The sequence below is a fragment of the Tubulanus polymorphus genome, chromosome 11, assembly GCF_964204645.1.
Source record: "Tubulanus polymorphus chromosome 11, tnTubPoly1.2, whole genome shotgun sequence".
Taxonomy (NCBI): Eukaryota; Metazoa; Nemertea; class Palaeonemertea; order Tubulaniformes; family Tubulanidae; genus Tubulanus; species Tubulanus polymorphus.
In genome coordinates, this window is record NC_134035.1 from 13,270,108 (window position 1) to 13,387,351 (window position 117,244).

At 38.9% G+C, this 117,244-nt stretch overlaps 10 protein-coding genes and 1 long non-coding RNA gene across 17 annotated transcripts; 6 read left to right on the forward strand and 5 right to left on the reverse strand.

The window, feature by feature from the left end:
• Positions 1-1,255: 1,255 nt before the first annotated feature.
• Positions 1,256-11,042, reverse strand: LOC141912556 (nucleosome assembly protein 1-like 1). 2 transcript variants are annotated; one of them, XM_074803831.1, is made up of 13 exons: positions 10,963-11,042; positions 10,721-10,752; positions 10,230-10,424; positions 8,159-8,300; positions 7,823-7,915; positions 6,704-6,791; positions 6,441-6,583; positions 5,600-5,739; positions 5,225-5,370; positions 4,385-4,539; positions 4,141-4,161; positions 3,790-3,837; positions 1,256-2,527 (listed from the first exon to the last, which is right to left on the reverse strand). In XM_074803831.1, the coding sequence occupies exons 2-13, from the start codon at positions 10,735-10,737 to the stop codon at positions 2,486-2,488; spliced, it is 1,230 nt and encodes a 409-aa protein (XP_074659932.1). In that variant the 5' UTR covers positions 10,738-10,752; positions 10,963-11,042; the 3' UTR covers positions 1,256-2,485. The 2 variants fall into 2 exon arrangements, with proteins under 2 accessions (XP_074659932.1, XP_074659931.1); XM_074803830.1 differs by having other exon boundaries at positions 6,704-6,815.
• Positions 11,043-11,554: 512 nt separating this feature from the next.
• LOC141912773 (UV-stimulated scaffold protein A-like) lies at positions 11,555-18,273 on the reverse strand. The gene is made up of 13 exons (XM_074804160.1): positions 18,101-18,273; positions 17,684-17,859; positions 17,349-17,503; positions 16,965-17,085; positions 15,533-16,203; positions 15,155-15,290; positions 14,903-15,071; positions 14,106-14,366; positions 13,708-13,765; positions 13,309-13,428; positions 12,648-12,741; positions 12,039-12,234; positions 11,555-11,702 (listed from the first exon to the last, which is right to left on the reverse strand). The coding sequence occupies exons 1-13, from the start codon at positions 18,226-18,228 to the stop codon at positions 11,603-11,605; spliced, it is 2,385 nt and encodes a 794-aa protein (XP_074660261.1). The 5' UTR covers positions 18,229-18,273; the 3' UTR covers positions 11,555-11,602.
• Positions 18,274-18,501: 228 nt separating this feature from the next.
• On the forward strand, positions 18,502-25,920 carry LOC141912660 (tRNA wybutosine-synthesizing protein 4-like). The gene is made up of 15 exons (XM_074803984.1): positions 18,502-18,626; positions 18,937-19,061; positions 19,133-19,208; positions 19,580-19,663; positions 19,751-19,862; positions 20,409-20,556; positions 20,805-20,903; positions 21,000-21,090; positions 21,441-21,633; positions 21,979-22,230; positions 22,825-23,055; positions 23,607-23,704; positions 23,953-24,158; positions 24,707-24,839; positions 25,220-25,920. The coding sequence occupies exons 1-15, from the start codon at positions 18,513-18,515 to the stop codon at positions 25,559-25,561; spliced, it is 2,304 nt and encodes a 767-aa protein (XP_074660085.1). The 5' UTR covers positions 18,502-18,512; the 3' UTR covers positions 25,562-25,920.
• A 1,909-nt stretch (positions 25,921-27,829) lies between these two features.
• On the forward strand, positions 27,830-28,432 carry LOC141913011 (histone H1-like). The gene has a single exon (XM_074804450.1). It carries the CDS (start codon positions 27,830-27,832, stop codon positions 28,430-28,432), a length of 603 nt encoding a protein of 200 aa, XP_074660551.1.
• Positions 28,433-39,753: 11,321 nt separating this feature from the next.
• LOC141913376 (hydrogenase maturation factor HoxX-like) lies at positions 39,754-44,023 on the forward strand. Its single transcript, XM_074804881.1, has 6 exons — positions 39,754-40,632; positions 40,951-41,130; positions 41,454-41,721; positions 42,196-42,389; positions 42,804-42,979; positions 43,355-44,023. The coding sequence occupies exons 1-6, from the start codon at positions 39,754-39,756 to the stop codon at positions 43,566-43,568; spliced, it is 1,911 nt and encodes a 636-aa protein (XP_074660982.1). The 3' UTR covers positions 43,569-44,023.
• Positions 44,024-48,698: 4,675 nt separating this feature from the next.
• LOC141913377 (short transient receptor potential channel 7-like) lies at positions 48,699-67,134 on the reverse strand. The gene is given in 12 exon segments (XM_074804882.1): positions 48,699-49,714; positions 50,101-50,182; positions 50,361-50,444; positions 50,961-51,110; positions 51,465-51,687; positions 51,821-52,165; positions 52,448-52,604; positions 52,990-53,164; positions 53,260-53,424; positions 53,717-53,875; positions 54,462-55,214; positions 67,095-67,134. Coding segments are annotated over 12 exon segments (3,321 nt in total). The 5' UTR covers positions 67,107-67,134.
• A 4,762-nt stretch (positions 67,135-71,896) lies between these two features.
• Positions 71,897-82,200, reverse strand: LOC141912807 (cysteine and glycine-rich protein 2-like). 2 transcript variants are annotated; one of them, XM_074804208.1, is made up of 8 exons: positions 82,131-82,200; positions 80,017-80,162; positions 78,985-79,147; positions 78,423-78,571; positions 75,598-75,760; positions 74,737-74,863; positions 74,469-74,562; positions 71,897-74,031 (listed from the first exon to the last, which is right to left on the reverse strand). In XM_074804208.1, the coding sequence occupies exons 2-8, from the start codon at positions 80,126-80,128 to the stop codon at positions 73,955-73,957; spliced, it is 885 nt and encodes a 294-aa protein (XP_074660309.1). In that variant the 5' UTR covers positions 80,129-80,162; positions 82,131-82,200; the 3' UTR covers positions 71,897-73,954. The 2 variants fall into 2 exon arrangements, with proteins under 2 accessions (XP_074660309.1, XP_074660310.1); XM_074804209.1 differs by lacking the exon at positions 82,131-82,200 and adding an exon at positions 80,913-80,965.
• Positions 82,201-82,745: 545 nt separating this feature from the next.
• LOC141912890 (biogenesis of lysosome-related organelles complex 1 subunit 6-like) lies at positions 82,746-85,235 on the forward strand. Its single transcript, XM_074804312.1, has 5 exons — positions 82,746-82,866; positions 83,446-83,569; positions 84,060-84,147; positions 84,456-84,542; positions 84,620-85,235. The coding sequence occupies exons 1-5, from the start codon at positions 82,821-82,823 to the stop codon at positions 84,758-84,760; spliced, it is 486 nt and encodes a 161-aa protein (XP_074660413.1). The 5' UTR covers positions 82,746-82,820; the 3' UTR covers positions 84,761-85,235.
• Positions 85,236-90,761: 5,526 nt separating this feature from the next.
• LOC141912610 (uncharacterized) lies at positions 90,762-95,529 on the forward strand. Its single transcript, XR_012620184.1, has 4 exons — positions 90,762-91,330; positions 91,416-91,572; positions 91,656-91,764; positions 92,026-95,529. It is a non-coding gene; the product is annotated as an uncharacterized LOC141912610 (long non-coding RNA).
• Positions 95,530-96,305: 776 nt separating this feature from the next.
• On the reverse strand, positions 96,306-102,123 carry LOC141913303 (NAD-dependent protein deacetylase sirtuin-3-like). The gene is made up of 8 exons (XM_074804801.1): positions 102,083-102,123; positions 101,066-101,215; positions 100,331-100,566; positions 100,158-100,258; positions 99,754-99,807; positions 99,491-99,607; positions 99,050-99,268; positions 96,306-98,288 (listed from the first exon to the last, which is right to left on the reverse strand). Exons 2-8 carry the CDS (start codon positions 101,110-101,112, stop codon positions 97,893-97,895), a joined length of 1,170 nt encoding a protein of 389 aa, XP_074660902.1. The 5' UTR covers positions 101,113-101,215; positions 102,083-102,123; the 3' UTR covers positions 96,306-97,892.
• Positions 102,124-103,126: 1,003 nt separating this feature from the next.
• On the forward strand, positions 103,127-114,038 carry LOC141913302 (NADH-cytochrome b5 reductase 3-like). Of its 5 annotated transcripts, none has more exons than XM_074804798.1 (8): positions 103,132-103,227; positions 107,307-107,321; positions 108,662-108,872; positions 109,529-109,635; positions 110,232-110,361; positions 110,962-111,131; positions 111,579-111,678; positions 112,131-114,037. In XM_074804798.1, exons 1-8 carry the CDS (start codon positions 103,207-103,209, stop codon positions 112,301-112,303), a joined length of 927 nt encoding a protein of 308 aa, XP_074660899.1. In that variant the 5' UTR covers positions 103,132-103,206; the 3' UTR covers positions 112,304-114,037. The 5 variants fall into 5 exon arrangements, with proteins under 5 accessions (XP_074660900.1, XP_074660899.1, XP_074660898.1 ...); XM_074804797.1 differs by having other exon boundaries at positions 103,133-103,227; positions 107,307-107,525; positions 112,131-114,038; XM_074804796.1 differs by lacking the exon at positions 103,132-103,227 and adding an exon at positions 105,636-105,823 and having other exon boundaries at positions 107,307-107,525; positions 112,131-114,038.
• The last annotated feature ends 3,206 nt before the right edge of the window (positions 114,039-117,244 follow it).

Consider the following 117,244-nt stretch of genomic DNA (forward strand, 5'->3'; position numbering starts at 1 on the left):
GGATACTCTAGATACCGACTTAGACGGCGGATCCACGGATCAGGACGCACAGAATCTGCCTCTCGCTAAAAACAAACGACCAACTCCTTCATACGAATCATTTGACAATTAAACCACGATTTATAAAATACCGACTACAAAAATAAAGTTAAGTTTAGTAAAAGACAATGTTTGTAGTCATTTGTCTTGTATCAACCAATTTATTTCGTTTGTGATAACAACCCATAGCAATTGGTAAAACCCTTCTAAAGATGATTTCAATCCCGGGAAAAATAAGTGCCCTTTGGTTTATGATAAAGATTACGTAATACGTTCTATAATTCATGTCAAATATTAGATAAACGCCTACAGAACTGAAAACAAAGACTCGTGATGGGGAGTTCCATGCTGTACGATATTTCACCGCTATCAGGTCAGATATCTGTGCGAGGTAATCAAACCCTGGCAAGCGAGGGTATTGGGGTGAACTTCCTCGGGAGGAATTCAAACTCTGGTATTTTCTCTCCAGCATTTCTGAACTCCACGTAGAGTTTGTTCAACCTTTCACGATTGGATATTTTCACAACCCACAAATACATCCGACAATAAAAGCTAACCACCAACGATTAGGTAACGAATTAGTTCAACCTCTATCGAGTCTGTGAATCACGATTAAAGTTTTGACTACAAGAAAAACTAAAACGATACTATTTCTGAGAATGATGCAATCATTATTTTATTTTTATCACTTTTCGTCGACGAAAAAAAAAAACCATTAAGAATTTCTTTCTGTTTCATATAATCATGAATGAACGTACTTTTATATCTAATAACTAAGACATCGTTAATCCTCTGATCAAGGATTAACTAATCCTGTTAATCTTCAATGATGATCCTCGGATTTGGGTGACAAAACAACAAAATGTATTCGATCGATTTTCTACACAGCGAGTTAATTAAATATATACAGAATCATTATAGAACAGTCATCACAGATGATGTCATCGAGTCCAGCTACAAAATACATGAATCAACAAGACATTTAAAGTGTTTCAGGGATCGATCCAGTTTCAAAGTACCGAGTTTTGACTCGTTGTTGAGAAGAGATATCGAAAAAGATCTTAAGCCTTTCTTTCAACTAGGACTTAAACCGTAACTCACAACTGTGAAACTGTACCATGAAGTTAAGTCACTTAACCATCTCCATTAGAACATAAGAATGGGCACCATTGCGGGTCCCACGTGTTACCCCTGCTCGTCCCATGTATTATTTATGGGTATCATACCCCGTAAAATCTCTGCAGTTAAGTGAAGAACACATAAAGATGTATTTTGAATATCATCGTTTTTAGCTACAAAAATAATTCGTATTTTTTTCGATGTACGGGATGTTTTTATAACAATAATCTGTGACGAGTTATTAATGATTTAACAATTCCTCGTTCATTTCTTCGATTTTCCGCGTTTTTAAATATTTACAATATTTATAAATTCATAAACAAGAAGCAGTTTTGTCATCATCATCGTCATCACCGAAATAATCATTAAACTTTCAACAATATCTCCACGCTGCCTCAAACCGCGGGCCTACAAGTGACTAAATAAAATTCCGCAAGCGTGCTTTAGTGTTAACTGGCGGTGAAAAACAATTCAATCATAAATCAACAATTTTCATCCTTGTTTTCATTCGATTCATTGAATTATTATTTTTACCAGTAATTTCTTCCATTTTTTTAAATAAAATGCAATAATTCCATTTTATCATTATTTTCGATCATTTGAAGATAATTCACAATTGAAGCAAAAAGAATATTTTCAACGCATGTTCTCTTAAATACATTTCAACCGCGAGTATAATAATGCAGCAATCAAACGTCATTACATTGAACCTTTATCAATGTGCGAGCATTTTTTTTTAATTTAAAATGTTTACCTTGTATCCTTGTAGATAACACAGGCGTTACTAATTTGTCATTTCATTGACTAGAATATTGTGATGAGATGTGAAGCTAAGTTAACAGTATCTGAGAGAGACATAAATAGTGATTGAGCTGAGATCGAAGCAAAGTAATCTATATGTGATGTTACCTCGTTACAACAAACTTCAAGGCATCAGAAAATCTGTTCGTTATAACTGATAGTTCTATTTATAGAGTGGAACCTCGTTACGGAGACCAGAAAATCTGTTAATTACAACTAATAGTTCGCTGTATCCAGTATGAGACAAATTCTGTATCAAACTTGATGCGAAATCTTTATTTTGTTTTAAATGATAAATCTTCATATCTGTGTTTGTAAGTTTAAGGACCCACTGTATAAAAAAGCAAGCAATCCATTTAATATATCTACGGTAGCTGTTGATTCTAAGTAGAAGCGTAGTCTTTCAGTAAACCGCCAGTCTCCTCCCTCTCTCTCTCTCTCGCTCACTCCTCTCTTAACCTCCGTAGTTGGTCTTCAGTTGAAATGCGAATTGGTGACGAATAATGTGTCGAATGGATCATATTAATTACTGATTTTTGCATTCGCCCGGGTTGCCTTCGGTTGGCGCCTGTAAAAAATTAAACATCGAAAACGACGTTGGTTAAAAAGAGATCAAAAGCTGTAAGAAGTATCTCGGACAATAATAGTGTCATCATACAAACAACATGCATAATACATGCTTCGGATAAACTTGAAATGTTTCTTTTTTTTGTAGTGAAATTTACACCATCGATATCAACTACCGCAGACTAGGTAAATAACTCATCAACCGATCAAAATAGCGGGGATATACAAGATACAACCACCAGGTGGCGCTACCAACATCTTTCTAAATAAGCGATACATGAATCGGTGAGAAGAGTTGAACAATTTTGTCGCAAAATCGTTGGAGGAAAAATGTGGCCTCGCTTTTATCGGCAATCAAGATCATCCTTAGTTTTACTCGTGTATTATTGTTTAAATAGCATGAACAATGTCATCAGGCTCCCTACAGATCTTGGATAAGGAGTTTTAACAAGGAGAAAATTAAAAAATTTGAGGAATTAGTAGCAGATCTGCGCCGCTATCTGAGTGAACAATCTGCTAGTTATGAAATTCGGAGGAACTTAAGGGCTATTTAGCAATTTAACTCAGGAACCTATGTAGTAGCCAGACCCCGTTCTGAATCCCTGACTAATCACATATACACTAATCATGCACAATACTATAACTTATAAGAGACGGACACTGAAGTGAATTCTAGAATCCGAAGAATCCCAGGATTTTAAGCACAACAACTCAATAATCAGCAGCCAGTGGTAATTAAAATTGAACTGAAATACTACCTAGAGTTTCCAACTGTTTGGCCCTATATCGAAAAACATGAATGAATTTCAATAGTAGCTACCAATAGTAGTTGACTCTAATAGAGAATCATTTACACAGCTATCGACCTGCAACCTGAATCACAGTCCCACAGTGAACATCTGAAGGGTAAGGGTACTTACAGATCAACAAACTCAAAATTGACCGATGTATTTTCTGGATGGACTGTTTTTTATCAAAAGGTTCTTTGTGTCAGTCAGCGCCAGCAATAGCAAGACACCAAAAATTCCAAATTCTCTGACCTCAAGTAGAGTCAGAATTCCCAGATTTTCACAACAGAAAAAAAAAACAAATGCAGATTTTCCCCAATTCGTAAGAACCCTGTAAGGGGGGAGGGGGCAAGGTTCCAAGCTAAGGGGGGTTCGACATCACGTTGCAGATTGATACCTGTGTATCACCGTGTATCACTAGTCAACAGTGTTCATTGTAATACCGATAACGAAGAGAAGACAAATGATCTCTTACCGGAACGTAATCTGGATCTTGGTCCTCATCTTCATCTTCATCATCTCCCTGAATTTAGAAACAGATAGTTATAGAAAATTATCTGTCCCCAGTAAAATGTGAATTGTTCTACTCATATTTGCGTCGGATTCAAAAACTCCAGTAAGCCTGATAGACTAATTCAGACAAGGCCAACTCAAGACTTTGACTAATTCATACAAAAACTAAATCATTTTCTGATTTTAACATATTTTGTCTCAACTCGACCGAGGTTCAACTTTGTACTAATGGCATCAAGTTATTTTACTGGTCGTAACAGTGGCGATATAATGAAGACAGAATTACTGAATTTATAAAATAATCTAAACTTACATCATCTTCCTCATCATCATACTGAAAAACACAGAATAAAACAAATATACAATCAAATCAATTATCAACGAGGACAGTTGGAGAGGGCTGGATAACTGAACACTGAACTAAATCGTTTCATCAGGGCCCCAACAGATCAGTCATTCCTGATATACAACATCTCCACAGATCGGTCATCATTAGATATAAGATCTCAGAGTAAGAAAGGAGAAAATATCAACGAAGGATGATAAATTAAACTGACCTCATCATCGTCATCTTCTAACGCTTCACCAGTAAAATATAACACAGCACGAGGTACAATACGTTCTCTGATAAAATGTCCGATTTCAAAATCAGCGGCTAACAATGTCTCGGTCTCTTCATCTAATTCTTCATCTTCATCACCGCCTTCAGGAGCTACAACAATTACAAACACCATCAATTCATTTAATCATCATTTACATCCAGGGGAACAGACAAGGTACAGCAGGCGGCAGATTGTCTGAAGGGGTAGGGTCCAGACTGCCGAAGCTCTGATCTAAGGGTACAGACTCTAGGGTTCAGTAGGCTGCAGATTGAGGGGGTAGGGTCCAGACTGCTGATGCTCTGATCTAAGGGTACAGACTGAGTCCGGTAAGCTGCTGCAGATTGAGGGGGTAGGGTCCAGACTGCTGATGCTCTGATCTAAGGGTACAGACTGAGTCCGGTAAGCTGCTGCAGATTGAGGGGGTAGGGTCCAGACTGCTGATGCTCTGATCTAAGGGTACAGACTGAGTCCGGTAAGCTGCTGCAGATTGAGGGGGTAGGGTCCAGACTGCTGATGCTCTGATCTAAGGGTACAGACTGAGTCCGGTAAGCTGCTGCAGATTGAGGGGGTAGGGTCCAGACTGCTGATGCTCTGGTCCGAGAGGGTACAGACTCTAGGGTTCAGTAGGCTGCAGATTGAGGGGGTAGGGTCCAGACTGCTGATGCTCTGATCTAAGGGTACAGACTGAGTCCGGTAAGCTGCTGCAGATTGAGGGGGTAGGGTCCAGACTGCTGATGCTCTGGTCCGAGAGGGTACAGACTCTAGGGTTCAGCAGGCTGCAGATTGATAGTTTACCTGTTGGTGGATTGAAGAAATTAAAGAATGAATCATTTTGCACTTGTTTCGTCACTTGTCGAATTGTTCCTTTGTTTTTATGTTTTTGAGTTTTTTTCACAGTTTTCTTCGTGACGTTTTTGCCCTTTTTCCAGTCGATTGTGCACCTGAAGAAACATTAAATAACAACAATGAATCAGTAATAAATGACTTTAAAGTGGGACTTTTCTTTTTAAAATCGGAAATCAAAGTTTAGATATAGCTGGATGGTCAGTAGAATAAAGATGTCCGAATTGATGAGTCAAATCAGAGCAGATGATCCGACTTGCAAAGAAAATTATTCGAACTGGACTAAGCTCATCTCGAGCTCATCACAGGGTGAATACGGTAACGTACCCGGTGCATTTAATAATTTCCGGTCCTTCGTAAATAAACGGATCATCGTCATCCGGTCCGACGCGTAGTGTGTACTGTTTCGTGAGGATTTTATTTGTAAAGTAATCGTTCGCACTGAAAACGAATTCTAACGTAAAACCCTGAAAACGAAAAACAGACGAACGACATTTAATCGACATTTTATAAATAATGACAGGCTCGTATTTTCATGATCTATCAGTTCACAGTCTCTACTGAAAGTGCTGGTTTGCGATACAGGGTGGCGCTTATTTCCGCCCATCTACAAATTCCCCAAGTTTTTCCAGATTTTTCCATGTGATTACAGAAAATTCCCTCAGAATCAGAGAAATTTCTAGGTTTTAAATGTTAAGCCTAGCGCACATCGACACTGCGATTGGAGACAACTAGTTGCAAGGCAGTTTTCAGCGCATGAGAGGAACTGGCTGGATACGATCAGTTGCTCGAATGTGTCGATGTGAGCGAGCTTACGATTGGTAAGCGTCGATCTATCTCCAGTTCCAGCCAGTTGCCCATGTTCTACTTTTGAGCAACTAGTTGTACTCGATCGCAGTCATATCCGTCGATGTGCGCACTCTGGATCTCGACGATCGACACGCGCCATGCAGTTGCTGCAACTGACCGGTTGTAACTAGATTTCGATGGGGTAATCGTTCGGTAGCAACTAGTTGCCTCCAATCGCAGTGTCGATGTGCGCTAGGCTTTACAATTCATTCATTTTTCATCGAAGCATGAACTGATAAAGAAACACGTGGTCAATTATCCGAATTAGTGTCCAGGACAGTAGCGCCACCCAGTGTGACCGGTTCGCGATAAGACTTACGATCGGTTCTTTATCTTGATGTTTAACTCTAATATCCTGTAGATGATTGATGATTGGTCGATCATGCTCCTGAACCATATCGGCCAACATCTCCACGTTATTGAATACGGTTAACCAGAAATATGGAATGCCATTCGGATTCTCTGAAATAGAAACAGGAGCAATTAAAAAACAGAATTCAAACTGACTGCTTCTCCCTCGAGGGACTGAGTGCCATTCTCCTTTACTCTCTTTCCGGGGGGATCATAGAAATATTGTTTGACCTTCCTCCTTCTTCTCTTCACTTTCTTCTTCTTTTTTCTTATCACCCTCGCCCTCATCCTCAATGGCGGCTTTAGTTTTCATTTCTTCCTGTAAGACATCAGGAGCTTTCGTCTAGAATGTTAAACGAACAATTTATTCATAAAGCCTTCGATAATGAATTGGGCAGTTTCTCGTGTCACTCGTCACCAGCAAGAGCAATTACTCTATGAATCCCAAAATCACTTTAATCTGTTCCTTGTCATCAGCAATGTAAAACAAGTCACCAAAAAATTCAAATTCCCTGATTGAATTAAGATATCTTCAGCAGGGGCTGTTTGTTATCAAGAGGTTCCTTGTGCCACTCATCACCAGCAAGAACAACAAGACACCAAAAATTCAAATTCCCTGATTAAATTATAAGATATCCTCAGTGAGGGCTGTTTGTTATCAAGAGGTTCCTCGTGTCACTCATCACCGGCAATCACAACAAGACACCAAAAATTCAAATTCCCTGATTAAATTATAAGATATCCTCAGTGAGGGCTGTTTGTTATCAAGAGGTTCCTCGTGTCACTCATCACCGGCAATCACAACAAGACACCAAAAATTCAAATTCCCTGATTGAATTATAAGATATCCTCAGTGAGGGCTGTTTGTTATCAAGAGGTTCCTTGTGCCACTCATCACCAGCAAGAACAACAAGACACCAAAAATTCAAATTCCCTGATTAAATTATAAGATATCCTCAGTGAGGGCTGTTTGTTATCAAGAGGTTCCTCGTGTCACTCATCACCGGCAATCACAACAAGACACCAAAAATTCAAATTCCCTGATTAAATTATAAGATATCCTCAGTGAGGGCTGTTTGTTATCAAGAGGTTCCTCGTGTCACTCATCACCGGCAATCACAACAAGACACCAAAAATTCAAATTCCCTGATTGAATTATAAGATATCCTCAGTGAGGGCCGTTTCTTATCAAGAGGTTCCTTGTGCCTCTCATCACCGGCAATCACAACAAGACACGAAAAACTAAAATTCAAGATATCCTCGGTTTCTAATCTATCAAGAGGTTTCGTGTGGCAACAAAGATACCAAATTTCGAAGATTTTTCCCCGACGATTCGGACATTTTACTTACAGCTAATTCATCCTCATCTTCTTCCTCTTCATCAGACGGCCAATCACAATCTGAATCGGTCGGCTCGACGGCACCAGTCACTACTTCCTTCCTCTGTACAAATATACAAATAACTCATTATGTTATAATTCATTCATTTTACAGTAAAATCAAACCGTATTAAGAAACCATGTGGACAACAATAGAATCCAAATTCCCCGAGTTTCCAAGGTTTTTGGTGGAATTTTTCGACGTCTCTAATTTCATCTGATTACCCAAGTTTTCCGAGTCAGTAGATACCCGGCTAAATTGTGCCACAACGTGATACAGGGAACGGTGAGGATCATCAATTCTTACCTTCAAGAAATAAGGATCGTACAACGCTGCGTATTTACATTCCAGTTGGTGAACTTCCTCATAAAACTGAGCTTCCAACTTCATCGTTTCAAACTGCATTTTCTTCAAAGCTTTAACTCTTCGTTTCACCGGCTTCGGAAGGCTGTGAAAAATACATATATATATATAAACATTGATTGAAATACACAAGACTCTACACTCCAACCAGGGCCCAGTTTCACGAAAAAGTGTAAGCTTAAAACAGTTAAGTTTGAATTGTTGTCCTCATTGAAAACATGAAGTAACCAATGGCAATTAATCAAAAAATTTTAGTTAAACTTTCTCGTGAAACTGGCCCCAGGAGATAATATAAAGCTGATTATCTCCAGGGCCTGCAGTTGCTCCAACCGGTGGATAGTTGACGTGGTGACAATTAAAGTACACTGTTACTCTCGGTATTTATTCACCGCTTATCGTTAACCATCTTTTGAGCAACCGACCGCAGGAGAGAACTGAATAACAGGATGCGTGTTAAAATATTCCATCCCCTCTGGACAAATCAGTCTCAAGTCGAACAAATCTCGTCCAAACAGATCTCTAATCCAACCAGGAGATATTAAGCTGATTATCTCCAGGATAGAACTGATAAGAGCAGGATGTGTCGAAATATTCCATTCCCTGTAGATATAATATCAATCTCAATGAATTGTATCATCAGAAACAAAGAAAGCTTCCAAACTCGAGAAATAAACTGACACTTCACAGTAAGAGACGATGATCTCTTAGAGACCAACCTCAAATATTTGGCTCGAGCCTCATTGGAGTCGGTCCAATCATCGTCCTGATCGGCGCGACGAGAAGAACGAGGATGATAAGAATGATTTGGACAGCAAGACTTCCGATGACAAGACGACATATTTCGAAAACGTTCTTATTTCTTCAAGTGCGAGATAGAAAGTGAAGACGACACTGCACCAGGAGCAGCTGCCCGTGCAGGAGCAGCTGCCTATGCACGTTTGATGGTGCAATATATTACTTGGTAACTTATTTTTGACCGACACAATTTTTTGAATTTGTACAATATCTCAATTATACTATCAACTCAATATCAAACAACATCGTAACAGATTAAAACTGAAATCACATTCGAGAGGCGCATTTGAAGGAGGCACAGTATATTTGGGGGGGGGGGGGTAATTTGTCACACACAAAAATAAATAGCTATGAATATTAGAATGTTAATTAGTAATGAGCAAAACAGATGTTACTGATAAGAGACACATGTGTGGCTAATATTCAATAATTAACAGCTGTTTATAACATAACAACTGTTTATAGAACATTCCACGGGTGACTAATCAACATTTCTTATTCATATATAACAACCACTCGAGAAGACTCTCTCTATCTCTCAACACATGTCACACACATCATCTATCAGACACAGACTTTCAATATTACAAATCCACCTGGAGCCACCCACTTGAGACGGATGCACTAAATAGATTTGAATATTACTGGAGCCATCCACTTGAGAAAGGGGAAAACGTCAATGATCTACACATTAAACATTGATCTTAGAAATAACTATTTTCGAGTCGTCCAAATGAGAAAACATCCATAGTTCAGCGCTTAAATAATTCTAGATTTTAAAGTTCCACTTTAATAATAATAATTAATATATGGCTTATACAGCGCTAAATCCAGCCAGGCTGCTCAGAGCGCTTTACATTTTTCGGTATTATTACCCCGGCCAATTTTCTACTCTAACATGTATCAGTCATCTCTCTTTGGGGAGAAGTAACACCGAGCTGCTAACAAACGCTCAGGAGTCATCTATCAGGCCAGGTACCCATTTACTCCTGGGTGGAGTGAGGCAATGAGGATAAGTGTCTTGTCCGAGGACACTACAGCAATGTACGGGGTTCGAACCCGCGACCTGGCTTCCCAGAACCGAACGCTCTAACCACTAGGCCACAACACTCCACAGAGTTCTGGGTTCAGTTCCACACACAGATGTTGAGCCAGTTCTAATATATCTAAAATCAGTTCAATCATTAATACTGTATCCAGTAACTGATAAATAACATACCTCTGTATATAACCTCCTGACAGCCCGACGAGACCTTGTAAACGACCCTGAATTGCGTTGAGTACATTCGGATCTCTCATGAACCTGCCGGCTAAATCGTTAGCAGTAATGGCGCCGTCTCCAGCTGAAACTATGATTTCACCAGATTCAACATCTTTCGTAGAATCGTCCGCTGTCTTCGCGTCGGTCTCCGCTCTGAGTAAATAAACATAAATTCCTCAATTAAATACTCCGAAATCATGGGCGAAATCATGGGCGGACCCCGGAGCAATATAAGAGTTCATAGTGGTCTTATAAACTAAAACAGACTGGGACTTTGAGGGACGCAAGGGCTCTCCCTCCCATCCGCTCAAACTTTTTTGCAAGAATCAAAATTTATCTATCGATCAGTCAGTCAGACAACAATGTCTTTCCTTACACTACACAGGACCTACCAGTACAAATGGTACGCCTAAATCTAAATAAAAATCAGCAAAATTTAAAATACTTACTTGTTTTGATCTGCCATTTTTCACCAGTGATTCTAAAAACAAAGATCAAAATGTTTTATCAATTTGCACGGGAGAGGCAGCTGCAGCAGGCTGTGGCAAGCGAATAATGCGTAGAGAAAGCTGAATTTCTCATCTATTCGGCAACCGCAAACATCGATCAGATATTCTCCGAATACGGAGATGGATATAGAACCGGATTAACATGATTTAAACCGGTTTCAATAAAATCAAACTCGACTTACCGTCAAATTACTGAACTATTAAAATCTCTATACAAAACACATGTGAGACGCAATGGCGGTAAAAGGACTGAGAATTCCGTAACGCGATCGGTGATTGGTTCACAGCCGTCATCGACAAATATCTCGACCAATAGCTAGCTAGCTTACATAGTGACGTGTGCGGCCTAAAATACGGTTTAGGTTCTGTGTAGTAGGATCGAAAAACACGGTTTTGGCAATAGATGATTATTTATTTCTATCGGGCCGGACAGATTTCTTTAGTAGGTGTTCAACGTAAGTTCCTCGGTCGTTGCATGTGTTTAAAACGACATTCTCTTGGTAAAGATGAATTGGATAGAATTCAACTGCGACAGTTTTAGGAAGAAGTAGAATCAAAACCAGCGTCCGCTGACTCATAACTCCAAAAGAGGGACCCGTTCTGACCTCAAATCTGGCTCAATCCTATTGATGACATAGCCCTTTCCTGGCCTCATTAAATGATCATTTCTCACAAAAAATGTCTAATTTCTTCTTTTCTAAACATACACAACGTGGTGTATGACAACAATTTATTATTTACAAGAAAACTAAATGAAATGAAAAACATGTAGAAAATAAAGTTCTCTAATTTAATTCAACAAACTGTTAATTAATTATAATTCTAAGGTTTAAATGCGTAGTTAAACTGATTTGAAAATCGATCATTAACCCGTTTAGAATCAATTGAATCCATAGCTGAATTGACTCTCTTTTGAACGGCCCTGAAAAACAATATACCGGTTACATTAGAAATTGCATTCGAAATCTAATTGAGAAACAATGTAGACTGATGGCGCCTCTAAGATGATCTTTACTTGGATTTCCAAATTTCAAAATTAAATCCCAATGTTTACAATACTCAGTATTCGCCAGCGTTTACGAGCAAAATCCACAGTTGATGATTTAACAGTTTATTCTGATAGTTTCGAAGTTTTGACTAAACTCCAGAAACAATTGAGTTATAAGTCAAAATTTTGAAACCGTCAGAATACATTGTTAAACTGTCTATTTGCTCATTAGAACAATCAATGTTCAGTTTTCCTTCGATTTTAACTTACTTATTAAATATTCTCGTTGCCAATCGAGTTCTAGTTGTATTTTGTCGTTTTTTGATATCCGTCAAACCCGAATGATCTTCATGTTTGCCTTTTTTCTTTTTGCCCTTTTTCTTCGTCGGAAATAGTTTTAAGCCTTTCGCCGCCTCAATGTCTCTCAGTAGTTCGGGGTCCTCCCAAGCCGGTAATTCTTCTCTATCTATAACAATAAATAGAGGATTTAATAGCAGTACATAAAATTATACAGTTAACCTCAGACATTGTCAACACGGCCTTTTGACCAACTTGAACAAGGGATCATTCATTTATTACGTACGCATAAAATTTGAACTTTTCAACCCCCCTCCCCCTCTGTACGCAAAATCGGCCAATTTTGCATATACATTAAGCATTACAGTACGCAATTGCACTGACCCCTCCCCCTCCACTAATGCAGTAAAGTACGTAATAAATGAATGATCCCTTACTCAATTCATTTTCTGATTTCCGGAAATAATTTTCAATCCTCAACTCAGACCAATTTTGCCAGTCCGAGTAAATTCATTTGATAATATTATTTCATATTCAGTGAAAGTCAGCAGTGGAACATTGTTAATCTAGGTATATTTTCACCTTTCTGTTTGCCCTTAGTTTTAGTCGGTAGTTGTTTAGGGTCAGCAGGTTTTCCTTGTTCGTCGCGAGGAATTATCTTACCATGAAACGGACACTGAAACAAATAAAACATCAGATTTACTACATAGCATAAGTTGTTGCTCCATCATTGAGATAAGATTCGACTCAGATTTATCTCAATGAAAATGAACTGATTTTTAATAACAGATTTAACTCTTACTCATATGTAACTGTGGAACTGGATCCAGGGCTGAAGACATTGAAAATATACTAATTTTGACTCTATAGTTGAGCTAGGTTCAGTTCCACAGTTCTAAGTTAAGATTTGACTTTTTGGTTTTTAAAACATTTGAAATTAACAAGATGAACTGAGAAGGAGAGAATCCCACAATGATAATAAAAAGTCCGAAAATGAAACTTCGAGATAGTAGTTTATTTCAACGTTTCAACTATATCCTAATAGTCATCTTCAGGAATAATTATAAGTAATTAATAATCATTAGTATTAGGATATAGTCGAAACGTTGAAATAAACTACTATCTCGAAGTTTCATTTTCGGACTTTTTATTATCATTGTGGGATTCTCTCCTCATCGCGTCAACACGGATATTGTGTTCTACCTATCGTGATGAACTGAGAACTGTGTAGAGGTTAAGTTACCTTTACTCTGTCCATGCGTTCACATAGTTTACCATTTGGCATCGGTGCACGACATTTCCATTTAATCGGTTCAATCGGACAAAAATGCATTTTACGACTGGTCAAAGATTCCATTGTTTGCTGCAATAGAAACAAACAAAACCAATCAATCAACAACAGACGGTGATTACGTTGCTAAGACCATAGGTGTGTGAGAGCGCAGTTGTCGCAATGTGACTCTAATCTGAAGACTGATCACAAGTTGTTAGATTGGCTATAGAACTAATTAAGAAGGTCTTAGACTGGTCAGTCACGACTGTACAACTGGCACCAAGGCTCACAGCTTTGAATCCTGATGGCCTATCCGAGGTGAACTAAGAAGGTCTAGCTTCTCTTGGAGTCAGACGATATTTCACTTACAGGAGAGACAAATTCTTCATTTTCGATCGGGGTCCAAAAACGATGAAGAGAATCATATCTGAAAATATTCAAGTTGAGAATATGAGTTGATGGATTAATTATAGAACTAGATGGTCATGAATTGCTCCTGAATCTAAGGCACTGACTGCGTGAATATAGTCAGAGTCTTTTCTTCAATTCCTCGCGCATAAATTATTGTTACACTGACTATATATTATGTAATAACTATTATGTCCTGTAATAATCTCTGTACCAACTTATTTATGCAAAATAAATAAATCAAATAAATGACTTTTACTGTACATGCATATAAATAGCGAACATGAATTGTTAGATCGAATAAAGAACTATGTTGGTCTTAAAACAACTTTGAAACTTTGTCCTTGTAAATGTCTTACTTGATCAGTGACGGAGGAGCAACGTCTTCTCCCCAATAATGTAAATCCATATCGAACGGAACGACCGGAGCTATTTTCAGTAACTCGTCTCGACGCGAACTCGTTGCCGGGTCAGTGGTGGAATTCATCGGTGGATCGCTGCACGAGGTGGATGTGGATGGTTGTGGAGCAACGCGGGAGGAAGATGTGGATGGTTGAGGACTAGTTGTTTTACCGACAGGAGCTGGTGATGTCGCGGTTTTAGTTGAGCTTGTAGAAGGACTGCAAATGAAATTCAATTTTTAAAGTGAATATTAACAAGTTGAAGATTTGATTGTGAGCGTAAAATAAATCAATGAAATCCTATAGTTAAATTCCTGTATTCATTTACAAGATTATGATGCATTCCACCAGATTCAGTCAGTGAAATCGAACTTTAGCTAATGTACTACAGAAACATTTACGGGTCTTGTATCTTAACTTTAGAGTTTAAAGTCATCGGAAGAAATTGGTTGGTTGTTTTTTGCGTTATGCCATTTGGATCTTGGTTTCCCAAGACTAATAACCCTCTTGGATTATTCATTTAACCTCACGACGGAACCACAGCCTTTGAAGTGTTACCCGCGCACGGTAAGCAGCCAGCAGGACTCGAACCCACTTATCACTCAGCACTGATAATGGACGCAACAGCATCACGCCTTATCTCACTGAACTACTGAAGCCGCTTGTGAAATGAACAAATCTCTCTGATTTTAACTCTAGAGTGCGCTAGCTGCGTAGGTGACTGTATCCGACGCTCTACTCTAACACTGTAATACCTGTTTGAAGATTTATTCCGATCTAGTATCGCCCGTATGTTCGGCACGGCGCTCGTCGGATCCTGTAATTCTTCATCGATTCGTTTCGAATTATTATTGATCGTCCATTCCGACGACGATTTACCGTTCGATGATTCAGTCACCAGGGGGCGTTTTACTCGTTCAGCTCCTAACAACGACAAGATTCGAACGTTAATCTAAAACTGATTTCTCTTAAGCTAACGATAAAGCTATGAATACTGATAATCTCACCGGAACCGGTTTGATGCGGAGTTAAAACAATTTTTCCAGTTATTTTCTCGATTTTCTTTTGATTAATCTCGAATTTATACTTCAAATCAATAATCTCCTTGACGACGGTCTGAGAAGCTCCGATTTTAGACAATCTCTGAAAAATGAACGATCGATAATTTTACAAACTAACGTTAATTCACAGAAACAAGTTACAACGACGAAACCTTAGAGATTGAAATCCGGCGCCAAACTGTGTCTAGTGATACCGTGAAACTCATACTTAAGTCATCAGAGTTTAGGCAACTTATCCTAATGATGACTTATACTTAGTAAATACGAATCGGGATTCAACAATAGAGCGAGTACGAGTTACCCCTAGATCAACCCTAAACTAACCTCCAACCATTTAGAACAAACTGTAACGTAACGCGCCGATATTTTAAAGAAATCTTTCAGATTATCGATCAGCACTTTATTATCGTTCGTTTCGGCAATCTGTCGCGATACGTGAATATCTAACGAGTATCGCCACGAGCCGAGTCCATGAGTGCGTAAATACTCCGAGTCTGACCGACTTATCTCGCTAGCGCCATCTACTGACAGATCGGGAACCGATTCTAGATCGCTATGATCCGAGTCGCTGTCTTCGTCGTCGTCGGCAATCCGAGGAACTCCAATTCGCGATTCCGGGTGATCGATATCGAACGGTTTTTTAAAACCATCATTGTCACCGTTGGTTACAGTCGTCGTCTGTTGCGCGGCGGGGAATTCCTCTCCCTCTCCGGGAAGTAAAAGATTATCCAAGCTTAATTTACACCGAGATGACGATGTTGCCGCGGCGACCCATGAATTCACGTCCTGATGTTTGTTCGATTCAGGAATATTTCGCGTTATCGATTCGGCGTTTTTCGAATTATTCTCGTCGTCGTCGGTTACTGACGTTGTTTGTTGCTGCGTCGTCGGGCGTAGGATTTTGTCCCAATCGATTTGAAAATCGGGATCCGGTGAAATGAGTTCGATGCAGCCATCCGTCTGCTTTAGACAATCCAACATATCGGTCTTCTGTTCTACAAAACACAATCAATAATCTCCAACTACAATATGAAACACATCTCAGTTATGTATTGGACAATATTGACTTAAGTCAAGAATTGGTCTCAAATTTTTAAAGACTTGTCTTAAGTTGTTAGATTGGTTATAGAACCAAAATGAGCTTAGATTGGTCTTAAGTTATTAGATTGGTTATAGAACCAAAATGAGCTTAGATTGGTCTTAAGTTATTAGATTGGTTATAGAAGCAAAATGAGCTCAAGACTGGTCTTAAGTTGTTAGATTGGTTATACAACCAAAATGAGCTTAGACTGGTCTTAAGTTGTTAGATTGGTTATAGAACCAAAATGAACTTAAGACTGGTCTTTTTAAGTTGTTAGATTGGTTATACAACCAAAATGAGCTTAGATTGATCTTAAGTTGTTAGATTGGTTATAGAACCAAAATGAACTTAAGACTGGTCTTTTTAAGTTGTTAGATTGGTTATAGAACCGAAATGAGCTTAGACTGGTCTTAAGTTATTAGATTGGTTATAGAAGCAAAATGAGCTTAGACTGGTCTTTTTAAGTGGTTAGATTGCTTATAGAAGCAAAATGAGCTTAGATTGGTGTTACTCTGTGAGGCATATAGATAGACTATGAGATACATCGATACTCTTCTGCAATATGTACGAATCTTTTTTTATATCAAACAATAGATATCAAAGAAAATCATAATCTATAGAATTTTACAAATCAGAGCACCGTAATTACTTAGTAATAGATAGAAACAAACGAACCTTGAATTTCATTTTCAATTTTTTCTAACAGTAAAGTTTGAACTCTTAGACGTTTTATCTGATCGGCCTCTTCTCGAATCCGTTCTGCGTTCGTTCGGACTCGAATCGCTTCGAACTCAACCTGAAAATCAAAACATAACATTCAAGTTGAACTCATTATTCACACCGGGTTTTAGAGGGACGGCCACAACCCTTTTATTATCATATCCATCCCTCTGAAAATCAGCCACCACTTATAAGATATCTGCAGCTCCTGTTAGAGATATTTGGGGGATTGAAAGCCTTGATAATTCAGCAGCCACAATGTCATACACTTAACAATAAATGCAGCACCTATAAATCCCAATATACGGAACACTGGAACTATGTAGAATTGTTACTCACCTTTTTACAGTTGCGTAGATAATTATATCCTAGTTTTAATCGTTTATAAGTCGAGCCAAACGTATCTTGCCATTTTTGTATTGCTTGAATGGCTTTCTGTTTGAGAGATCGTGCGACTGGTTTTGGAGGAGGCAGCGGATTGTCATTGTTTATTTCTATAGAATTCAAAAATGATGATCAAACCATTGATCAATTGAAAGTTACAGGACCCAGTTTCACGAAAAAGTTCAAGCCTTAAACGGTTAACTTTGAAGTGAAACTAGGTCCAGTTGATATGCACTTTACTGGAACAAGATTCTATTCTAGAACTAGATTCAGTCCTAATGATTGATTACCTGCCGTTAATTCTAAGAATTCATTGAAATCTGTGAGTAATAATTCTCTAAAACAATGAGATCGTTCGAACAATTCGCTGATCATCTGAAACGCTGACAGTCGAATTTCACTATGATCTTTCTGTAATTCGGTCAGACACAGATAGTAAGCATGTTTTACGTAGACATCTCCTTTCCTAAAAATAGATAATAAAACATTAGTAGTGAACAGAGGCCGCAGAGTGACCTCGATATGAGGGGGGAGGGGGGGGGGCTACGGTGGGCTACTGGAAGGGCATCTGGGATCACAAGCGCACTAAAATGATGAATGGGAAAACTGTCTCATTCATTGACTGATAAATACATTTGCAATCGAGTGTCAATAAATCTTTTTTGAATTTTTGAATTGAATTGAATATCAAATCACTTTCTTCTTACCTGCAAATTCTCTTGAAACTTTTCATCAGACCTTCGTCGAGTTTCATTTGTCCAGAATGCGTCAGCTCCTCGACATATTTAGCCATTTCCTGACACAGTCCATGATCCAGAGCTTCACTACTAGTCATATTTCTACCAATAAAATAATATTCTTAATTCTTTATTTCCGGGTTTGGTTTTCCCGTAAACCTACTTCCGGGTTTCCCAATCAATTCAATTTGAAATTTATTGCTTCAATATGAAATTGCCTTTGAAAAGTAATACTAGTAAAACAGAGCAGTAATGAACCATACTCGAGTAAAATATCCAGAAATATTTCCAGTTCTCAAACAAAAGAAATCATAGAAATTGAAGCGTTCTAACGAGGGAATCCCTGGACGGCAGGTCATGTGATCACAAAATGTCTGCGCCCATGGATGACACTAATTTCAACTCGAATATCGACAGTTCGACGAATTCTGAGGTTCTTTCATCGAGAAAATCTGCAAATAAATGTAAAACACCTAAAACTAGAAATGACACTGCGGTATGTTACATTGATTTTAGTTTCCCGTCAATCTGGTGGCCCAACAGACAAGTCTTCAATTTATTACTAACTATTGCGTCTTACACTATTTATTCAGCAGAGCGGCTTACCTCTACTTACTAACCTTTTTAGTCTAAATTCCAGTTGTTACGGGTTCCTTCTTAAACAGCCCTATTTCTGTACAGTGATACTACTTGTCTGAATATGAATACACGAAATGGGTTACCCTAGCCTAGTGACGAAGGTCCCTGCGCCTAATCGTTGGTCGTAAGCTTTTATTACGTCATTGCTCATTTTCTCATAATGATAGGTTCGCGGTACGAATGATAACAGTATTTTGAGTAAATGTTCGATGGCGAATCTCGGATATTTCGACGATGAATTCTTGCAGTATTTCGTGTGTAAAAAAGTGCGACGTGCGCCACTTATAAACAGGTTCGTATCACATCCTAGCAACTCGCTTAATTATCTTCTGACATAAGGCTAAAATAAATTTTTTGTTTCAGATGTTATTTCATCCGCTCGTCGGCCATTGATTACTCGCTGAAAACCTTCGTGAAAGAAATATCCGGAAAAAAACAGGTATCAAAATCAAAGTTATCTTTTAAATTTATTCATCATATCAGGGTTCTAACAGAGCGGGGAAAATTCTCTCAACCCACGCAGGGCATTACTAGCCGGCTCTCTGTTTCTTTTTTCCACAATTTGGGAGAGAGACCACCTTCGACCGAGAAAATCTGTCGCCGGGTTCAAACCCATACAGTAAACCCTGGATTGACGTGACCAGTGACCGGCAGCTAAAACCACTCGGCCACTGTGGCTCACATCTTATAATTTGTCAGGGTCTAGAGAAATATTGGAATTTTGGGTTCCCTGATTTGTAAGAACCCTATGATATTTGATGACAATGATTTCGTTGATGTTAATTATGATTATTGTTTATATCTATATAGATAATTTCACTCGGTGCTGGATTTGACTCTTCTTACTTCCGTCTAAAAAATCAAGGTCTTCTAAAAGATGTGATATTTTATGAGGTAAAATAATTGATCGCGAAACACAATTTCTAGCGTATTTGACCACTCTATAAATTCACTGTCTCTCCTGAAATGATTTAATTATAGATAGATTTTATTGAAAACGCTCAGAGGAAAGCGAATCTCATTCGTAACTGTGAATCATTAAACGGTTTGATTCAGGAATCAGAAATACCAGTCGCACTCCAGCCTTACACAGGTAATTCATAGAAATTCTAGTTTGATTTATGGAGTTCTAAAATTCCTCTTTATTCGGTGCCGGTCAATTCAGTAACCAGCTCGAGTCTGTCCGAATTTGTTCGAGTTTATTTGGAATAATTTGCCAGGATTCAACTCCTTCTTCATGGGTAAAATAATGAATCTGATAGACTTCAAACATTGAAAACAAACTCAGGTTTAACCTTACTTAAAACTGTGGAACTGGATCCTGATTCTATACTTGCTCGAGTCTGTTCAATTTGTTCGAATTTATTTGGAATAATTTTCCATCCTCATGGGGGTAAAATTATGAAAGTGATAGAGTTCAAACATTGACAACAATCTCAGGGTTAAACCTTACTTAAAACTGTGGAACTGAGTCCTGATTTATATACTTGCTCAAGTCGTTCAAATTAATTGGGCATAATTTTCTTGTTTCCCTGGATCCACCCTCGACCTGTTACTCCGAACTTGATCCTGATTCTCAACTGGCTCAGATATTTAAGGCAGGGTTTACTGTAGGTAAAATATCTCTTGTTTATTTCAGGTATTTACTGCGATGATTACCGATTACTAGGTATAGATCTAACGCAGTTACCTCTACTGACCAGTTGTCTAACTGAATGCGGTATCAATCTATCTATTCCTACATTACTACTATCAGAATGTGTGATGACTTATATGGGACACAAAAGGTACGATCGAAAATAATCAATTTCATTATTCTGCGTGAAAATATGCAGATGTATGAAGTATGGGTAGATGATGTACGGGTTCCCCTGAACAACGGCTAGCTACCAGGACCCAGTTCCACAGTTGTGAGTTAGAGTTAACTCAGAGTTAAAGTTAGTTCATTTTCAATGAGTTAACTCGGAGCTAAATCTTAACTCGCAACTGTGGAACTGGACCCTGACTATCATCATCTGTGTGGTTTGTGTTGTAGGGCTTCCTCATTGATACAGTGGGCCAGTGATATGTTTCCTGATGCAGTATTTGTAACATATGAACAGATCTTTCCTTACGACACTTTCAGCAACATAATGTATGTATTCAACACCTCTACTCCAAAACTCTCAAACAGACTGTGTCAAACTCACTCAATCTTATCATCTCTTATTCTTTCTATTATATACTACAGGTGTAATCATTTTAAAAAGTTCGGATCTCCGTTAAGAAGTATAACCGTCTATCCAAATCCACAAGATCAGATTCAACGCTATAAAAAACTTGTAAGTAATCAATTTCAATCGTGTCTTGATAATGTAAAATCTCACACTCAGAAAGAAACTAGAGTAACAAAAAAAGAGTTTGATACTCGTGGACCCAGTTCCACAGTTCTGAGTTAGATTTGACTCTGTGGAACTGGCTCCTGAAGCTGACTATGAGGATATAGTCGATACATTGACAATAAAACATTAAGAAAACCTTTCTGACTCTGATATTTAATTTTCATTTGTATTGCGAGATTTTATGTTATCGTTACAACATCGACTCATGGACTCTATGATTCTTTTATGAAACAGAATTCATCAAAAAACCGATGATAAGTCGGATGTTTTAAGTATGCGTTTCTATTCAGGGATGGAACGAAGCCGTTTCTATCGATATGAATCAATTTTACCATTGTTTCGTCTCCGATGACGACAAACGACGAACGAAATCGCTAGAAATATTCGACGAATTCGAGGAATGGCATTTAACCAATAATCATTATTCGATATTGTTCGCTTCGAGAGGCTCGGCGTGCGATATCAGGGGTTTATTTAAAATAGGTCGGTATCAACTAACATCTATTTCAACTTGTTTTCAAAGACGTTGGGCATCCTCCCCAGAGGTGGATCTAGAAATTCAGCTTGGGGCTCACACTAATCATTCTATGGCAGTTGGCTGCTGGATCTGCCCCTGGGATTGGCAAAAAATCATCTCTTAGGCAAAAAGATGATACCTTGTTTCTCATAATCAGCCAGGTTCGAACTTGTCATCTTTTGAGCTCAGCAGAAATGAGAGATGAGGTATCAATTTTTGAAATGAATTAAGTCTGAAATTAGTCTTCTTAGATACGTAAATCATCCATAGATTTATCACTACAACTTTACATGTCGCCGATTCTTTAACAGGTTGTCAACCGGTCGAACCAATGAAGTTTCCGGAAAGCGTTCCTCGTATTGAAATAAAACCGGGCAGTTTTAGCGCGGATGCCGTGCTACGTTTCGGTCACGCGACGGTAACCCTCGGCAACGACGCGGTCATGGTAACGGGTGGTTTCGGAGATGTACGCGGGAAACATCAGAAGATTCGAGATACGGTCGTATTCGATGTGAAAGGGTTAAACAACATTACAGTGGAATCAACTACTGCTGATATACTGGGTGAGTTTACTATCACATTTAATGATCTCATAGGAGGATTTATGGAGGCAGCCATAGTGGTTTATAGTTGTATTAAACCTCTCTTTTAATGAGCTAAAGTTTGAAATTTTTTTGGGTTAGGCTACTCCTGTAACCAGGGATTTCAAAGCTACAGACAAGACCCTATACTGAACATTATGTCTGCCTTGTTGTACTTAGAATAACTCCCTCAGAAGTTACAATTTCAGGATAACCACCTACCGATAATCAATTTCTGAGCTTGCCAGTAAAAATTGTTTGCTCCATAAAATCCCTTTATGGCATCAACTGACATGTCTGATATTATAGTTAATTTGATGATGTCATACGGATGGTTAATGGATACGGCCATATTGGAAAGTTATAAATACGTAGTTTACACTATTTCCAGTCTTGATGAGTAACATTAAGAGAAACCCGCAATATATCAATTTAAACAACTGCTATTGTATTCTCATGTTTCGAGGGAAATCCTTTCACCGATCTTCAGAGTTTATCTGAAAAATTATTTTTGAAAAACTATTCTTGAAAAAAACTTGTTGTACGTATATATATATATATATATATATTTCACAGGTGTTCGGTTGTTTCATACGATGAACTCGATCGATGAGAATCAGTTGATTATATTCGGAGGACGAACTTCACCGACTCATCCACTCGACGATCTCATTATCTGTGAACACTCAACGTCGCGCGATAGAACAACCGTTCATTTAAACTATACATCGATCAGTTCCTCGACCACTACAGGAGAAACGTGTACCGCCAGGTGGCGCCATACTTCAAATATTGTTCGAATAGAAGGTAAAACCAGGGGCTGAAATTTCTCACACTTTGTTTAGAGACGAATGGTGGATAAATGCAGTAGTGACAATTGAAATCGCATTACCATGGTATTATCAACCTGTTAACTGCGACCAACTTTTTGTAACTAGGCCCTGTAGGTAGGAGCAGACAGATAACGAGGGGTGCTTACAGGGTCACTCATCCTGTTCAAAATTGCATCTTTTTGGATGAATTCCTCAAAAATATCTTTAATCTAAGTCCAATGATGGATTGCTGCTCGTAGCCTTCTGCGTCGCTGCTTTATCAGTGAGGAACTTCCTTCCCCTTCTTTTGAACCCCGACCTCCCAATTTTCCTAGATGCGTCCCTGCTGGCTCCAGGTGTGCTCACAGACCTCATTATTTCTTGCACAATATCTGCATAGAACCTTCTATGATTTGTAGACAAACCCCAGCTACAAGTCAATGGTTGAAGCGCGATCATCGTAATAATTAAATAGATTATCATATTAGTTATTATTACCCCCATGATTTACAGCAGATAATGAAATATAGAATGAACTATTTATAGGTGAAATTTGTCTATTGATTTACGGAGGGTGTGGCGAAAAACAAAGTGTACTGAACACGTGTTATTTATTCAACATTTCAACTTCTCATTGGAAAAAGGTAATGAAGATTATCATTCGCAAACTGAACATTTTATCAATGGTTATTGGGCTAAACCCACAGTCGATGATATTATAGTTTATTGTGACAGTTCCCCAAATGATGAGGTTTAGTTAAAAATTCAAAACAGTCAGAATAAACTGTTAAATCATTAACTGTGGGTTTTGTTCAACTCTGAAATACTGCGATCAGTCTCGACAGGTCATCAATTATACACAGTACCAGTATATTTTGTTAACTATTTCTAGATTGAGTTGAAATGTGCTGATGCTGCTGATGAAGATGTCCATCTCCCCGGTCTCCACTCTCACACCAGTTCTCTGTATAACGATGATAAACTGATTATAGTCGGAGGTCTCAATTCCGATTTACGACCTACAAATGCTATATATACGTTACAAACAACATCGTGGATCTGGTCGAAACTATCAACTAACGGTCATCTTATACCTAGGTAATATCTCGTACGGACCCGTAGAGACCCGTAGGTACAGATTTAGGGGGTGGTCTCGGAGCCTTCCCATCGTGGTTGCCCAGTTCATCTCAAGACAGATCGTTAAGATGTGGAAATCCGACACATATCCTCCCAAAAATTGCAACCTTTTCAATGTATTTCTTGAAAAATATCTTATACCTAGGTAATATCCCGTAGAGACCCATAGAGACCCGTATGGACAGATTTAGGTGGTGGTCTCGGGGCCTTCCCATCGGTGTGGTTGCCCTGTTCGTCAACACAGATCGTTTAGACCTGGAAATCCGACACACATCCTCCCAAAAATTGCAACCTTTCAAAAAAATATCTAAAAACCAACATCGAAGCCATTTGGAACCCTAAAAAGAGGCATTTGACTTGCTGCTGACAAATATCTTTTCTTTTCTCAACCCCAGCCTTCCAATTTTCCTCGATCAACCCCTGAATATAGCAGTGACTGCTGGGCAGTTGAATTCGAATTTATTCATAAATTTCTTGTAACGAAAAGTAAATGTTGATATATTTTCCAGGTACTCGCATTCAACTCATGTTTACGAAGATAAACTATTGATTGTGGGAGGTGTGACCGTTGAACATTATCCACCACCAGGTGTCGCTATTGTAGATCTGAAATCAGGGTTCGTCCATGAATTCCCACTTCCGGTAAGTGTAGAAGGAGCTGAACTATTTTAATTTTAGACTTTCATGATCTCTGGTTCTACTGTCGAAAATTTCGATTTGAAAAGTTTAAGGAGGTTGAAAAATGAACTGATTTCGACCTGTGGAAACTTTGTTATGATATATTCTAGAACATGAAGTGTAGCTCCATTCAAAGTAAATAAGGGCTTATTATCAATAATCATCGACAAAGTTTCTTTTTCAAATATCTTGTATTAAGGCATTGGAATCTTATTTTTCAAGACCGTTTTCTGTTTTCCCATACCTTTTTGATTTGCATTGAAAAGGACTTTCTAAAACTTGTAAGAACCATGTAAATTGTAATTAAATAAGCGTGTTCATATTTTCTTGGTTTGTATTTGTAGTCATATTCTCCTGAACATCCGTTGCTGTTACACAACCATCGCAGTCTGATTCTCACCGGCGCTGATGGAAACAATTCGACCACCACCGCAGCAGCAGCAACAAGAGCACCAGTACCACCAGCAGGAGCAGCAGCACCAGTACCACCAGCAGGAGCAGCAGCACCAGTACCACCAGCAGGACCACCAGCAGGAGCACCACCAACAGCAGCAGCAGATCAATTAAAACTTCTAGTCATCGGCGGTGGTGGAAACTGTTTTACTTTCGGAACGCACTTTAATCAAACTCCTGTTTATTTGGACGTTACTCGGTGTTGGCAGTTTTATGGAAATCACGGCTCATAGCAGAGCATCAGCTTACAAAGTGTTTGATTTAATGTTGAACTATATGATCACTGGATTCAGTTGCACAGTCGCTAGAAAGTTGTCTAAAAAATCTTAATTCTGGTCTTAAGTTGTTAGAAAGGCTATAAACAAAATGAGTTTTACTGGTCTTTAAGTTGTTAGATTGGTTATAGAAACAAAATGAGCTAAGTCTGGTCTTAAGTTGTTAAAATTGGCTATAGAACCGAAATCAGAATTGTCTTTGTTGAAGACTGGTCTTAAATCTAAGACGTGATTACGCGTAGCAAGCCTCTAAATAAGAAACACTGTATTGAAGTTAACAATTGTGCATTAGTTCTCAATCTCAATAAATGGAGTGTCCCGGATTCGAATTTTATAGTTACTCATGCTGATTCTGAGTGGATTCTCATTCATACCCAGTCCATGTTTCCCCGCGATCCAGCCCATCGTCGATATTCGACCGTCGACTTTATTCGGATCATTTGGAACCAACAAAATTCACCCGGTTTGCTGGAAATCCGGATTATTGGTCATTTCTTGTATATTAATGAGCAATAAATGGACTGCAAATATTGTCTGGATTAGACCAAAATATGGATTCAGGCGATCTGAATTTATAGCGGGTTTTACTGTATTTGAAAGTTTATCGATGATACAGTAGACTCCGCTTAATTCGGTCATTTGGAAGCAACAAATTTAATCCGGTTTACGAGAAATCTGGATTATTGGTCATTTCCTTGTATATTGATGATCATGGACTACAATTATTGTCTGGATTAGACCAAAATATGGATTAAGCCGATCCTGGTTGGCCGATTTGGATTAAGCCGATTTGGTGTTTTGACAAGTAGAAAAACGTCTCGGATCTATAGACGACGAAACGCGTCGACCAAAACAGAATCGATTTACATATAATCACGTTGCGAATATTCGAGATCCATTGATTTCAAAAGTAGCCCAAATTACCGTTATTATTATCACGAAATTATTACTGAATTGTCAATTTATGTTCGATACAGATTGTTAGGTCATAAGCTATTTTATGGTCAGCACGTTTCTTTATTGCACCATCAATGCAGTCGTACCGGAGGGTCGGGTAGCGACGAACCCCTAAAAATCATCAAAGTGGCGTTTCGGTTGGGCCAGTCAATACATTTGGGGCAAGACTTTTCGAAATTTGGATACTATTTTCAAGTTTTACAGTAGATTGCCTGAAATTATAGGATCTGGTCGCACCCTATTAAGGTCTGGTTTTTGGGTCGACTTTTTGGAATATCTTTCCTGCCATATGATTTTTATAGTCCTCTATAGTCGAACCCGTACGTCGCTTTGTCCTTGCGACGTGGCAGTGTATTTCCCAGTACAGATGCGAAAATATTAATGAAACCTGTTTGAATAAATGTCATCCAAGAACATAAGGATTCCACCAAAACCTTTTGTTACTTTAAGATATTCTTGATTCGCTGAAAAAACAATGGAGAAATTGAGATGAGAACTGGGCGATCACCGGGACGCGTCTCCAGTCGCCACCGTCACTTCAACTCAGATATATGTGAAATTAAACAACTTCCCATGAAAATATTTACAAAATTGATATAAAGATTATCGGAAATATAAATAGTAATCATGTAATAAAGTTTGTTAGGTGTAAATTATTGTTTGATTTCGCCAGGGGTCGATTTAGAAAAAGGACCCGAGTTCGGCGTCATACCGCGTCTGACGAAACTGCTCTGGTAGGGTCAAAATAAATCGTCAAATTCCACCAGTTTTACCGCTCCAAATTTCACAAAACTTCGTCAGTTGATAGAAAACAACATTATCTTTCATCTGAAATAATAGTTAGATGGATTTCGAGATGCGAAACGTATTAATTTTTAGCTTTAGAACAAAGTTTTATTTTATTGTCCGCGATTGTCTTCAAACAACTGAGATTTCGATACCGTTAATGAATATGAAATATCGATTTGATCACATAGATTGATAGAGTCAGATCTTGGCTTTCAGAATATGTTAGTTATGTTTGGGTTTGAGCGGTGATAATTCGAGAAATTAACCGTTTATGAAAATCATCCAGCACAAAATCCGCGTCGGTGAATTCAGCTGAATAGAATCGAGCGCTCTGCGCGTAGCAGCGGTACGTGCGCGTCGGCAATAGTTGAACATATACAAGCGCGTATCGGCTGAACGGACATCACTCGAACTGTAGAAACCGTTCATTCAACACGTCGCGTTCTGATCTACGAGATTATCAACTCAACTACTACAACCATGTCTGACGCCGTAGCCGCCGCTCCAGCCTCGCCCGCTAAAAAGGCCGTTGCAAAGAAGACCGCGAAACCGAAAGCTCCGGCCGCTCATCCCCCGTTCAACGTCATGGTGAAAGCCGCTATCACCGCCTTGGGAGACAAAACCGGATCGTCTCTGGTCGCCATAAAGAAGTACATCGCCGGACACTACAAGGTCGACATCGAACGTCAAGGCACCTTCATCCGTAAAGAACTGAAATCCGGACTCGAGAAGGGAACTTACGTTCGTTACATGAACAAAGGTCAAGGCGCTTCTGGACGTTTCAGATTGAGTCAGGGAGCGAAGAAAGAAGAGAAAGATGCCGCCAAACCGAAGAAAGTCGTAAAGAAACCAGCCGCCAAGAAGGTCACCAAACCTAAAGCAGCTAAACCGACGAAAGCGAAGAAGCCTGCCGCTAAGAAAACAACCGCCAAGAAAGCGACGAAAGCTTCGCCGAAAAAGAAAGCTGCGGCCAAGCCTGCCAAGAAAACCAAAACTCCAACCAAGAAGGCAGCAGCCAAACCGGCCAAGAAAAAGACTCCAGCGAAGAAAACCGCCGCTAAGAAAACTGCAGCAAAGAAATAAATGAATTCGACGGTCTTTTGAACTCTTGAATCGGTCCTTGTCAGGACCACCTAAAACTCCCAGAAAGGGCCGGTGTTATGACTCCTGCCTCGCTGTTAATGCTTCCTCCTAGTTATAACTTGTTGTTTATTGAAAGTAAATCTTTTATTATCATGAAAATTCCCGCAACAGTAATTTTTTTGCCCATACCCTTAAGTTTATACAACACGTTCTGTATTCTAAGGCTGGGTTCAACCTTGGGAGTAAACATTTTTGACTAATGGGAACATCCGAAGTTCTTTCAATAATCTATTGTTCCCTGCCCTTTAGTTACAAGGTGGTAGTTGTGGGTACCAATTCGGGTTGTCTTTGTCAGATGGGCAGCTCAGTCTATATGGGCCAATAGCGGATTAACAAGCTTCGAGTGTTTGTTGAGTTTAATTCACTCAAACACTAGGGTAAGCAGGTTTCGACCTAGCGCGCTGCTAGGTTCAGTATGTCTCCTAGTGTTGCGCTCTGATGGTGGACAGTTCGTTTTCTTTCTAGTTTAGCGATCATCATAGCGACGTAATTGTCGAAACATCGAATATCGTCCTCGATATCTCCGGCTGGTGGGCAGATTCTCAGGTCGGTGAGCTGCGGTGCAGATTCGAATCGTTTCTGCGCCGCCGGCAATAGACCCAGTTTAGCCAATAGTCGATCTGTCAAAAATAAAAACACAATGTCATGATAATTCATATTCTAATAGCGCACTCCTATAGAGCGCTTTATATCGGTCGGTATAGAATAATTATCACCCGATAAAATGCTCAGAGAACTAGAAGACAATGACAGTAAACCGTTTACTGGTCACTGCTTGTTTGTACATGGAATTACGATAGATGGCGCATTAGTCAAACGGTGCACTTCAAGTACGTTGGATTCCCTAACTCCATGATTTCCTGGTGCCATTTGCTCAAAAGTTGGTTAGAGTTTAACTAGTCGATAGTTGACCTAGTGACACATATACAATCAAATGTTTACTCCGGTATTTATCCACCGGTTATCTTTAACCAACTTTTGAGCAACTGCAGCCCCTGATTTGTAATTTGTATAATCATTTCTAGCAATAAATTACAATAGATTCACGATCGATCACTGTAGATGTCTCTTACGTTTATCAAAAGAAGCTGTTGAGAATTGAACGCAGATCAGTAAAACTGCGACCACCATTAAACACTTCTGACGACGACTAACGAGAGACATGATTTTCAAAATTCACCTGAAATTAAAAACTTCGAATTATCTTCAAACTCACGATTTATGACAACATAGATATAAAGTGGTCTTGTATTGTGGATTTCGTAGGTACAGGCCGATAGGCAAATTAAACGATTGAAACCCAGTCACACCAGCCCCACTGACCCTCAGACACAATCTCCAGCCCCACTGAGACTGAGACACAAACTCCATTATAAGCCCAGTCCAACCACCCCTATGAGACAAATCCCAGTCCCATGGATTCGTGAGACCAACTCGTTTGCCTATGCCGGAGTTGTATTACTGGCACTGAAGTTCACACTCTTTCTCAGATCGAACTTGTTCAAACGCTCAAAGGACATCTATAGTAAATCATAAAACGCGCATACACGACTATTGACCCCCGTGTCGCCATATCTGTTGTCAAACATCAAACTGCAGGTCATGGACCTTAATCGCATTCTCAAAATTAGTGAATCCTACGCACGCCCGCTGTCCTTACAAACTGACCCCTCGCCCAAGATGACCCCTGGCCTTGGTGCGTTACTCAAAGGTTGGTTTGAGGGAACCAGTAGATAAATGAGACTGAGACAATTAAAAGTTCATCGTTACTTTTGGTCGACGGTCCCAGTGAGCCTGTTTCTGATTAAGGGGTGTGAGAGGTGCCGGGTGAAGGGGTACCGGGACACGAACGAGAATTGCGCAGGATTTCAAAACTGAAATCAAACGTACGAAATTATGAATGATATTTCAAGTCGAGATTAATAAGATCTGTGAGATTATCGAAAAATCTCAAGAATGGATTAAGCCGATGTGATATACGTCGCGACAGGATTAAAACCACGCAATAATAAAACTACCGCATATATAGCGCGCACTGTAATCAATAATACTAGACCGGAACACTTTTAACTGTCACGTTAAGAACACTCACTGGCGACGAATAGACCCTCAGATCACTACAGGATATTAATCATTTCACCGTTAAGCAAATTAAACATGTATTACTAAGAGTATACAGAATTCGCTGAGTTCTCGATCAGTGCATTCTATAGTTATATTGCAATAGACTGAAATATTGTCAAGTATTTCGTCTAATTTATATCAATTGTTCATTAAATTAAAAGTCAAATGGTCCGTTAAGGGCTGGTGCCACTTTGAGGAGCGTATTCAAATATCCAAGTATATTACAAGAAAATCTTACTCAAATACCATTACCAGGGGGTAGGGGGTAGGGGCGGTTTAAACATCATAGCGTCGGCCCCCCTGCCTTTCTGGTGGATTAAGAAGCAATATAAAGATCACGGGGGCCGATCATAGACAACTGCGCGAAATTATGTTGTAAAACGGCTCTTAATTAATAATATCAGGACAGATAATTCCACAGTTGACGAATAGTTTTGTTAGAAAACAACTATTCCTGGAGATGATTATTAGGACGTAGTCGAAATGTCGAAATAACTATACAAGCTTGAGGAAAGGTTCAATTTTGTTGAGGTTTTGAGGGAAGGCCGTATAAGGTCAAGGTCTGCCTGGATCCAGAACTGTGGAACTGGGTCCAGAACTGTGGAAGTGGGTTGTTTACTGTGGAACTGTATTCAGAACTGCGGAACTGGATCCAGAACTGTGGAACTGTGTCCAGAACTGTGAAACTAAATCCAGACTTTGTGGTACTGGGTTCAACTGTGCCCAGATGGAACATTACAAATTGTCCTTGAACGAACTTTCGTTACATAAATTCTTACAGTACATAATTTATAATTTGAATAGTCAAATGTTGGCAGCGATCGTAGTAATCTATTATCACAATTACAAGTCGTTATTATCGGCGCTTTTATCTGATATCAAACAAAGCCGAACTATATCGTGTACTTAAGTCGACAGTTTGAGAATGTTTATTTCAGCATTTTCAATCGACGAATTTAAATCACCGAAAACTACTTAGAATCGAATCGAATTTATACAATTGAACACCACGCATTTATCAAAACCTTATCTATATAAAATCTTTGAAAGTTATGTCTCTCTTTTTCTAGCCTACGATCTTTATTCATATGATAATTATTTGACGTTTTCTCGCGGTCTCGTTTGTCATTGAATTTGTTTTACCCAACTGTTCTATCTATTTTTGCAGAAATCCTTACAATGTGGGAAACTTGATAATCGGTTCAAAGAAGTAGAATAGAACCCCCCCCCCCCCCCCATAGACTCAGACATAGAGAACATAGAGATGTTGCTCCCCATTGATCGGACAGACAGTGACTGTCTGATATCAATACAGTTAAAACCTAAAATATCACGTAAGAAAAAAAAAGAAAAATATTGTGGGTTTTCACTTCATTGTAAATTTAATAATATAATTTCAGATAAAAGATTCAAAAACGAAATTTATTGCTCAATAATTCGACTAAAACGACGTTTCACCTGACGATCGTCCCCAAATAAAGATCGTAGCGTAGTGGTTTTTCAATTTTTGATTTAAATGAATTAATTTCGTTTTTAATTATTTGAATTCGTATATATTGGGATTTGATGTTAATATCCTAACAAATCATGAACATGTAACTAACCTTTTGACTCCGTCAACGGCGTGGAAATCGTAGACTTATCCTGCGGTTTATCTGAATTATGTGACTCTGACATTTGGTTTTAATACCCGCTGCAACTGCTGCTGAAGGTGTAGTGTTCATATGCGGCGCTTGGTGGCGCTTCACGTCGAATCACGTGGGCGTATGATGGAGATGACGATTAAAATGAAACATTTCACAAACACCTGACGACGTCACGAATTCATATTTCAGTCGTGACCGAAAAATGATACGACGTTTGCAGAATTAGATACACGACAATTAATTTTGAATAATTTCGGATCATAATAACGATATATATATGTACATGTACATGTAGTCATCTTTCGTAACCGAGTCGTAGTTTTCGACTCTTTTCTCACGATAAACTCTGCTTTGATTTTTGTGTTTTGATAAATGACCTACATATATGCCTAAATGTATCGTATAACAAAATGATATCTAACGAATTGTATTAAATTCATGCATTATATCAACGACAAAATCTATACGCTTACGAGTAAATCAAAATATAACCATATATAACTTTAAATGTTTTAAGTTTATAGCTGATTTGGTGCTGTATATTTCCCTTAGTTTGTATCACATATTTCTTAATCGTGTCTGCATTGTTCTGGATTGTATCTCATAACTTTGTAATAACTTGATTATTCCTGAAGATGACAGGATTAAGTCGAACTTTCGAATAAACTACACTAGCTCAAGGGGACATTTTCAAACTATTTTTTTTCACTCTTAAAGTGCCGGGATTCTATGTAACGCTTAACTATTCTCTAAGATAAACAAAAAAATAATTTAGTGGATATTTTTTGTAATTGATCGCTCCACCACGGAACGCGATGATTAATTGCTGTTATCAAAAGAAGTTCATGAACCTCTAAAAATACACACGCGAAAAATACGAACGAGTCTTTTTGAACTTTTCACGACTTCACGAATCGTTGCGCGGTGACTTTCGTCTCTATTCGACGCACGGCGTGGTTTTTCTCTCGATTGAAGTTTTAAAATGATTGAAGCGGCGCCGCTCACGTGACTGAAGAGTAGATAGATCATTAGCCGAACTTCCGTTCAGATCACACCCGATCTAAATGATATCTTCAATCATCACATCACACGCTACTGCTGCTAAATATCACCTTAAAAAATTACACCGAATCTTTGTAAATTACTCCCTCTCGATTGAGAGAGGAGATATAGATAGAGAGGAGAGAGAGAGAGAGAGTCAGTCTCTTCTTTCTCCGCGTCGATATGATTAGATAGTTTCCTCTCAATTCAAGTGCCACCGGAAACTACGTATTCCAAACCCTGGGGAAAGAGATATATCAATGTTGGCGGCAGTTCAGACTCAAAAGTTGGTTGACAACTCGGAGATTGTGACGATAATCAAAACTCTATTATCAATATGGTATTTCACTCGGCGGATCATACAACTTTTGGACCCGGTTCCATATTCTTGTTGACGTTCGATTCTAAAGCCCCGGTTTCGTTCCCGGCAGGCGTGATGGGTTTGTAGTGGACGCACCAAAAATGGGCATTGTATCTATAGCAGCAGGTCATGCAATGAGTTCTCATATAGCGAATCTTTGTACCCAATCACCGCCAGCAGGTGTAATGGATTTGTGGTGTGGTGGGCAAAACATCAAGTCATTAGGCTAAAATGATACCTAGTTTCTCTGCTCTGCTGATCTTAAAAGTTGACCCGGCCGGCCGCCTATCTACCCTATACATTACTTTTTTTTAAATCGTGATCAATTTCACCATAACAGACCCGGCCGCTATAGAAATGAACTGTTTATAAATTTTATCGTATTTAACAAAAATGACCCGACCGCTGCGGAAAAACAAGGTGTCATTTTTGTTAAGCCTTTATCAATTTAATCAAATCAAAACGCCACAAATAAACATTGAAATTTGGTTAAAAATTCAACTCAAATCAAATAAAAATGGCTCAATCATTTCTATTTCCATATAGAAAAACTGTTACAATTTATTGTAACATTTTTAAGTACTAAGCATGATAAATAATACACAAGCATATCCTTACAGAAGACCATTTCCAGTCCAGGGATCAAACTGTTAGAAACACGTCGCGTGAAAGCGATTCTTTTATTTGTGGAACGTTTAAAGAAATAATAGCTATATCTATTCGACTATTCAACTTCTTGTAGCGACGTGTTTTTTAACTTCTGCTGAAAAAAGGGTCCGTATGCACACAAAAAAACACAAAAAGGTCTCTATCTAAATCTATGAATTATTTGTGTATGAAAGAGCTCTGAATAAAGTTCATATATTCCTTACATTCACAACATGTGACTGATTCTATTATAGGACAACCTGTAGAAATTGAATTCACTTTATAAAAAAAACCAGAGATATATTTTCTTATTATATCTATGCGAAGAGTCGTGTTAACGTGGTATCTCGACAAGAAAACAGGTAGTTATTGTGTAGATTTAACTGATTTTGAGATTACCAGCTACGAGCTTTCGCTAGTAATGCTGCTACAGCTCCATCGGGTATATGAGTTGAAATCAATGTTAATGCAATAGTATAAACCTACAGGACACTAATTAGAAAATAGCGTCATTCTCCTTATGAATCTCTACTGTTTATAATCGAGTCATAACTATATCGAAATTCATTACTGAATATTTGAAATCGTTATGAGTATTTTCATTGTAATACCAATATACCAATTTTTCTGATGATGAAGCTGCTCTATGCTCTAAGTAGCGAAAGCTAGCCCAGTTGCACAGTCGTGACTTAAGTCCGAAAGTGGTCTTAAATCTTAAGACTGGTCTTAAGTTGTTAGATTGGCTATAGAACTTAGTTGGTCTTAGACTGGTCTTAAGTCTGAGCCACGACTATGCAACCGACCCCTGCTGGTGATTAAAATCAGTTAACCTACACAAAGTGCTACCTCTGTTTTCTAGTTTAATTCATTATGTCTATGAATAACGGCTATCTGTGAGACAGGGATTACCAACAGTGACCAGTATCGTCAGGGATAACCGTTTATTGACTCGCAGAGAAAAATTGTGACTGAAGAATTGATCACCGGAGGACTTAAATTTTCAACCGAGGGACTGCGTATGGTGAATGAAGGCTACACCCTGAAATCGAGCCGATGCTAAAAATAGGATTTTTCGCGTGGAACATAACGAACTCTAAAGACTAACCCGAGTTTATCTAGACGCCGTGTGATTTGCCTTTTTGGATTGGAAGATGCTGAAAGTTATCGTTAATTGAGAAAATGAACTAATTTTGATTGAGTCTGTCTGATATCTAAGTGGCGACATCTGTCGGGATAGTTGATGTGCCGGTACACCATTTTCCCACTGGGTGCTAGGAATTTTTTATGGGCGTTTTTATACTTTGGGTTCACCAAGAACCTTAGTGTCTGTTTTACCACAGATTGTTTACACTAGGAACGTAGATCACTGCGGAGACAACCACCACCAGGACTGGATGAAACTTTGGGAACATACTATAATTTATTCATGATGGCCGATAGCGAATCGTCACCGCGAACTAAACGCGTCATCAAACGGAATACAACCTGTAATTCTATGCCCAGCAGACATTGTCAGTTCATTCCCGACGAAGTGTCCAATAACTCGTCGAATTATTATTCTGCTCGTAAGAATTTCTTGTTGAATTTCATGGACGACGACGAATGGCGTAAATCTGACGACACTCAGTTCTACGTGTTACCGTCGGCGAGGATTTCAGCGCGGCGTCGAGTCTGGACGTCGCCGACACCTGTCCGTCAGTCGGCAGAGTTAGTACGTCAACTTAGTGACGATACTGGAGATCACCAGACACCGGCATCATCATCACCGACATCACCTCCTCCATCTCGTCACAAATCAACCGTATCCACCCATCAGGATGCGACAACAATCGCGGCAGCGGCGGCGAAACCGTTAGAATTTAACAATTCGAAATTTATCTATAAACTCGATGACGCCGATCAGATCGTTAGAAATGGCGCTCATATCGATAAAACAGTCGAACATCAACTTTATCTCAAACTCAAAATGGATATCGATAAACATACCGAATGAAGAAATAATCCATCAATTCATATTAATCTCTTCTGATTAAAGGGGATTATATATTAATCCGATAATCCGTTAATCCGCATTAATCTCAATCTCAGTATATGTAAGATTTTTATCTTACATATTACATCTGACAGGTGTCCATCCGTCCGTCCGTATGTTATTATTGGACGTCGAAATAAACTCTACCCTGAAAATCAAATATCTAGTTGTTGTTTTTTTCTCGTTTTTCTCCTGTCGTTCATTTTGTTTTAATCTAAATCCTCCCCTTGACTCGGAGTTGAACCAATGATTATTGGTTCCACCTCAGTTATTTCAACTCACTACTGCGGTACAGGGGCCTCGAACACAATTCCAAGTGTTCAAATGTAGAATTATTCTGACTCTAAAAAGAGCCAAACTTCTAGAAATAGGCGTCGGTTCGAATCCCACCACTGCCATGTTACTCTTACCCCAATCAGTCACTTGCCGAATTTCCCAATTATGTAGGCCTACCTCGAAAAATCCGTAAATTCGACCGCCGATCACACAACTATAAATGTATACTTCGATTTGCGATTCCAAAGTCGAACCCCCTGTTTTGCCCACGGCAGGTGTGGTGGATTTGTAAGTTCGCCAAATCACACGAAATGGACCAATAAAAAAAAATAACAAGATTAAAACCATTGACAATGAACTGATCGATGTATTTGATTAATTTGCAATTGAAGTTTATTCTGGATTGTTGCGATGAATGCAGATGGATGCATAGACTTTGTGAATATAGAAATAGACTATACCTCGATTGTTTCACGCTGTTCCGGCGAGTGCAACATTTTTAATTAATGTTATCTGAAGGAGGTAAACTATACCTATCGACCTTCCAGGCAAGCGTTTAAGCAGTTCGTACTGTCAGCGAATTCTAGGGCTTTATACGCACATCTCTACTGAATGGATGAACAGGCAAAGAGCTTTTGTTTGAGTTTGTTTGCGATGCGAATTTTCCGTTCTGAAAAACAGCATTATCAGTACCAGAAAAAAATGTGAGTATGGGTAAATGGTTCATTCGAGTTACTGAAATTGAGTAGGTCGTCAATAATAACTAATAATAATTCTACTGAATTAGAATCATTGGGAATGAAATAACTAATCATTTTTTACCATATTATTAAAGCCATTGGGAATGAGAATATCATCATTGAGAGCGAGAAAGTCGTCATTAGTTACTTTTTTAATTACACTCTCAACCCGCTAAGCGCCACGCAGGGCATTATAAGCGAGTTCGGTGTTTCTTTTTCCCAGGGGGTGAGACCTTCGACCAAAAGACTCTGTCGCCACCAGGGTTTGAATTCGGCCACTGCGCCTCTCAAATTAGTAACTAATCATAATTTTACTGAATCGGCACAAAGTCAGTGAAAATAAGAAGGTGGTTATTGAACTTAATTCGTATGATTTACATGTAAACTGGCACAAACTCATAACACCTCACTCAATGTTCATACTCACAACTATGTTTACTTCGAATTATAAATTACTGAATGTTTGATTGTTTGCTGGTAGCAGCTAGCAAACTCTATGTCAAAAGTTGGTCATAAAAGAAGCTATCTGGTCCGAGAGATCGCAATAGAAAACACCGACTGCAAAGACATCGAACTTCAATGATTTATATCTGAAATATAGTTTTGAGAAAGGTACAAGTACAAGACAGTTTACGTAAGAAACAGGAATTGTACGGAACGGCTGTTTTACAAGAATAGTTGATTTTGAAGTGTTTGATTTGGCCACTACGGTCGAGTTCAGCTGAATGAAGAAATTACAAGTTAATCCTTGTCGACAAATATCACTGTATATGTTTAATATTTGTACAAACTTCAACTGTTACTGTGTGTAAAATGTCAAGGGTCTATGTGTTCTCTTATCAATATCAATGAATAGAAGGATTAATTATCAAAACCTCTACACTACTAATGAAGTGGTTTGCTAGTTTCTACCTCCCGCCTGCGATAGTTAATCGAATTTCTGTTAATATATAACTCGACTTGACCAATAGAACGTCATTCGAGAACGATCTTTGACCCGGGTCAAAAACAGTCGTCGAGCCATTCCCGCGTGAATAACTGACTAATTAGGATCACAGTAAGACGCTACTGTTACCTGAACTAATAAAGGCTCTTTAATTCGTAGATTCCTTAGTTCGCCGTACCCTGTCGACGAAGACGGACCCTCGAACAATTCAAGGTAACATCGTAATAAAAATCTAACTATCTTTAGCATCAATGTCATCAGTTTTATGTAACAAAATTTCACGGATTTTTATTTGTTTTTAATATCTTACTTCGAATTTGTTTCAATAATTTCAAAGAAATAAAAACGCGGAATGAAATATCATTAAAAGCTAGAGATTGGTACATTTAGATTAGTGGGCAACATTAAAGATGCAAGGAAGAACTAGATTGGTCGTAATATAGAACTAAATAATGATTTTTTTTCTTAAAATCCATTTATCACGTGTATAAAAAACAAAATTTAGGAATTTTATTTTCCTTTGAAAATTTTCTCGAAGCTTTCTTATCAGAGGAAATTAATTCGTCGGTTACATGAAAGGTCTAATTTACTGTATTTTGTATTATGCTTTGTACACTATGCTGTAAATTATATTTGAAAAATAAAGTGTTCAAATCAAATCAAATCAAAAATTATAACGTGCATCTTCTCGAAATAATCAATTTTCTATTTATGATTAAGATAGATTAATTCTGAACAAGAAACTAATGATTTTGATAAACAGATAATCATAAATGCATATGTACATTTCATAAGATAGATTTAGTCAGAACCAGAAGTTAATGATTGTGACGAATGGACAATTTCCTTACCAGGGTCAAATGATACTTTCACAAAGTTGATTTCAATCAATTACAATATTATCGTTGAGTTCATCGAAAATGAGAAGCTCGTCAAAAGCAACTCTGATGTAATCATAATTTTGCTTTGTGCAACTGAACCCGGTTCCATTGTTGCCGGTTTAGTTCGATTCATCGGAGTTAAAATCAGTTTATTTACAACTATTCAACTCTTAATCAAATATCAATTCACAACTTTGCAACTGGGCATGGGCCCAGGAGCGTGGTGCATAGTCATGAGCTTAGATTTCAGACCAGTCTTAGACCATTTTATTTCCACAGCCAATCTAACAACTTAAGATCAGTCTTGAGACTCAAGGCACTTTTTGGATTTAGATTCAAGTCTCGAATATTCTTCCAATCCCAGGTTTTGTCCAGATTTAAACTTGTAAGTCATTATTAAACTGCACTTCACTATCAATGAATATAATCAGACATTTATGTAGATAACAGTCATGTATTTATGCATTTAAATCCGTATTTCACAAAACGTTCTTTTGTAATTAAAAGTATGCACGACTTTGTACATTATCGATCGTCTCTTTACAGTCCCCGCAAACCGTGAAGACATGTATAAGCTGACGGCTTTATTGCGGAACGGACCGCGACCTGTCCGGCGTATTGTCTCCGGTCGTTGTTTCGGAACGATGACGTCACCGCTCGACGAACAGTTGAAACAATCGTCGCAAACGAACGAAACAGAAGTAAAACCTCAATTAAACCTGATTTATAAAACGCTACCTTACACCAACGACCTGCGTAGCATAATCGACACCACCCAACACAATATATACTTACATAATATTCTAAAAGGAATGAAAGTTTTGTTCCTATGCAACCATTACAATACTCTTACGCAACGCGTCGAAACGGAACTGAAAGAATACGACGTTACGGTGACGTCACAAGCGGTACGCGGTAAAAAGGATATCCTGAAAGCGGTTTCGGAAATCGAACACGATATAATCGTCTGCCCGTTCCTAACGCGACGAATTCCCGAGGAGGTTTGGGCGAACGATCAGAAACCGTGTTTGATCGTACATCCGGGTATTACCGGCGATCGAGGCGCCTCGTCGATCGACTGGGCGTTGAAGATGCAAGCGGCCGAATGGGGCGTTACGGTGATGCAAGCAGCCGAAGAGATGGACGCCGGTGATATCTGGGCGAGTAAAACATTCCCTATACACCAGGTTACCACCACCAAAACAGAACTGTACGTCGGTGACGTCACAGACTCGGCCGTCGAGACGGTCCTGCTGGCTCTAGTGCGCTTCAAACTCGGGATAGAACCGATACCGCTGGATTACGATAATCCGCAGGTGAAAGGGACGCTGATGCCGCTTATGAAAGATAAAGATCGAATGATCGATTGGAATTCGTCGGCGTTCGATGTAGCGGAGACGATTCGTATGGCTGATACTCAACCTGGAGGAATCGGTACATTACAGGTAAGCCCGAGATACAAGCCGCTTACTGTGGCTAGTGAGGATCCGCAAGGTGTCGCACTAGTCGTTACTACCATGTGTGCTTCAGTTTCTTCTACATTGCAATTAAAATGTGGGGATCCACCAGGTGTCACCAGTGAACACACCAGATGGCGCAACTAACAGTCGGTTTAACGTTCTTTAAGCTACGTACGCGTACATCGTTTGACATAACTGAGAGTTGGTGGGTTCGAACCCCAGTTAACCTGCTCTATTTGGTCAAGTCGATAAATGGTACCAGAATATTGGTATGAATGTATATATGTAAATTTTTTACACTAGGGTGATGACAGACCGTTGAGATTTTTCGGCGCGAAATACACGGAAAATTTGATGTTTAACGGGAAACATATCCGTAATTTTATGCTGGACGCGAGACCTGGCGACGTTCTGGGGCACAAAGACGAGGCGATACTCGTGAAATGTGGAGATAACAACGGCGTCTGGATTTCACATCTTAAAGTGAGTATTTTGAGGTTCGAATCCCGATTTACACGTCTTGAGTTGCAGATTTAAAGTTGTTAAAAATGATTTGCAAAGTGACATTGTTACTGAGCATGCGAAAGGATGTAAGGTCTCAAAAGTGGGTTGTTTTTTGGATCTGGTCCGATGCCAGGGCCCGATAATGACAAGTCAAAAACAGCGCAATATCATCCAAAAAGATTTGTCAAGATTTTGAAAATATTCTAGATATGTTTTTATCAGGATTTTATCATAAATCACCGTATTTTCTAAGAGATAAGCGCATTTATGGTGAATCTATTTTTTATTCTTATTTTCCGCAGTGTCCATCGTCTGATAAACCGTTAAAACTACCGGCAACATCGGTATTCAAAGGAACCGACACTTTACACGACTTGTCGTTCTTATCTTCCTATCGTGAAATCTGGGTCGACGAAATCGATAACGTAGCTTACGTCAATTTCGATTTTTACAACGGAGCGATGAGCGTTACGCAATGCCGTAAACTAAAATCCGTTCTCGATAGACTTTCGTTTCGACCGGATATCACGTGCGTTGTACTGAAAGGCGGATTCAGGTTCTTCTCAACAGGTTGGTGATTTTATTCGTATCACAGTGTCTTATTCCGTTGTAATGGAATCACGCGCTGTAGTTGCTCAGAATTCGGTAGATTTAAATGTGGGATCAATAGGTAGAATGATTGTAATGGCATTCTAACCATGCTGTTGGTTTTTAGCAGTTTAAACCTACCAACTTTTGAGCAGCGGTAGTTTTAGTCCAAAGGGCTTCACAATTTTCTACAAGTTATTTCAAAATAACCAGTGGAGAACTGAAAATTGACTTCTTAAACTTGCAACTATTTCCATTATCCACTGAACCACTTTTGAACAAATAGTAATTGGGTTTAAGTTAAAACTATTCAAAACCTGGACCAATTGCTAAGGCAAGGTTTGGAGTCTATTTTGGTTCAATAACCGGCCTAACGAGTTAAAGCGAGTAAAGTTCATGACAGCGAATCTGTTTATTTAGAAAAATCATGTTTATATTTTCTCTATTTCCTTGTAGGAATTCATTTGAATGTAATCGAAGGAAGCGATGACCCGGAACGCGAATCTTATGACAACATCGTTGCAATCGATGACGTCATCAGAACGGTGTTCTCAATGAAACATAAGACGACCGTGTCGTGTTTGATTGGTAACGCCGGAGCCGGTGGGGCGATGATGGCCGCCGCTACCGATTTCGTTTTTGCTCATAAGGTACGAGTCTTCCTAAGAGGGTTATATGTGCCCCTAGCCCGGGTTCAAACTCTCTCGGTTAAGATTTGAGTCTTCTATTCAAAACGTTGACTAATTTAACCAAGTATGTTGACCAAGTTGTATAACCTGGTTATACCTGTTATCCTCGACCTAGTTATTCGTGACCTAGTTATTTACGACCTAATTATACGTGACCTCGTTGTCTATAACCTAATTATTTATTCATTGCATCGATAGCAAACTCCATGAATGAATGATTTATTTACTTGTACAAGATTATAAACAATCAATTCTTTGGATATAATTTCATAGATAAATAGGTACATGTATAAGAAGGACAACCCCAAGCCCTAGGGGCTGAGCCACCATCATCAATGATTCATTGAAATACTGTTTATGCTTCTCTTATTTCAGGGAGTTGTTTTGACGCCTACGTATAAAGCGATGTACCTTTACGGATCGGAATACTGGACGTACTTCCTGCCGCAGAGGGTCGGTTACGACACGGCGCTGTCTTTGACAAACGACACGAAATCGATGATGGCTTCAACTGCTCAACGTATTGGACTAGTCGATCAGATCATCGGACGGTATGAGTACCCCCAACCAACTCATCTCTTACTCTCTCCGTCTTCTTTACCTTTCCCATTCTCCCCTCCTCAGCTGAATCTGCCTCTCACTCCATCTTCCCCAGCCTCCCACCCTATCCCATTCCCCTCCCCACTCTCAACCCTCCCGATCCATCCACTCGCTGTCGCTACCAATTGCTTTCGTCGCTTCTCTTTTAGCACTTGCTTTATATTCATCCAGGTCCACTTTCCAATATACCCCCCCCCATCCTTAATTTCATCCACACAATTTTCTTTTTATGCATTCTGATGACTTTCATGAAAGAAATGATAACCGCAAGCAGGTACTGAAAATGTATTCCACAAAATTCACGCCCGTATTTTTGTTTTTAACAGGAATCGACCGGAAGCGTTGGGAAATTTACACGATCGAGTCCTGAATTTGTTACAATCGGAAAAATGTCAAACGAAACGTGAAGAGAAACGCAATAGAACTCACGAATGGTATCAGATGTTAGAGGAACATCGAACCGAAGAATTGAGCAAAATGCAGAAATGTTTCAGTAGCGAGGATTATCACGAGGCCAGGAGAAAATTCGTCTATCACTGAACGGCATAGACACAGACTGTTCACCTAATACCACGAGGCCTGAACGACGTTTACACAGACTGTTAAACCCACTACCACGTCCGGCTTTAACTCTCTAGGACTCGATCCACAGTTCTGAGTTAACTCGGAGCCGAATCTTAACTCACCGTGGATCTGGGTCCCGGTGGAACAGGGTTCGTAACTGTGGTGGAACTTGAACCAGCGTGCACTGAATCCTGAACTGTGGAACTGGGTCCAGAGTGTTATTGAACTAAGTCGGGAACCAACGAGAACCGGGTGTATTGGGTTCGATACTTTATTTAGTTTTCTAAAATTCATTGATCATTCTATATGATTTATACGTACGATGCGGTGTATTGAAAAACCAACCAACCCAAACAGGGACTCGTAGAATCAACAAGGAGAGAATTTTGCAAAGGGGGCTCAATTCCAAACAATTTGTAAAAAGGTTGCAGCACACCGATGACGTCATATCATTTTGTATCGTGTACAATAAAGATTTGAATGTAAATAGAAAATTAGTTCACTTTTTAGTTCAGCAGTCGCGTCATGTATCGCATTTCTAAGATGTTTTGCGTGACCAGCATTTCATCCATGTTACAATAAAAGCGGCTTCCGAACGGAATTTCCTATTTGTAAAACAATAAACACTGAAATTAGCGCAAGAATCAAACATTGACATCAACAGCGACACCTTTCTCATAATCATGTTGCTAGGTCCAGTGAAAATGTTTAATTCCAATCGATCCAAACAACCAGGAAATTCACAGATAATATAAACCACAACAACTGCTGAAACCATCCGCAATATTCCTGCATCTTTTCCCTGAACAGCAGAGCCGACTATTAGCGACTTACGGCGGTTTTTGGTCCATGTATAAACAGCAAATAGGACGATGTTAACAATCAAAAGAAATGCGATCGGTAGATAAATGATACCAAACGCGATAAGATCATGGTGTTTAATGTAACCTCGCAGAAAGTGGGTTCCAGTCGGAAGATAGGTAATGTCTGTGTACTCCTCAAAGTACATGGTGTAAGTATATTGACCTGGTTTCAAACAGGGCCATCTCGTTAAACCCGGTATCCTGCGAGGAATTATGAAATCATAGTAAAACAAAATTGCCAAAAACAACAGCGTAAAGCAGACGAAATTAATAGTCAAAGGTCTCCAGAAGCGTCTATACGTTAATGGGAAAATTATAACTAAAATTCTCTCTAAACTCACAACAACGACGAGCCAGTTTCTGACAAACTGTGACGGATACAGTCCCATATAGGCGACAGTAATAAACCACCAACCAAAATGCCAGTCGTCATAACGAAAAACCAAGTCTCCCAGATTACTGTAAATGAAATACGTTCTCAGCGGGTACATGATAAAAGATGATAAACTGAACGCAAGATCAGAAACCGCTAAAAGACAAATTGTGTGATAACAACTACTATTGCGTAGTCTGCGTATAATGATAATAGTCAGAATATTCAACACAATACCACAAACAGTAACAGGACCCATTCCTGTCATATAGATGTAAACACTGAACTGATAGTTCCATCTTATTGTCTGAGAGCAATGATACGTCGCGGTCGGACGAGAACCGTTCACTGCCATTGTTCACACTCTCAGTAACCACGAGTCATACACTGCTTTCCACAAAGTTAACATAATATTAACATTTGGCGGCACAAATAATTTCATCCTTTCTATTCTTCAGAAACTTCCTGACTAAATCCAAACTTCTGTTGTGTGTCGGATTATTCTTCATTGATTAAGCGAGTGTAAAGCAGCATGGCCTAATTTCATTGGACACATTCGTAGAATCTAGTTTATTCTATCGTTTTTACAATAGCCGGTCATATTTCATTCGATGAAAACTAAATTTAGAAAATCGTGTATTTTAGCAGTGAAATTCTGTTGAAATATGAAATGACTTTGTGCACGAATTTTGCATTGTGTTGAATCTGAACCGTCAAGTGCTGCCCCTTTATCGTTGACGGCGAATCTGCGAACTAACTTTAATACTCGCTTGCCACATGAGGAATATTGTGCTGCACATTAGTTCACATGTTCGCCGCTATTTATACTTATAGGGGTAGCACCTGACGGTCTATATTTGGCACGCCTTATATGTCCTTGCTTGCCACGAGCGGAATCACCGATTGCCACAGTCGACTGCGGCTGGAGTCCCGTTGACTATAGAATGATTAACATGAGCCTTCGAAATATCGGCAATTCAATTAAATTGTATCAGATGGCGGTGCAACTAAAATGTGTGCAGGCTGCTAAACACTGGAACACTGATGATATGTAACGTCATGTGGCCCCACGTAGGGATTGGTCGAGCAATCGCCCCCGGGTCGTTATCGAATTTTCAAAATGTGTTTTATCCTTGTAAGAACAACGGCGGCTTCAAAACGAAATCTTTTATTCGTCAAACAATAAACGGTAAAATTCACACAAGAATCAAACATTGACATCAACAGTGACACTTTCCTCACAATCATTTTATTTCGGGTTTTGAAAATGAAACGGAAAATATTCATAGGCATTCGATCAAAACAACCCGGCAATTCGCAGATAATATAAACCACAACAACTGCTGAAACCATCTTCAATATTCCTGCATCTTTACTCCGAGCAACAGAGCCACCTATTAGTGATTTACGGCTTTTTTTGTCCATGTATAAACAGCAAATAGAACAGCGTTTACAACTAATAGAAATGTGATTGACAAGAAAACGATACCAAACGAGACTCGATCGTTGTGGTCAATGTTACCGTTCAAAAAGTGGTAGTCACCGAAAAGACGAGTCGTGTCCGTATACCTCTTAAAACAAACTGTATAAATAAACAGGGCCATCTCGTTAAACCCGTTATCCTGCGAGGAATTATGAAATCAAAGTAAAGTAAAATTGCCATCGAAAGCAGCATAAAACAGAGTAAATCAATAGTTAAAGGTCTCCAGAAGCGTTTACAATTTAATGGGAAAATTATAACTAAAATTCTCTCTAAACTCACAACAACGACGAGCCAGTTTCTGACGAACTGTGACGGATACAGTCCTATTAAGGTATCATGGTATCGCATTTCTAAGATGTTTTGCGTGACAGCGGAATTTGATCCATGTTACAATAAAAGCGGCTTCCGAACGGAATTTCCTATTTGTAAAACAATAAACACTGAAATTAGCGCAAGAATCAAACATTGACATCAACAGCGACACCTTTCTCATAATCATGTTGCTAGGTCCAGTGAAAATGTTTAATTCCAATCGATCCAAACAACCAGGCAATTCACAGATAATATAAACCACAACAACTGCTGAAACCATCCGCAATATTCCTGCATCTTTAGTCTGGGCAGCAGAGCCACCTATTAGGGATTTACGGTGTTTTTTGGTCCATGTATAAACAGCAAATAGAAGAGCGTTTGCAACTAATAGAAATGTGATTGGCAGATACACAATACCAAACGAGATTAGATCGTTGTGGGTTATGTAACCATCGAAAAAGTGGGCGGCAGTGTATAGATATGTGATATCTGTATACTTCACGAAGGAAGTGGTATAAGTATACTGACCTGGCTTCAAACAGGGCCATCTCGTTAAACCCGGGAACCTGCGAGGAATTATGAAATCATAGTAAAATAAAATTGCCAAAAACAACAGCGTAAAGCAGACTAAATTGATAGTTAATGGTCTCCAGAAGCGTCTATACGTTAATGGGAAAATTATAACTAAAATTCTCTCTAAACTCACAACAACGACGAGCCAGTTCCTGACAAACTGTGACGGATACAGTCCTATAAAGCCTACATATATAAACCACCAGCCAAAATGCCAGTCATCATAACGAAAAACCAAGTCTCCCAGATTACTGTAGATAAAATACGTTCTCAGCGGATACATGATAAAAGATGATAAACTGAACGCAAGATCAGAAACCGCTAAACGACAAATTGTGTGATAGCAACTATTGTGCAGTCTGATTATAATGATAATAGTCAGTATATTCAATAGAATACCACAAACAGTAACAGGACCCATTCCTGTCATATAGATGTAAACACTGAACTGATACTCCCATCTTATTGTCTGAGAGCAATGATACGCAACGGTCGGACGAGATCCGTTCACTGCCATTGTTCACACTCTCAGTTACCACGAGTCATACACGACAGTACCCTGCTTTTACATAGTTAACACAATTACATTCAGCGACAAAACCATTTCATCCTATTTAATTCTGCAGAAACTTCCTGACTAAATTCACACTTCTGTGGTCTGGTGATTCTACTTTCACTGATAAATTGAGTGTAATAACCAGAGTAGGCCTGATGTAATTTCATTGGACACATTTTCATTGAAATCAGATTACCTTTACCGGTCTCACAGTGTAGCTGATAGATATTTCACTCGGCGGTGATATTAGAAAATCAAGAATTAACAGCGATGAAATTCTGTTGAAACATTTAGAATGGTTTAATCTCCAATCAGCATCTTAGTGAGTTAGTGAGTTAAGGATGCTTGCTGTACCTTATTAGTACCGAGAGACAAGGGGGTACGGCCGGCTTTACTGGCAGCTAACAGGGTGTGGGCAACACATCAATGGCCATGGTCCGGTCGTGAAATTAATTTCTATTTATCAGGTTATGTTGGATTTTTCTCCATAAGATTTTATTACTTCTGCAGTAGATTCCGGGTTAGTTGTTTATTTCTGATTTGGTTCCACGAATGAGAATCGAACCGCTAGAACTGAGAGATGAATAAAACACAAACTAACACAAATCAGTAATGAAACGGCTTTTCTTTATTTCTATAAACAATGTTTCTAAGTGAAGTTATAGGAAATTGATACATGTTTCCGATGACTCGGTATCAGAGCGATGATACTCGGTATCAGAGCGATGATACCGAGTATCAGAGAGCGATGATACCGAGTATCAGAGAGCGATGATACCGAGTATCAGAGAGCGATGATACCGAGTATCAGAGAGCGATGATACCGAGTATCAGAGAGCGATGATACCGAGTATCAGAGAGCGATGATACCGAGTATCAGAGAGCGATGATACCGAGTATCAGACATGACATGTTATCAACTATATAAAGAGGTATATATTTGTATTTAAGTGAACGGATTACGTGAATTCTCATGATTCGTGTATCCGGAGTTCGAGTATCCAGCATTTGTGTATCCCCATAAACTATCATCGATATCTAAGTTAACACTATAATCGTCGCGATTGCGGACTCGGTGCCGGTCGTGAGTCCGATCCGATAATCGACCGGGGCTATTCCGTTCCCGAAGGTGGTTCCACCTAGCGGTCGGGGATGTATTTATTAGGTTACTGTCGCTACCCGTATAGCGGCGTAAACTGTGCACATCCGCAATTGAGCTACTGTCATCCCCGGAAATCACGTGATCCACCAGCAGACGATCCTGTTCCATGATTACGCGAATTTGCGGACGATTTTGCAAACTCGCAGCGCCCCCTGTTGTTTGTTCGGTTACCTCAGCGCACACTGGTGATGAAAAATCGGGATAATCGTCTGCAACCGATGTATTTGCGACAATAACACCCCCTGGTGGTAAACAATCGGAATAATCATCTCTCATTGATCTATCCGTGACACTGACGCCCCCTGGTGGTGTAGAATCAGGATCATCGCCTGTCGATGATCTATTCGTAACAGTAGCGCCTCCTCGCGGTGTACAATCAGAGTTATCGTCTGTTGTCGTTGAACTGCCCTTGGTTGACCTTGCAGCCGCCTCTTCGTACTTACTCCAATGTTGCCCGTAATCTTTATTCGGGTTTCTAATGAAGGTCCCTTTGTTCCAGTCGGGAATGTCACGTGGATCGAACGGTTTTTTATTGACACCGAACACGAACTGTTCCTCTTCCGAATCGTTATTTTCATCGTTATTTCCGTCACCGGAATCATCGTCATCGCCGTCATCGTTATCGTCGACGCCTAGCGATTTATTTTGAGTGGCCAGAATTTTCGAGACGGTTTTGTCCAAGTTTAGAATTTCGGCTTCGACGAAATGTAACGTGCTCGACACCGAGGTTAACTTCTTATCCAGTTTGGCGTGGAGCCCCTCCAACTGAGTGAGAAATTCTTCCTTAAAATCGAGGATATCTTCATCGGAAAAATAGGAGAAAAAAATGTTTGTGTTATAAATAAACCTTGAAATGATCTACATATGAATGAATGTTTTATTTCATTTTTATTCAATTGATCCATATGAAGTGACTTATAAATCTTACGAAGGGTGAAAACTATTTCTATATATAATTCGTACATAATGTGAACTTAAATAAATAAATCTATTTGAAACGTTAAAAATCTATATGGATCTAAACATGTACCTATCTACTAAAAAGTATCTACATAAATTATGCAAATTTTCGATTATCTAATTATAATATGCAAATACTCTATGAATAAATGAAAAGATAGCGATGAATGACGTCATATGGGTATTTTATGGAAGGTGTCGTGTTTACTGGTGTATATTTACTCACCCTCTCTACTGGTTCCGCCTGCTTTCTTTTTACCAAGTTTCATCGTATGAACAAATCTCATCACAACTCGCCTCATGATCACCTAGCAATAAATACAATACACCATTAATTGATATAGGCTCTCTCAGCGCCCATGGGGCCAGTTTTAAACAACCTTTACAACCCGTCTTTTGACTAATGACTTAAGACCACTTTTGTATCTTGAGTGACCCCTAAACTGTGCCTAATATCTAAAGTAGCTCAACGTAATCTGATTGTACCTTGTAATCACGACGTATCTTTATTTTACTATTACTGCTATCACCGTTGTTTTCTGCACCAGAATCGCGCCATCCTCCGCCACACTAAACAAATATACGTTAAACGTATCAAGTTTAAACGTCATTTAGAAATCTTTGTGTATGAAATAGACCGTGCTGTAATAAACTATGTTTTCAAGGATGAATTTTTTTTATAATTGTGAATCTGTTGAAGCTTATTGGAACTACAGAACTGCGCTAGTTCTTCGTCTACCTATTACTGGCTAACTTTAACATGCCGAAGCTTATATCAATCAATTGACTCTCTACCAAAAGTCAACAATTCAAATATTATTCACATTCCATTCATTATAACACTGTGATATACGATACTTAGGCTAAACAAAAATGATACCTTGTTTCTCCGCAGCGGTCGGGTCATTTTTGTAAAATATGATAAAATTAATAAACAGTTCATTTCTATAGCGGCCGGGTCTGTTATGGTAAAATTGATCACGATTTTAAAAAAAAGTAATGTATAGGGTAGATAGGCGGCCGGCCGGGTCAACATTTAAGCTCAGCAGAGCGGAGAAACAAGGTATCAATTTTTTTTAGCCTTACACAGCAACAAGCTCGAATTTTCCTGAGTATTTTCACGATTGATTTCGGTGTAGGTATAATGTTGAAAGGTACTGGAATCGTCGTTCCGTCGTCGAAATATGTCAACCATAATTTAGCGCGTGCAAATTTCCATTCCACATCTTCATCAGCCTTTAAATATATCATACAAAAAATGAATAAGGAAACAATTACCTTTCTTATTTACAGTTTGATATTCATATCATGTTAGTTTTTACCGGGCTGCAAATACTGGACCTTGTTGCATAGTCGGGACTTATTTAAAGGTTTTCTTCAATAGAACCAAATTGAATTTTGTCACGACTGGGAAACTGGGCTGTTAAACGGGGATTTCTGTCATGTATTGACTGGTTAGAAAATAATAATTTGACAACAGTTGAAAATTGTAGTCCTGGAACCAGTTTCGCGAAGTTAAAGAGTTAGAATGAAAATGGGGTAATTTTGAAAAAAAATGATTTTTTTCAGAATTTTTCAACAATAACTTACTCGAATTTCCTCGAAAGTGTTACTCATCATAGCAATCAACATGTTAATGAGAACGACCACGGCAAACATGATATAAACTCCGTATAGAATATAACCAATCACCATCACGGCGTTATTACTGGTCGTCAGTGCTACAGTACTGTCGGAGCCGACCAACCGCGGAGCATTTGACGTACCCAGTCCAAACGTCGACCAAAACAAAGTATTAAACGTCGTGAGTAAACTGAAATTGAAATTTAAGAATATTTGAACTGTGGAACCGGGACCAGGGATCTAGTTTTTTTGGGAATCATTGTGGATCTTAAAAATTCAACGGAAAATGACGTGAATTTGATAACTGGATTGTGATTGGTTACCCGCTGAAATATTCGTTTTTGACTCGTGACGTATCGTCCCCTGATTGGTCGTATTCTCTGTACAGACTGGTTAAACCGCATATAAACGCCACCATCATCGTGGAATAGATCGCTATGAATTTCAGAACGTCTTGTATCATTCTACCATATGAGATCTGAAGCTGACCGAACATCTCTGTAGCCGGTAACAGATAGGCCACTCGAGCGAACGTTAACACGTTAGCCAATGAAAATAGTATGTTAGCTAAGATCGACGGCTTGATGATTTGCGGATTATCCGGATCAGGTTCTACAATATATCATAAAAGAAAATTATAATTAATCATAGAAAAATTCAGCAAAATCCTTTTTTTTCAATAAGTTTGAAATAGCATGTTTTTAGGATTTCAAAAAAAGGTTAATATGAAATTCTATCAAGTATATATCATTTATTGAACTCCATTATATTCATATCGATTTCAAAACGACATAGATATTTTGAGATATTTCACACGATATCAGGGAGCGTGACAATCGCAAAAGAAGTTAGACCTGACGGCCATTTGACGGTCAATATGACGCGCTTGTGACGTATACGTACGTATAAGAAATGTGACATTGGTCGACGATGACGTCATGCCGATAGACGGCGCTAGTCGGTGTATTTTGATGTCTCTGATGATCCACACGGTATAAGCTGCCGTGTACAAAGCTATCATCATGATATCCATCAGATTCCAAATATTATTGAAATAGTTGAAATAACCTTCTTCCCATAGCTGTTTGACTTCGGCCCAAAACATTCCTGGAAAATAAAACCGAAAAGTTCCTAGAAATTTACATTGAGAAAAAAACTCTTCCCGAAAACCTGAAATCCTCATTGAAAAGTCACTGGACATCGCCATGAACGTTGCCATTTGATTTTTCACGCGTTTTTGTAGCGGACATTACACGTGTCTCATCATGAGATTTTGATATCACGAATAATTTCAAACTGTTTGTTTTCCTTTATAAAATTTTGTATGATTGATAATATATATTGTTTGTTTATTGCACATTTTGGATATATAATATACTTTCGTTACAAAATGTGATAATGAGTTGATCCGACCGGCCAATTTTGGCCTGTAAGAGCACATTCATTCATACGTAATTTCAATTTGAAGTCATTGATAATTGACGAGTCTTACCCAACACGTAGAATCCGATGACTCCGAACAGAGCCGCTCGTGAACCCTGGAAGTGAATCAGAGTAGTCTTATCCGTAGCGATAGTCGTAGCGGCGAATAACAATCCCAGAAATATAAAATACGAACAGGCGTGATTCAGAAACTTCACTATCGGTATCCGTAATATCCGACCAAACTGTTTAAAAGAGAGAGAGAGGAGAGAGAGAGAGATGACAAGTATCGGACTCACCGTGAAAAAGTGATTTCGACTTATATACGGAATATACTTACCCTCGAATAGGGTACCATAAAATACACTACCGCGAATATAGGCATACACGTGATTACTAGAGGTGCTATGAATATTTTCAGCCATAAACTTTGATTTTTAAACCACGGTAAATCTGAATACCAGATACTCATCAGGTGTTCCTGACAACTCGCGTGGGCTATAAACTGTAAATACATTATACATTTCAACTGAATATCGAAATGATGGATAAATGATTACATGATATTCCAAGCTAGGTCATGGGTTCCTGAGATCCTGGGGCCAGTTGCATAGTCGCGGCTTAGACTTAAGACCAGTCTATGACCAACTTAGTTCTATGGCTTATCTAACATTTTAAGACCAGTCTTAAGATTAGAGACCGCTTTTAGACTTACGTCACGACCGTGCAACTGGACCCTATAGGTCTTAATTTCAAAAAGTTCGTCAGTACGTGATGTTGAATATCAATATATTTACACGTTTTTGTTCGTATTTTAGAGCGAGGTTGATACGAGAGAGATTCTTATCGTCACTGTTGCCGTGAAGCGCCGCCATTACTTCAGATTCAGTACGACACAAATCTAACAGATCGTACGCGTAAACTTTACATTTCTCTGACAACGATTTGTACTCGTTCTGAAATAGAATGAAAATACATAGGTTAAGAAATTCAAAACCTAATTTCATTCTGTTGAGCTTAAAAGTTAACCCGGCAGCCTATCTACCCTGTGCATTACTTTTTTGAAATCATGATAAAGCTAACAATAATAGACTTTACAGTTATGAACTGATTACAAATTTCATTGCTGCTTCATTTTATTTTATTCCTAGAAAATAACATTTTTCTGAAAATTCATTCCCGATAATACCTTACCATGTAAATACTAACCGAAACTAATTAAGACTAGTTGATCATCTATGTTTATGACTCAAATTTTGTAACAGAGAACTTTGGAACTGGCCTCAAGGATCCAGTCATATAGTTCTGAGTAAAGTTCGGAATCTCTTTTGTTTGGTGGCCCGATTCAGGTGGCCCGAACTGACCCCAGAATACGCGCTCATCGTCAATTCATTTATTGGTGCCAGGGCCATGTTTTATGATTAAAAGTTTTTAACTTCTCCATCGACTTATATTACATTACCATATTATCATCTGTAATTTTCTAATGTAATTTAATTCGTAAATAAAGAATAAAGATAATGATAATTTGTTCTTTCTAACCTTGTATTCTTTTTCTTTATTGGCGAGATGGGAGAGTTGTTCGCTGAGTTCGAAAGCGGTCATTATCGGATCGTCACTGCTCAACGACATATAGGCCGTACTGGCTAGACCCTTATAGGCGTTCAGTCTGGATCGTGAATGGACGACGCGATCAAATTCTTTATGATTGTTACATTCCGTGCACGTGCAAAAATAATGATGAGGAGTTTGTATGTAAAATCCACGTTGAATTAACAGGAAAACTATATCGAAATTATTACAATGAGCCGCTAATATCATGGGTGTAATATCGGGCGAGAAGTCGCTGTTGTTGTCCTCGTGGTCGTAGAAACCGTGTTGAAATTCTAACTGTATTCTCTGCTGCGTGTTCGTGTAAATCGAATGGTTCAAAAACAGTTCGCAAATTCGAACGTAACCGTTTTTGATAGCGTGTAAAAAAGCGTCTTCGATCACTTCCAATTTACAGCGGCCCAGTAGGAATTGTATGATGTCGATGTGTTCCTGTATGACGGCTAGTTGTAGGGCCGTACGACCCAGAATATCCACGCAGTTTACGTTAAAATGACTTCCCTCTTCGACGCAAGCTTTGATTATTTTCAGATTTCCGGATTCGGCCGCGTGAAGGAATCGCCTCTCGACGTCGGACAGCGGCGAATCTCCGAATATGTTCAATGATTGTTGATCGCTGTAGTTTTGATTTGTGTTCATCATTTTTCGATAGGTTTCCATGAGATCTGGAATCCCTGGCGATGTCTGAAAAATATAGTATATACAATATGTTATAGAATAGAGAAGTGAATATAGTTATTTTCATTAAGACGTTACATTATCGGGGGTTACTACAAAGGTGCGAGAAAATGAGTCAATATAATATCTATAAACAGAGGAAAACGAATAAATCGATAAACCCACAATGACATGAAAAACTCAGGGGTCAGTTGCATAGTCGTGACTTAAGTCAAAAAGTGGTCTTAAATCTTAAGACCGGTCTTTAGTTGTTAGATTGGCTATAGAACTAAGTTGGTCTTAGACTGGTCTTAAGTCTAAGTCATGACTATGCAACCGGCCCCAGGAGAGTTTTATATTTTCATATTTTGAAATGGCTCACGGACTTGAGTCTTAACGTTTAACTATCTCACGGTAAATCTCGGGATATTCAAATATTCATTGGAATTCCGTGCGAATTCCGTAGCTCTCAAATTATGAGCTAAAACTCTACAACTGAATTAACCGATAAAGCACGAAGTTCTCTACCAGAAGTAGACGGTTATACCACCGAACCGGAAGTGACGACACAGCGCTCGGCGGAAGTACAGATAAATGCGATGAAGTTCAAGGACACTTATACGCAGACGATACGCAGACTGCTGGGATAGACCTTTCTATTTGAAGAGGCGCGGTGTTTAAAATTACACGCATTGTTTTATTGGAAAAATCAAGGGCAGGAAAAATCTATAATTTTAAAAAGTGCCGCGAAGCAGCCCTGTGAACGGAACAGTTAAGGTTGGCTGTAAATTCGAATTAGTGTACTCGTTCATATGAATACTTCACCAAGAACCTTAGTGTCTGATGTACCACGGACAGGATCGTAGGGCAACGTAGATACACTGTGGAGACAGCCACTGCCAGGACTGGGTAAAATGAATACCTAATATGGAAATGAAACTCTGGACCCAGTTGCAAAGTCATGGGTTTAGAACTAATAGATATAATTTCATAAAATCTAGATATATTTTTCTACTGCACATATTTCGCCATTCGTTATAAATATGACATTAAATGTGACCTAGTTCAATTCATTTTAATTCCCTAGTCATGACTATGCAAAAATGAAACTAGGCCAAAATGAAAAATACATGAATATTTCACAAAACGATATTAATCCTAAAATACCTCGCATAAATATCACGAAATAAAGAATCCAATCTGATAAATCTGATAATCTCGAATAGTAAATCTCAAATATCAGATCATGTCGTAAGATTCCATGTTCTCATTTCTCATGTTTAATCCGACGCCAGTTCCGCGTGTCTCACAAAAAATTTGACTCAAAGATTGAAATATTGAAAATTAAAACTCAGAGTCACTGTTACTCACAACAGTGGAATTGAATCCTGAGTTCAGAGATAACTGTAACTCACAACTGTGGAACTGGATCCTCAGTTCAGAGATAACTGTAACTCACAACTGTGGAACTGGATCCTGAGTTCAGAGTTAACTCTAACTCACAACTGTGGAACTGGATCCTCAGTTCAGAGATAACTGTAACTCACAACTGTGGAACTGGGTCCTGAGTTCACAGTTTACTCTAACTATCTGTTGACTTTGATATCCCTGTAGTGAACGACATTTACGAAGAATCTTCGTAGAGCGACGACGTAGATGACGGCGTGGAAACCGGCACTGTCACTGGGTGAATGAATGACGATGAAGACGGCATTTAATTCCTGATGACGAACTCTTAATATTGACGTTTATATGAATTCAAAAGCTAAAAAGCTATACGCAGAACAATTAAAGCGCACTTTACTACACAGCCCCATTAGAGATATTTACACTGTAACAAGAGGGTGAGAGGGAGAGGGGGGAGGGAGAGAGGGAGGAGGATCTTGTGTTTATTGAAATGTCTATATCTAAATTATGTCATGGGAACAGAGTGTAATTCAATACACACTTTCTCCGTGTCACATATCTATAAAATTATCACTGATGATCAACACTGTGCTCGGATTGGTGCTACCTCATCCCCTACCTCACCTCTTACTCGACCCCACCCCTCCTTCCCTCACCCCATCTCCCCTGTGATTCTTATATTTTCACCTGAATCGAACATGTTTCTAAATCGCTTATTTTGGGATTCTCCATTTTATTTTCCACGTACAACGCTATTGAAATGCTATCGTCGTGGCAACCTAGTATTGTAAAATATCAATTTAGTTGACCGAAGCCTCTGTCTGGCTATGTTCAAGGCACGTCCTAAAGGTTCCTACAGAGACCAGTCATGCACGATCTATAGAATCACCAAACAGGTCAGTTTTGGATTGTTCTGGTGCAAAGCAGTTTGTGGCATGTTCTACAAAAGCTGACGTTATTGTCACGCGATGGTCGCTCTGCGCGCTGTTCTGTACGTGAAAACTTGTAACAATGAAATAGCGAATAAAATGAGTCTGGTTTCTTTCAAACATGGATCCAATTTTCGGTTAGCGATTTGTGTTTGTGCCACAGTGTGAAACTTGCCACCGTGAATATTATAATCACTTATGAAGTCAGAATGAGGAAGGATGATAGTTTGAACAACATGAAACTTTTTTTAGTTAATTCATAATTGTGGGTTTCCATGTTTTATAACTAGCGATTTTATGCATGTTGGCATTTACACTGAATAATGTTTAACATTCTTACATTTCTAGTATTTATAAACAATTAAACAATTAACCTTGATTATCATTTCACCAGTGCATATATCTTCTGGGGCCGGTTGCATAGTCATGGCTTAGGCTTAAGACCAGTCTAAGACCAACTTTGTTCTATAGCCAATCTAACAACTTAAGACCAGTCTTAAGATTTAAGACCACTTTTGGACTTAAGTCACGACTGTGCAACTGGCCCCCTGGGGAATGCGATGAAATTTGAGCATGATTTAAGTTTAAATCACTTTTTCTCCTGTTACCTAAGTAACCCTATATACATTGTCAGACCAAGATGAAATATTAGTTCAAGACATTTTTTACCGACGCAATTTTATCATTTCACTGCTAACATGACCACGTGACTCACCAGTGCGGTAAACCCTACACATCGATCTACCAGAGCGTCCTCTATCGACGAAATACTATACTTTCTAACCCTCCTAGCGCGTCTGGCGGCTCGCATGGTTCAATATTAATCACAGTCAAATCGAGTCGAAAAATGTTTTTGAAAATAAAATCAGCGGAAAAATATTTGTACACCGTAAAAATTTCTTCCGCGAAAATATCATTCCACGAATATCATCCCTACACGTATTTCCGTTTATAAGTTTTAAATCATCGTTTTGAAGATTTCTGGATACTTATTTTTTTCTGAATAATATTCGGCATATAATTAACAGCGAGCGAGAGAGAGAGAGCGTAACGAGTTATTGGAGAACGCGATCGACAGCTCGTTTTATGTAAATTCCGCAATAGGATGCCGATATAGTTTTCCCGATGAACATGTTATGAAAATATAAACGCTGAAATGAAAACACGTAGAAAAAATCCGTTAACTTTCAACAACAAAGAGTAAGAGAATCCGCCCTTCTCCTCCGTTATATTGACATCTGAATTGACGGAATAATAATATCAGTTGTTTGTATCGCGTACTGTATCCGTAAAGAAGAAATGTATATCCGATATTCCCTGGTTGATTCGAGTGAAATCCTTGTTTTTTAGTTTCAAAAACAGGAAACGCGTTTCGAAAATTGTACAGGTAAATATCCGCTTAACGTACATACGTCAACATCATCTGTTATACCAGCACCAGCACCAGCACCAGCACCAGCAGCAGCACCAGCACCAGAGGAATGTATTTTACCAAGAATTGAAACAGTGCGGTGTTTGTGTCTCCACAGTAAAGACTCTCTGATATAAATGGGGAGGTGATGGGGGGAAGAGGGGGGAGCAGGGCGGAGATTACTCAGCTGAAATATCGTGAACATATGGTGTTCACTTACTATCAATATCTCAGATCATAAACATTGTAAAATGTGTGGCTTAATAGAGAGGTAATAGTTCTGTGTCCGGTAACACGGTTCTGTGTCCGGTAACACGGTTCTGTGTCCGGTAACACGGTTCTGTGTCCGGTAACACGGTTCTGTGTCCGGTAACACGGTTCTGTGTCCGGTAACACGGTTCTGTGTCCGGTAACACGGTTCTGTGTCCGGTAACACGGTTCTGGTCCGAGTTTCACAGTTCTGGACCCAGTTCTGCAGTTCAGGAGCCAGTTCCACAGTTCAGGAGCCAGTTCCGCAGTTCAGGATCCAGTTCCACTGTACGGAACCCAATTCCACAGTTCAGGAGCCAGTTCCACAGTTCTGGATCCAGTTCCACAGTTCAGGAGCCAGTTCCACAGTTCTGGATCCAGTTCCACAGTTCTTGATCCAGTTCCACAGTTCTGGATCCAGTTCCACAGTTCTGGACTCGCAGTTCCACAGTTCTGGACTCAGTTTCACAATTCTGGACCCAGTTCCATAGTAACACAGTTCTGGCATATAGTGGGTAATTACCTTACTTTAGTTAAAGAGGTTTGTTTCCACAGTATTGTACTTAAAAAGCTATAAAACACCTAAAAACTGATATATTTATATTTGAACAGTATGAACACAGCAAGCAGAATCTGTGAATAAATATTGGAATCAGATTCGTATTCTGATTGGAAATCGAATTACAGGTTTAATTATTAACACAATGAACCTACAGGGAAAATGTTTGTCTACAATCGGGTCAATAATAATTGGTTCAAACTATAGTGAGACAAAGTCCATAGTTTGATGACTTAGAATATAGTTCAAGGAATACAGTATTCCTGAAGATGACTATTTGGATATAGTCGAAACGTTGACTAAACTACACTAGCTCAAGGAATACAGTATTCCTGAAGATGACTATTAGGATATAGTCGAAACGTTGACTAAACTACACTAGCTCAAGAAATACAGTATTCCTGAAGATGACTATTTGGATAAAGTCGAAACGTTGAATAAACTACACTAGTTCAAGGAATACAGTATTCCTGAAGATGACTATTAGGATATAGTCGAAACGTCGAATAAATTACACTAGCTCAAGGAATACAGTATTCCTGAAGATGACTATTAGGATATAGTCGAAACGTTGAATAAACTACACTAGCTCACGGAATACAGTATTCCTGAAGATGACTATTAGGATATAGTTGAAACGTTGAATAAACTACACTAACTCAAGGAATACAGTATTCCTGAAGATGACTATTAGGATATAGTCGAAACGTTGAATAAACTACACTAGCTCAAGGGAACATTTTCAGACTTGTTTTTTTTTAAATATGTGATTGTCTATGATGATGAATGCATGTACGACCCAAACCGCGTGGGTGAAATTTTAAATAATCGCCACGACCGTGAAATGATATTAGAAATTACTCGTAATAAATCATGAATTCTATCTATAGAGAATTTTTATCACCCGAAATCAAAACAATAAATGTCGTGTTGGGAATAATTCGCTGATTGATGGTTCCAGCACGAGATCAGAACGTTATCATCACAGGACATCAACACCGAACCCCTATAATGCGGATAAACGATACCGCACCACCCACCCGTGTCAACTAATCCTTAAAAACTAATCAAACATTGCATAGTCATGGGTGGAGCCTCCCAAAAATCATGGTCATCGTTTATCCCTGTAAGGAACATTGAAAACATCAAATCATTTAATTAATGTCTCACGTTGCGAGGATGCGCTATAGACTTAAAACTGTAATCAACGATAACCGTTAACGAAACACCCCCTCCCCCACTTCCACACCTCCCCGCCTTCCCACCACAACCTTACGCCATAGTCTGAAGATGATTAGTCATGAAGACGACTAGGATATAGCGAAGATGAATATAGATAATAATCGTCGAAACATTGAAATCAAATCATTGACTCTAGAAAACGTTTCATTTTCAGTGTGTGGGATTTTACAAGCTGCAACATTCTAAATTATGTACTTACAATAGTAAAAAGCGACATCGTTTGAACTAAAGCGTCCAACGTTGAAGAGGATTTACGGCGCGGCGTCGTCGTGTTTTTATCCATCTTAGATATTCAACCAATCAGTCAATTACATCACACTGCCGTATGTAGATATCCAACCGACGACGATATCAGAAACCGAATAATAATCATTGTCTAATTCTCGAGTAGGAAGTGTCGTCCGTCAATAACAAAATCCGACGCTAGAATGAGTCTGAAATATTTTTTCCTCGAGCCTGTAGTTTATTCGACTGCATCCTGAACAACTGCCAACTCAACTTACTCAAAATCAAAATCAGAATCCCGGTTTCGTTCCGTGAGTCCGAAATGGTTCCTTGTGCTGATATTTCATTCAACGTTTCGACTAAATCGTGATAACCAACATGTTCAGCAACAATATTGAGTAATACCCAAAATCAAACTCAAACCGTTTCTTTTAAATGAAAACCAACACTTCAAGAGTTCGAAACGTTTTGACTTTATCCTGATAGTCACGAACTTCAGCAACAACGCAGTTTCAACAAAACCAGATGATGTACATCCAGTCTCAAGAACAAAGTGATTAGTTAAGTAATCGCTGCCGCCCACGTCATTTAGATGGGGGAAATAAGCCAATCGCGCAGCGCACTATCGGATTCACTGGACTGATTAAAAAAATCTCCTTTATATCGCAATTTGTTGCGCCGTTCACTTCAAAATGTTTCCAATATCTGAAAAAAACTATCGCTAACAAACAGCGGCAGGACGACTCGACTCCAGCGACTCGATGCAAACAACATCCAAATCGATGAATTCCAGGCTGGAACATTGCCACCTGATGATGTTTGACTTATTAAGTGTGTAAAAAGTACTTTTACTCGTAGAACTCGCGTGTCTGAGTAGAATCTGATAATATTTCCTGAGTCACTTAAAATCCCACTACGCCGGAGATACAGTATCAGCACGACGTAAAAATCCCACGATCGTAAATTCACTAAAAAGTTGTTTTTTTTAAATTTATCAGCAATAGATATTTCGGATATGGCTACCATACCATTTTAGACTGAGAAAAGGTAAGCAGTGATCACCCGAAATATTACTAATAATTTTTTCATAAACCTTTTAGTAAATTTATAATTGCGGGAAATGACGTTTAATAGTTTCCTATAGTTGCGACGTTACGGTGATGTAGATTAAGATAAGTGTGTCAGGTGATAAGTAAGATGAGTGATGCTGTCGATGTTGGGTTGCGTTACTAACTCCACATCTCACCATACCACCGCGGCTGTTGTCGTATATCGCTTTAATGCCACCTATAAATCAACAGTTGATGTTTAAACTAGTTTAATTACACAGTCTCTAGTGGTTGCGTAGGTCCACTTATAATCATCATTGCTTGACGTGTGAAGTTTGCTCATTGACTTTACATTAGTCTTAGGTTTATAGAGATCTAGGCTTATAGATAGAGGTTAGGGTTAGGTTTAGACTTATGAATATAGGTTAGGGGTCGGTTTAGGCTTATAGATAAAGGTTAGGGCTAGGTTAAGGCTTGTAAATAGAGGTTAGGGCTAGGTTTAGACTTATAGATCTAGGTTAGGGCTAAGTTTAGGCTCATAGATAGAGGTTAGGGGTCGGTTTAGACTTAAAGATCTAGTTAGGGCTAGGTTAAGGCTTGTAAATAGAGGTTAGGGATAGGTTTAGGCTTATAGATAGAGGTTAGGGCTAGGTTTAGGCTTATAGATAGAGGTTAGGGCTAGGTTTAGGCTTATAGATCTAGGTTAGGGCTAGGTTTAGGCTCATAGATAGAGGTTAGGGGTCGGTTTAGACTTATAGATTTAGGTTAGGGCTAGGTTTAGGCTTGTAAATAGAGGTTAGGGCTAGGTTTAGGCTTATAGATAAAGGTTAGGATTAGGTTTAGGCTTATAGAGATCTAGGCTTTTAGATAGAAGTTCAGGTTAGGGTCAGAGATGGAAGATACATAGATGAATGAGATACCGGTATCCAAATGATCCTTTCATTCTTATTTTTTTTCTACTTTTCAACTTGTTTCATATTCCGATGTCCAGTTCAGCTTCAGAGAGAGGAATACAAACCTTAATTTCATTAACTCAAGCGTAATAGACTGCATATTATTTGGGGCTGACCCAATTTTCATTTGCAATGAGTTAACCTCGAGAAAAGGACAATGAGTTACCCCAAGGATACTATACTTTACCCACAGCCCTTGTGAAATAAGGTAGGCCTACTGCATGGTACGTGAGTAGCTAAAACTGATATAAAAAGATACATATTTAATACGCGTGCGACACACTGTCAAACTCTGCGGGGGGGGGGGCTTTTTACATATTGCGCAGGTTTTCCATTTACAAGTGACTTATCAAATTACCCGCCGCCCCGGACACGACTGGAACAAACAGCAGTTTTACAGGTCTATGAATCGAGCTGCAAGTTTCAGCTACTGTTTACAGAATTCACACGGTGTGTGATTACCGCTTTATGTTTTATATACTCGAGTTATTCGATCCATTTCTAGTGTCGCCATGTGCAGTCGCTCGCGGCGATCCGATCAGGGTTTTTTTTTGTTCGAGAATGGACTACATTTCGTTTAAAAGCATGTTCTGTTAAAAACGATTTACGAGAATGATATTTCTGATTATTATCCATTAATCTCAATGTGAATATATGGAGAGACTTATCAATTGATGTTAATGTGTTCATGTATGGTTAAACGTTTAATTCCAGGATGGGTGAACGGCAACCAAGGATCTCTCCGCCTCCCTAGTGAGGGGAGGGAGGGGTGAAGATGGAGGGATATTGAGTGCAATAAGGGTGATGGAGGACAGTCGAGTCATCACATTACTGATGTTGTCTCTATTTTCCTGTCTCAATTAGTATTTTTAAATCAATACTAAATGTGCGTAAATCGTCGTTCGGATAATTGTAGTCACAATATTGAAGTGATCTCTATCTAGTTTTGAAGCCTTTGTTCTTGGAAGGAAACTTTTGAACCTGATTTTGATTAATAAGAGTCGGGATGGAAGAGGACAGGGTGGTGCTAGCTGCAGATGGAAGGGGAGAGAGTGATGCTGGATGCTGGCTGCAGATGTAAGGGGAGGGGTTGGTGCAGGATGCTGGCTGCAGATGGAAGGGGAGAGAGTGATGCAAGATGCTGGCTGCAGATGGAAGGGGAGAGAGTGATGCTGGATGCTAGCTGCAGATGTAAGGGGAGGGGTTGGTGCAGGATGCTGGCTGCAGATGTAAGGGGAGGGGTTGGTGCAGGATGCTGGTTGGAGATGTAAGGGGAGAGGGTGATGCTGAGTAGATGGTTGAAGGAGATGGCTGTATTTGTGGTATATAAATGGCTATAGTTACTGAGTTACTGAAAGTAAACACAATATTTACCAAATATCGAATCAATATTTACAAGCGGTAAATATGAATATATGTGGTTTATTTGATTGATTTCAAACCGACCGACTTTCATTATTAACAAATCATAGATTACATCATAGATCTAGCTATTCATTTATCGTGATTAGGTCATAAAGACCTCATAGAGAGGTCATTACAACCTCATAGAGAGGTCATTACAACCTCATAGAGAGGTCATTACAACCCTTCATAAATCCACGGAAGATCTATAGACCCTTCCAGAAAGAATTGTGGCTTCTTCCATGATGGACTAACCAAATTCGGTCCTAAATTAATTTGAAGAAGGAAAACCCGTTAAGTAATCATTCAGCGGCCGGTTCCACATGCGAGACCGAAGATGAAAAGTGGTGTTAAATCTTAATACTGGTCTTAAGATGTGAGATTGGCCATAGAACCAAAATGATCTTTGGTCTTAAAAGTTGTTAGATTGGCTATAGAACCAGAATGAGCTTAGGATGGTATTAAGTTGTGTTAATGTAACCAAAATGAGTTTTGGCTGGATTTCTCCTAAGTTGTTAGGATTTGCTGTAGAACAAAGATATGGTCTTAGAATGGTATTGAGTCCTGATTATACGGAACCACTCCCAGAAGTATAACATTTATTTATGCGTCATAGAGGATTTTTAGGAGGAGGTGTCCATCTTTATGCCGGAAGACTAACAGTTTATACGTGATGTGAACTCTTTACACTGATTCTGTAAATTAAGAGACAGCGCGTCAATGAAATGAACTCAGTTGACGAGGTTTCAGTAAGTGACGTGTGTTAATTCGAATAAACGTCTTTATGAAGAAAAAAGCGGATATTACATTTTTAGAGAAATTGACACCAAACGAAACATGTAATAAATCGAACGTATTCGCATAGTTCTGATCGGGATCGATACGAAATTACCCCCATCGTGACGAGCTCGAGTTGGTTGCGATGTTTTATTTACAGAAATATTGATAAATTCAATGGTGCGATTATTATTAAATCTGCCGACGAGTTGGTTCTATTTGACGACTCATACAACACGCGATTGAGTGAGTGAGAGAGAGAGAGGGCTGGGAAAAAAACCCGAGCTTATTACCGAGGCTATGAAATGATTTTTTTGTCGCGGGTCCCATGAGAGAAGTTAAATAGCACGGCGCGGTAAGGTGGGGTAAAAAGAGAGGAGCTTTCATCATAAGAGCTATTAATTGTCACCGCATACACACGTCACGTGACACTAACGGCCTGTCTGCGCGTACTGGTATTGAGTGCTAAGCTAACGATACTTTGCACGCGATGTTCTTTTAATTAGTAAACCACGGAGTACAGCTCAGTGTCTGAACACACGCGACTGTCGAGGACTCAATCATCATCAATAAATATTTAGTTATTGCATGAAATCTTGTAAGAGATCTCATTTTTTCGGGGGTTGATCGATGATCAGCAGCTGGTACGTGTGTGCTGCTTGGTTGAGGGGTCAAAATATACTCTGACTCTTACCAGAGGTTGAGAGTTTGTGAAATACAGTAGACTCTGTCTCTTACTGCGGTAAAGTTGAAACTGGTAAAATTCTACCCCGAGTTGGTGTCAAATACTGGGTAAGAGTTTGTGAAATACAGTAGACTCTGTCTCTTACTGCGGTAAAGTTGAAACTGGTAAAATTCTACCCCGAGTTGGTGTCAAATACTGGGTAAGAGTTTGTGAAATACAGTGGACTCTGTCTCTTACTGCGGTAAAGTTGAAACTGGTAAAATTCTACCCAGAGTTGGTGTCAAATACTGAGTAAGAGTTTGTGAAATACAGTAGACTTTGTCTCGGGATTTGCAGACCACTAAACCGCGCCCGATATTTGACTCCCCGCTATCACTGATACTGAACCCCGAGCTCGGTTTTCTGACCAAGCTGTTATGCTGGTCTTACATGTTACGAGCAGTATTGAAAATTAAAAGAATATACATTCAAACCCATGGTTTGTGGTCTGTCCCTGGGTAGAACCTGCTTAACGCTGGTAGCTAATTCAATAAACTGTATAATAATAACAAATTGATAGATAGATAATCGGCTGATTGAAATATCGATTTGAAAACAGTAGAATATGAAATATTGGTCGCGCGGCTCAGGGAAGAGGAGGGGAGTGGGATGGGGAGTGGGAGGGGGAGTGAGAGGGAGGACATAGAGTGGGATGTTTACACTGTGTAAACTACCACTGCTATACCGCGGTAGAGCTCGCTTCAAACTAATAAAATCCTCGTCAAACATTATTCGAACATTTCACAACGCAGGGAAAATATCTATCGTATATCGTATATCGATGTGACCAGTCGTATCGTATATCGACTATCGTATATCGTATATCGATGTGACCAGTTTGAGTACGGCTTTTAGTACTGATACAAAATCAATACAATCACTGGGAAAAAAAATGAATCCTTGGAAAAAAATGACGTTCGTTCTATAATAATACAAACGCTTATACATATACGAATGTTATTTGAAATATTCGCTTACCAGTGGCTGCATTCACGATTCAACAATCGCGCGGTCATGTTACGGCCACATGCCAGTTGTTTTTACGTGTTATATATATATATATATATATATATATATATATATATATATATATATATATATATATATATATATATATATATATATATATATATATATATATATATATATATCGGCGGTTTATTAAAGATATATAGTATCGCCTGTTATAGTCCTGAGAGTCGTGAAGAGTCATATGAAGTCAGTCACAGGTGGTCTCTATAACTCTGAACACAACAGGTTTCAGAACACAATATACTTGACATTACAGACATCATTATGTATATTATACACATACTTAGTTAGCATAATAATTAATCGATTATCAATATGAATATTAATATTAATACTAATATTAATATTAATATTGATATTATCACGTCAAATAAACGTTTATATTGTATTCTAAAAATCGTATTATAGTTTGAATTTTTAACTAGATCTAGAACTGTATAGAAATGTGGAACTGGTTCCTGAACTGTGGAACTGGATCCAGAACTGTGGAACTGGATCCTGAACTGTGGAACTGGATCCTGAACTGTGGAACTGGATCCAGAACTGTGGAACTGGATCCTGAACTGTGGAACTGGATCCTGAACTATGGAACTGGATCCAGAACTGTGGAACTGGATCCTGAACTCTGGAACTGGATCCAGAACTGTGGAACTGGATCCTGAACTGTGGAACTGGATCCTGAACTGTGGAATCGGGTACAGTAACTGCGGAACTGAGTCCCGTCAAACTGTGTCAGAATTTACCAATAGATGAATGACAAATTAAAACTACATCGTCACCACTGAGTCGACTGTTACTTATAGCCGAAAGCCACGTCTTAAAACAACTTTTGAGCAACTGATTCCTGGCCTTCCTTGTCTCACAACATAAATCATACCTTGTTGTTTTTCATGGTCGGAGACTTTTTCGCTTTATTCCGATGATGATGAGGAGACAACCCACCACCGCCGCTGTCCGTAGCTGTAGCTGTTGTATTTGTGAGTAGAGGGGGTTTAGGTCCATGCGACCCAACCCCTACCACTGCCCCACATACACCGTTCATCGTTAACATCGTTCAGGCATTTCTATCGTCAAAATCTATCGATAAAACTATAATTCCGTAGTTTTCATCCGATCCAAACTGGATCACTACACCACATCTTAGTTTAAATTCTCATTAAATCCGTAACGAACCGATGTATTCTGACGAATCCTAATTAGCTAGGCATACATATATAGGTATGGAATTATTAAAAAAGAACTATAGCAACTGTCGTCGCTATCAGTTACCATATCAACTCACGCACGATATAAATCCACTTTGACGGTTACGGCTTGACTGGGAGACTGCATTTTATAGATTGTTTGAATGTTTCGTTGTTTTAGAAATCGGAATTTATCAAAGTGCGCGGAGTCGACGATATGACACTGACAGACGGCGCACTAGAAACACAGATGTGTGTGTAACTGATGCACGAGGAGGACTAGGATTTCACCGCCACTAGTCCGGCGGCATCGCTCGCACCTACAACCGATAACGGCTGCGATCATATCACGCGCGCGCGCTCTCTCTCTCTCTCTCGCCCTAAAAACTTATCAATCATTGGCGATTGATATGATAAACCGTTTTGAATCATGATTCAGTGATATCACGATATCCGCGTGATGAATGTAAAATCATAAAATTGTTGAAAGACTAGAAAAGTTCATTCAAAATGCTGGAAATTATTCGGGTGCCGGTTCCTATTCGGTCATTTTTTGACTGAAGAAATCGTGTTTAAGATATGTCGACTAAGATGCATGCTATGATGACCCAACGTCGCTCTATTTGTCCCGGACGGAATTGGCGTGGTACCCCTCGAATTTACCGCTCGTGACTAGACCACGAGTAGTCATTATAATTCAAATTCGTTTTTACGAATAGGCGTGGAACCATCTGTCGGAATGAATATCGAAGTAGCCATTGATTTTTGAATATATATATATTAAAGTACATGTACTTTTATATGCGAACCCCGGGACGATTTGAACGAATCATTATCATTAAATACTGGGTTCGAACCTGGGACACCTCTGAAGATCAAGACCACTCCTATACATCCTCTATTCATCATCAGGACCACTCGATGTCAGTTATTAATCGGTTCGAACCTGGGACACTCTCTACATTGGTTGTCTGGCCCGCTCAAATTCTATTATTATCATATTTACCGTCAAGTGCTGTCTCTATATATAGCAATAGCGGCGAATTGGCGAACTAACTGGTATGCACAATAATCCTACTGTGGCATGCGGGCCGAAAATTAGTTCACAGTTTCACCGCTAGCGTTGTGTATAGGGGCAGCACTTGACGGTTGAAATTACACGTCCGATATTCTTACCGCGGCATGCGAGTAATGCAGCGTCTTACAAACTGTCCCCAATGATCGAGATCCTTAATCTGTATCGAATATCTTCTGGAATGAGTTTACAGCCACTAAAAGTGATCCCTCACGTGCCAAAGTAAGAATCAATGAACAAATACAGTCCCCGGAGGTCCCGGGTTCGAATCTAGAGTTGTTAATAGGAATATTTATTTTTATATATGTAGTACCCGGGATACTGGATGATCTAAGTTACAGTTCACCCCCAAACTTCAAATACGAGCCCCTGTGATGTCAAGTTATTTGGCAAGTGTAAATTATCTCAGCTGTTTTTGCAACACGTACTACGAAATGAAATCTAGTTATAAACCTTCAAAGTACTTATTTGTCTTCCAGCGTTTATTGATTCTTGGACTGAAATTACGTTGTTAAGTCAAAGGAAACTGGTATCAACTTAAACCAAATGCAAATCGAATTTTCAATTGAGTTAACATCGATCAAAGTGCGCCCTTTTTTGGATGAGTCTTCAAAATCGAACTCCACCCCCGGTTTCGGGCCCAGTTTGAGATCGATACCAATCTATAAAACCGCTTTTCCTACCCTTCTATTCCATCGTCCATTAAATTTCTTCGTTATCGATTTTGAAATTCGTCTAGCATTATTAACAGACGACCATACGTGTTGTAGATGTTCACGTGGCTGCCCGTCAGCCCTATTGGATTCATCGTTGCACCGTCGCTGTGAAGTGACGTTATTCCTGATAAACAACCACGCTCCGTCGTCCCACCCGAATAGTGATGACGTCATTGTACGCGTGCCGGGGCGCTTTGTACCAGTGAACGAATTCTGAAATGTGACATTTACAAACTTGATAGATGATTAATTTTAATTGTTGGGTCAAACTTAAGCAAGAACCGCGCTATATACGTGGAACCTCGTTACAGCGAACTTCCAAGGGACCAGAAAATATGTTCGTTATAACTGATAGTTCTTTATACAGCGGAACCTCGTTACGACGAACTTCAGGAGACCAGAAAATATGTTCGTTATAACCGTTATCCAGTATCGATTAATCCAAATTAATTACATTTTCTTTCTTGGGACGAAATTCTATATTTGTTATGATGAATCGTTGTATGAATCGAGTTCGTTATAACGAGGTTACACAGTATTCAATTTGAGATATAGGGGCACGTAGGACCCACGGGCTCGAGAACAGGACACAGGACTCTGAGTTGGGCTTGTCCTGTGACCTCCCCTATTGAACCTGGATCCAGCCCTACAATATTGAGTTATATCTTCAACCATAGTGCCAGCATTTGTGTTCATATCAAATCCGGAAACTTTAGAACTGAGACCGGCTGTGAAAATAAATTCACTATGAATTTTCAATGTTATTATTCTTTTTATAACCGTTAAAGTTTATGAATTTTGAAAAAATGAATGTAACTGAATTTTCTTACAGTTTACCATTGTACAGCAGCAGCAGCAGCAGCAGCAGCAGCAGCAGCAGCAGCAGCAGCAGCAGCAGCAGCAGCAGCAGCAGCAGCAGCAGCAGCAGCAGCAGTTAGAATCATCCACTTTCACTGATCACCGAAATATCCTCCTCACTCACAATCGACACAGTACAAAATATCATATATTATTCAAATGTGTTGTTGATTTCTAATTTTCGACTGGCGCACCATAGTACCTTGTCATAATTTATTAAAATCGGTTGTTTTAACGGAAGGTTGTCACGTGGTGCGACAGCGGGCTCAAACATGTGTGACGGGTGTGGTGATATTGATATTTGTTTCGCAGCAGTTCCAATATCAGAGTCTGGTCTCCCGAATTTATAAAATTCCTGAGGTTGAATGTCCAGAGGAGTGAATCTAGACGGGTTTACAACCCCCCTAAAACATCCCGGGCTATAGTTTCACACGGTTACCTTAACGTAGACAAGATAATGAGATCAAATGCCCTGAAAAGTCATTAAAAAAAGTCTTAGATTTTTCGAAGTTTTCTATGATAGGGACCACAAACAGACCCCCAAGGGCTTTACACCTTCGGTGATCGCCATCTTTGTAAGTTACCCTTTTTCTGCCACAATCTTTGAAGAAATCCTATAACTGCCCAGCTGCTGAAATCTTCAAACACTGACAGTACCAGCCACCACCGTGAGAAAACATCCTAACTGCGCCAGTCACTACTAACAAGCCCGATGATTAGCACGCAGGGCTTTAAAAGCTATGCTCGAATAGAGGGTTAGAGTTATTTCGCATATCATATACCGGACACGCGTTAGATGTTTTGCCAGGACCAGAAGTCAGGTTTGCCGGATGATCAAATATACCACATTGAGATACAAGGAACAAACCATCGAAACAAATGAAACTTTTTCAGATAGTTTTGTTAATAGCGTTTTTTTTATTTGATTGATCTCAAAATCTAAAGCGATATAAGTATACATGATGAACTATTGAATGAATAATTCGTGGAGGAAATATATATATAACTCATAATCAATTAACAATAAGGAGTCGTCTGGACTCAGGAGCCATATCAAGAAGACACAGACTCTATGAGTCATGATGACTTTCTCTCTGGTGTTAGTAATAATGGAATGCATGCACTGATTACACTGATCATTTTATACATTTGTAAATTATTTGGACCCAGTTCCACAGATATGGGTTACATTTGACATACAGATAGTCAATCTGTTGCCTGGACCCTGCCGCCGCTCAGCCTGGATGGACCCAGCTGCCTCCCAGCCTGGATTGGATGCACCCAGCTGCCTCTCGGCCTGGACCAAGCTGCACCTCTTCTGACAATCTGTTGTTCCAGGCTGCAGACTGATACCTGCTTAGTTAAATCTAACTCACGGTCCTGTTATTCTAAGCACATGAGTGGTTTTTTTTTGTACCGATACAAATATTTGATTTAACTTAATCAGTTTTTATCGCATAAAATAGTAATATAAATCATACATCAATATTTAATAAATGTCAGCATTATACACGTGCTGCTGCTGCTGGTGCTGCTGGTGTTGGAATGTTAGTTTTCCTATAAATTGAACGTTGGAGATAAATAAGATTCCGTCACCTTAAAAACTTGCGTCAAACTTTGACACGGATTTCAAAAAATTGAAAATTTTGACCAACAAAAAATGAATGCACACGATTCTAAACAATAGAAACAGTAACCATTGACAACAATATCTGACCATAAGTAGTGAATTTATAAACGGCCACATTCGAAATGGCGTCCTCGCTTGCCAAAGGACAATTCACAGTGATGGATACTGTGACCTATAGTGACTTATAATGTGTAAGCCATAAATAAAACTAGATTTATTATATAGGATATGTTTTAAAAATGCTTATATCTTAAATAGATAATTAACCGGGTTTTTTTCAAGGTTTTCTATTATTGGCACATGTTGTGTGTAGAGTATGTTTTCATCTTTTCGTTCTATAAAAGTAGCAAATACTACATAAATATCATTCCTACTGTTTGTACCCTGGTTTATATATTAAAGTTTAGTCGGAATTTTTTAAGAGACAGATTATCAAGAACTTATATATTCTGGTGCCCAGGGGCAGGTTTCATAAAGCTAGTGACAATCAAATTATATTGTTGAAGTCATTCAAGATGAAAAGGTCGTCAAAGTCCATTATAAATTTCTAATGCTTCTGGCTGTTCGCTTAACGCCAACATTTTTCAAAGAACAAATTCGACCAATTTTACTCGAATTCAATGTAAATACGATCATTTACAATGCTGCAAAATTTGTTTTGGTGCCATGTTTTTCATGTTGGTCCCAATAGTGGCGTTATAAACGACTTTTCCTGTAATCGTTATTTGAAGTCAATGTAAATGATACATCATTAATAACTAATTATAATTTTGCTGAATCATTGAAGTCATTGAGATTTAGTAGGTCAGTCATTAGTAACCGATAATAATTTGGCTTTATGAAACTGCCCGTGGTTTTTTTTTCAGGTGGGGTTCGACAAATAATTTTTCAGATATATTTATGAATAAGTTTTTTTAAATATCTTACAGCTAAAATACATCAAATACACGTAGAATATCATATATCGTGATATATAATAGTATATATATATATATATATATATCGAAGTCCACCGAAACCGAAATATGTATTACAATGTAACAAAATGTAGCATTAATTATGATTTAATTACAATGTACAAAGTACACAGCACCTTACTCAGTATGGTTTCAGAATCAGAGAACTCGGTAGTGTTGGTGGGACTGTCAATATCTGACACTGAGTTGAGACCCGTACCGAGTAAGGAGAAGTCTACCGCAATATCGAATGTAAATCTTAAATTTTAACTGAAGATGTTTTAAGACAGCAAATCATTGATATTCAATTGATTAAAAGCATTTCTAATGCGATCCATGTTGGTTGGCACAAAGTGTGTGTCTTGTGTGTCGTGTGTGGACTGGTATCTACTGTGTACGAGTCAATGCACCAGCGCCGCCTCCATAACCGTATCCCTTAGGTCCGAAATTAGCTCCGTAACAACCTGTAATACAACGTAATACAATGTTACATTATGTAATACAATGTTATACAATGTCATATTGATGAGAAGAGTTGTCGAGGAGTTGCGTCAACCTGGAATTGAATCAGTCAAACTTATAGACAGATAGTACTTCACAATCATTTCAATTTCATACTTCAAATATATCTAGTTAACCTTCAAAGTATTATTTGTCACATTACGCAAGAGTGTTACATTAAATAATGCAGTGTAACATAATGTACACATTATGCGACATAATGTGCACATTATGCGTCATAATGTACACATTATGCAACATAATGTGCACATTATAAATAAGACAATGTCATGTGATGAAATATAATGTAGAAACAGTTTTTTCGATGTTATCATCAGGGGGTGAGGGGGGGGGGTGAGAGGGGGAGGGGGTGAGAGGGGGGCGGTATGTGTTGTTTTACCTTTGCAATAAATGTCTCCATCTTTTTCTGCTAATTTATTCGAATCGAGCAAAGCTTGACACATTTTACACTTGAAACATTGTTTGTGAAAAACCTACAATACAAAAATAGATATCACAATCAATCAATCAGATTATCCTAGGTACTGTTAACGCTGTACAGTTTTCCCTGACTTGATCTGCTAAAAATCCAATCAATTTAACACAGTGAAATAACTAAGACATAGACGGAAACTGATTAAGAGGATTAAGAGGTGTTAGTTTCCTACCTGTCCTGCTCCTGTAATTCTTTCCGCGTGATAAACACTCGTTCCACATCGAAAACATTTTTCAGCTCCTCCGAAACTTGTTGTTTGTCCACCAGATTTCGGAGCTACATAGGTTTCAGCACCAACACTGTAAACAATAAATAACATATCACCGTTAAACAGCATTCAGAAGAGGAGACAAGAGGAGAGAGGAAAGGAGGAACAGGGGATAGAAGCGTGAGAGGGAGAGGAGAATGGGAGAGAGTGGGAAAGAGGAAGGGAGGAGAGGGAGATGAGAGAGAAAGAAAGGAAGGGAGAAAGGGAGACAGGCAGAGTGGGAAGAGCGAAAGAGGAGAGGTTAGAGGAGGCAAAAGGGGAGAAGAGGTGTAGAGGGATGATTAGGGATGAAGAAGGGAGGAATGGGAGGAAGAGAAGGATGAGGAATGGGAGGAAGGGAAGGATGAGGAATGGGAGGAAGAGAAGGATGAGGAATGGGAGGAAGGGAAGGATGAGGAATGGGAGGAAGAGAAGGATGAGGAATGGGAGGAAGAGAAGGATGAGGAATTGTTATCGTACAAATAATTGGTTGTTCAAACTTTTCAAAATATGCAACAGTTACAAAACACAACACAACATCAAACTACATTAAACTTACACAAACAGATTTACAATTATTTGAGAATGACTCGTTTTAAGATCAGTTACTCAATTCTATCCGATACATTATCTCTAATTCTGACAAAAAGTGAGTAGAATTTCAGGCCACTGGGAAAAAACTGTTCGTTTATCAGTATGAAAGTAATCTGAAGTTTTTACGGTTTTATTTGAACATCTGTCGTGAAGAAAGAGTAACTGATATTAGTAGTGTTAACGATAACTTACTCTCGCGGCGCTGTTCTCGCTCCGTCCATGGACAGCCCGGTACCGCCACCTGCAGCAAAACCGTATCCATGGGGACCGAAGTCCTTACCGTAACAGCTCGGACAGTAGAGACCGTCCTGATGTTGTTTGATAGAACCGGGAGTTAGCAGTTTATTGCACGTTTCTGTCGAACAAACAAACAACATAATTACATGCAAAACACGTATTAAACAGCATGCGGATAGTACTGCCATCTAGTGAGCAGTAATGACACTAAATACACTAGAGCCTGTATCATTTATACAGATATCGATCTGCCACTTGGAATCCCCAATGATCTGCCCGAATCCTTAACCTTCAGCCCGAATCCCCAGACGTTCCACCTGAATCTTCAACGTTCGGCCTGAATCCCCAACCTTTGGCCAGAATCCACAACCATCAGACAATCTGCACCCTAAACCACACATACTAAAGTATGGACGATCAGTTTTCAGAATGCTGGTAAAATGTCTCATATCTAGAAGGACAGGATACAGGCAGCAGATTGATATGTGCATCAACAACATCAGACTCTAACATATCTATATTTACAGTTAGTGTTATATACAGAGATTATTTTTGTGATCGGTGAATTTCATTGAACCCAATCACTATTTGGGGACGATCCCGAGTTAGGTAAATTTTGGGGTGGGTCGCAATTTGATTGGTTGAATCGACGTCGTAGAAAATTGACTGCGTACAAGTTGTGATACCAGTGTTAGGATTGATAATAACCCAAGGGCAGCCGAGAGTCATATTCTGAATTAGAGCGCGCTCTAAATTCGACGCTTAAAAAAATTCATAGCAACAACATACACATCATACACAGATACACTGCGGGTGTTTTTACTGTTGATACGGAGCCAAAATCTGCAGTCATCAATCGATTGATCAATAATATTGATTTGTCATATACCACATTTCATAACGCGGCAACAAAAAATACCCACAACGGGTTTGTATGAAATGCAAGTCAAACTTCAATTGATGTACGTTCATCTCAAAACATGGGTTAATCATTGATTGTGAGACTTAATCAAACCCTAATCATCTTAAACAATCATCCTGCTAGTAGTATATATATATATATATATATATACTGTCATGCTATTAGAGAAACAATTAAAACTTCAATTCATGCCAGACCTGGAATTATAAATGAACTCCAGAGTTACGCAGAGATGAACACTGTCATTGTCGATCAAGATTTAGCGATTTGTGTTGAAACTAGATGTGCAAGGTGCAGTAGGGTGTTCGTAGACAAACAACTGGAGTTCAAATGGAACTGGTGTTCATGGAGTGAACAAACTGGTGTCTATGTACATAGAACGGGTGTTCACATAGAACCAGTGTTCATATAGTGAACATAGAACTAGTGTTCATATCGAACTGTTCGACAGTTGTGAGTTAAAATCTATTCATCTTCAATGATTTTAATTCTAATCAAGTCTGAACAGTTGTGAGTAACTCATGAGTTAAAATCAATTCATTTTCAACGAGTTAACTCCGAACCAAATCTTAACTCACAACAGTGGAACTGGTTCGTGGTGTGTTCATGTAGAACTGGTGCCTGAGTGAGAGAGAGAGAGATGTAAAACTACCGGCTGATTTAAAACAAACACAAACACAATGCTACGAATGCTGCGTTCATTCTCACGTTAATCAATAAACCGTGCGATAAAACAACAACCTATAAAACTAACACACTTCAAAATTAACATTATCAAAATGATTTCCGATGAATCTCGAAATTTCGCAAATTTCTCAGCCGATAATTTCACAAATTTCCTTTCATCGAAAAACGAAAACGACAACGATTTTTAATCAGCATCGAACGACATCGATATCCATCACCAGTGAGTCGACTTACTCCCGAGTCGGTAACTTTCCGTTAGCCGCCGATAAACCGCCTTGACCTCCCGCAAAACCGTAACCGTGGATACCGAATTCACGTCCGTAACATGTGAAACAATAAACCTCTTCCTGATGTAATTTAGATGTTCGAGCGTCTAATAATTTACTGCAACCAACTACAATTAACCAAACCATCGTCGTAACCAACCATTAACCTAGTAACCATAGTTATTACTGATTGTAACCATAGAAACCAGCCATAACCGTAGTAACCACTGGTAATAACCATAGAAACCAACCGTTAACCTAGTAACCAGAGTTGCTACTGATTGTAACCATAGAAACCAGTCATAACCATAGTAACCATTGGTAATAACCATAGAAACCATCAATTACCATAGTAACCACAGGTATGGTATATAATAACAGAGCAGGTATTAACCCTTTCAGTGCAGAGTACTCCACACTGCGGTGTATAACCCACCCACGATACATCGCATCTACTCTTACCCACCGTGCGGTGTATTCATGTAATTATTAATTAGTTACGTAAAATCTCTATTGAAAGAGGCAGCACCTGTCAAACATAGAAATACTCACAGCGGGGTAAGAGTATATCATAGCACTGAAAGGGTTCAATCATTAAGATGTATCGAGCAGTTAGTTGTTCACTAATAGTGTGAGATCAGTAGTCACTGCATTCATTGAAACTCCTGGGCCCGGTTCTAAAGTCATGGCTTAGTCTTAAGACCAGTCTAAGACTGTGTTAGTTTATCTCAATAATCGAGCAACTTAAGACCGATCTTGATGTTTAAAAATACTTTTGGACTTATCAGTCTTAACTCTGGAACCGGGCCCTGGGTACAACCTCCCCGGGTGAAACCTCCCCGGGTACAACCTCCCTGGGTACAACCTCCCCGGGCACAACCAAACCATCCTCTTTCAATACTTACGGCACTTTAAACAGAGTTTATGGAATTTTTTTCCGCCGGCTTCGACACATTCAGCGTGATAAACCGTCGTCTGACAACGATGACATTTATCGCCACCTCCGAATTTAGAAGCTAACGGATTAGATTGAGTCGGTCTCGCCGGCTGCTGCCTGCATGAAAACAAATAATAATACTGTAGAAATTGTCAAAAATTAGTTATTTTGACCGACAGTATTAAAAACATGGGAAATGAACGATTCTGAACTCTAGGACAGACCAGACAACTTGATATCTCTAACTGGAGTAGTTTTCACAAAAATTTAGAATAGATTGACTAGATTCGACTGAAAAGTCGTTGTTTAATTGAAAATGAACTAGAAATTATTGTGATTTTGAGAGTAACTTGATAGTCTTGGGATCAGTTGAGCTCTTTAAAGAGAGTAGGAATGACTACCAAGTCACATCTGCTCGAGTCACACTCATTTGAACAGAGTCCTCTAGTGACAGACAGATAGACAGAGATTGACAGACAGAGATAAACGGACAGACAGACAGAGATAAACGGACAGACAGACAGACGTACGTATTGGTAGATTCAGCACCGTGTTCAGTTGATAACCCAGCACCACCACCTCCACCAAACCCGTATCCAGCTGCGCCAAACTTCTTCTTATGACACGGTATACAGTATGGTGTACCATCGTGATCGGCTGAATTACCTCCTTCTAATGTTTTACCGCAATCGTCTAAAAACAGAAAATAATCTCACGTCACAAACTGTTACTCAGTATTTGACACCAACTCGGGGTAGAATTTTACCAGTCTCAACCTTACCGCAGTAAGAGACAGAGTCTACTGTATTTAACAAACTCTTACTCAGTATTTGACACCAACTCGGGGTAGAATTCTACCGGTCTCAACTTTACCGCAGTAAGTGACAGAGTCTACTGTATTTCACAAACTCTTACTCAGTATCTGACACCAACTCGGGGTAGAATTTTACCGGTCTCAACTTTACCGCAGTAAGAGACAGAGTCTACTGTATTTCACAAACTCTTACTCAGTATTTGACACCAACTCGGGGTAGAATTTTACCAGTCTCAACTTTACCGCAGTAAGAGACAGAGTCTACTGTATTTCACAAACTCTTACTCAGTATTTGACACCAACTCGGGGTAGAATTTTACCATGCTCAACCTTACCCCAGTAAGAGACAGAGTCTACTGTATTTCACAAACTCTTACTCAGTATTTGACACCAACTCGGGGTAGAATTTTACCATGCTCAACCTTACCGCAGTAAGAGACAGAGTCTACTGTATTTCACAAACTCTTACTCAGTATTTGACACCAACTCGGGGTAGAATTTTACCAGTCTCAACTTTACCGCAGTAAGAGACAGAGTCTACTGTATTTCACAAACTCTTACTCAGTATTTGACACCAACTCGGGGTAGAATTTTACCATGCTCAACCTTACCCCAGTAAGAGACAGAGTCTACTGTATTTCACAAACTCTTAATCAGTATTTGACACCAACTCGGGGTAGAATTTTACCATGCTCAACTTTACCCCGAGTAAGAGACAGAGTCTACTGTATTTCACAATCAAACTTACCGCATTTAAAACAGCTTTGATGCCACGTTTTATTCAAAGCCTTTCTTTCCTCGTTGAAATAAACAGATTTATTACATTTGGCACAAGTCGGTCCTCCACCATAAACCGGCATAGTTTATATACTGCGTTCCGCTGGAGGAAGAAATCTGTAATTTCAAATTTCAAACTGTTATAAGGCGTGAGGATTAAACAGGTTAAGCACCTTCTTCACTCTATCAGACATAAACACCTCAATTGCTGTGAATTGATATTTGTTTCATTGAAGTGATCTATAAAATACATAATATTTAGAATTCATTGGCTAGGAATTTCAAACCGATATCAACCCTTGATTGCGTATAAATGCACACATTATAAGCACTAGGTCATAATGTTTTCAACCAAGCCCACTTTTAAGCAATGTACGATACGCCTTTAAACAAGTTTAAATAGTTTACACCCACAAACAAGGCTTTCACCTTATTTTGCACTCCTTTCGAAAAATATTTTCATTGTCAGTGAAAGAGAATCTATTTAACATATCTTTTCATATCGAATGAGGCTACCTATAGACAAATAGACTATTAACAAACTATGTCAACCTATTCTCAGGTACAATATTAAACACCTTTCTTACCCCATCCCTCTCAACCCATGGACCCCCATCTCCCCGTACTGCCTGAAAAACAACACATATCATTTTTTTAAAATTCCCATTAGGTTAAAAAATTGTTCCTTGTTTCCTGTTTCTGCTCAGCTTAAAAGTTGACCCGTCCGGTCGCTTCAAATTATGATCAAACCAACAATAACAGGCCCGGCAGTTATAGAAATTAACTGATTACAAATCTAATTACAGTTGACAAAAGTGACCCGGCCGATTAGGAGAAACCAGGTATCATTTTTCAGCCCTATCTTACCACTTATTTCAAGAAACAAAAATCGATTTGATAATTCAGCGACAAAGTTTCAATATATTCCCTGTTTAAGGTGTATGAATGCTCGTGTGTTAATTAAGTCTGACTAATGCGAATACGACAGTGTGCAATATTTCTATATTGATTATAGAGTTTTTTAAAAGCCGATTTTTAACTGAACACGAGCAGAGTCTAGGCCAAACGACATTCTCATTCTACTCCTCGCCGCGGAGCTGCACCTGCGCTCTCCTCGTTACTACGCAACATATGTGCATCTATATATAATACTAGGGTGGAGTTAGTGTTTATAAGTTTAACCCTCAGACACCTGAGCACCAATATCAACAACTACGATGACACATTTACTGTGACAATATCCGATCAATATTCAACACACTCAATACATCATAGAAAATCACTGAGCACAATATATTGCGTAGTGCAAACTTTAAGAAAATAGTCCCCTTAATATAACGTCCATAAAAGTCATTATTTTGATAAAATTGGATAGGGCCTACCGACTAAACTCCCCTAGTTAGGCCCCTTACTTAGCAGGAAAGGCCTTGTTACTTAAATCAAGTTTTCATAATCAGATTGGCTTTTACCAATATGAAAATATCCAATCGTAAAACTAATCAGACATGTGTAACTGATTCAGGGGGGATGTCGGAAAATTAAGAAGGCCAGGGTCCATCTAAAATTTTCAGAGATAGGCCTGCAGCCATGTCAAAAGGGTCACACCTACCCTCCGCCTCACGGTGTCAGATATTTTTGAAGAATAACATCCTATATTTACTTCAAATAAAGATGCAATTTCCAAAGGATCAGTGTCAAAATATTAGGTTCTAACTATCTCTTGTCCTCGAAATGGGCAACTTCCAATGGCCCAATGATATTGCATGGGATAAAGAGGGGTCGGACCCTAAATAATATCCCTATGCTATTGATCAGCCCTTCATCGTGTGAATGGGTGGGCTTATGTGGCAGTGTGTTAATCATAGAGATATGTAGTTGGACAGTCAGTGTTATTATTAGTCTACCCCACCCAGTCTGAACGATTCATTTTAAGTTGAGTCGAGTCGAGTCTTTTGAGTGCAGGTCCGCGGACGGAGTTTCACGGTCCTGGGCTCGTCTGTAATCTAAATGAGCCTTAAACAACTCTGTCAAACTGACAAATATCGAGAAGAAGCGTGTTCTCTACAGACAGATAATTCAACTTACAACTAAGAGAAATATTCCAATTCGAAGTGACACCGCTTCAATGAGAGCTGTCAAAGTTGATATCCGATCGGGCGGGGACTGAGAGACGCCGTGTTAGACATCGCGCCACGGGCTTCTAGTAAAACACTAACCATAAGACGCAACGTATATTTGTTCAAGCAAACATTTTTCTGATTATATCTTCTCCTCGACTTTTCATCGAAGAAATATATAATCTATATAAGAACTTATCAAAGATGTATAGCTATCAGGGACAATTCGAGAAAATGATGTTCTCGATGATCCAGCAATATACGAGCGGTTGATTTTAGATTTATGTTTCGAAGTATGCCACGGTGTGGCACGGATTGGCCGGAGCGCGGACCATTGAGATTTTTCATACTCAAGACTATTACTGATTGATTATTTTTACATAGCGCGTATAATCCCACATGAATGTGTACATTCGCATTTTCGCGATGAGCTGGGTTTTTAACGAGGCCCCGGCCGACGGGTGCGTTAGTAATTGTTACTTGGTATACTTAGTTCGACTGACGGAGATTTCATGGTTGTGTGGAGGCATATTAGTGGGAGCTGTTACTCGATGAAAGGTAACGTAACCAGGTTTTCCCATTACCTTCTGTAATGCGGGAGTACGACTTTCGTACACTGAAGGTTATGATTAAAAATTGACTGTTGACAGCTGTCAAAATGGAGATAGAATCGAACCACCAGCAGCAGCAAACTGAAACAACAGGTACTTTTACCTCTTATCTGTTCTTATCACTAGTGTTTTATGGATTAAAGTCAAACCAAGATTCCAAGCTAAGTGAAAATGTTGATTGCCACAAGCCAACAGAACTTCCCAGGCAGAAGAAGAGGGAGGAGGGACCCATTCCTTTTTTTTGCTGCTGTTAAAAGTGTTTGCATGAGTGGCTTAGAATGGTACCCAGGCTCGGGTCTCACAGTCACAGACTCATCAGGGGCTCAATTTCACAAAAATACGTCTAAATCTGAAAACGAGGAAATTAAAGCGATCTTATGAGTTAAAGCTTGTTTGTGAAATTAACCCCTCTCTCTTGCGCCGCTGTGCCCTCGATCTGTTGTTGTTGAGCGACTGCACGTTAAGGTGGCGCTAAAGTCTAATACCTGGTAACCTTACCATAACTCCAATCCTCAGGACCCAGTTCCGTAGTTGTGAGTTAGAGTTAACTCTTAAGTTACAACTAGTTGATTTTCATTGAGTTAACTCAGAGTTAAATCTTAACTCACAACTGTGGAACTGGACCCAGTATGCCAACGCCACGTATTTACTCTTGATTGTTGTTATTTTCAGATGGTGAATTAATGAAAGATGTTCCGCCGATTTCACCTGAAGCTGTCGATAAATTCGTGAAAGGATTCACCGACGTTTTTCTGCCAGAAGCCGAAAGCAATAAACAAAAACTTGACGAACTCCTGTAAGAAAACTGAATTACCTTTATACAACGAAAACCCACTTAATTCAGATCTAATCGCGGTATTATTTACAGTTTAGAGACATCGAAATATGATGTTAAATGCAGATTTCATAAACTGGTTTGACTAGATTAGATTGGTTCTAAATGATCCGAATTAAGCCGGTGGCACTACAGTATAAACATACCCCGGTATCAGCCAACTTAGGCCAAAAAAAATTGATACCTTGTTTCTCCGCTCTGCTGAGCTTAAATGTTGACCCGGCCGGCCGCCTATCTACCCTATACATTACTTTTTTAAAAATCGTGATCAATTTCACCATAACAGACCCGGCCGCTATAGAAATGAACTGTTTATAAATTTTATCATATTTTACAAAAATGACCCGGCCGCTGCGGAGAAACAAGGTATCATTTTTGTTTAGCCTTAATATCGCTCTAAATACCTCGCATATACAAGGGTTATTTCTATAAGTGGTGTTATTTTTTATAGATTGAATCAATCGGTTGTTTTAGAAACGCTACAACAGGAAAACGCAAAGTTCAAAGAATGCACAACTTTCAACGACATCCAACAAACGGTAATTATAATATTTTCAGAATATAACTCTGTACTAGTGAGGGTGGTGAGAGTAATCTGTTTGTCTGGGGATAATCTGGTATGCAGGAGCCGCAGTTGCCTAAAAGTTTGTTAGAGTGTAACCAGTGGATAGTTGACATAGTGACAATTCAAAGTCAATTGTTACTATGGTATCTCTGGTTATCTTTAACCAACTTTTGAGAAACTGCCGGCAGGGCCGTATTAGGGGGGGATAGGGACCTCCGTCTAAGGGTTATCTGCTCATCTGTCTGATAATCTGCTTGTATCATGATTGCTGTTGTTGTTTAGATGTTGAAAGCGAGAGTGTATTACGGGAAATTGTGTGGACTTCGCAGAGAAATGAATTCACTTCACGACCGAACGTCTAAATTACGAGTAAGTAATTTATTATCAGAACGCAGATTCACAATCAAACTGAAACTCATCGAATTATAATGAAATCTGTTTTTCAGAGACGAGCCGTCAAACTGCAGCAACAAAGACAAAAAGAATTCCTTCAACTCGAACAAAAACGCGAAAAAGAAATGGAGAGAGAACAACAATTAATGGCGAAACAGGCGCGACCTGTACAGAGAGGAGGGCTCCTGTCTTAAAACAGGCTCGACCTGTACAGAGAGGAGGGCTCCTGTCTTAAAACAGGCTCGACCTGTACAGAGAGGAGGGCTCCTATCTTAAACCAGGCTCGACCTATACAGAGAGGAGAACTCCTGTCTTGAAACAGGCTCGACCTGTACAGAGAGGAGGGCTCCCTGTCTTAAAACAGGGTCGACCTGTATAGAGAGGAGGGCTCCTGTCTTAAAACAGGCTCGACCTGTACAGAGAGGAGGGCTCCCTGTCTTAAAACAGGGTCGACCTGTATAGAGAGGAGGGCTCCAGAGAGAACTCCATTTTATTTATGATTCAAATGATTCCATTTTACAGTCGACTTTCTGCGTTAAGACTTCTATCAAGTTGGGACCAAATTCGCGAGTATCTTCAAGAAACTAGTTAACATAGATTCTTTTTGTTCGCTGTAACATATTATGTACATAGTTCTTATAATTAGCTAATAAAATGGTGCTAACAAAATAAAACAAAAAACGAAATTCTTGATATGGACTTTCTTAAATTTTTATGATGAGGTACCGTTTAATCCAGTATCAAAATTAAAGAAAACAATTCGTTTTTTTTCAAATTATGAGTGGTAAGCATGAAGTTTTTGGCAGAATTTCAGAGGATCGGTGCTCCAAGTAATTAGAGAAGCCTAATATGTCTCCCCTCAATTGAATCGAGGAGTTTTTTTTAATGAAAATCTGTCTATTGACGGGATTCTGTGATAACAGTATGAATAATGATTAATCATGAATACATGGTATTAGTGGGTTTTCCCCAAATGACTCAAATAGACCGCTTTCCTCGTGCATGGTGTAAGTTAGTTATCTCGGGGTGCATGAACTGTCCTTACGTAGTTGTGACTAATTAACTAATTTCAGCATTTCATTAGTAAATGTTTACGCGGTTTCTATGATATGAAGACCTGTGTTGGTGTGAATCTTTAACTGAAGTGCTATCGGTCGGTATAATTTTATAGGAGATTATTCTAGAATATAAGAAAAAAAACCAGGCGGCGGTTTATAAATTCGGATGTTGGGAATCAAGTAATTTATTTCATGGCCGTATATGAAGTTCCTCCACTATATTGTTCAGCTGGCTACTGGCGCGTATTCAACCCGGCAGTAGAACCTTTTCATTCAACTTCTATAAGCTCTCAATGTAAATCCATTCAACAATAGAGACACAATTGCGGCTTTTCAGAGTTGTTGATATCATTCTGACACGCGCTATTGAATACGTCACCGGCTGACCACGGTGTACACAAGCATAGACCATTCACCTCTGCACACTCACACTGTGAACATGCTACCGTGGATTCTCCTCCTGGCGATTTTCGCTGCGCTCCCGCTCTTGCTCCTGTTCCTGCTTCCTGAGGAACGACGTCTTTATGTTTTATGTGTTACTGTTCGTCTCTGTACTGTCCTGTACTGTTCTGTGTTAATTAATCCGTTCTATTTTTCAGCAATTAACCCGTTTTATTTTTCAGGGCCGATTTCTCTGTCGAATTTCAACGTTTGCTGGAACAAAACTAATGTCCGAAAGCGTCAGCTCTCCTTCGCCGGTCATGTGTCGAGGATGTCAGACAAAGAGTCGGTCAGGAAATTCTGCCCTCTACACGCCCTCATACGGAACACGAAAACCAGGATGATGAGGCCTCACTGCCCCCACCTATCTACAAAGTGTGCTGAGTGATGTCAATGACGGGCATATCTGCGGGATTGCGCGGGATACAAATGGAGCGGTTATACTGGATTGTCACGCTACTAGCATTCATTGTGTCCTTGTGACCACCCGGATGAGGGATGATTCTACTGTCACGCTCTTTGTTTCTGGTATTCTGAGTCGGCTGAGGGATGATTCTACTGTCACGCTCTTTGATTTCTAGTTTGAGTGCTAGTTTTCATTGTGTCCTTGTGATAACCTCGGTCAGTGGATGAAGTCTCTTGTCGGCTTGTGAGTGCTAGTTTCATTGTGTCCTTGTGACAACCTCGGTCAGTGGATGAAGTCTCTTGTCACGCTTTTGAGTGCTAGTTGAGATCCTGAATCTCAACCCGGTCAAGCTGGTTGTACTGTGCTACTTGTGTTTCGTGCAATTTTACAGGTTTGTCAGTTACTGACGTCGCCCAGTACATCCTGCAGTTAGATGGGGAATGTGAGGCGTTGTCATTCTGGTTTTCGCGTTCTGTGTGAGGGCGTGTAGAGGGCAGTATATTCCTGGCTGGCTCATTGTCTGGTGTTCTCGGCATGTGACCAGCGATGGAGAGCTGAAAAGCTTTCGAACATTAGTTTTGTTCCGTACCAGGTTTTCATCGCTCTTCTCTTTTTTTCATTTCAGGACTCCCAAGAAGTTGAAGAAGATGCTGAAGGTGACTACCACGAAGACGATGCCAAAAAAGAACACTGAACTCAGCAATATTGAAAGTTAAGTTGATACACATGTAAATTACGATGCGTGATACGGAAAGGATTGTGTAACTACAGAATATCGTTCTTTTACTCATTTCAGGTTAATCCGGAAAGGCCCATCTAAAATCTGCCCACCAGAAGTGCCCACAAAAGACTCCACCTTGAAGTACCACCAAACACCTGTTTCAAAGACCTGTCGCAGCCGAACCTGGCAGTCTTGCATGGCTCATCCTGCATGGCAACAGGAAAACATACATACATAAAGCTAAGTTGATTTTTCATATCTGGGGTAGAATGCATAGGCGCTGGTCAAGCTCACCATCTCCGCACTACTTTATTGAGGCTCTGTGGCCGGTAGTAAATTGAAATATAGCTAGGCAATGATTGCTTGAATATTTACAATATTAAACAAAATGATTGAGTGAGGTCCTTTAAATATTCTTTGGTCTGATAATTAAAATGTAGATTGGTCAGTTATTGATTAAAAGATTTTGTAAGTACGTACAATTAAGGTAAATTCAATATCTTATGTGACATTTGAAATTATTCGAATGTACCGTAGATATTTCAGGCCTCATATGACTATTGTTTAACTGACAATCAAGATCTAGATAGGACAATTTTTACTAAAAGATATATCAATTAAACTTTATCGTTGGTTGATAGATTTTTCTTTACAAATAATATATTGATAAATTTATTACCATTGAGGCCTTACTTTACAATATATACTGTGTGCTGCCTCACACATAACAGTAATGAATTTCATAAGATAGTGTCTAGGGCTCTATCGAGGTCTGGTGTTATATGGGGAAAACTATGGACTACAGGTCTTTATGAAACAGTGATTTGGTCTCAACACTATGACAAATCCAGAATAAACCAAAGCTTTAATTGATTTAATTCATTCCTGAAACACTGCGTCTTGTTTTGGCCAACGCATGATAATTGTTTGACTGACAATTAGCATAGATACAGCCGGGAAAAATGGCTTAGATATTCACAATTAAGATGAATTCAATATTTGATGTTAGATCAAAAACTTTTTATATCATAAATATTTATTGAAATATAGCTGAAATATATAATATATTTGAGCACATCTATAAATGAATCAGTCTCATGGACTGATCAGTTCTGTATTGCCAACTGCCGCGCTTACGACGACTAGCCATGCTTTTCAATATTGGCAAAATTTACTCAAACCTAACTGATTCAATTAATATCTAAAAGCCTGTGTCGCATATTAGATATAGTTTAACTGAAAATTAGAATCTAAGATGAATAACTCATTAAGGTACATGTATTACTTAGATCGATTAAGGTTAATTCAATTGTTATGTGAAATTATTTCTAATTCCATGGACATTTAAAATGTAGCTGATACATGTGTATCTGAGCACATTTATTTATCTGTATCTAAGTGAACCTATTGTGTCTTCATACAGCAGTATTAGTTTTGATACATATTGCCAAAATCATTTAACGCAGATTTACTTCCGATCGAAGGGAGATAAAACAAATCTGTGCCCAAATACATTCCTGGATTTGGAAGGGGGAATATTTCAATTTCACTGTGTATGTCAGATTGAAAGCCTTATTCTGACAGGATATCCTAAACTTAGGTCTTATTCCTCTTGCTAATAGCTCTCTTTTACTAACCCCTCTCCTTCAAACTATATTCCAGCATCATGACTTGCACCGCACCAGGGAGGTCCGGTCATAACAAGGTCTTTCGGTCCTTATACACAGTGTACTATATAAGGGAAATAAAGATTATATAGCCATTCGGCTAAGGGAATTTCTAATTTACCACTAAAGATATGCTTTTTTATCTTTAATTTCTGATGAATTCAAATAGTGACGAATTCAGCACATCTGAAATTCTACTCATGTAGATTTTCAGGCTCCATATAGATATTGTTCAACTGACAATTAAAATATAGCTAAGTATGATTACTAATTAATGGTTCGCTTAGATACCTAGAATTCAATTAAAATCAATTCAATATAATAAATAAAAGTGAAACTTATTCAAAATTGCACAGTGGATGAGACGACTGTATCGCGCAATGTCATCTGCGTCTAACTGGGCCACATGTGTGTGTGGGATCTGTTGAATCAGTTAGGTTTTGGGGGATTCTGGGTTAGTTAAGCTAGGTATCAAAAGCTCTGATGCAAAATTAGCAGTTCAAATAGTGATTAATTCAAATTTGTACCGGATCTGAAATTCTTCTCGTGTAGAAATTTCAAGCCCCATATAAAATATTGTCCGAGGCAATTTCAATTATAGCTAGGACATTATCAATTAACTTATAGATTAGGTATCTAATTCAGCATCTTCATATAAGGTAAAAGAGCTCAAATCTAAACCATAGGGGTTGATAAGTATAATTCAATATTGGTTGATATATAAAGAATACTGGGTATGTTTTAACTCTGTCTCTTGTGCGTGGGTTTTATTGAATCTTTAAGGCTTTGCAGAATTCTGGATTTGTCGAGGTGTGGGAATGATTCAAGGTTTCTTAAATCTGTAGAACCATGTTACTAATAGGATCAATGTGCTCAATGCTGGCAGCGCACGGTTAGTTATATTATCATAATTACAAAATCATTGTATATATTAGGAGCAATATTTAGAATTAATGAAATGGATTAGAATACCATTCACTGGGTACAGATGTCGCCATCTGTGGGTAGAAAACATCTCTTAAGTTTATTAACTGACGATGAAGAAAACTTGATAATACGAACATGGTTTAGCTGACAATCGAAATATATACAGGCCAGTATTACTAGCAGGTTTGCACTGTATGATGGGCCTGGGTTTCAATAAAAGACACATCAAGAATTTCAAGAAGATAGAAAAGAAAACAGTTCAAAAACGATTTGATAAGATTGATTATGCATTACTAAATTTGTTGTAACTCTGGTATTCCTAGAGATGACTATAGATGCTTTAGTTGAATTGTTGTTAAACTATAATAATCAACCATTGCTTAGATATTTAGAATATAGATGAATTACTATATGAGTTGAATTTCATAAATATCATTTAAGACTATTATTAAAATCTACGTAACGATCCACGTTGCTGATCTTATATATGAATTGACATGATAATTATGATCAGTGATATTTGAAAGGATTTTCTGCTCAAAAGGTTCTGCTCTTTTCTTCAGCTTGCCGTTTCAGACTGATTGGAAGATAGTTTGAATGAACCGGAATCGAATTTCCCAATTATGTACTTCGATTTCAGACATACTCGAGAAAAACTACAATAAACTTTAAAAAATTAGACAAATTTAAACAGACAAAAAAAATTAAAGTTAGACAAAATTCTCCCACCTTGTAAACTTTCGGACTAGTTACATGAAAAAAAGACCAAATATTGTAAAATATAATTATTTCCAAAGTCTCGATGTATTAAATTAGGCAGAAAAAAAATAGATAAAATTATTCAACCTTGTAAACTTTCGGACTAGTTACATGAAAAAAAGACCAAATAATGTAAAATATAGTTATTTCCAAAATCTCAATGTATTAAATTAGGCAGAAAAAAATAGATAAATTATTCAACCTTGTAAACTTTCGGACTAGTTACATGAAAACAAGACCAAATATTGTAAAACATAGTTATTTTCAAAATCTCGATGTATTAAATTAGGCAGAAAAAAAGTTAACCCCAATCAGTCACTTAATATGTGCTTCGACTATTTAAACGGTGAAAGCGACCAAAAAATTGAAGTTAGACAAAATTATTTAACTTTGTGAACTTTCGGACTAGTTACATAAAAAAAGGCCAAATATTGTAAAATTACTTTCAACCTTGTAATATAGTTATTTCCAAAATCAGAATTAGGCAGAATAAAAGATTGTTTGAATGAACCGGAACCGAATTACCAATTATTTTCTTGGACTTAAAAAAAAAAAGATCTGTAAAAACGACCGCCGATCACGCAACTATATCTGTACTTTGATTTTCGATTTTGAAAAAAACCGCCCTTTCGCTCCCGGCAGGTTTGTAAGGGACACCAACTCGAAAAATCAAACGAGAGCTTGAGGTCAACAACTCATCAAAAATCTGCTGATTAGAGAACAGTGCACAGAAACCAACCGACTTAGAAGATCCTCGTCGATGATGAAACCAGCAATCATAAAAGGTAACTTGATATACATGGAATTATTACGATTAATTCTTATCGAAATATTTTGTCATTACAGGACATCTTCTTTTAATTATTGCAGCTAAATTTCAACTATAAGAAGAAACCCAGCTTGAGATCAACTACTCGTCCAAAATCGACCAACTGGAACAGCGAACAGATGAGGCCAACAGAATCGAATTCATTAACCAACCAACTTGGATGATCCACACCGATAACGAACCCAGCAATCATAAAAGGTAACTTGATATACATGGAGTTATTACGATGATTTCTAAATGAAATATGTCGTGATTACAGGATATTTATTTACTCATTGCAGTTAAGTTTCAACTATAAGAAAGAGACCAGCTTAAAATCAACTACTCATCTGAAATCTACGGATTTGAACAACCCACAGAAGAATCAAACTCATTAGATGGAAATTACCGGTATATAGAAATTTCAGGCCTCATATGAATATCATTTGATAAGTGATTATCATCGAAATCTATTTACCTGTCCACATGGCTGATCTTAGAACTTTTATCTTTACTAGTCTTACACCTTGGAGTAATAAATTTGTAATGAACCTAATTCTGATTTTGGAAATAACTATATTAAGTGAAAAACACGGTGGCTTGTAATTTGAAATGACATGTAAGTTATGATAAATCTGTCTAAAATGTTTTGCTTTCTTCACTTTGTTTCAGTCAAACTACATCCCGGTAATAATGGCCTGAAGAAGACACAAGTAGACAAATACCCATTGACCCATTTGGTGATGAAAACTGCAGAAGCCCAGATGAGAAGTTTAGGAGCCAGCGACGGATTAATCACTCAACGATGGAATCTTCTACAATCGGTGATTTCTATAAAACATTTTATCAGGAGCAGCAGAGATGATAGTGTATCTTATAAACACTGATTCGCGCAGCAAAGACAATGGATTATCTCATGAACACTGAGATCCAGTAGCGGCAAAGACCTCTGTAGTAAAGTATTGATTTTTTTACTAATATCACCCTTTTTCAGACCAGTCTGATAGGTAACATAGTTTAAAAAATTTACCTGCTTGCGTGGAATGGAGTATGAAAATAGTTGTTGAGTAGAATATTGAAAATTGGAGTTAGATAACTAGATTCCTTCGGCCTGAGAAGGAACTATGTTCGAATATTTCAATATAGAGAAAACTATTTTATAATGAGTTTGTAAAAAGATGTGTCATGTGTTTTGCAATGTGACAGAAATATCCTTTTTAGAGTCTAATAAAAGCTAAGCTCCATTAATTCACGATATTGGTCTTCGATCTTTGGTTGATAGATAAGTCGAGTTGGTTAGTCACTAGGAGTAAATGGTCGCGTCGAGCGCCTAGTTTTGAGTCGTAGGTCTGTTGAGTTAACGCCTAAACTGAGATATAGTTTCAACATGATATTGTAAGTTTTATTGTGCTTAACATAGTTAAACAGAGTCAACACAGTGGCTTTGCCCTGTAGATATCACATAGTTAGGAAACATAGAACATAACGTCCTATGTACAAATAATAAGTATTTGCAGAATTGTAGATGTACTAATTTGATGGCATTGATATTTTCCAAGGCCTGTGTAACCAATTTGAGAAATGAATCATATATGTCGATTTTCAAATGGAGTTTTAACTTTGAGCCTCCATCAATCTGTTCGATGATCAAAGCTACGTATTTGAAAGCAAAGCTTTATCTAAAGAGACCATTATTTATATTTGAGAGGTAAAGCTAAAGTTATAGCTAGGACTAATTTTGAACGTTTTAACATTGTTTATAGCTGTTTGAACTTCTTTTATTGTAATGGGTAAATCCATATAACGAGATGGCTCTCGTGAATAATCACTTAGCTTCAAATCGGGTGTATAATGATTATTAAGAAGCGGCAGTGAATTAGTAGTGCTTTTTTAAAATGGGCCCAGAACTTTACTGTGAAAAAATGCCTGCAGTTGTAAATAGAGGAGTATAAATAATACATGATACAAAATACAAGTACATAAATAAATGAATAATATTTAAAAAAATAGATAAAATAATAAGCAACAATACAAACAAACAACAAATTAATACTCTATTTACATGAAAAGGCATTTTTTCAAATATTTATTTATCAACAAGGTTTTCTCATTTATCGAACAACCTTCCCTAAGTATAGCGAAAACCCGAGATCTTTTCTGTTGTTGTTTTTAGCATTCTATCAACTCGGTTATTGTAATAAACAAAACAAATAACAATAAACCTTAACTAAATCGAATACACTTAAAAAAATAACTGATATGATAGAATGCTTTGAATAACTGTGATGAAAGATCGACCCGTCCTTAGAACTAGCTGCGCTCAATCACTGCTGTGACTGTTTATTGTTATACTGGGGTAGACTTACTATCTAAAATCTGGTACATACATTTTACTTTTTAGAAAGAATTTAAAACAGCTATAAACTTAAGTTATTGATGTTATTGATAAGTTACCGATTGTATAATTATGTTGATGTTTTCGAAGCTGGAAGAAAAAGGTCAGAATAGTTAGTATTTAATGTCAAGGTGCTTGGACATCTTCAAGTCAGGGCAAAGTTAGTGGCAAAATTATAGTTTTCAAGTGAAAGTAATGTTTACGCAAAAGAAATTAAGAATGATAAATTGATACTCCAAGATTTCTGGAGTGAATCGGTATGTTTCATCTCTAGTTTTAACGCTTTATGTTAGAGACTGTTATTGTAATACAGTTCACGTGTTTGTAAATTAGGAACTTACATGATGATTCCTCGATTAAGATATTATTGTTGTGTGAATAAAACAATGTACATTTTCATCATTCATGTTGATACTTTTCAGTTGTTAAGTTTTATAGCAACAATTTCACTTTGGTGCTTATCAGTCGTTCATAAAATACTGATTTAATTAAGGCCCTGTCGAAAATAGAGGATAACTTGTGGATGCAGTGCTAATTGGTCAATCGTCCTAGCTTTGTTTTGATTATCGGTTTAACCGCGTCTGTGTGAAAAATACTATTTTTATTAAGGTCCTTATGGAAAATGGAGGAGCAAAATAGAGGAGCATTCTCTTGATTAATGAGGATATATGAACAGTATTAATCAGTAAATTGTGCTAGCTATATATGGACTCTAAAATCATGGCTTAACAATGTCTATATGGGTCCTGAAATATCTGCACGAGAAGCACCTCAAAAAATTATTGAATCTAACTTAATTGTAGATATCTAAGCAATTAGTTATTAGTAATTGACCTAGCTCTATTCAAATTGACAGTTGCACAATATTTATATAATCGATTTATCTTGCTGAATGCATAGAAGAGAATGCCTCCAAAATACTTTGCATTAATATAACATTTGAGAAAATAACCAATTTGATCATGTCTGAAGACAAGGCAAAGGTGGCAAAACTCTAGTTATCTTTTAAAATAATGTTATTGAAAATTAAATCAAAGACTGTTTAAAATCAAAAACGAAATGTTCATGTCAACTGTTCTGAAACGCTTTTCTTGATAATTGAGATGTCATCTGAAAAGTTGAGATGATAGATTCATATTTCATGAAATATAACAAAGTGTCGGTTATATTGACCTCATGAATTGTCAAATTCATAATCTTAGACTTTCAGAATAGTCCAATTGTCGGTGTTTTATGGATCAAAGTTTATAATTCTTTGTGTATTTTTGTTATTTTCCTATTGATGCAAAATTGTATAAAGTCAGTAGTAGTGGAAATGTATTGTATATCAAAACTTCGAAATACCTTACATGTAACTTTTGTGGTTTTAAAGTTAGAACAATTTCATACATAGCAATAGAAATAAAATTACTATTTGAATTTGAGAAAATAAGCTAAAAGTTAATAATTTGATATGTGAAAATAAAATGATGTAAAAATGTAAATCACTTACTGTAATTACTTAATCCTACGCTTTCCAGAGTATTTGGCCAGGTTTATCTCTGGTTTTAGTGCGGGGAGCCATGGACTCTTACAGTTTAAGAGTCCATGGTTGGGCCATAGGCTTTTTTGTTTTAGAGTCTATGGTTGGACCATGGGCGTATAAACTCTCGTTTATAGTTTATACGCTTATGGTGGTTGGACTAGTTGTTTTTGAAATACAGTCCACGTGTTTGAGGAGCTTACATTATAATTCCTCGAGCACTCCTGGCATTTTGTATAATTGTTGTATGAGAATAAATATGATTGATTTTGAAATTTGTTAAGTTTAATAATAGCAACTCTTAGATTGAGGCCTAAATCGATTTAAGATAAACTGAATTAATGAAGAAATGAAATCGATTCAAGAGTTATGAAACTGGGTCCTGGGTATTGTTGTTGACCAATCAGTTTCACCCAGAGATCCCAATGGTATTTTATTCCCCAGGGCCCACAAACAGGATTAAGGCCTAAATTGATTTAAGATAAACTGAATAAATGAAGAAATTAAATCGATTTAAGAGTTAAACCTTTTTGTGAAACTCGGCCCAGGGGCTTGTATATTGTTATTTTATATACATTATACATGTAGACAGATTATCGTTTTTACACTACCTACAATTCTGATATGAGGAGCCCCTGTTTTATTCTTGCAATCTACTTCATCCAATAAATAATCGCACCAACTGGTCCGCTGACAAGCTTTTACACGTTCGGAAGACATGATTATGTGATTATATCAACGGCAAAACCAATACGACTTTGTGAGTTAAACTGAGCCTGTTGACGGTTGTTGACGCTATGACCAGCCAGAAGTACAGCGGGCCTAACTACGATTCAAAAATCCGCCATTTTGGGTCTTTCAAAATCTGAATTTTATTACTGTAATCCGTAATTTCCGAGGAGAAACAAAGCTTCGTTCAGAAGTTATTTCGTAACAAAGGAAAAAATTTTTATATGTGATAACAAAATGGACTTCACTAAAGCGCAAGTCCAAGTTTTTAGTGAGGGAGGATCGATATTGATTGATTCAATACCCATTGCGATACTAATCAAGATTGAATGCCGAACTTTTGTCGAACTACAAGTTTTATTTACAATATTTTTAACAGAAAATATGAAACAATCGAGAATAAAACATTTCTACAAAGGACGAAGCTGCTGAATTTCAGATGAAGTCTGCGTACGTAATAGGAAGTACAGTCAAACCCCCGATATATCGCCCTCCCACATACCGCACCCACCAGGTTTTATCAATGTACACCTCTATACAAATACATGATAAAACACCCCCGATATACCGCCAAAATTGTTCTGTACCGATGTGAGCGGTATATCGTGGGCTGACTGTATTGGCAAATTATTCAATCCCCGCCCTCTCCTCCCTTCCCTCATGGATGAGCATGTTAGAATAACCGCGATACACATTTTTTTTTTTTACTGATTTGAGCTAGAAAAACAATTACAGTTTAGAATATATACACTAGACTAGAGGCACGTAATCAAACGAGGATGAATGATGATTCAGGGAGAACCCAATATCGCCCGAAGATGAGTTTTCATTCACTGAGCGCAATCTCGTTCATTACAATTAAACTGGATTCAACAATTGGGGGCGCCAGTTGCTGAAAAGTTGGTTGAAGCATGGACGTTTAATGAGCCTCATTACAATTCCCTGGTTGAAGATATAACGAGCGGAATGAATCAACAAATCTTTAATTGTCACTATGTCAACTATCCACTGATCAACTCTAACCAACTTTTGAGCTCAACCGGTTCCAGTTCACAAAAAACGCAGAACTTTGTCCCAAATCGGAAGAATTCTCGCAGTCGGAACAATCGTTATATGTTGTAGACTCGACGAAATGACAAGTTCATTAACGTGATGACTTATCAGATAACGACTACTACTGAGTTTGACTGCGATTTCTCAAAAGAGATTTTTTTGGTGCTCTGGACCCAGTTCCACAGTTGTGAGTTAGAGTTAACTCCGAGTTAAAGTTAGTTCATTTTCAATGAGTTAGCTCAGAGTCAAATCTTGACTCACAACTGTGGAACTGGGCCCTGAAGTTCGTTGTAACGAGGTTCAACTGCATTTAAAAGGCACTAGTTTAACATATACTAAAACCAATATCACCAACCAATAAATAATAGATAGCACTTTGTGTAAAAGCAAATTCAGTACAATGAATAGAATACACAATATCACCCGCAATTTTCAAATCACATTGTTCTCTCTACGAGAAATTATCTGAATAATTGCTCGCAGGTTCAGCACACCAGTGGAAGCTGGATTTAAATCATTCCCTTATGATTGATATAGTCTCAGCAAAACATCGAAATACCTGCATAGATTCAAGAAATATGACATATGAAGGTGACTGATTACACTTAGTAAGAATTGATTCGAGGTACATAAAATAAACCTTGCACCTTAATGGGACAAAAACAACATTCCTGATTTCTTCCTCTGCCAGTGGTCAGAGTTAGGACAGTTTTACTGTATCCGTGAATATATCTTATAAGTGAAATTCAAACTGTTTTGAAAATAAGACAACAACAGCAGCTGCTGCTTCTGCTGCTGCAGCAGCTACAGCTACAGCTACTGCTGCTGCCGCGATAACAACTAATCATCTGAATCAGATGAATCATCCTCATCACTCTCCTCGTCATCATCACTACTAGAGGAATCGGATGATTGTTGTCGATGATTCCACATATTACGGTATGTGTATATTTTATTACTTGATTCTCGTCCGCCGATACTCGGTAACGCAAACGATGATTTCGATTGTCTCGCCGGTCCCGATCGTTGCCTCGACGATGCGCTGTACGTATGATACTGTCTCGCCGGGCGAGGTGGAGCTACTCCCGGTTTACTATTCGTTAAACCGGGTTTATTACTTAGTCCTGGTTTATTGTTATTGTTTTGAGCGGAGGTTGGTTTACCGTCTGTTGAAGAGGTATCCGTTGTATTATTGTCAGAAGAAGCCGATATTTGATGTTTCTGCGCTGCGTACATCTATAAAATAATGGAACAGAAAAAAACTCTTAGAGAAAAACATATTCAGGAACTCCAGGAGGAGCTGAGTGCCCCAGACGTGCCCCAGGAGGAGCTGGTCGACAAGCAACTTGTTGCCCCAGGAAAAGCTTGCTGCCACCGCAGGAACAGGTTGCCACATGAGGAGCTGGTTGACCCAGGAGCCCCAGGAGCTGGTTGACCCAGGTGGTGAGGAGGAGCTGGTTGACCCAGGAGCCCCAGGAGGAGCTGGCTGACCCAGGAGCCCCGGGAGTAGCTGGTTGACCCAGGAGCCCCGGGAGGAGCTGGTTGACCCAGGAGCCCCGGGAGGAGCTGGTTGACCCAGGAGCCCCGGGAGGAGCTGGTTGACCCAGGAGCCCCGGGAGGAGCTGGTTGACCCAGGTGGTGAGGAGGAGCTGGTTGACCCAGGCGGTGAGGAGGAGCTGGTTGACCCAGGAGCCCCGGGAGGAGCTGGTTGACCCAGGTGGTGAGGAGGAGCTGGTTGACCCAAGCGGTGAGGAGGAGCTGGTTGACCCAGGTGGTGAGGAGGAGCTGGTTGACCCAGGAGGAGCTGGTTGACCCAGGAGCCGCGGGAGGAGCTGGTTGACCCAGGAGCCCAGGGAGGAGCTGGTTGACCCAGGAGCCCCGGGAGGAGCTGGTTGACCCAGGAGCCCAAGGGAAAACTGATTGTCACAGGACACAATAGAAGCGATAAGCAATAAGAGCAAATACAAATAATTGAATAGATTATAACTATAACTAACCGTATCTAATTGTGAGTTTGTTTGTTCAGTTAAAGTGTTTAATGTTTGTCTCCAGCTGAGTAAACGAATCAATTCATTGATACTGTTTACTAAATCACCCTCGTGTACGAGATCATTAAAACGCTTTCTCCGTCTGAACGGACCGACCGCTTTCATATTGAGTAATACACGTGGAACGTGATATCGAGTGGAATCGACGATTCCCGCAAACGGTTCCACCTACAAAATACAAACACAGCAAAATATTCATCATCAATTTCACAGTTTGCATAACTTAATCCGAGACATTGAAAGTAAACTATAAACGATATTTTATATCGTGAAGAGTTATGGCGAATATCTAAAGTGGTGGTTCAGGCCGGACTGCAGATTGTCTGAAGGTGTCTGAAGGTCAGGGGTTACAGGCTTAACTTTAACAATGAATTCCGATAATGAACAGACCTCTAGCGAAGTGCCGAGTACGAGTAAAAGATCTGCCTGCGGAAAATCGCGTAGATAATAATAAAATCTCTTTGGTAAATCTTCACCAAAAAACACAATGTCGGGTTTAATGACTCCCTGGAATAAAACAAAATAAATAACAATTAGAAGCTTTTCAAATTCCACCTAATAACGCACTAGATGAAGAGAAATATATGTCAGTAAATAAAGTAAAGAGCAAGTACGCCATTTTGAGGCGACCATAAATATGATAATATACTTACTGAGCATGATGTTCTCTTTCTGCAATAAGGAATTTTTCCCTGAAAAATGTCGCCCTAAAATAACAGCAAAAATATCAGATCTATTGAAAAATACCAAGTTGTTTTAATGATACTACATTCTGTAGCACTATCTACAGAATACCATGCTCAAGTCGGATCTGTTGGGATCTTGAAAATTTGTCCAACTTAACAGTCATATCTGAGTTAGATAGTACAGTAGAGATCTTTTGACTTGATAGTGATATCTGAGTTAGATAGTACAGAAGAGATCTTTTGACTCCAGAGTGATATCTGACTAGAACCTTGATGATACAATAGACTCTGCATGAGTAAGTAGGATTTTTGATATAAGGTTAATATATCTGAGGACGGTAAACTGTAGTTTGCCGTGTTATAAATCGTACCTTGATCTCATCTCCGGGATATTGTTTATTACACGCGGTACACGTAGCCGTCGCGAACGTACCGTGGGCTTCGACCATCTTCGCCGGCGGTATTCCACATACTGAAACAACCAATCATCATCATCATCACCATTACCACGACGACAAAAATACGAAGACAACAATATACGTACGACGTTCTAATCCGTCGATGTTTTGAGTGTACATCCTCAGTAATAACCCTCGATCGTAAAGCATTCGCACGAAGTAATGGATAATATTCGGACGGTATTTACCGGACGGATATAGTTCTTTCGCCAACTCGAAAAACGGGCGCGGTTTATAGTGGAAATAATCGATATCGAATATCGCTTCCGGGTACGGGATACTATACTGTTTGAGATTATCGTAAAGACCGGTTCCAGGACTCCTGAAATATCAACATTTTGAAATACATATTTGATTGTACATTCTATTGAAGTGACAGAGATTAGAGAGAGAGGGTATTGATCTACAACTCGGAACCCCCTTCTGCCCCAGAACGACACTATGCAGTCTTTCATTTGAAGATGACTTATTGTACAAGTCAAAACATTGAATAATTTTAGACTTTATTCTTCAAGGGTGCAGGGATTTTATGTTATCTTTATAATATGGACTCAGAATGTTTCAGCAATGTTAGCTTCAAGTGAATTAGAATACAGAAGGACCAGTAGCTGTATTCCTGAAGCTGACTATTAGGTTTTAGTCAACTTTTCAGACTCCTTTCTCTCCCTATTTTTGTGTGATTCTAGTTCACATTGCTGGGCCCGGTTCCACAGTTGTGTGTTAACAGTTAACTCAAAGTTAAAATCAGTAAATTTTCAATGTTTTAACTGAGAACTGTGGAACTGGATCCTGTTGTTAGATGAATGAGTTTACGTAGGTACCTGAAATCAGGAATTCCACTGGGTGTACTGATTCCAGCTCCAGCCATTACAACAATATTCTTCACTCGTTCTGTAGAGATTAAACGTACGACGTCGTCTAAACTCTGAATACGACTTCCAGCACTAGATATACTCCTCTTTACACCAGCACTGAAATAATCAATACACATATATCAATTCAGAAGGGCTCAGTGGCAGAGTCGTGACTTAAATTTAAGACCAGTAAATGCCCATATTTCAACTATATCCAATCTACAAGACTTAAAGACCAGTCTTAGCTCATTTTGGTTCTATAGCCAATCTAACAACTTAAGACCAGTCTAAGCTCATTTTGATTCTGTAACCAATCTAACAACTTCTTAAGACCAGTCTAAGCTCATTTTGGTTCTATAGCCAATCTAACAACTACAACTTAAGAAGACAGTCTAAGCTCATATTGATTCTGTAACCAATCTAACAGACTTAAGACCAGTCTTAGCTCATTTTGGTTCTATAGCCAATCTAACAACTACAACTTAAGAAGACAGTCTAAGCTCATTTTGATTCTGTAACCAATCTAACAGACTTAAGACCAGTCTTAGCTCATTTTGGTTCTATAGCCAATCTAACAACTACAACTTAAGAAGACAGTCTAAGCTCATTTTGATTCTGTAACCAATCTAACAGACTTAAGACCAGTCTAGTGATTTTACATCATTCATGGATAAAACCTACAATATGGATAAAACAATTTACCCAAAGACAAACAAGGGCAATAAATCACTTTCATTTGAGAACAAATGCAAAAACAGTCGAGGGTAGGCCGAGGGATACCAGCCCTAGAAAATCATTTCTCAAGGTTCAGACTTTGCTATTTTATGGGTTAATGCTGGCATGTTTTATCAAATTGTAACTCTGTAGTTTTGAGATCCAACATGATCCACATCTTTCGCCGCTACTGTCAAAAAACTTCCGTGCGAATTTTACCAAATTGTAAATTTATGAAAATACGTTTCTAGAGAAATCTAAATTAGAAACCTTTTAGTGAAAGCGTTTGTGCTGGCGGTACTGATGTTCGATTTCGCCGATCCATTCGCTCTGCGTCGTTCCCGTAGCGACAATTGTTGTACACCGTTTGTTAAAGATGAATCGGAGCGTGATTTATTCGGTTGAGGAATCGGTGATTCGACGGTGATCAGAGTGCGAGCCTGCGGTCGATTCGGTTTGTTATTCGTGGATTTAGATCGCGGTGGAAGTCCAGCAACGAGTCCTGAAAATGTAATCTACACTTCAGCTTCACCCGTAAGATAATCTCGACCCAGTTTCGATAGAACTCATTATTGAATTGAAACATTCAGGAAAGAATCAAACTCTTAAGTGGGTAGATACAGCATTTGATATTTGTGTTGCTGTTTGGGTTGGAGGAGGGGGCATGAGGGGGTGGGGTGATTACAGTTTTAATGACCTCTGCACCAGTCACACTTGGTATTTAGTGCACCACTGTACTTCTAGGTAACTAACTTGGGTCAGGGTAAATAAAGTTTAGATTATTCACACTGGGCTCACTGATTTTCAGAACTCATTCAAATCACCCCCCCCCCCCCCCCCCGTACTGCAACGACCGAGGAGGGGGCCAGAAGAGGAGGGCGCGGTGGGTGATCGATGATGTCGATATTGAAGAACATGTTGATCTGAATTGATTGATTGATGATAGTTCGTACCTGTTTTTAGTTTCGCTGCTGCTGACATTCTATAAATGATTCTCATTTTCTACAAAATCAAAACATTTTTTGCCGCTTTGGAAATTATTTCATTCTCAGAATCCGTCACACAATATCCCAAAATCTCTGCATCACTGACGGAATTTGAGATTTAAGACGAAAATTTCCACAAGGAAGTGATTTGTTGCCATAATAAGACTCCTCATTCTTCCAGTATCGCGCGGGTAGGAGATAGGGTTCAGTGTTGTCTCAACCAGGGTTATGATATTGTTGGAGCAGTCCCTTAATTAGGGTTAGCACATACACCGGTTAGCGGCTCTAAATGCGGAACCTGTAATCCGGCTCCGTAATTTACTCTCTACTGTCGGAACCCAGTAGTTCAGTCGGTTCAGTGGTTTGACAGCAGTATTTTTAGAGGTTATACCCCGCGCCGCTGTTGTAATGGCTCCTGTCGAGGTTGTGGTAAGTTGTCTTACTTATTCTGTATTTTATGTATTTCATTTACAGTAACTGACAATATCTTAAATCATAGTAAAACCAACACTCAGTGACTGAGTCTACATTTTTGGCTTTGCGGAAAGGAAAGGTCCCTCACCTGGCTGGTCACGACCCCTCACTGACCATCATGACTGGTTTGCACTGAACTGTCTCGTGACCCTTTATTTAAGAGCCTGTGTTCTGTCTATTAAAATGGAGTTTGTCGACACATGAAAGCTGTCATTGTCTGGGTCTTATGAAGAAGTGTCCGACCGTCTTTACTCTTTGCCTTTGGTGGCGTCAACGGTCTAGGGCTCCTGTCCAAGCCAAGCTGTCCTCTTGTTGGCCTGTCATTAGTTATATGTCCTTCTCTCTCTCCAAGTATCATTGATTACACACAGTCTGACAGGAACAGGTGTGTTTGGATGATGCTAAACAGGTCTGTTGTACTCTACAGACGAGCTGGGCTGGGCCTGGGTCTCTGCATAGGCCGCATTAATTAGTCCTGTAAAACTTGGCCCTGACAGGACCAGTTGTTCCTTAGCATCAGGAAACCTATTTAACATTCAGGATATCTATTTAACCAGGACAGTTTTTATAGCCTATATATATTTATATGATATTGAGTTGATTTCAATCAGGCCCTACTCGTGATTTAATGGTTTTAACTCGCAACTGTTGAACTGTAGGTCCTCGGTCTGACTATTTGTCATATGAAAACATGTGATAATGTGTAATCAATCTAGTTTATAAATCTATACTCAGTATAACAGTCGCGGTACCCCGGTGTGTGAGAGACCAACACTAGGTTCTAGTCAATATTAAATCTTCAAGTATTCTGCACGTATAACCCAGATTTCTATAGTAAGGGGGACATGACCTGAGTGCGACTAATCAAATCATATATGATATCGTGTTAAGTATGGTACTTATAAATGCAGAAATATTTAACTTGAAAAGTTCTGAGTCTCGCTGGCTGATTATTGAAGAGCGCTCTACTTTCTATCCTCCTCAAGGAGACAATTAAGACATTCTTGTTTTGACGTTTTCTGTGCTGATCGAGACCTGAACGGTTTATGTCTAAACGTTTTAATGAATTCTAAGTCGAATTAGGACAAAATTGAAGATCTTTTTACTACAGGATAATTGTTTAGAATTAGTGCAGTAGAACATTTTCGTACTAGGTACTTGAAAAATATAATTAGATGTCATAATGACTTTATTCTGGAGTTAGAAGATAGGGTAGTACTTTTCCCATTGAGGGGAAGGTTTACTGAGGGTCCTATCTTAGGAATTATTATCAATTGTGTTGCGTTATGAGGTTCTCTCGGGCTTTGTTGATTTGTAGAAGAGCTCTGGACCTGATTCCACAGTGTTCTGAATTAAGATTGCACTCAAGAGTTTACTTATTGAAAGTGAACTGTGGAACTGGATCCAGAACAGTAGAACTGATTCAAAGCAGTGGTACTGGATCCAGAACTGTGAAACTGGATTCAGAACTGTAAAACTGGATTCAGAACTGTGGAACTGATTCCAGAACTGTGGAACTGGATCCTGAACTGTGGAACTGAATCTAGAACTGTGGAACTGGATCCAGAACTGTGGAACTGGATCCAGAACTGTGGAACTGGATCCAGAACTGTGAAACTGGATTCAGAACTGTAAAACTGGATTCAGAACTGTGGAACTGAATCCAGAACTGTGGAACTGGATCCTGAACTGTGGAACTGAATCTAGAACTGTGGAACTGGATCCAGAACTGTGGAACTGGATCCAGAACTGTGGAACTGGATCCAGAACTGTGGAACTGGACTCTTTTAAGCGTAAAGTTAAATGCATCCTTGTATAACATGCAAATATGGTTATTGATTGAACCCAAATTTCATCATGCGAAAACCGTGTTATTCAGATTGAAGAGAAACAAGATTTGAATAATTCATAAAGAAATTCAAATAATATAAAAACTAGTTACGGATAAAAATCGATAATATAGTAATAATTTCTGGTCGCGTATTTTATCCTATCACATTCAAACACACATTCAGCATTTATCACTGACATCTGTTCAACAGTCATTCTCCAGACAGAGGTTCAACACGGGATGATTCAATATTCTTCATTTCACCAGTGTTGAGAAAATATACCGATTTCATTTGTGTCGATGAACAGGAAAGGTTCGGATCTAGACGGATTTTGAAAAGTTTCCTTGAAAATTTCTCGAGAGTTGGCCCAGACCCTTGGCACTTGCCTATTCAACTACTGGGTCTCGGGGTCTTGTCACGTAAATTTGGAGGATGGAAGTCAAAGATTCATGACTGAACTTAGATTCCGGTATTTGAGGCTTTGTTAGTAGAATAGTTTTGATTATGATTGAGAAGATATTGTTCGTATAGACTCAATACACACTCACAGCTGTCTAATAGAATAGGGAGCCTCGATCCTCCCTCACTCAGTGGTTGAAACAGCTTTGCGTGTGACTAATACTAACACACTAGCAGCAGACGGCAGTACGACTGATAGGACCGCAGACAGTGAGACAGGATACACACACGTACAAATCATGTCTACTTTAGGTATAATTGTAAGTAATCTCAATATCGCGCTTTAAATCGGAAAGCAAAATGTCTGATTTTGAACGCGAGATTTCAGAAATTTGATATCGAACATTTCGTAGTAATGTCAACATTTGAAATTTGAGCTGATTTGATATCTCATTGATTAGATTAACTTCATTTCAATTTTAGCCTATTTGTAAATTTGTTGTCATAAAGAGATTGTTTTGAAATTTTATATCATAAAGAATCTACGTAGTGAGAGAGACTTCATGTAAGATGTGCTTAAATTCAGTAGTGCCGGAAATTAGGGGCTGATTCAGGGGGTAGAGACTTTGACAGTAGAACTAAGAAGTGAATTGGACATATTATACTGGAATAGAGCAAGTAAGGTATCCTCGCAGTCAAAACAAGGGTCAGAACAATTTTGAAATTTTAATGCATTTTTGTGCGATTTCTAGGCACTTCAGGTGCATCACAGTGATCTGCTGTCTTTAGTTACGGGTGGAAAAAGTGCCTTGAAAAATATTGCCTTTGCATTTTCAAGACACGCGATAATTGCGACATTGTCTGGATCCACCATAAGCAGCCTTTTTGACACCAGTGCCCGGTTGTACAATATGACTCAAATATAAGACCAGCCTAAAACCATCCTTTAGTTCTATATCTAACAACTCGTGACTATTCTTGAGACCAAGTCTGTGTAACTGGAGCATAGTTCAGAAATAAAAAAGATTCCCGTGACAATATTCGAGCAAAATGAACAGATTGTATTTCAGTAACATTAGATATATATATGTAACATTGATAAAACCGATGCATTTGTTTCATAGAACGACAAAAATTGTATATAATATGATAATTTCTATATTATTGTATAGAAGCAGCTGTTCACGTTCGGTTCCGTGCCTGGATATATGAACTGATCTAGATTATTAATATTCAATATCGTACATATCTTACACGTACATACACACTACTCATCAGGTTTATCAATCAGTCTGATCGTTTTGGTCTCGTGGTTCCGGACAGAGGTTTCTTGCACTTCCCTGATTAACTACTGCTGTCTGTGTATTTCCTCTGATATTCCCTTACAATCTATAGAGATCTCTGTTTGTCTTCTTCGTCAAGATTCCAATAATTTCATCTATGAATTGTCTGCTTAAATGTGTTTCAATTGAATATTTTCTGTAACTGAAATTTACATCAGTTTTTCCTGATCTCCCTTTGTCCTCACTCTCCCTCCCTTTGCCCCTCTCTCCCTCTGCCCTCTCTCTCCTTTTGCCCCCTTCCCCTCTCTCCCTCTTCCCTCTCCCTCTCCCCTCCCTCACCCTCCCTCTCCCTCTCTCTCCCTTTGTCCTCCCTCTCCCTCCCTTTGCCCCTCTCTCCCTCTCCCCTCTCTCTCTCCCTCTCCCTCTCTCTCCCTCTCCCCTCCCTCTCCCTCTTCCTTCCCCTTTTCTCTGCACATTTCATATGTAATGATACATGTTTTATATTGTTTGTGTCTTACAGAAACTTGCTACATGTGTAAGTATCCTTCTCATAGTAACTCACCACCACCACGTCGTCTCTGCTCAAACCGATGATCCGGATCACGATGCCGCTGTTACCGTCGACGCTGCTGATGACGCAGCCGCCGTAGATACTGACACCGCACCCCCTCAAACACCGCCACCTGGTGACGATAAACAAAAACAACCTAAAAAGAACACTATTGTCATAGCGATAGTGGTAATATATCACTTAGTAACACTTCAACAATCGGACAGATTGCGGCGGATAGTGGCTCCCTCTATTCTATTATCTCCGAGCATGATTGGTCGGTTTCAGAGGTTGTTACTATGGCGACAGCTGCTTCTTTTGCTTTATCTACAACTCTCTTCTTGTTTTCACTATATTTTCTTGTTTTGCTGTGATAGATTTTTGACCGTTAAATTCTTTGAAACTACGGCACATTCTACCGCCGACTGTGGCTCCCTCTATATTTAACCCTTTTCAGTTTTCGAACCCCCCGCTGTTAAACGGTGTTCGCTATACACACCTCGGTGTCATCATTTGCTTGTGGTATTCTGTGTGCGTCGTTTATTAATTAGTTTAATTATGCTAACGAGTTTTTGATCGACATGTTTAGTCTAATAATAGATATCTGTATATGTGTTGATGTATACAGTAGGTTTGTATGAATAATTATCCCTTAGATACTACAATAAATAATGATCTCCATTTTATTAATATATCTACATATTATATCTATATACATACTAGTATACTACAGTATCGCAGACAACATATGAAATATAAATATCGCTGTAAAATTGAATAGTTTATCGATGCTGTCATGTTTTGATTGTTCCTATCATCACGAGCTGAAACGATGCAGTTGTTAGAAACTTGCTTCAAGTCATTGACAGACGTAACGACAACTAAAACTGCAATTTAAGGCTTAATTAGTAATACCTCGTTTCTCCTAATCGGCCGGGTCACTTTTGTAAATCGCGATAAAATGTGTAATCAGTTTATTTCTATAACTGCCGGGTCTGTTATTGTTAGTTTGATCATGATTTTAAAAGAAGTGATGTACAGGGTAGATAGGCGGCCGGCCGGGTCAACTTTTAAGCTAAAATTTTACCAAAAACCTGGAAAACCTTTGGATAATGTTATTGACCGCGTGTTTCATCATCAGTACATGATTGACTGAAAAATGAATGAATTGGAACATTTAAAACCTAGAAATTTCTCTGATTCATTCGCAGGGAATTTTGTATCGTAACATGGAAAAACCCGGGAAATTTCAGAGGAATTTGTAAATGGATGTAAAGTGGCGCCATCCTGTATGAGATGATGATGTTATTGTTGTATATTTACAGGCTGTAGCCGGTGTAGTCGGTGTAGGGTTAGTCATAATCGCCGCTATAGTTATAAAGAAACTATCAAAGAAGAAAAGTGCACCGGTCGCGCTGGTTGACCCGAACGTGAAATATCCTCTACGTCTGGTCGACCGTGAGGAGATCAGTCACGATACGAGACGTTTCCGTTTCGCTCTTCCATCACCGCAGCATATACTGGGATTACCAGTCGGTGAGTACTACATGACTCCAGCAGTCAATAGTCCCAGTGACTCCATCACCGCAGCATATACTGGGATTACCAGTCGGTGAGTACAACATGACTCCAGCAGTCCCTAGTCCCAGTGACTCCATCACCGCAGCATATACTGGGATTACCAGTCGGTGAGTACAACATGACTCCAGCAGTCAATAGTCCCAGTGACTCCAGCAGTCACTAGTCTCAGTGACTCCAGCAGTAACTGGTCTCAGTGACTCCAGCAGTAACTAGTCCCAGTGACTCCAGCAGTCACTAGTCTCAGTGACTCCAGCAGTAACTGGTGTGAGTGCAACCTGTATTAAGTGACTCCAGCAGTAACTGGTCTCTACATCTATAGACGATAAGTCCTTATCATATTCTGAAACTTGCCCTGAAGTCGTTGTAGTTGTGACAATTATTGTGTCTAGGATTTATCCAAATAAAGACTTAACGCTTAGTAAATTGAATTGGAAATAGAAATTGAGACTCAAAAATAGAGAAGACTTATCTAAATGGCAATTTACACTTAGTAGATTGAATTGTAATTACAAATCAGGACTCAAAATAGGAGATGACTTCAGTAATGTGATGACTGACTCGAGTTTGTTTAACTGTAGTTTGTGATATGATTGTATTTTCTCATTCTATAGGTCAACATATCTACCTGAGCGCCAGAATCGATGGACAGCTCGTCATTCGACCTTATACACCTGTTTCTAGTGATGACGATAAAGGATTCTTTGATCTGGTTATTAAGGTTCGTCTTAGATCTTAGATTAGAGAGAGGGAGTCGTTTTAGATCTTAGATCCTAAATTAGAGAGAAAGAGAGAGAACTCTCAGAATCAACTCTAAATGTACCGGTGAGACTGTGAACCCGGGCATACTGGCCACATCATTCACTGGTCTCTCATCAATCACTGATTCAATCGGTTTTGAATCCTGGTGGTGACTGAGTATCTCAAGTGTTTTGTCTCTGGCCTGGCTATGATAACTGAATTGGTACTCGGTGGGATGGGGGTGGTAAAATAAAAACCTTGAACCTCCTTATTTTCTAAAAATTTTCGTACGCAATTTTATTAACCGTTTTGAATTATGATAATTGTACGTTAGGGGTAATTCATTTATTACGTACGCATTAGGGGAGGGGGGAGGGGTCAGTGCAATTGCGTTCTGTAATGCTTAATGTATATGAAAAAATGGCCGATTTTGCGTACAGAGGGGGTTGAAAAATTCAAATTTTATGCGTACGTAATAAATGAATGATCCTTTAGCGAGATACATATACAAAAATTCAAATTTTAATCCTGTTTAAAGAGAGTCAGCGTAAGGTGTTCTCCGAATCTGTATTGTAGGTCTACTTCAAGAATGTGCATCCTAAATTCCCGGAGGGCGGAAAAATGTCGCAACATTTGAACGATATGGAGATTAACGATTACATCGATGTTCGCGGTCCGTCTGGTCTCCTCGTTTACACCGCTCCAGGTAAAAACATATTAAACTATTCTCTAAATCATCGGAATTCTCTCTCAAAATGTAGAGAGAATCCTACAAGAATAACGAAAAACCAGCCCAAAAATTTAACTGAAGCTAGTAGTTTATTCAATGTTTTGACTCAGGAATAATGAATAATGATGACTATCAGGATATAGTCGAGACGTTGAATAAGCTACTAGCTTCAGTTACATTTTTGGGCTGGTTTTTCGTTATTCTTGTAGGATTCTCTCTACATCGCTTCAACACGGATCCATAGTGTTTTATCAATCATGATCTCTCTCAAAATATTTTCATCTATATTTTACATTATGAATATTGAAATATGTTCATCTCTGAGCACGTATAATCATCACGACGTTTTAAACTTAGACGTGATTCAATGATAAATTAATAAATTGTTACGTTTCAAACCTAGAGATTTCTCTGATTCACTTTTTGTGTAATCACATGGAAACCTGAGGGAAAACTGAGGGGACTGATTTGTAAATGAGTGGAAAGTAGCGCCACCCTGATAAATATCTATGGATCTTCAATGAAACTGTATTTTAATCTAACTGTTTAAAATCTAATGTTACATTTGTTTATCAGGTGAACTGGCGATTCGTGAAGATAAGAAAAGTGAACCGGTTCAACGTAAAGTGAACAAGATTTCACTAATTGCCGGCGGGACTGGAATAACACCGATGCTACAGATTATCAGACAAGTTTTTAAAGATCCAGAAGACACGACGGAACTTGCTCTACTGTTCGCTAACCAGGTATATTAATACTGACTCTATCCTTTACAGCCTCCTTTACGACTGCAGTTATACATGGGATTTCAGTTCAAATAGTTCATATCCTTAACTCCTTAGTCGAAAAATAGTTAAAACTTTCAAAAACTGAGCATTCACTCTATTCATCACATGTGTTCAGTACTTCACATTTTTGAATGAAAATGAACTACAAACACCAGAAATTAGATATTTCATCAGCACACTTTCAAAAACTAACCGTCCACACTTCACATGGTGTTCAGTGCTTCACCTGAGACATTTTTAATTGAAAATCAACTACAAACACCAAACATTAGACATTTCATACAAACTTCACTGTAATAATGAATGCTTGTCTGAAAGGGGTGTAGAATACATGGAGGCAGGTTTGTGAAGGGGTCGATCTCGGACTGCAGTTTAATACCTGTCTCTATAATTGATATGTTTTAGACTGAACAGGATATTCTGTTGAGAGAGGAATTGGAAGAAATAGCGAGTAGCCATCGTAAACGCTTTAAACTGTGGTACACCGTCGATCGCGCTCCGGAAGGTGAGTATTTAAAACACGTGCTGTTTGAAAAGTCCGCGCCAGTTGATCAGAATTTGGTTAATTGTTGGATAAATGCCTTTGTGACCACGTTGTTTATCCACTAGTTTACTCTAAGCCTTTCAGTGCGGTATTTTATTCACTGATAGGCTTTGCTAGTACACAGCATCGCGGTGTATTGATGTAAATAGTAATTAGTTGTTATCTCTCCTGAAAGATGGCAGCACGTGTCAAACATAGAGAAATATTAGTAACTATTGATACACCGCACAGCAGTGTAGACGCACTATAGCGGTATGCCATTTATTCAAGGAGTGGAATTTCTAGAAATTTTCAAATTATCTCCCGCACTTTCTAGTATTGATTATCTAGCACTGAAAGGGTTAATAGAGCAGCTGGGCTCCACGTTTATTTAAGAATTCTACTATCACACGAATAAATGTATATATTTCTAGGTTGGGAGTACAGCGAAGGATTTATCAGCGCTGATATGATTTCCGCTCATCTATTTCCACCCGGTGATGATTCGATTGTTCTGATGTGCGGACCGCCGCCGATGATTAAATTCGCTTGTTTACCGAACCTCGATAAACTCGGCTACGCGGAGAACATGAGATTCGCTTTCTAAACTTTATACACATACGAACCGTGTTCCACAGTTCTGTACACGGTTCCACAGGTTCTGGAACCAGTTCCACAGTTCAGGACTCAGTCCTGCACTTCAGGATCCAGTCCCACAATTCTGGATCTGGTTCCACACTTCAGGACCCAGTCCCGCAATTCTGGACCCAGTTCCACACTTCAGGACCCAGTCCTGAAGTTCTGGACCCAGTTCCACATTTCAGGACCCAGTCCTGCAGTTCTGGACCCAGTTCCACACTTCAGGACCCAGTCCTGAAGTTCTGGACCCAGTTCCACATTTCAGGACCCAGTCCTGCAGTTCTGGACCCAGTTCCACACTTCAGGACCCAGTCCTGAAGTTCTCGACCCAGTTCCACATTTCAGGACCCAGTCTTGCAGTTCTGGACCCAGTTCCACACTTCAGGACCCAGTCCTGAAGTTCTGGACCCAGTTCCACACTTCAGGACCCAGTCCTGAAGTTCTGGACCCAGTTCCACATTTCAGGACCCAGTCCCGCAATTCTGGATCTGGTTCCACACTTCTTGGACACGCTAAAATTTGACTCAAAAATTAGAATTAGTAAATTTCCAAATATTCTAAAACTTGCGTAAAATTATCACGGAAAGAACTGTGAACAACAAACCATGGAGAATAAATTTTGATATTGGATTTGTTTGAATATAGGAAAGATTTATGAATTATTGATTTGATGTGATTTGTTTATGAAATGCTATGTTTGTTTTTTTGGAAGCGGGAATTCTGTGAGTTTATATCATTGTCGATATAATCAGCTTGAAAGAACAATATTTTTGGAAAAATGAATTTTTTTTGTGTCTAAATTCAACAAAAAAAGAAGAATCTGAACAAAGATGAGGTGGTTATTTGCGGTTGTTTTATTGAACGAACTTTAAAACGCTTTTGTAAATAAATCTATATATTCTGTATATGGATAGATGGTGAACTGTTAATCTTTAGTTATAACTGTAAAAACTATCTACATACATATAAAACTTACATTTGTAACCAGTTAGATTTGGATCTAATCCGGATTTTGATCAAGTTCATGTTGATCTAGATTCCAAGTGTTTAAATGAATCTGGAAACTAATTCTGATATGGATTTCGTGAAAACCAAAACCTGGTTCACGAGCTGTGTTGATCAAACGTTGGTTAAAGATAACATGCGGATGATTACTGTGGACTTTTAATGGTCACTGTGTCAACTATCCACTGTGTAACTCTTACCAACTTTAACCAACGACAGCTGTCCCTTAGAATTTGGCTTTGAGTAAAATTCTTGAGGTTTCACTAGTTGTGAAACTCTCACTCGTGATAAATTTTATCAGATCCGAATGGTCCAAATCAGTCGACCCCCTTCTATAGTGTATTCAAATAGTATTCATTTGTGTGATACATATATCAACAACCAGTGTGTGGACCAGCGGTTCCACCAGTGTGGATGGATCCTGTTCCACAGTTATGAGTTTATATACAATGTAACTCACAACTGTGGAACTGGGTCTTGTAGTATTTATACTTATAATTAACTATGCAGTGATATCGTTAAATGTGCTATAAGTATTTGTAATAATGTTGAGGTGATTGTGTCGTAGGATGAGGAAATTCTTCATTTGACTTTTTTGTAGAAATAAATCGTCAAACTCGTTTCGATGTTTGGATAATATAGAAATAATTATAGGCATCTGATAGTGCTTTATTGAAACTTGTATTTTTCAATGAATAAAAGCTTCTGCTTTGCGAAATTCAAGCTCAATTTGTTGTTTGTTTTCACCTCGGGGCTCCGTGGATACCTACAGACCTAAATATGAGGATGTCTTTAATTACTAGGTTCGAAAACCGAAACGCCCCTGTACATCCTCTATTCAGCATCAGGACCATTCTGAATCAGTAGCAGTAATTACTGGGTTCGAACCCGGGATAATTGCTCAGATTAATAATGATAATGCTATGATCGCCATCTATTGGATTATGGCAGAACCGACTAGATAGCTCTTATTTGTCTCACTGAGTCTTCTTCAGTGGGTTGAAATCACACTCGCCATCTGGTGGATTTCTATGCTACAACAGTCTAATGATGGTTCTATCCATCAGATGGCGAGTGTGATTTTCACGGATTAAAGAAGACTCAGTGAGACCAGTGAGAGCTGTCTAGTCAGTTCAGCCAAATTCCAATAGATGGCGATCACGATAGAAAGCTTGATATCCTCTTCTTGTTGGGCATCGGCCTGTACACCTTCTATTCAGCATCAGTACCACTCTGAATCAGTATCAGTAATTACTCGGTTCGAACCCGGGACACCCCTGTACATCCTCTACTCAGCATCAGTACCACTCTGAATCAGCATCAGTAATTACTGGGTTCGAGCCCGGGACACCCCTGAACATCCTCTATTCAGCATCAAGATCCCTGAATTATTGTAAATAATTACTGGGTTCGAGCCCGGGACACCCCTGTACATCCTATTCAGCATCAGGACCACTCTGAATCATTGTCACTAATTACTGGATTCGAGCCCGGGACACCCATGTGCAACCTCTATCAGCATCAGGACCACTCAGAATCAGCATCTGTAATCATTGGGCTCGAACCCGGGACACCCGCTTAGTTTGATAATGATGTTCTGATTGCCATCTATTGGATTTTGGCAGAACCGACTAGATAGCTCTTATTTGTCTCACTGAGTCTTCTTCAGTGGGTTGAAATCACACTCGCCATCTGGTGGATTTCAACGCTACTACAGTTTAATGATGGTTATATCCACCAGATGGCGAGTGTGATTTTAACGGATTAAAGAAGACTCAGTGAGACCAGTGAGAGCTATCTAGTCAGTTCAGCCAAATTCCAATAGATGGCGATCACGATAGAAATCTTGATATCCTCTCCTTGTTGGGCATCGGCCAGTACATCCTCTAAACAGCATCAATCAGGACCATTCTGAATCATTGTAAATAATTACTGGGTTCGAGCCCGGGAAACCCCTGTACATCCTCTATTCAACATCAGGATAAATCTGAATCATTGTAAATAATTACTGGGTTCGAGCCCTGGACACCCCTGTATAGTGTATTCAAATAGTATTCATTTGTGTGATACATATATCAACGACCAGTGTGTGGACCAGCGGTTCCACCAGTGTGGATGGATCCTGTTCCACAGTTATGAGTTTATATACAATGTAACTCACAACTGTGGAACTGGGTCCTGTAGTATTTATACTTATAATTAACTATGCAGTGATATCGTTAAATGTGCTATAAGTATTTGTAATAATGTTGAGGTGATTGTGTCGTAGGATGAGGAAATTCTTCATTTGACTTTTTTGTAGAAATAAATCGTCAAACTCGTTTCGATGTTTGGATAATATAGAAATAATTATAGGCATCTGATAGTGCTGTATTGAAACTTGTATTTTTCAATGAATAAAAGCTTCTGCTTTGCGAAATTCAAGCTCAATTTGTTGTTTGTTTTCACCTCGGGGCTCCGTGGATACCTACAGACCTAAATATGAGGATGTCTTTAATTACTAGGTTCGAAAACCGAAACGCCCCTGTACATCCTCTATTCAGCATCAGGACCATTCTGAATCAGTAGCAGTAATTACTGGGTTCGAACCCGGGATAATTGCTCAGTTTAATAATGATAATGCTATGATCGCCATCTATTGGATTATGGCAGAACCGACTAGATAGCTCTTATTTGTCTCACTGACTCTTCTTTAATGCTTTGAAATCACACTCGCCATCTGGTGGATTTCTATGCTACTACAGTCTAATGATGGTTTTATCCACCAGATGGCGAGTGTGATTTTAACGGATGAAAGGAATGTCAGTGAGACCAGTGAGAGCTATCTAGTCAGTTCAGCCAAATTCCAATAGATGGCGATCACGATAGAAATCTTGATATCCTCTCCTTGTTGGGCATCGGCCTGTACATCCTCTAAACAGCATCTGGACCACTCTGAATCATTGTGAATAATCACTGGGTTCGAGCCCTGGACACCCCTGTACATCCTCTATTCAGCATCAGGATAAATCTGAATCAGCATCAGTAATTACTGGGTTCGAACCCGATAGACCTCTGAACATCCTCGACTCAGCATCAGGATAACTGAATCATTGCAAATAATTACTAGGTTCGAGCCCGGGACACCCCTGTACATCCTATTCAGCATCAGGACCACTCTGAATCATTGTCACTAATTACTGGATTCGAGCCCGGGACACCCGCTTAGTTTGATAATGATACTATGATCGCCATCTATTGGATTTTGGCAGAACCGACTAGATAGCTCTTATTTGTCTCACTGAGTCTTCTTCAGTGGGTTGAAATCACACTCGCCATCTGGTGGATTTCTATGCTACTACAGTTTAATGATGGTTATATCCACCAGATGGCGAGTGTGATTTTAACGGATTAAAGAAGACTCAGTGAGACCAGTGAGAGCTATCTAGTCAGTTCAGCCAAATTCCAATAGATGGCGATCACGATAGAAAGCTTGATATCCTCTCCTTGTTGGGCATCGGCCTGTACACCTATTCAGCATCAGTACCACTCTGAATCAGTATCAGTAATTACTCGGTTCGAACCCGGGACACCCCTGTACATCCTCTACTCAGCATCAGTACCACTCTGAATCAGCATCAGTAATTACTGGGTTCGAGCCCGGGTCACCCCTGAACATCCTCTATTCAGCATCAAGATCCCTGAATTATTGTAAATAATTACTGGGTTCGAGCCCGGGACACCCCTGTACATCCTATTCAGCATCAGGACCACTCTGAATCATTGTCACTAATTACTGGGTTCGAGCCCGGGACACCCATGTGCAACCTCTATCAACATCAGGACCACTCAGAATCAGCATCTGTAATTATTGGGCTCGAACCCGGGACACCCGCTAAGTTTGCTAATGATGTTCTGATTGCCA

Bases quoted from the DNA above. Each gene is read 5' to 3' on its own strand.
- LOC141912773 (XM_074804160.1), bottom strand. From the start codon at position 18,228: ATGACTAGTAGTGAAGCTCTGGATCATGGACTGTGTCAGGAAATGGCT. The intron at 13,766-14,105 runs GTAAGACATTTA...GAATATTTTCAG, and splicing joins GCTCCTCCGTCACTGATCAA to ATATGATTCTCTTCATCGTT. The intron at 11,703-12,038 runs GTAAGTTAAAAT...ATTGTTTTTCAG, and splicing joins GCAACGAGAATATTTAATAA to GGCCGTTCAAAAGAGAGTCA.
- LOC141913376 (XM_074804881.1), top strand. From the start codon at position 39,754: ATGTATAAGCTGACGGCTTTATTGCGGAACGGACCGCGACCTGTCCGG. The intron at 40,633-40,950 runs GTAAGCCCGAGA...TTTTTACACTAG, and splicing joins GAGGAATCGGTACATTACAG to GGTGATGACAGACCGTTGAG. The intron at 42,980-43,354 runs GTATGAGTACCC...TGTTTTTAACAG, and splicing joins GTCGATCAGATCATCGGACG to GAATCGACCGGAAGCGTTGG.
- LOC141912807 (XM_074804208.1), bottom strand. From the start codon at position 80,128: ATGCCGGTTTATGGTGGAGGACCGACTTGTGCCAAATGTAATAAATCT. The intron at 79,148-80,016 runs GTAAGTTTGATT...TTCTGTTTTTAG, and splicing joins TCAAAGCTGTTTTAAATGCG to ACGATTGCGGTAAAACATTA. The intron at 78,572-78,984 runs GTACGTCTGTCT...GTTTTCATGCAG, and splicing joins GGTGCTGAATCTACCAATAC to GCAGCAGCCGGCGAGACCGA.
- LOC141912556 (XM_074803830.1), bottom strand. The intron at 5,740-6,440 runs GTAAGTCTTATC...TTTCGTTTTCAG, and splicing joins ATCAAGATAAAGAACCGATC to GGTTTTACGTTAGAATTCGT. The intron at 5,371-5,599 runs GTACGTTACCGT...ATGTTTCTTCAG, and splicing joins GAAATTATTAAATGCACCGG to GTGCACAATCGACTGGAAAA.
- LOC141913011 (XM_074804450.1), top strand. From the start codon at position 27,830: ATGTCTGACGCCGTAGCCGCCGCTCCAGCCTCGCCCGCTAAAAAGGCC.
- LOC141912890 (XM_074804312.1), top strand. From the start codon at position 82,821: ATGGAGATAGAATCGAACCACCAGCAGCAGCAAACTGAAACAACAG. The intron at 83,570-84,059 runs GTAAGAAAACTG...TATTTTTTATAG, and splicing joins CAAAAACTTGACGAACTCCT to ATTGAATCAATCGGTTGTTT. The intron at 84,543-84,619 runs GTAAGTAATTTA...TCTGTTTTTCAG, and splicing joins ACCGAACGTCTAAATTACGA to AGACGAGCCGTCAAACTGCA.
- LOC141913302 (XM_074804797.1), top strand. From the start codon at position 103,207: ATGGCTCCTGTCGAGGTTGTG. The intron at 109,636-110,231 runs GTTCGTCTTAGA...TCTGTATTGTAG, and splicing joins TCTTTGATCTGGTTATTAAG to GTCTACTTCAAGAATGTGCA. The intron at 111,132-111,578 runs GTATATTAATAC...GATATGTTTTAG, and splicing joins CTCTACTGTTCGCTAACCAG to ACTGAACAGGATATTCTGTT.
- LOC141913303 (XM_074804801.1), bottom strand. From the start codon at position 101,112: ATGGCTGGAGCTGGAATCAGTACACCCAGTGGAATTCCTGATTTCAG. The intron at 100,259-100,330 runs GTACGTATATTG...TGGTTGTTTCAG, and splicing joins CATCGACGGATTAGAACGTC to TATGTGGAATACCGCCGGCG. The intron at 99,808-100,157 runs GTACGATTTATA...CTGTTATTTTAG, and splicing joins ATCCCGGAGATGAGATCAAG to GGCGACATTTTTCAGGGAAA.
- LOC141912660 (XM_074803984.1), top strand. From the start codon at position 18,513: ATGGATGACACTAATTTCAACTCGAATATCGACAGTTCGACGAATTCT. The intron at 19,209-19,579 runs GTATCAAAATCA...ATATCTATATAG, and splicing joins AAATATCCGGAAAAAAACAG to ATAATTTCACTCGGTGCTGG. The intron at 19,863-20,408 runs GTAATTCATAGA...TGTTTATTTCAG, and splicing joins CGCACTCCAGCCTTACACAG to GTATTTACTGCGATGATTAC.